Below are 144,179 nucleotides of genomic sequence, written 5' to 3'. Positions count from 1 at the left end.
AACGCTCAAGATCCTAAATGATATCATAACCGCCATCGATAAAAGACATTACTGTGCAGCCGTACTCTTTGACCTGGCCAAGGCTTTCGACTCTGTCAATCACCACATTCTTATCGGCAGACTCAACAGCCTTGGTTTCTCAAATGACTGCCTCGCCTGGTTCACCAACTACTTCTCAGACAGAGTTCAGTGTGTCAAATTGGAGGGCCTGTTGTCCGGACCTCTGGCAGTCTCTATGGGAGTGCCACAGGGTTCGATTCTCATGCCAACTCTTTTCTCTGTATACATCAATGATGTTGCTCTTGCTGCTGGTGATTCTCTGATCCACCTCTACGCAGACGACACCATTCTGTATACTTCGGGCCCTTCTGTTAACTAACCTCCAGACAAGCTTCAATGCCATACAACACTCCTTCCGTGGCCTCCAACTGCCCTTAAATGCAAGTAAAACTAAATGCATGCTCTTCAACCGATCGCTGCCCGCACCTGCCCGCCCATCCAGCATCACTACTCTGGACGGTTCTGACTTAGAATATGTGGACAACTACAAATAACTAGGTGTCTGGTTAGACTGTAAACTCTCCTTCCAGACTCACATTAAGCATCTCCAATCCAAAATTAAATCTAGAATCGGCTTCCTATTTTGCATCAAAGCATCCTTCACTCATGCTGCCGAACATACCCTCATAAAACTGACTATCCTACAGATCCTCGACTTTGGCGATGTTATTTACAAAATAGCCTCCAACACTCTACTCAGCAAATTGGATACAGTCTATCACAGTGCCATCCGTTTTGTCACCAAAGCCCCATATACTACCCACCACTGTGACCTGTATGCTCTCATTGGCTGGCCCTCGCTTCATATTCGCCGCCAAGCCCACTGGCTCCAGGTCATCTATAAGTCTTTTCCAGGTAAAGCCCCGCCTTATCTCAGCTCACTGGTCACCATAGCAGCACCCACCAGTAGCACGCGCTCCTGCAGGTATATTTCCCTGGTCACCCCTAAAGCCAATTCCTCCTTTGTCCGCCTTTCCTTCCAGTTCTCTGCTGCCAATGACCGGAACGAATTGCAAAAATAACTGAAGCTGGAGACTCATATGTCCCTCATTAACTTTAAGCATCACCTGTCAGAGCAGCTTACAGATCATTGCACCTGTACATAGCTTATCTGTAAATATCCCATCCAACTACCTCATCCCCATATCTTTTTTTTTGCTCCTTTGCACCCCAGTATCTCTACTTGCACATTCATCTTCTGCACATCTATCACTCCAGTGTTTAATTGCTAAATTGTAATTACTTCGACACTAAGGCCTATTTATTGCCTTACCTCCCTAATCTTACCTCATTTGCACACACTGTATATAAGCTTTCTATTGTGTTATTGACTGTATGTTTTTTTATCCCATGTGGAACTCTGTGTTGTTGTTTGTGTCGCACTGCTTTGCTTTATCTTGGCCAGGTCGCAGTTGTAAATGTGAAGTTGTTCTCAACTGTCCTACCTGGTTAAATAAAGGTGGAATAAAAATAAAAATATTTGGATGGTGTTCCTAATGTTTGGTATACTCAGTGTGATGTTAATGATATGGTAGAGAAATACCCCATGAACGATACACAAATAATCATACTTGTCTTGGTAAAATGTATTTTATAACATAAGGAAGTGACATTTCATCACCAAAGCGCGTTTTCAACCAATCTGGGCAGAGTGGGTGGACACACCCTATACAGTATAATGTATGTATTGTATCATCATCATTAACAATTTCATTTTTTCAGTATGTAGTTATACAAATCTATTTATTCAAAGTACTGTATTATTCATTAGTACTCATTATTTGAACTCATAATGAGAAATCTGAACACTTGAATTAATCAGAAGGAAAACATGAACAAAAACCATCAATTCTGAAGTATATGAAAGATAATTACACTCCTTGGAAAGCTTCAATGTGTTTGCTGAAGTAGATTGATGTGATTCAGGTTATTGGAGTGGAACAGACACATTTTTGCTTTAATCACATTTGTATGAGGAATTACATTTTGAGGGGAAAATTGCTTGGAGGCCTACTCCATGAACTGACACCAATTTGGTTCCTTGAATCAAGAGAAGGCTATGTGATACGTTTCACTTATAAGGATGTGAATATCAAACATGCTACATCTAAAGGTCAATATTGATTAGATAAAGATGTCCTCCAAAAAGATAAAGATAAAAAGAAGCACATCAAAAGACAATTGTCTGTCTCTAACACAGGGATCATCAACTAGTTCAGCCACAGGCTGATTTTCTTTCTTTGAGTGGAAGGTCAGGGGGCAGGAACATAATTACAAATAAATTGTAGACTGCAAATTGACCTCAAGAAGACAAAACAGATATAATATTTGACTAAAACACAATAATTTCAAACCTTACTTACATTTATTTATATATGATCACATACAGCGCCTTCAGAAGGTATTCACACCCCTTGACTTTAATTGTATTTATTTTGTCAACGATCTACACAAAATCCTCTGTAATGTCAAAGTGAAAAAAAATGTCTAACATATAAAACTATATATGGAAAATAAAACGAATATATCTTGATTAGATAAGTATTCAACCCCCTGAATCAATACATGTTAGAATACCTTTTGGCAACGATTACAGTTGTGAGTCCTTTGGGTAAGTCTCTAAAAGATTTGCACACCTGGATTGTACAATATTTGCACATCAATCTTTTTCAAATTCTTAAAGTTCTGTCAAGTTGGTTGCTGATCATTGCTAGACAAACATTTTCAAGTCTTGCCATAGATTAACAAGGCGATTTCAGTCAAAACTCTAACTAGGCCACTCAGGGACATTCAATGGTGTCTTGGTAAGCAACTCCAGTGTATGCAGTGCCTTCAGAAAGTATTCATACCCCTTGACATATTCCACATTTTGTTGTGTTAAATATTCTTTTTTTCTCAACCATCTACAATACCCCATAATGACATAGTGAAAGATGCTTTAAGAGATGTTACCTAACTTATTGAAAATGAAATACGGAAATATCTATTTGACGGAAGTTTTCACACCCCTGAGTCAATACTTTGTAGAAGCACATTTGGCAGCAATTATAGCTGTGAGTCTAAGAGATTTCCACATCTGGATTGTGCAACATTTGCCGATTATTCTTTAAAAAATTCTTCAAGCTGTCAAATTGGTTATTGATCATTGCTAGACAACCATTTACAGGTCTTGCCATAGATTTTGAAGTAGGTTTATATCAAAACTGTAACTGGGCCAATCAGGAACATTCACTGTCTTCTTGATAAGCAACTCCAGTGTATATTTGGCCTTGTGTTTTATGTTATTGTCCTGCTGAAAGGTGAATTTATCTCCCAGTGTTTGGTGAAAAGCAGACTGAACCATGATTTCCTTTACGATTTTGCCTGTGCTTAACATGACGCAGCCACTACTATGCTTGAAAATATGGAGAAATGGACAAAAAGTTAATTTCTTTGCCACATTTTTTGCAAAATTACTTTAATGCCTTGTTGCAAAAAGGGTGCATGTTTTGGAATATTTTTTTCTGTACAGGTTTCCTTCTTTTCTCTCTTTGTGGCGTAATTATAATATTTTTGATCCTCCTCAGTTATCTCCTATCATAGCCATTAAACTCTGTAACTGTTTTAAAATCACCATTGGCCTCATGGTGAAATCCCTGAGAGGTTATTTTCCTCTCCGGCAGCTGAGTTAGGAAGGGCACCTGTATTTTTGTAGTGATTGGATGTATTGATACACCATTCAAATTCTAATTAATTACTGCACCATGCTCAAAGGGATATTCATATTTATTTTTTACCCATCTACCAATAGGTGCCCTCTTTGTGAATCATTGGAAAAGTTCCCTGGTCTTTGCGGTTAAATCTGTGCTTGAAATTCACTGCTCGACTGAGTCACTGCTCGACTGTCATTCAAAAGTCATGTTAAACACTATTATTGCACCCAGAGTCCATGCAACTTATCAAATCAAATCAAATTCGATTTGTCACATACACGTGTTTAGCAGATGTTATTGCGGGGGTGGCAAACTTATTATGTGACTTGTTAAGCACATGTTTACTCCGGACCTTATTTAGGCCTGCCATAACAAAAGGGTTGAATACTTATTTACACAAGACATTTCAGCTTTTAATTTTTTATTAATTTGTAAACATTTTGAAAAGGCACTGTATATGTATATATATATATATACTGTATCTCTCTATTATACGTGGGAATACTTTGGAACAGATTTCTAAAATGAAAATCACTTGGAGATGATTTGCTGGTATCTTTACAGTCTTTTATGTCTAATGCTCAGAAAACTTGGGGGGCCAAATGCCCGCTGGCTGCCAGTTGGGGAACCCTGCTCTATAGCTTGACTTATAGAGCTGAGCCCTGTCTCAGAGAGTTATTCATCATTAAAAAGACATGGCAAGAAAGCACCTGATCAATGTCAGTAGTACAGACTTGGAAATCAGCCAACACAGCCATTTATAATTGCATTATCCCACTCTTAGTCAGGGTGACCTACCTAGCTGTATTTCATACAGTGGACTCTCTCCTTAGAGCAGACGTCTTTCACTCGGTCACATTGATCTGGTTGACTGACAGCATACACAGCATACACAGGACAGGAACATCCCATGCTGAACATATATGTTACCAAAGGGAATAACATTTGTACCAAACATCCCACATTAATTGATTCCCATCCCCACAGTGTTAGTGTTATTTGACAGAGACAACTATCATGCTCTCACCTTGATTGGAGTCTCAAATTCACCCCATTTAACACCCTTGACCAGGGCCAAACAGAAACCCTTACCTCTACCTCTTTGAGTGTCCAGGCCACATAATTCACACGCTCTCGGAGAGAATCCTATTCATCCTTACAGTCAATGAAGAGAGTCTAGAAGTGAGATAAAGATTGTTGCTTGGCTTTTCTCCCTGGACTGTTCAGAAACTCACTCCAGACCTGACTGCCCTTGACCAGCACAAAAACATCCTGTGGCGGACTGCAATGGCATGGAATAGTCCTCGCAATATGCAACTGTTCAGGGAAATCAGGAACCAACACACGCAGTCAGTCAGGAAAGCAAAGGCTAGCTTTTTCAAACAGAAATTTGCATCCTGTAGCTCTAACTCCAAAAAGTTTTGGGACACTGTAAAGTCCATGGAGAACAAGAGCACCTCCTCCCAGCTGCCCACTGCACTGAAGCTAGGTAACACGGTCACCACCGATAAATCCATGATAATCGAAAATTTCAATAAGCATTTCTCAACGGCTGGCCATGCTTTCCTCCTGGCTACCCCAACCCCAGCCAACAACTCCGCACCCCCCGCAGCTACTCGCCCGAGCCTCCCCAGCTTCTCCTTCACCCAAATCCAGATAGCAGATATTCTGAAAGAGCTGCAAAACCTGGACCTGTACAAATCAGCTGGGCTAGACAATCTGGACCCTCTCTTTCTAAAACTATCCGCCGCCATTGTTGCAAGCCCTATTACCAGCCTGTTCAACCTCTCTTTCATATCGTCCGAGATCCCTAAAGATTGGAAAGCTGCCCCGGTCATCCCCCTCTTCAAAGGGGGTGACACCCTAGACCCAAACTGTTACAGACCTATTTCCATCCTGCCCTGCCTATCTAAAGTCTTCGAAAGCCAAGTTAATAAACAGATCACTGACCATTTCGAATGCCACCGTACCTTCTCCGCTGTGCAATCCGGTTTCCGAGCCGGTCACGGGTGCACCTCAGCCATGCTCAATGTACTAAACGATATCATAACCGCCATCGATAAAAGACAGTACTGTGCAGCCATCTTCATCGACCTGGCCAAGGATTTCGACTCTGTCAATCACTGTATTCTTATCGGCGGACTCAATAGCCTTGGTTTTTCTAATGACTGCCTCGCCTGGTTCACCAACTACTTTGCAGACAGAGTTCAGTGTGTCAAATCGGAGGGCATGTTGTCCGGACCTCTGGCAGTCTCTATGGGGGTACCACATGGTTCAATTCTCGGGCCGACTCTTTTCTCTGTATATATCAATGATGTCGCTCTTGCTGCGGGTGATTCCCTGATCCACCTCTACGCAGACGACACCATTCTGTATACTTCTGGCCCTTCCTTGGACACTGTGCTAACAAACCTCCAAACGAGCTTCAATGCCATACACACTCCTTCCGTGGCCTCCAACTGCTCTTAAACGCTAGTAAAACCAAATGCATGCTTTTCAACCATTCGCTGCCCGCACCTGCCCGCCCGACTAGCATCACCACCCTGGATGGTTCCGACCTAGAATATGTGGACAACTATAAATACCTAGGTGTCTGGTTAGACTGTAAACTCTCCTTCCAGACTCATATTAAACATATCCAATCCAAAATCAAATATAGAATCGGCTTTCTATTTCGCAACAAAGCCTCCTTCACTCACGCCGCCAAACTTACCCTTGTAAAACTGACTATCCTACCGATCCTCGACTTCGGCGATGTCATCAACAAAATAGCTTCCATTACTCTACTCAGCAAACTGGATGCAGTCTATCACAGTGCCATCCGTTTTGTTACCAAATCACCTTATACCACCCACCACTGCGACCTGTATGCTCTAGTCGGCTGGCCCTCGGTCATCTATAAGTCTATGCTTGGTAAAGATCCGCCTTATCTCAGTTCACTGGTCACGATAACAACACCCACCCGTAGCACACGTTCCCGCAGGTATATCTCACTGATCATCCCCAAAGCCAACACCTCATTTGGCCACCTTTCCTTCCAGTTCTCTGCTGCCAATGACTGGAACGAATTGCAAAAATCGCTGAAGTTGGAGACTTTTATTTCCCTCACCAACTTTAAACATCAGCTACCTGAGCTGCTCACCGATCACTGCAGCTGTACATAGTTAATCTGTAAATTGCCCACCCAATCTACCTACCTCATCCCCATACTGTTTTAATTTTATTAACTTTTCTGCTCTTTTGCACACCAGTATTTCAACTTGCACATCATCATATGCTCATTTATCACTCCAGTGTTAATCTGCTAAATTGTAATTATTCGCTCCTATGGCCTATTTATTGCCTACCTCCTCATGCCTTTTGCACACACTGTATATAGACTTTCTTTTTTTCTACTGTGTCATTGACTTGTTTATTGTGTTATTGGCTTGTTTATTGTTTACTCCATGTGTAACTCTGTGTTGTTGTCTGTGTCACACTGCTTTGCTTTATCTTGACCAGGTCGCAGTTGTAAATTAGAACTTGTTCTCAACTAGCCTACCTGGTTAAATAAAGGTGAAATAAAAAATAAAATAAAAACCAGACTGGCTCTGACCTGACATGGACAGGCAGCAGGGACACTGCAGTGTATCATCCCTGCAGGAGAGAGAGAAATCAAGACCAGTGCATTTTCTCAGTTTCTCAGTTTCTCAGGCATCTGCATCTGGCAACATTACATGAGTTTAATGAGAGTTACTGTGATGCAAAGGCAGAAAAGGTTAACTGTTCCAATATAGACTAAGTATACCAAACATCTGAACTACATTCTGCCTTCATTGCATTACAGAAAAACTTTATCGACCTGAAATTATTACTGAATGCAGGTAAAACTAAGTATATGTTGTTCTCTTGTGCGCATAAAATAACTGATGATTTAAGCTTATGTACTTTGGATGGTGTCCATATTGATCATGTCCCTGCTTACAAATATCTGGGCATCTGTATAGATGAAAAGCTGTTTTTTTTAAAGCATATTGATGAGTTAGTTAAGAAGCTGAGAATAAAAACGGGCTTCTTCTATAGAAATAGATCCTGCCTCTCGTTAAATAGTAGAAAGCAGATTATTCAGTTGACGTTCCAATCGGTCCTAGACTATGGCAACATCATCTATATGAACGCAGAAGTCCCTTCATTAAAGTTGGTAGATGCAGTTTATCATAGCGCACTGCGCTTTATTATGGGTGACAATTTAAGTACTCATCACGGCATTCTCTACAAGAAAGTTGGTTGGCCCTCTTTGATGACCACGTAGGTTGATACATTGCTATGTTTTCATTTATAAAGCCCTTTTCCAAAAAAGTCCCTCTTTAAAAAATTGGACATACGAGTTACCACACAGTCTCAGGGATGGCTAACTCTGAAAATGGCTTGTTCTCTACTGAGTTAGATAAGTCAGCTTTTAGTTTTCTTGCAAATGATTTGTCAATTTAAAAAAAAAATGTTCTTAAATGTGATGTTCTGGTGCCTCTAGGGCAATTCAGAAAGCTGATTGAGAACCTTATTACTGACAAATGTGATGTTTTATTTTATTACCATGTTTTTTCTATATGCTTGCATTTTGTATTTATATTTTGATGTGTGTATTTTCTGTAATTTATGTAATTTAGGGCTCATCTGTAAAAGAGACTCCCTGATAAAATATAGGTTAAATAAAAATTTGGAACACCTTCCTGGCATCAGTAATGAATCATAGCATTCACCTAGATTCACCTGGACAGTCTATGTCATGGAAAGAGCAGGTGTTCTTAATGTTTTGTACACTCAGTGTACTGTAGTCAGCCCAATTACTACAGTCCTTGATAATCAGCGTTTCCTCTCCTCAGTTGTACATGTGGCCTGTATTTTTACAGTAGTTGTTAATGCTGAGGAGCAGGAAGTGACTGTCTCTGACTCATGACCATGCAGGCGAAGCTGAAGCTGCTCAGTAAATCTCTGTTACAGCCTCCGTGGCTTGTGGCGCTGATAGAGCTCTAGGTACTGTTCCCATGTGGGAGGAGGAGTTATTCATCCCAGTCGCTGACCTTCTCATCCTCCCATTCAGCAAAGTGTCACATCCCATCAGGCCACATTCATTCCAATTTTCACTATCAAGCTGTCTGCAAAGACATCCTCCCACTCTATAATGGTACCACTGCACATACTCAATCTAGCTATTCCTCTATGTGTCTCTCTGTGTGTGTTTATCCCCTCTCTCTCTCTCTCTCTCTCTCTCTCTCTCTCGCCCTCTCCCTCCACCCCACACACACACAGACATGCACCTGTCAAAGACGTGAATCCTTCAACAAGGTCAGAGTAGAAGTAAAAAAAAACGGACTTGCGATGTCAGCAGAACTGGTCTTTTAGCTAACACTATTTACCGTTTCTATTAGATTAGTGCAGAGATTCCAGACCTAACTTAGCACAACTCAGAACCACCCTGCGAGGATGCAGACTGTCAATGGCTCACCGCATGGGCTTCACTAATAGTCAACCCCTGTTGTGATGCGCTGCATTCCAAAATAATGACTGTGTGAGATTCATCCAGCAAGCATGACCATGCACTTCCTGATGACCTCACATCTGTACTAAGTCATCTTTATCTAAACACTTACCTCTAAGCAAAGATGTTTCAACTTTGTTTCAACACTGAAAGGGATTGCTTAGTTTCTGTTTCAAACAGCTATGCTGGGTAGACTTGCTGACTTGGGTATTGTTGGCATCTAAATCCGGTTGTTGAGAGTTACATTGGCGATTGAGAAAGGATAAATGACAGGATATCCAGTACTTACTGAAAGGTCCAACTAGCAGCTGGAGAATGGAGTATTCAGCCATTTTTCTAAGCTCCAAAGCTTTCTGATTACACTGCTCAACACTGTGGATTTTGCTGAGCGTGATGTAAAAATTAAGTACACACTCAATTACAGAATAGGGGCTTTTCCGCTGACAGATCTGCAGGTGAATCCCTCACACCTAACAGGACTTTCAACTGAGCCATAAAACCCTGTTAGGACATTCACCGTACACACAGCACTATGAGGAAAAAAATCAGAAATACCATACTTAGGTTGTGCTAAGAACCCTACCAAATCATTAAGTTACAATGGGATTGTGCAGTCAAGATACTGTACCTATCAAATCCAACTATAATGGCCACATCCCTACCTGTTCCTTGTAAAAATGGTAAGATTAGCTATTTAAGAAATACATTATCTCCAAGAAATTCTGTTGCCAGTAAATTGATAGATAATATAACATATATTCAGTTTCCTCCAAGTTTTCATGAAGGTTTTGCTATTATGGATTAGTGACGTTAGATAAATTATTATTTAGGCAATCTGTTGAATAGTCCTCTGTGAGTGTTCCTCCTCGATATGAGACTGAGAGAAAGACCGACAGCTAACACTCAGTAACTTGAGGCAGACAGTAATAGGCCGAAGGCATCTAACCTGGCTCAGCTCTGTGCCATGCGTCGTCTCCTCTTTGACACATTATGCACAGGTTCTGCTATGAATCTCACTTTTCCTTAGGACATTGGGGTTTTCAGAGAGATGTCCTATCTTTTGGAGATACTAAAGTTTCTGTGTCCAACCTGTGTTGGAACTTTTCTCTCTGCATTATTGAACCGTGTTATTGACCTGCATGCCTGTCAGCTTCTGTGCTGGATACTGCAGTGGCATGACAGAGCTGCCTGATGGAAAGATCTTACACACAGGCAGGAACACAGGCAGCATACACAAACACACACACACACTCGTACACACATATGCACTCTGGTAACTATGGGTTTAAAACCACAAGCTCCTTTGTGTTAAAGAGAATTCACAAGGCTCTCACATCCCTTTCTAATATTACATCCTCTATTTAAAGCTCTCTTTCAGCACACACGCTCTCATTACTGATGCAGTGCCAGGGTAGATCACCACAAGCTAGTAACTGTCAATCAGTATGGTTGCCCAGGTAACCCTCCCTCTCCTGGGTGGCATGTGAGCTTCAGTAAGCAGACCCTCCCTGTTGTTCCACCTGGCAGCGCCTCCCCCAGGCTATACCAGGCAGGCAGGCACAATCCTCCGCAGCAGAGTGGGCTTCTGGGAAGCCAAACTCATACTCACTCATGCATAGAGACTGGCTCTTAATTTACCCCCTTGAGGAGTGAGGAAGTCTCCCTCATGAACGCCCAAAACAAAACAGCCCGTCAAATGGTTGGATACGCTCTCAGTAGCCTCTCTTATGCCCCCCTCTTCTCCATCAGTAATTATGGTTCTGCTTCAGAAGGATATTATGATGACAAAGGGAAACTGAGAGAGCGAGAGAGGAGAGATGAGAAAGAGAGAATTATTCTTCAAATCAATGTTGTAATTACACAGATAGAGGCCATGTGTTTGTGAACAGATAGAGGTACTGATGAGGAGAGTTGAAACATGGGGAATGATTGCTCCATGACCTGGGATACATAAACTATGCAGCAAAATGCTAAATCCCGACTGGTTATCAAATTGGCATTACAACATTTGAATTTGAAGATACACACACCTACATACTATATAAAGAACTAAAGAAAGGAAGAACACTGTACAGCAATTACCTAGCTACAGACCAAACTATGACTTTTCAGCCACTTTTCTCAACACAAAGCCATGGTTGCAGTGTGAATTTCTGATGAAGGAAAATAAAGTATTGCCTTACTTTTGCGTCAGAATGCTCTGCAGTTTGGTTGTATGGTATCTGTCTAGAACTATCAGTTACATGTGATGGTGAGTCACATTCTGTTCACCTGCTGGAGAAGCATCTCACCTGATTGTGTCTGGTACCTAATCCAGAGAAACCCTGGAGAATAGGAAAATATGACGGAGTTGATTGTGAATGAGACAATCAAGAGCAACAATACAGAGATGAATAGTGTCAATCACAGGAGCAGGAAGTAGATTAGAATGCTGCAGTGTCTGGTTCAGGGTGTTAGACAGTGTTTGGGAGGCCCGTGATTCGTTGGAGCGGAGGGCTATGTGCGGATGTAGTGAAAGGAAGGGCATGTCTCTGCTCTGGGCCTGACCTTTACCTGTGGGGAGCCAGACAGAGCAGACAGAGGGCCTCGATAGCACCAAGCACTGATAACATCCTGGGATTGAGCGGCTGAAGACATGACAGCCATACAAAAAAGTCTAGCCGTCTGGTGATATAAACAAACATAAATAAACGCTGGCTTCATGCCCCCACACCTGGCCTGTTGAATATCTAGCTCCAGTCACGCTGCAGGGCCCACAGAGCCATCTGAAAGGATAAAGGATTGACACTCAGATGTCTACTCCTTTATGTCTCCTTAAATGTTGTTCCGTTTCTATGGGAATGCCTTTGTTTGGTCGAAGCATTCATCAACGTTTTTTGGGAAACCAAGCAGTAAATATTTAAAGTGGCAGCATTTGCATATGACAAATGAGACAGATGATGGAGATGAGAGGTGATGATAGTAGAATAGAAAAGCAATGATCAGACAGAGGAGATGAATCGCCCAGGTTTCGCTCAGGTGAGCGTGACCTGTCTGCTTGATGACAAAGAGACGTGTGATTTCCGGTGCATAGCCCCTTCTGTCAACTTCACAAATAGCCTCCATTATGAAAACACAAACACAAAATGGTATCATTGTAATCTTTTATCCTTTTATGTTGCAATATCCTTTTGAAAGTTCTCCTCTAGAGTAAAACCCATAACTTCCTCATCTATAAACTTCATACACTCTCCTGGTAGGTTTTTGTGCATTCCTCTTACAGGTTGGGGGAGAGGAGATCATTTCATTTTTTTATCATCCATCCAAAACTGTCATTCCTCTCCTCTTTAGACCAGTGATTAATAAGTGCGCTAGCATTAGCATTCATGAGCTATGGCAGTCCTACACCTCCACAGTTCTCCAAATTGCTGATACCCCTAACCTCTGCTCTCCTGATGTGCATGTCTCTGTGTTTAATTTCAGCCATAAATCTTCTCTTTCCCCCTCTACGCACCCCCAAAGTCCTGTGCTGGGCTTGGAGGAGAGGCTGGGGGAGGGGAGGGGCTGTTAGCCTAGTGGGGCCACAGTGGAGGAGATATGGGAGAGAAGCTTTGGGGGATACAAAGAGACCACAGTGGAGAAGCATTATTCAACACTGGCTCCACCTGCTTATTATGTCAATATCACCACAGGACTTGGTGCACTGGGCCAACTGTGAGAAATCATACCAGCCTCCCAACCCAGAATCACATGTACACTCAACCATGAAACATCCTCAGTGTAATTGGAGCACAACCAATTAGTCAATGAGATCAATTACAATTACACTTTTTGCCATTTATTCTGCATTGTGATTGGCTGACCTTTTTCCATTGTTCAATAGCCCAACACGCAATATTCATCTCACCCAACGCAGGAAGCAATTGATGCTTAAAACTGTTTTAAAACATTATTGTCCAAACACTTCAGAAAGTCTGAGGTACTGAGCTGCCAATCTAGTGGATAGAGCAACTGGCACATTTATACACTACAGTATTTGATCCCCTGGCACATTTATATACTAAAGTATTTGATCCCCTGCTGATTTTGTACGTTTGCCCACTGACAAAGAAATGATTAGTCTATAATTTTAATGGTAGGTTTATTTGAACAGTGAGAGACAGAATAACAACAAAAAAATCCAGACAAACGCTATAAATTGATTTGCATTTTAATTAGGGAAATAAGTATTTGACCCCCTCTCAATCAGAAAGATTTCTGGCTCCCAGGTATCTTTTATACAGGTAACGAGCTGAGATTAGGAGCACACTCTTAAAGGGAGTGCTCCTCATCTAAGCTTGTTACCTGTATAAAAGACACCTGTCCACAGAAGCAATCAATCAATCAGATTCCAAACTCTCCACCATGGCCAAGACCAAAGTGCTCTACAAGGATGTCAGGGACAAGATTGTAGACCTACACAAGGCTGGAATGGGCTACAAGACCATCGCCAAGCAGCTTGGTGAGAAGGTGACAACAGTTGGTGCGATTATTCGCAAATGGAAGAAACACAAAAGAACTGTCAATCTCCCTCGGCCTGGGGCTCCATGCAAGATCTCACCTCGTGGAGTTGCAATGATCATGAGAACGGTGAGGAATCAGCCCTGAACTACACAGGAGGATCTTGTCAATGATCTCAAGGCAGCTGGGACCATAGTCACCAAGAAAACAATTGGTAACACACTACGCCGTGAAGGACTGTAATTCTGCAGCGCCCGCAAGGTCCCCCTGCTCAAGAAAGCACATATACATGCCCGTCTGAAGTTTGCCAATGAACATCTGAATGATTCAGAGGACAACTGGATGAAAGTGTTGTGGTCAGATGAGACCAAAATGGAGCTCTTTAGCATCAACTCAACTCGCCGTGTTTGGAGGAGGAGGAATGCTGCCTATGACCCCAAGAACACCACCTCCACCGTCAAACATGGAGGTGGAAACATTATGCTTTGGGGGTGTTTTTCTGCTAAGGGGACAGGACAACGTCACCGCATCAAAGGGATGATGGACGGGGCCATGTACCCTCAAATCTTGGGTGAGAACCTCCTTCCCTCAGCCAGGGCATTGAAAATGGGTCGTGGATGGGTATTCCAGCATGACAATGACCCAAAACACACGGCCAAGGCAACAAAGGAGTGGCTCAAGAAGAAGCACATTAAGGTACTGGAGTGGCCTAGCCAGTCTCCAGACCTTAATCCCATAGAAAATCTGTGGAGGGAGCTGAAGGTTCGAGTTGCCAAACGTCAGCCTCAAAACCTTAATGACTTGGAGAAGATCTGCAAAGAGGAGTGGGACAAAATCCCTCCTGAGATGTGTGCAAACCTGGTGGCCAACTACAAGAAACGTCTGACCTCTGTGATTGCCAACAAGGGTTTTGCCACCAAGTACTAAGTTATGTTTTGCAGAGGGGTCAAATACTTATTTCCCTCATTAAAATGCAAATCAATTTATAACATTTTTGACATGCGTTTGTCTGGATTTTGTTGTTGTTATTCTGTCTCTCACTGTTCAAATAAACCTACCATTAAAATTATAGACTAATCATTTCTTTGTCAGGCAAACATACAAAATCAGCAAGGGATCAAATACGTTTTTCCCCTCGCTGTATATTTAAGGTTTTAGAACAATGTGTGCGCTATATATTTTTTTTTTGCATTTTTCACAAACTCACTTTAAAGGAGAGAGTAGGAGTACATAATGATGTTGTATTCCTCACCGACAGGGTCTTTGAAGCAGGATGAAGTCTTGGAAATGTTTGATCTTGTGTGGCGAGTGAAGCGGAGGCTGTGCCTTTTGTGTGTGTGTGTCTGTGTGTGTCTGTCTGTGTGTGTGTTTGTGTGCGTGTGTTTACGTGCAGGTGGTTATGTGCAGCTGGTTACATGTGTTTTTCTAACAAGCCGTGTGATGGTCTTTCTTTGATCCAGAGGAGCTCAGAGAGACACGTTTTTCTCCTCATTCACTATGTGATTTATTATGGTACACATGCCTCAGTCAACTACTGTAGCAACTCCTCCCTCCTCTACCTCCCTCTCTCTTTCTGTATTTCAACATGTGGACAAAGGAGAGTTCCAGCCTACAAGCTCCGAGCTAGCCTAGCATTGCAGACTGAGCATACTGACATGGAAATAAAGGTTGGTGCAATATATAATTTGGTTTAGATGTAGTCATGTCTGCTCTGTAAACAATGTAGCTATTTACATGCTATTTTCTCTCCAGGTCTACCACCCATTCCTTCTGTTGCCATACACAGACGTTACCCATCAACAGAGGTCACATAGAATGCTCACTTTTTATTTCACGAAACACTGGATTAGCACAGAAATAAACATGCACCAAAGCACACTGACTGATGCCCCCCATGCCCGTGTGTGTGACTCCATCTCTCCTCTACTCTCAGCATCTGCTGGGACAGCTGGCTGTACAGGCCCTGTGTGTCCCCACATCCACTACAGGGATTAGTGTGTACCCACACTGCCCCAGTCCCCCCCAGTGGGGTCCCCGCCCATACTAGAGCACAGCTGCACCATGTCCTGACCATGTTCGAAACAACAAGACAGTAGAACTGCACAGATCAGCAGAAAGATCATTGCCAATAGACCTCCACCTCGTTGAGGTCTGACTTAGATGCTTGGTAGACAGTTGACTAATCAAGATAGGCTTATTGATAAAGTGTGAGAGAGACAGTGATCTGGCATCTGCCTCTGACACACATAAAGCCAAATAGAGAGCCAATATCTATGGCTGGGCTGGCCCAGAGTTCAACCTTCCACTGGACAACAGCGATGGTTAGGAGCAGGTATAATGCTGAGGATAATGCATTACAGAGGACCTGAGCCCTGTAAAACATACACTATTCCCCCTTGAGTGGCTCTCAGGTATATCTAATCCATTGGTAAAATAGTATGCCAGGATCAGGTGCATCCAGACGGTCTGGACTCACAAAGGAGAAGAGAAGAAAGGTAAGGCTCATGATTGCCCTCTGCTGGTATCTGATGAATGTGCATGTATGTGTGTGCAAATGTGACTGTGTGTGAGCTTAGAATGAGTACACTTTCGAGGGGCTTAGGCGTAAACAACATCCTCAGATAGATTTCCATGGTGCTCGGTCAATGAGCTTAGGTCATTTAGTCATAAGGGGACGGGTGTTTGAGAGGAAGACAAATGCCACTCACGGAGCTGCCTAGCTCACACTCAAGCTCATTCAAGTGGACCTCAGCATCTATTCTGACAAGCCTCTCAATACCGCAAAGCTGCTGCTTCTCAGATAACATGTAAGTAGAGCCCATTTCGGTATTCAGACCATAACCTTCAATATTTTCTAATCTGTAATGTTCTCCTCCTGAGAGTATAATTTCACAGACTCAACTGAGAATGGTACTGTAGTATTCAGAAATAGCCTCCAACCCACTCAACACCCTGGGGAGTATACATTCACAGAAGAGAGTCAGTCATATGTCCTTAGTTTAGCATCCACCCACATTGGATTTGACGTTACAGACTTTCTTTGCCATGAAAATGATTTCACTCCTTCATGGATAGGTGAGTGAAGTGGCTAAATGAATGAGTATATGGTCACATGGCGAAGGGAATGAGAGGACTTGATTTATTCCCTTCAGCTCCTAGTGGAGCAAAGGGCCTAAATAGTATATCTCCACTCTCCAGTGAACTCTGGTCTGGGCGGTTTTCTTGACCTCATTCCATGTGGTTCCTGTCTTCTTCATCTCCTGCTCATTTGTCCTTCTCCATGTCTTCTGAGAATGAGAGGAGATCATGTTGCCAAACGTATCCTCGTAAAACTGACTATCCTACCGATTCTTGACTTCGGCAACGTCATATACAAAATAGCCTCCAACACTCTACGCAGCAAACTGGATGTAGTCTATCACAGTGCCATCCGTTTTATCACCAAAGCCCCATAAACTACCCACCACTGCGACCTGTATGCTCTCGTTGGCTGGCCCTCGCTACATAACCATATCCAAACCCACTGGCTCCAGGTCATCTATAAGTCTTTGCTAGGTCATCCCCAAAGCCAACACTTCCTTTAGCCGCCTTTCCTTCCAGTTCTCTGCTGCCAATGACTGGACCGAATTGCAAAAATCTCTGAAGCTGGAGTCTTATTTCTCCCCCTCTAACTTTAAGCATCAGCTGTCAGAGCAGCTTACCGATCACTGTACCTGTACACAGCCAATCTGTAAATAGCACACCCGACTACCTCATCCCTATATTATTACTTATCCTCTTGCTCTTTTACACCCAAGTATCTCTACTTGCACATCATCATCTGCACGTCTATCACTCCAGTATTAATGCTAAATTGTAATTATTTTCGCCTCTAGGGGCTACTTATTGCCTTCCTCCCTACTCTTCTAAATTTGCACACACTGTACATAGATTTTTCTATTTTTATTTTATTTGGTGTTATTGACTGTACGTTTGTTTATGTGTAACTCTGTGTTGTTGTTTTTGTCGTACTGCTTTGATTTATCTTGGCCAGGTTGCAGTTGTAAATGAGAAGTTGTTCTCAACTGGCCTACCTGGTTAAATAAAGGTGAAATCAATTTTTTTATTATTATTTTAAATCACGGTACAACGTATCATTGTTCTAAACTACAATAGTGGAGCAAATACAAGAGTATTTCCTTTCATGAGAGTTTAAAGCTGTATTTGGTTTTTCTACATGTAGAACTCTTTCCACACATGCCATCTGATCTCTATTCTTGCCTATACCAAGTCCTAAAGGATAAAAAATTGTGAATATTTCATTCCAGCAAAACAGAATAGAATGAGCATTTGTGTAAATTGAGGAACTGGGAAAGGGTGTGTGGAATTGAGGGCGTTAAGGGTTGAAGGTGAGGACACAGGTGAACTCCAAATCACCCCATTCTATTTCAACAGAACCATCACTCATGTGGATAGATTGGTCCTGAATCTGAGCTGATGATGCCGTGCAGGTGAGATATGGGGTGCCGACACTCCTCTATCAGTCAAAGCTCCTTCAGTTGTCATACTTTTTTTTCTCCTTCAGCTCTCCCCTCTCTATAGTGTTGTGTGTGTGTGTGTGTGCGTGTGTGTGTGTGTGTGTGTGTGTGTGTGTGTGTGTGTGTGTGTGTGTGTGTGTGTGTGTGTGTGTGTGTGTGTGTGTGTGTGTGTGTGTGTGTGTGTGTGTGTGTGTGTGTGCGTGTGTGTGCGTGTGTCTAACAGAAGGCTCACTGCCAGCAGCTAAAAGGTGATTAATGAAGCACCATTACACCTTTAATCATCAAATAGGAGATCATTTAAGTCTAATGAGTCTATGAGCATAAACATCTGAACCAATGGTAATACAAGGAGAGTAGGACTGCATGGTGGAGGGTCAAAAACATATATGTCTTTGATAGTATATAGGGATTTTAAAGACTACCTTACAATTTCACCGCAATACAGTATTTTAACTAACGTAATTCCTTAATCTATACGCATTCATTCTGTGACATAGGCAACAGAAATGTAACTTGTTACATGGCAAATTACAGGTTCCTTATCCAGGCGTGAACAAAATGTCCTTATCTGATCCAATTGAGAAATTATTCAGTACCATGAATGTTGTATCTCTGTGCTTCGACTGCGAGCTGAAAACAGACTATCGTTGTGGGTTCATGTTTACTAGATTTCTTCTCTTGGCTGTGCCATGGGCCTCTATTCCCCCTGGCTCTTATAGGCAGGCAGCATCCTCCGGTTTTGACAATAAATCATCATTAGGTGATCCTCAACATTTTATTAAACTTACACATTTATATGCAATTAGAGGCATCCCCTAGGAGTGACTGCTTCACAGCAGAGAGCTGGGGGCCATATCTCACTGCTGCCAGAACCACACACACTCAGGCATGCCACACCAAGATAAATAAAAACAACAGTTACAGTACACTCCGTGTTCTCTGTAAGTCATCCATTGCTCCAAGGCGTCAAATTCACGGAGAAAACACAAGGCAGAAATTAATAAAAAAAGAAGGTAGCTGGGTAAAAAAGGAGAGATGATCGAGAAAGTGTTATGAAGCACCTTGGACGTGTCATCTCATGTCATTCCCAGAGATTACTGCCCATGGAAACCCCCTAGCAGGCTAACAGACTCCCTCTGGAGCCAGTGCTGTGGATTAAGGCTAGCTTGCCCCTGCCTCACATCCCCCTCTCCCCATCACCATTAACCCAAGGACAAAAAATATTTAAAAAATTCACTCACCAGCTTCAGCATCATCACAGCCATGGCAGGGCTCACCAGGGTAATCAAAGGCTTTTGGCAGGTATACTGAATGCCGGAGGAAGAAGGACAGGTTAGAAAAGGATGGAGGGAATATATTGTCTTGGAACAAAGTGGTTCTTAAACAACAGACAGATGTTTTGCATAAAGATATTAGAAGTATCTGGCAACTGTCATTCTCTCAATGGCTGAGGTGAAATGGGGAAATGATTATTCATGCATTATTCCACCATGGTGATTCTGAGAGCCTGGGTGAATGAATTGCACACCTTTGCAACATCGGCTTTGAGGCAAGTGGCAGCTAAAGTGAAAATAAAGAAGCATCAATTTCTGTTTTGTCATTCATTTAAAAATGTAATCAGGCAGCCCTGTACATGGCTAAGTCTTTTCATTGTGCTGCTGTGACAGTCTCTGTGAGAGCATATCCTATTTAAAAGACTACCTCGGGATGTTTCCCGGCTGTGCTCTGACAGAAACTAACATCAACATGTGTATTTGCTGTTTAGACAACCCCCAAGATTAATAACATCAGCATGTGCACAGCTCAACAGCAGCATAAACCACTTGCAATTCCCTTTGGTGAATTTTGCGATTAATGGAACGAAACTATTATTTTGGAAATCAGAATTGTGGAAGAAGTGAATTTCAGAAATAGGAAGCATAAGGAGAACATTCCTGGACTGGAAAGATACTTGAAAGGTCAGAGTGTGCAATTCCCTGAAATAAGACATTTTATTAAATCATTTGCATAATTAACATTTCATGTCAACCCACCAAATTAAATTAGCACACATTAATGACCTTCATTTGGTGAATATCAATCTAGACTCGCTTGATAACATATTTCACACATGCCTGTAATAAACCCTCATGGAATAATTACAAGATAATCTAACTGTTTTGATTGCAAGTCATTTTAACTCTGAGTAACATTTATAAGACTTATAAGTTCTCATTTGTGCTGGGCTGGCTTGTGGTGCAGTTTGAATAGAGATACAGTACTTTGTGAATGTGGGTCCTTACTCTATGGTCCTTCTCACCCAGACTTTGGATCCATCTATTCTCAATCATGGTGAGGAGAATGTACAGTAGGGACACTTTACAAACACCACGTCCCCTTGGAGACACAGACTTCTTATTCCTCATTCTTACAAGACTCCAAATAGAGGAGACAATTATGGAAATAATTAATGATGTAATTAGCATCTTAGGAAGCTGAATCATATCAAATAATGATTGGCAGAGTATCCAAACAGAGCTTGTTTCCCAATTCCTCCCAGGGAATCTGTAGGCCTATCAGCTACAGTGCCTTCAGAAAGTATTCATACTGCTTGACTTATTCCACATTTTCTTGTTAAATTCAAAATGGATTAAATTTTGTTTTTTTCTCACCCATCTACACACAATACCCTATAATGACAGTGTACAAGTATTTGTAAAATTCTTTGCAAATGTATTGAAAATTAAATACAGAAATATATAATTTACTTAAGTATTCACACCCCTAAATTAATACTTTGTAGAAGCACCTTTGGCAGTGATTACAGGGTAAGTCTAAGAGATTTCCATACCTCTATTGTAAAAAACAATTGCCCATTATTATTTAAAAAATTCTTCAAGCTCTATCAAATTGGTTGTTGGTCATTGCTAGGCAACCATTTTCAGGTCCTGCCATAGATTTTAAGGTACATTTAAATCAAAACTGTAACTCGGCCACTCATTCACTATCTTCTTGGTAAGCACTCCATTGTACACAGAGTGTACAAAACATTATGAACACCTCCCTAATATTGAGTTGCACTCCCTTTTGGCCTCAGAACAATCTCAATTAGATTGGGCCATGGAATACAAGGTGTCAAAAGAGTTCCACAGGGATGCTGGCCCACGTTGACTCAAATGTTTCACACAGTTGTGTCAATTTGGCTGGATGTCATTTGGGTGGTGGATCATTCTTGATACACACAAGAAACCGTTAAGCATGAAAAACCCAGCAGTGTTACAGTTCTTGACTGAGACTGCACTTGTGAAGGTGGTAAATGACCTTTAATGATGTCAGACCGAGGCTCTGCATCTGTCCTCGTGCTCCTAGATCTTAGTGCTGCTTTTGATACCATCGATCACCACATTCCTTTGGAGAGACTGGAAACCCAAATTGGTCTACACGGACAAGTTCTGGCCTGGTTTAGATCTTATCAGCTGATTTGTCCTCTGACAAATCAGCTGTAAATTTTGGTGTTCCTCAAGGTTCCGTTTTAGGACCACTATTGTTTTCACTATATATTTTACCTCTTGGGGATGTCATTCGAAAATATAATGTTAAATTTCACTGCTATGCGGATGACACACGTGACTCAGTTGGTAGAGCATGGTGTGTGCAACACCAGGGTTGTGGGTATGATTCCCACAGGGGACAAGTACAGATAACTTTTTTTAATGAAATGTATGCATTCACTACTGTAAGTCGCTCTGGATAAGAGCGTCTGCTAAATGACTAAAATGTAAATGTAAATGTACATTTCAATGAAACATGGTGAAGCCCCAAAATTGCCCTCGCTAGAAGCCTGTGTTTCAGACATAAGATAGTGGATGGCTGCAAACTTTCTACTTTGAAACTCGGACAAAACAGAGATGTTTGTTCTAGGTCCCAAGAAACAAAGAGATCTTCTGTTAAATCTGACAATTAATCTTGATGGTTGTACAGTCGTCTCAAATAGAACTGTGAAGGACCTCGGCATTACTCTGGACCCTGATCTCTCTTTTGAAGAACATATCAAGATTGTTTCAAGGGCAGCTTTTTCCATCTACGTAACATTGCAAAAATCAGAAACTTTCTGTCCACAAATGATGCAGAAAAATTAATCCATGCTTTTGTTACTTCTAGGTTGGACTACTGCAATGCTCTACTTTCCTGCTACCCGGATAAAGCACTAAATAAACTTTAGTTAGTGCTAAATACGGCTGCTAGAATCCTGCCTAGAACCAACAAATTTGTTCATATTACTCCAGTGTTAGCCTCCCTACACTGGCTTCCTGTTAAGGCAAGGGCTGAATTCAAGGTTTTACTGCTAACCTACAAAGCATTACATGGGCTTGCTCCTACCTATCTTTCCGATTTGGTCCTGCCGTACATACCTACATGTACGCTACGATCACAAGACGCAGGCCTCCTAATTGTCCCTAGAATTTATAAGCAAACAGCTGGAGGCAGGGCTTTCTCCTATAGAGCTCCATTTTTATGTAATAGTCTGCCTACCCATGTGAGAGATGCAGACTCGGTCTCAACCTTTAAGTCTTTACTGAAGACTCATCTCTTCAGTGGGTCCTATGATTGAGTGTAGTCTGGCCCAGGAGTGTGAAGATGAACAGAAAGGCTCTGGAGCAATGAACCGCCCTTGCTGTCTCTGCCTGGCCAGTTCCCCTCTCTCCACTGGGATTCTCTGCCTCTAACCCTATTACAGGGGCTGAGTCACTGGCTTATTGGTGTTCTTCCATGCCGGCCCTAGGAGGGGTGCGTCACTTGAGTGAGTTGAGTCACTGAGGTGGTCTTCCTGTCTGGGTTGGCGCCCCCCCTTGGGTTGTGCCGTGGCGGAGATATTTGTGTGCTATACTCGGCCTTGTCTCAGGATGGTAAGTTGGTGGTTGAAGATATCCCTCTAGTGGTGTGGGGGCTGTGCTTTGGCAAAGTGGGTGGGGTTATATCCTTCCTGTTTGGCCCTGTCCGGGGGTATTGTCGGATGGGGCCACAGTGTCTCCTGACCCCTCCTGTCTCAGCCTCCAGTATTTATGCTGCAGTAGTTTATGTGTCGGGGGGCTAGGGTCAGTCTGTTATATCTGGAGTATTTCTCCTGTCTTATCCGGTGTCCTGTGTGAATTTAAGTATGCTCTCTCTAATTCTCTCTTTCTCTCTCTCTTTCTTTCTTTCTTTCTTTCTCTCTCTCGGAGGACCTGAGCCCTAGGACCATGCCTCAGGAATACCTGACATGATGACTCCTTGCTGTCCCCAGTCCACCTGGCCGTGCTGCTGCTCCAGTTTCAAATGTTCTGCCTGCGGCTATGGAACCCTGACCTGTTCACCGGACGTGCTACCTGTCCCAGACCTGCTGTGTTCAACTCTCTAGAGACAACAGGAGCGGTAGAGATACTCTCAATGATCGACTATGAAAAGCCAACTGACATTTACTCTTAAGGTGCTGACTTATTGCACCCTCGACAACTGTGATTATTATTATTTGACCATGCTGGTCATTTATGAACATTTGAACATCTTGGCCATGTTCTGTTATAATCTCCACCCGGCACAGCCAGAAGAGGACTGGCCACCCCTCATAGCCTGGTTCCTTGGTTCCTCTCTAGGTTTCTTCCTAGGTTTTGGCCTTTCTAGGGAGTTTTTCCTAGCCACCGTGCTTCTACACCTGCATTGCTTGCTGTTTGGGGTTTTAGGCTGGGTTTCTGTACAGCACTTTGAGATATCAGCTGATGTAAGAAGGGCTATATAAATACATTTGATTTGATTTTGATTTTGATTTGACACACTCAAACCGGTGCACCTGGTACCTACTACCATACCCTGATCAACACTTAAATCTTGTCTTGCCCATTCACTCTCTGAATGGCACACATACACAATCCATGTCTCAATCGTCTCAAAGCTTAAAAATCCTTATTTAACCTGTCTGATCCCCTTCATCTACACTGATTGAAGTGGATTTAACAGGTGACATCTATAAGGGATCATAGCTTTCACCTGGATTCGCCTGGTCAGTCTATAGCTAGGTTTCCATCCAATTTGCGATTATATTTTCATGAAATATTCAAAAATCCACATAAAGAAAATATGCAAAGTTTTCCACCAATGGAACCCATTTTGCTCCTCCGTTCCTATAGGCAGAAATTCAAACAAGAAGTACCCGTGCTAAGGTCTATTCAACGCTGGTCTGACCAATCGGAATGCATGCTTCAAGATTGTTTTGATCACGCGGACTGGGATATGTTCTGGGTAGCCTTGGATAATAACATTGATGTATACACGGACACCGTGACTGAGTTTATCAGGAAGTGAATTGAGGATGTTGTTCCTATTGTGACTTTAAAACCTACCTAAACCAAAAACCATAGATAGATGGCAGCATTCTTGCTAAACTGAAAGCACGAACCCCCACATTTAACCATGGCAAGGTGACTGGGAATATGGTTGAATACAGTGTAGTTATTCCCTCTGTAAGGCAATCAAACAGTCAGCGTCCGCAACATGGCTGTGCAGAGACAAAGTGGAGTGCAATTCAACGGCAAAGATACGAGACGTATATGCAGGGTCTACAGACAATCACGGCTTACAAAGGGAAAACCAGCCACGTCGCGGACTCCGACGTCTTGGTCCCAGACAACCAAACACCTTCTTCGCCTGCTTTGAGGATAACACAGTGCCATCGACGCAGCCCGTTCCCAAGGACTGTGGGCTCTCAATCTCCGTGGCTGACGCGAGTAAGACATTTAAGCGTGTAAACCCTCGCAAGGCTGCCAGCCCAGACGGCATCTCTAGCTGCGGCCTCAGAGCATGCGCATCCCATTGTTCCTGTATCCAAGAAAGCAAAGGTAACTGAACTAAATGACCACTTCTGTCATCATAAAGTGCTTTGAGAGGGTAGTTAAGGACCATATCACCTCCACCTTACCTGACACCCTAGACCCACTACAATTTGCTTCCTGCACCAATAGATCCACAGACGATGCAATCGCCATTGCACTGCACACTGGCCTATCCCACCTGGACAAGAGGAATACCTATGTAAGAATGCTGTTCATTGACTACAGCCTTGCCTTCAACACCATACTACCCTCCAAGCTCATCAAGCTCGGGGCCCTGGGTCTGAACCCCGTCCTATGCAACTGGCTCCTGGACTTCCTGACGGGCCGCCCCCAAGTGGTGAAGGTAGGAAACAAAAGCTCCACTTCACTGATCCTCAACACAGGGGCCCTACAAGGGTGCGTTCTCAGCCCCCTCCTGTACTCCCTGTTCACCCATGACTGCGTGGCCATACACGGCTGCAACTCAATCATCAAGTTTGCAGACAACACAACCATAATACACACAATGACGAGAACCTCCAACAGGGAGGAGGTGAGGGCCCTGGCGGAGTGGTGCCAGGAAAATAACCTCTCCCTCAACAAAATGAAGGAGCTGATCGTGGACTTCAGGAAAAAGCAGAGGGAGCACGCCCCTATCCACATTGTCGGGACCGCAGTGGAGAAGGTGGAAAGCTTCAAGTTCCTCAGCATACACATCACTGACGATCTGAAATAGTCCACCCACACAGACAGTGTGGTGAAGAAGGCGCAACAGCGCCTCTTCAACTTCAGGAGGCTGAAGAAATTTAGCTTGGCCCCTAAGACCCTCACAAACTTTTACAGATGCACAATTGAGAGCATTCTGTCGGGCTGTATCACCGCCTGGTACAGCAACTGCACCGCCCGCATCCGCAGGGCTCTCCAGAGGGTGGTGCGGTCTGCCCAAAGCATCACCGGGGGCACACTGCCTGCCCTCCAGGACACCTACAGCACAGGAAGGCCAAAAATATCATCAAGGACACCAGCCACCCGAGCCACGGCCTGTTTACCCCGCTATCATCCAGAAGGCAAAGTCAGTACAGGTGCATCAAAGCTGGGACCGAAAGACTGAAAAACAGCTTCTATCTCAAGGCCGTCACTAGCCGGCTACCACCCAGTTACTCAAACCTGCACCTTAATCTCTTGAGGATATCCTACCATAGGGGGCGCCACAGCGCATTTTGGAAGAAATTCGTTCCCATTTTCAACGGCCTACTAATCAAACTCAGAAGCTAGGACATGCATATACTTATTTTATATGGATAGAAAACACCCTAAAGTTTCTAAAACTGTTTGAATGGTGTCTGTGAGTATAACAGAACTCATATGGCAGTCAAAACCCCGAGACCGATTGAAACAGGAAGTGGGATTCTGAATTGTGGACTCGACTTCACAGCCTTCCCTGTAATTCACAATGTGAAAAAACGTTCATTGAGCACTTTCTAGTGCTTCCACTAGATGTCCCCAGTCTTTACAAAGTGTTTTGAGGCTTCTACTGTCGAAACTCATTGAAGGAGACGCTGTGGCAATTGGTCACAGTAGGAGGGCCATCAGCATTGTGACGTCGGCGGCCGTGTCTACCCCCACCTTTGGAAACGTTTTGAAACACAATGAAATCGTCCCACTCGAATCTTATTGGCTCTCTTGTTGAAACAGGCCCTGAAGATTAATGTTATACAATGTTTGACATGTTTGAACGAACCTAAAGGAGGGAAAAAAGTTATTTTTCGTAAGCCAAGTCCCGCGCCCGGATCAGCATTTGGATACAGCCTTCAGACGCGCTAACAACAGCAAGCTAATGGAACATAAAGGATGGACTTTTTCGACCGAAAATACATTTGTCGTGGACCTGGGATTCCTGGAAGTGCTTTCTGATGAAGACAACTAAAGGTGAGGGATTATTGACAATATTATACAAGATCAGATGTGATTTGCGATTGTTCCAAGATGGCGCCGAGCTAGGTTTTCTAGCTCATTTTCTGAGTATCGCATCCCCTTTTATCTCAAAGTGTGATTACCCTGTAAAGTTAATTTAAAATCTGTTATGACGGGTGTTTTCAAGAGATATTCATCTATAAATCTTAGATTGACAATAATATTGCTCCTGTCACAGCCATTAAAGTCTAACTGTTATAAAGCCTCTCTGTGAAATCCCTGAGAGGTTTCCTTCCTCTCCAGCAACTGAGTTACGAAGGACGCCTGAATCGTTGTAGTGTCTGGGTGTATTGATACACCATCCAAAGTGTAATTAATAACTTCACCATGCTCAAAGGGATATTCAATGTCTTCTTTTTTTCTATTTTTACCAATCTACCAATAGGTGCCCTTCTTTGAAAGGTATTGGAAAACCTCCCTGGTCTTTGTGGTTGAATCTGTGTTTGAAATCCACTGCTCAATTGAGGGACCTTACAGATAATTGTATGTGTGGGGTACAGAGATCAGGTAGTCATTCAAAAATCATGTTAAACACTATTATTGCACACATTTTTTCCATAACAAAGGGGTTGAATACTTGACTCAAAGACATTTCAGCTTTTAATTTTTAATTAATTTGGAAACATTTCAAAAAACATAATTGCACTTTGACATTATGGTGTATTGTGTATAGGCCAGTGACACAAAAATCTAAATGTAATCAATTTTAAATTCAGGCTGTAACAAAAAAAAGTGGAAAAAGTCAAGGGGTGTGAACACTTTCTGAAGGCACTGTACATCTAAAAGTAATGCCCTATGATGACCGACATAAAGGTCTGTGAGACAACAGAGGAGTTTGGACTGAGGAGGCTGCATACTGAAAATCAACAGAAGCACTGCTAGGACAATTAGAGAAACGAGAAGAAAGCAAGTACAGGGAGAAGAGGCTATGGAAATGGTAATCCACTGTCAACTGGAACACAGCATATTTACATGTGATTATATTTACCCCTTGCGGTGTGTAACTCATTTAGATTATTAACAGCAGGCAACGTGGAGAGGAGGAAATAAAATGTTGAAATAATTGTAGATGGTGTTGGCTTTGTTTTATTGACACAGCCTCATAAATATTCATGATAGTTTGTATGTTTTTTTCCATTTCAGCTGTAAACTAAGACAAGTAGGAGCATGAGGAGAATTCTCAATATTGTTCAGTCTCTTGAACAGAGGCACTCACATTGATGATGAACAAAACATTTCCAAGTCATTCATTGCAAACTGTGTGTATGCATCTGGTCTTCTACAAGTAAACCACTTTTTGTTAGTTTTTAAACCATGCTTGGAGTGCATCCTGAATGAGGTGATGTGTACCCAGCTACTCACAGCACTATTCAGCAGACAACGGCCCACAACGAAACAGCTCCACTTTTTATTTTGTCCTGTGACAGTTGATTTTAATATACATGTAAAGTACCAGTCAAAAGTTTGGACACACCTACTCATTCAAGGTTATTTTATTTTTACTATTTTATACATTGTAGAATAATAGTGAAGACATCAAAACTATGAATCATGTAGTAACCAAAAAAGTGTTAAACAAATCAAAATATATTTGAGATTCTTCAAAGTAGACACCCTTTGCCTTGACAGCTTTGCACACTCTTGGCATTCTCTCAACCAGCTTCATGAGGTATTCACCTGGAACGCATTTAAATTAACAGGTGTGCCTCGTTAAAAGTTAATTTGTGGAATTTATTTATTTCTTAATGCCGTTTGAGACAATCGGTTGTGTTGTGTCAAGGTAGGGGTGTTATACAGAAGATATCCCTATTTAGTAAAAGACCATCTCCATATTATGGCAAGAACAGCTCAAATAAGCAAAGAGAAACAACAGTCCATCATTACTTTAAGACATGAAGGTCAGTCAATACAAAACACAGAAAGTTTATTCAAGTGCAGTTGCAAAAACCATCAAGCGCTATGATGAAACTGGCTCTCATGAGGACCGCCACAGAAAAGAAAGACCCAGAGTTAAGTTCATTAGAGTTAACTGCACCTCAGATTGCAGCCCAAATAAACACTTCACAGAGTTCAAGTAAAAGACACATCTCAACATAAACTGTTCAGAGACTGCGTGAAACAGGCCTTCATGGTCAAATTGATGCAAAGAAACCACTACTAAAGGACACCAATAATAAGAGGAGACGGACCAAGAAGCACGAGCAATAGACATTAGACCGGTGGAAATATGTCCTTTGGTCTGATGAGTCCAAATTTGAGATTTTTGGTTCCAACTGCTGTGTCTTTATGCAACGCAGAGTAGGTGAACTCCGCATGTGTGGTTCCCACCATGAAGCAGGTGGTGTGATGGTGATTTGCTGGTGTCACTGTCTGTGACTTATTTAGAATTCAAGACACACTTAACCAGCATGGCTACCACAACATTCTGCTGCGAAACGCCATCCCATCTGGTTTGCACTTAGTGGGACTATCATTTGTTGTGTGTTATTTCATAGTTTTGATGTCTTGTAGTAAATAGTAAAAATTAAATAAAAACCCTTGAATAAGTAGGGTGTCCAAACTTTTGACAGGTACTGCATATACATAACATCTCATTTACATTCTTGCGATAAAATAAAAAACAAATCCTTTTTTCTTGCATTACAGTCATCAGTGGATATTATTAAAAGGAAACAAAAACATAAAATGCTCACATACTCACACGTGTCTTACATACAGTATGAACAAAAGCTATCACTTCAAGATTTTCTTAATACTCTTTGAACACATAATGCGAAACAAACAAAAAGCAGACAAAAGTTCAGGTTTGTCAAGAGAATGTACATATATTTTCCATGGCTTATGACAGAGGACATGATCACATCCCTATCATATTAGTGTTGCAGTTCATTTGGATCAAAGTCTGTTTCTCATCCTTAACATGTAATCATTCAATAATATTCATCTTAAATTAAAGAAAAGCATATGACTTTTTTTATTGCCATGACTAATCCTTAATTAGACAAATATTTATCATTTAATGTCACCAAAGCAACCTAAATATCTCGAGCGTACACAACAAGGCATATAAATAGACAATCCAATGGGTAGGTTAAACGTATACTCAAGACTTCCTATCGTGTCCTATATTCGTCCTTACAGAGCTGAAACACACTGAAGACCTCTAAGCTCCCCTGTTCTGAGAGTCTGGGGTCAGTGCTTATATACCATTTGTGTGTCAGCCATGCAATGTGCTCCCATAGGTTGACATCTACACTGTAGTGAATATATATGGGTGAAAACAGGTTTCTCAGCAAAACTGAAAAGAAACAGGTGAGAAATAAGTGGATGAGATGTATAGTGACAGTCACTATTGAAATGGGAGGAAAAACATTTGAATTCATGTAGTCATATCTATTGCCACAACACACAACATTTCTTGAAAGTATTCTTGAGGCCTCCAGAAGCAAAGCCTCAAAGCATGGTACAACATTACACAGTGTGCATTCAAAATCAAATAGAACACCAGGAAGCTCTGTTTGTATAAGGCAACCAATGTAGTGGAGTACATAGTGTGTATAGTAAGGAGTAACAATTATAGGAGCAAAGGAAATTACACGGACAAAAGTTCAGTTAATTTTTTTTCTTTTAAATAATCTGAATGTGTAAAACCAAAAAACTAAATTGTACATACACTTATGTTTTTATGAGTCAATACTTAGTGACAGAGCAGCTGAAGCAAGGCATTAGCCAAATCCATTATTGTCTGGTCAAATTGCTGTCCAAAACAGATCAGAAAGAGGAAGGAGAACTGTGGTGCTATAAAGTGAAGGAGGATAACTATAGTCTAGAGATACAGATTTGGAAACACTGCTGCACCAGTGACCACAGTGGTAAGAACCGAGGCTAAAAAAGGCATTTCTACCTCACAGATATAGTATATTATACACACTTAGGAAAATATAATTTCATAAAAAATATAACTTATTTTGAACCAACTGCATTCAAAAAAAGGGGAAAATCTAGTCAGTCAACTATGGGATAGAGTATTTTAAAGATGTCGTGTTCATATGCAGTGAAGTGTTCGTAAGACTTACACACCGCAAGGAAGAAACTCCAACACATACTTTCAGTCTGTCTCATTCACAGACAAACACTGTCTGTGGGTAAGCAACACTTTCCGTATTGCAATCTCTGCATAACAAAATGCCTTCTGAAGACTGAATGTGTCAGGCTTCTTAGCTCTCCTATAGTGTTGTCAGACACACTGCTCATGAACAAGACTATTTGAAAGCCCACCCAAGGGCAGTCATAAGTTTCAAAAATGTAAATAAAAAAAATGTCAGTGTTAAATGAACAGTGTGTGGTAATGACAGACTTTGGTGTAATTTGAACTGTATTGTCGGTTAAGGGCTTGTAAGTAAGCATTTCACTGTTGTATTCGATGCATGTGACAAATACAATCTTATTTGTCAGTGTCGTGTCTATCGCAACAATACTAACGTTCCATCTGCCCTTAGACCCAATTGGTTAAGAGACAAAAGTTGGCAGATGTTAGTGTGCAGGGACACCTCAGTAGCTAACAGTAGCTCTGTCACTCTGCTGAGACGTAACAAAAAACATACATTAAACATGCATAGAGAATGGAGTAGAGGGAACAATGTATAACACTTGACACGTTGGTGTAAAAACATACACGAAAGAAAAATGTCGTTAAACAGATTCATTGAACATTTTTTGGTTATCTGAACATAACAAAAGGATGGTAAAATCAGCTTCAGGTCGATTTCCACACACTAGATCTGAAGAGGAACACCATAAAAACACATGATTCTTCTAGCTTTGGCATCACAAAGATGATATATTCCTTGACTCCAACATACAGTACCCTCCACTTGGTATACAGCTGGAGTGCAGTAAGAGATAGCCAAAGCTTTCTTTGAGATTTCAGAGGTTTCATTAAAACTTGAGCCATGCTCTAAAAGTATGCCATCTCCATTTCAGATTTGAGGAGCTGAACTACACATTTTAGTGCAATTTGCAATAAACATACAAATAAAAATATAGCTATAAAATAAAGATAATGCACTTGCTGATTTACCAGCTCCATCAGATGGAAGAGGGGATGCTAAGCTATTTAGGCATTAACAAATGTACTGTACAAAGTATAGATTTTAATGACCCAAACGATTAGCATTTTATTTGCCGAATATTATATTCGTAGCTAGCAAGTCTTAGTTCTTCCACCACTGACATTCACCATGATGCATTTTATACCGACTTCTCATGCCATTTTATTTCTCAATAATTTCTTTCAAATCTACTTTGAAATGAAAACCAACATGATAGTTCCACAAGCACATGGCATGAGTTCAACATTCACAATTCAATTGCACATCTTCCATTTCTATCTTCACAAATAATATACTATATTTGTTCTGCAAAACAAATAGCAGAGACAATGTTACAGAACAGTACTGTTTTCCTAAGCATAATTAGTGTTGGTACTTTAAAAACTAGACCAAGTTTAACCAACTATTGCTGTCATTCAAACCATTGTCCAAGAGTCCAGCAGTTTCCTCTTAATAACTCACAGATTAAACAAACAATGGAAGGAAAACATGGCCTACTTGTCCAACCAAGGATGACGTGAAGGAAGTGAAAAGCGTGGAGCAGCTGTGGGCAGTGCTAGACTCACTGGTACCCCAACCTCACCGGCAGACCACACTGCCCACGGCTCTGACATCATATCTAAAAGAGATGACAGGTGTTGAGAGGGAAGCAGGTTATACCATAACACCTCAGGGTGGGGGGAGAGAGAGGGAATGGAGGAGTGAGGAGAGCCATGGCTGGCATGGTGGGCTGGGCCTGGGGGTGGTCTGGAGTGGGTTAGTTGGTTGGCACCTCTCAGGGCGTCTGGGACCCAGACCTCTTGAAGCTGCCCAACAGGCTCTGAACACCCTTCTTGACACTGGAGCCCACACGACGTGCCACGGAGTCGGCCGGTGGGCCTGGCAGGCAGGAGCTGGTACTGGGGGGCCTGGCATCCAGACACTTCTGGTAGCGCAGCTGTCAAAAGTCACAACATAAGCACCAAATCTGAATAGAAAATTAAACTTGGACTCAAAATATTTGGTGCAACAAGGCTGTGTATGTTTAATATTGGCACGTAGTAAAACAGTCCAATCCCTGAAAACTCCTCCCATTTAGAAGAACCACTCACCTAATGTTTCTGAAAAAGTTGCCATATCAAATAGGCCATTTGCATTTTTAGTTGTGCTCACTGCCGATTCATTCACACCACACGGAAGAGACTACAATAATAATGCAAGGAGGAATGATAGCCTACCAAGTGAACGTTGGCTCCTTGCACATCTCTCTGTTCATCTGGCTTATCAATATTCTTTGTTTCAGTGTCAATTTATTTGTCCACTTATCTGTACTTCCATCCTTGGTACCATAGCTAGTTAGCTAACTTCATTTGCACTGTTTTGGCATTCTTAAGCGAACTACACAACCAAGCATTAGACTAGCATGAGAAGGAAGCAAAATGACTTCATCTAAATACTCCATGCTGGACTTGTATGACATTTCTGTACATTCTCTTACAGGGATGTCTAGCAAAACATAAAATAGCAGAACACTTCTCCCCTGTGTGCATAGAGCTGTCACGAACTCACTGACATGGGTAGCTTTGCGGGGCAGCACCAGTTGATACAATGTTGAAAGTTTGCTAGCAACAGTGTGAGCTCAACACAGACAGGCGGAATAGAGAGAAGATGTGACTGAAAGACAACCTGAACCAACCTCTGTGCATAGCCAATGTATTTTATAAAAGATATTTATTCTCATAAGGATATTTTCTGCTGGACAATGTGTCCGGCAAAGTTTTTAGTTGTCTGCTTTTATGCATTTGTATCAGCCAAAAGCCATCAATTGTTGGCTGACAAAAACGTTGCACTCACCATGCAGGCGGCCTGCACAGCCTCACTAAGGCTGGCAGCGTTGGGCTCACACCAGAACATGTGGCAGATGAAGTCCCCGGGGCCCTCGGCCATGATGAAGGCAAAGGTGTGGACGTCCTTCCCCACGCCCATGAAGGACAGGAACCGCACCCGGCACTCAGAAAGAACCTCCTCTGTCTGCAGGGAACACAACAGAACACCTTGGGTCAGACTATTCCCACAGCAATTTAAACAACCTCAGAGCTTCAAATTGGAAAGACATTAAAAATATATATATTTTTGAGATTGTGTGTGTACATTTGTGTGTGACTATCTGTGTGTGTGCTCACCTCAGCTGTGACTATTGTAAGTGTGGCTGAAGCCACGTTCACAGTAACTGGCGTCCACTCTTCCTTGTCTTTGGAATTGATTGCAGTGTTGAGGGCTACGTTGACTAGGTCCATACCTGGATAGGACATACCACTCAGGTTAGCTGCACATCTGAGTACACTCAATACCTGAGAATTTCAGGAAAAAGGAAGGAATTACAGGAATTGTGTTAGTTCATACTTCACAGAAAACCAACTGTTAGTTAATAGCTTAATATCCCTAACAAGAGGATAGCTCATCGCAGTCGAGACGTCACACAATAAGACATCAGTATCACAACCTGTAGAAGAAATTAGTAGAACACATGCAATACTTTGAGACATTCAATAAGTCAATGTATATTGAATGCATCTCATTAAGTGAAACCCAACTTAATTGAAAGTCAGTATTCATTTAATTACAGTACCAACATATGGGAGGACAAGTGGAAGGTTAAATACAGGCAGTGACCGAGAAACATACACAAGTTTACCTGAAATGTAATTCAATACACACCATCACAACTCTAAGAAAGAGAAGAAAAAGCATTCCTTACCAAAGCGTTCCTTACCTACGGGTTTAGCCACCGGCACGTTACCCAGGTAACGTACCTGGAAGGACTGGACTAGCTCATTCTTTGGTGCAGGGAATTCTGTAGGGAGAGGAGAGAGACAGAAAACCACTGTGACATCCTGCTAAAACCATACAAAGGACCTGAAGTTGCCCATAAATACATTTGGTTTTAGATTATACAGTAAGTATATAGTCAAACTAGGCTCGGGCAGTATCCAGATTGTTCATACCGACCATGTACACTACCAGGATATTTGGTAATACCGGCACTGAACACAAGGGACGCTGTTTTCAAACCCCACTGATAGCGTTGCTAACCTTCAGATTACAGAGTACCAAGTATATGTAAAATCCCATACAGAATGCTAACGAGCGCAAAGCAAACATTTTATAGCGTCTGACCTAAACTATACAAGTATACAACTAACTCAAAACTGCTACTCACAGTTTGCTTGCACGCACAAAATATTAGGCAGTTGATCCAGGAAGAGATTTTCTGCTGTTACCAAGTGAATGCTTGATTTTGGAAGAAGCTAACCACTTAGCTAGACGGCTAACTAGCTACTAAATTAACACATTTTAGACAGTTAACTTAATTGTTATAAGATATCTAGCTGGCAACATTTAGTTGTGAATTCCATACTGTAATTAGATCACATGGCTGCACAACAGTGAGTGACTCACAAGGCTCCAGTCTCTCGTTATTCTGTGCTTGTAAACAAACACCAAGTGACTAGGGACTAACTCACAAACACCCCGGTATACCGTATACCACCAAGCCCAAGTCATTCATCAAGTGCCAGTGTTTTACCCTGGAAAGGTATGTCCACCAGTTTAGAGGGGTCTATGTTGAGTCTGTTCAGAGAGGACTTGGATGATTTCCTCTGGGCCATTATCTACAGAAAAGGAATGACAGGAAAGACCCGATTCAACATGTCAAAAAATAAAGACACAAACAACCCCTGAACCACAGTCCCAAAGTTATGTGGAGACCTGAGTATGGTGCAGTGCACCAAAGCAGATGGGCTTACCTTAGAGCAGATGTCATGCATGCTCGTGGCAATGTTCTTAGCAGGTGTATCACACCTGAACACATGGCACTTCAGAACATGAGTCAGTTTGTCTCTCGCCACATAGGCAAAGTCCCTAAAGTTAACACAAACAAAGAGGCGTCTCTTGAGAGGCCGTTATAAAGGCTGATCATGACAATTGAGGCAGATGAAATGGACAATGCTGAAATCAATACATTTTGATAATATCAGGATTTACTCAAGAGAACTAGCAACCTAATAGCGTAAGCTTTCACAAACACAACAATGAACAAATGTACTAACAATTACGACTGAGAACACTTAGTGTTGTCACACTATTATTAATAGCTAAGCAAACATTCTCGTCTATAGAAACTGATCAAAGTCATGGGTGTGATTGAGAAACATTGAACATTATGGGATGGGGGTGTGGAATCAATATGCTAACTATGACAACCACAACTGTGATCTATTCTACGTGACATGACGGAAGATGGTGGATACGACAATAACAATACCTCTCCCTGTGTGCCCAAGTGCAGCCGGTTAGAGAGAAAACCCCAAATCAATCAATTCAACAGAAAAAGCAGGGTTCACAAAATAAGGCAACAAAAGCCAGACAAATAAAACCAAAATAAGAAACATTGTCAATAGCAAACTGGCACACATATTTCTAGTATTCAAATATGAAGAAAATATTAAGAAATGTATAGTGAAAATATAAACGCAACATGCAACAACTTTAAAGATTGCACTGAGTTACAGTTCATATATGAAAATCAGTCAATTAAAATAAATAAATTAGGCCCTAATCTATGGCTTTCACATGACTGGGAATACAGATATGCATCTGATGGTCACAGAAACCTTAAAAAAAAAAAAGGTAAGGGCTCACTAACAGGGATGTGAACATATTTGTGCACAAAGTTTGAGCGAAATAAGCTTTTTGTGCGTATGGAAACTGTTTAGGATCTTTATTTTCAGCTCATGAAACTTGGGACCAACACTTTACATGTTGCGTTTTGGTTTTTGTGAAGTGTAGTTAGAGTAGCAGGGGACTGACCTGCCGTTGTCCCGGCCTACTCCCCACACTCGGATGCTGACGATAGGCTGGGTGTGCAGCAGAGTCTGGCCCAAAGGATCAATCAGGTTCAAGGTCTCATTCTCCAGAACAAGGAGCATGTCTTTTCCCTGTGTGAAAACACATTACAGAACATTCCTCTTAACATTGTTCTACCAACACTATCCAGGTAATATTCCCACACACAAGCCATTCTCTGACCTCTCCCCAGATCCCAGCCGTGTCGTGCAGGTTGTGTTTGTGGTAAGAGAGCTGTCTGATGCAGTTGTTGACAGCCACACTGCTCTTCCCTGGAGCCATCTCCTCCTCTGAAATTTCCACCCAGCCCAGAGACCGCACAGCAAAAACCTTTTGAGAGACACGAGGAGAGGGAAAGAGTGATTAAGAGCATGTTGAGTGTTAAAAGAGAGACAAGTGTGTGTGGAATGATTGGTTATGTCTATTTGTCTGAGTGAGAGCACATACCTTAGCGTCCAGGTCATTGATGAGTGAGTTCATCTTCTCCTTTCCTTCAGACTGTGAACAGCTGGATGTGAAAGGAATCAGACAATATAAGCATATAATGATAATACACTGTACCTGAAGGGGGGGGAGGCTCACCTGAGATTGATAGAGGCATAACGCAATGTGGCTCCTTCAAAATCCTTCAGGGTCTGATCAGCCATTGCATCTTCCTCCTGAAGACGTACCAACAACAGTAAGAAGTCACATTTCACCATTTGAGATAGAAAATAATAAGCAGTTGATATCTAAACATTAAAAATCTCTGAAAAAAGGTTTGCAAACTGCATTGATGTTAGGTTTGTTTCAAGTACATTTGGCACTCACCTTCCAGAACTCCTCATCATTAAAGCGGTTGGGGCGGGACTGGGTGAGACTACTCCACGTCAACTGAAAATACAAAAAAGAGACAAGGACCAATTAGAAGTAGGAAACTAAATCCGTTAGCACTAGAGGTGGGTGCTTAAATGGAAATACAATGACTTTGTGGCCCTAATGGACACATGCAGGCCATAACCTAAAGGACTGTCCACAGACATGGAAGGAAGCTAAAGTAATTCTACTACCTAAAAATAGTAAAGCACCCTTTGCTTGTCTAACAGCCGCCCAATCAGCCTGTTCTTCGAAAACTGATGGAGAAAATTGTGTTTGAACAAATAAAATGCTATCTTTCAAAGAACAAGTATGCAAATAGGAAAGGGCACTCAACTTGTAATGCACTGACTGAGATGACTGATGATTGGCTAAAATAAATGTATAAGATACTGTCGTTGGAGCGAGGGCTGTGGCGGTCATTACATTTTATCAGCCGGTTATTGTCATGCAAAAGACTGCCGGTCTCACGGTAACTGACCATTAATTAAAATAAACACGTTTAGCATCTCCAGGCCTCCAAGCTGTATTCAAGCCACGGATGTGCGCCATTGAATCTACTAAAAGAAGTGGAATAAATCAATTTAATATACACCATCAGAATAAATCCATTATTTATTTTAGGCAGGTCTAAATAAACAACGATATGAAGAAAATGTATTTCAGAAGAGCAGAATATGAGTTGGCCTACTGTATGTTACCTGGCTATGTGCCATGCCACAGGCTTGTCCATTTAGCAGACAAGATATGCTTATAAGTCTTGTGCCATAATTTTATATTATATGACTTTATAGTAAGAAGAATAAAACTGAACTTAGCTGAATAAAATATAAAAAATATTTTTCCCATTCCAGAGCGAAGTGGCTATGTTGAACGAAAAAGTGATCATTTGTTAACGGTCCTACATTTGAAGTCGGAAGTTTACATACACTTGGAGTCAGGTTGGAGTCATTAAAACTTGTTTTTCAACCACTCCACAAATTTCTTCTTAACAAACTATAGATTTGGCAAGTCGGTTAGTACATCTACTTTGTGCATGACACAAGTCATTTTTCCAACAATTGTTTGCAGACAGATTATTTCACTATATCACAATTCCAGTGGGTCAGAAGTTTACATACACTAAGTTCAGTGTGCCTTTAAACAGCTTGGAAAATTCCAGAAAATGATGTCATGGCTTTAGAAGCTTATGATAGGCTAATTGACAACATTTGAGTCAATTGGAGGTGTACCTGTGGATGTATTTCAAGGCCTACCTTCAAACTCAGTGCCTCTTTGTTTGAAATCATGAGAAAAATCAAAAGAAATCAGCCAAGACCTCAGAAAAAAATTGTGGACCTCCACAAGTCTGGTTCATCCTTGGGAGAAATTTCCAAACGCCTGGCAGTACCACGTTCATCTGTACAAACAATAGTATGCAAGTATAAACACCATGGGACCACGCAGCCATCATACCGCTCAGGAAGGAGACGCGTTCTGTCTCCTAGAGATTAACATACTTTGCTGCGAAAAGTGCAAATCAATCCCAGAACAACAGCAAAGGACCTTGTGAAGATGCTGGAGGAAACAGGTACACAAGTATCCAAATCCACAGTAAAACGAGTCCTATATCGACAAAACCTGAAAGGCCGCTCAGCAAGGAAGAAGCCACTGCTCCAAAACCGCCATAAAAAAGCCAGACTACGGTTAGCAACTGCACATGGGGACAAAGAGCGTACTTTTTGGAGAAATGTCCTCTGGTCTGATGAAACAAAAATAGAACTGTTTGGCCATAATGACCATTGTTATGTTTGGAGGAAAAAGGGGGAGGCTTGCATGCCGAAGAACACCATCCCAACCGTGAAGCACAGGGGTGGCAGCATCATGTTGTGGGGGTGCTTTGCTGCAAGAGGGACTGGTGCACTGCACAAAATAGATGGCATCATGAGGAGGAAAATTATGTGGATATATAATTTAGCCCAAACAACTACCTCTTCCCCTACTGTATTTATTTATTTTGCTCCTTTGCACCCCATTATTTCGATTTCTACTTTGTACTTTCTTCCACTACAAATCTACCATTCCAGTGTTTTACTTGCTATATTGTATTTACTTTGCCACCATGGCCTTTTTTTGCCTTTACCTCCCTTATCTCACCGCATTTGCTCACTTTGTATATAGACTTATTTTTCTACTGTATTATTGACTGTATATTTTGTTTATTCCATGTGTAACTCTGTGTTGTTATATGTGTCAAACTGCTTTGCTTTATCTTGGCCAGGTCGCAATTGTAAATGAGAACTTCTCAACTTGCCTACCTGGTTAAATAAAGGTGAAATAAATCAAATAAATATTGAAGCAACATCTCAAGACATCAGTCAGGAAGTTAAAGCTTGGTTGCAAATGGGTCTTCCAAATGGACAATGACCCCAAGCATACTTCCAAAGTTGTGGCAAAATGGCTTAAGGACAACAAAGTCAAGGTATTGGAGTGGCCATCACAAACCCCTGACCTCAAACGTATAGAAAATTTGTGGGCAGAACTGAAAAAGCATGTGCGAGCAAGGAGGCCTACAAACCTGACTCAGTTGCACCAGCTCTGTCAGGAGGAATGGTCCAAAATCCACCAAACTTATTGTGGGAAGCTTCCCGAAACGTTTGACCCAAGGGAAACAATTTAAAGGCAATGCTACCAAATACTAATTGAGTGTATGTAAACTTCTGACCCACTGGGAATGTGATGAAAGAAATAAAAGCTGAAATAAATCACTACCATTATTCTGATATTTCACATTCTTAAAAGAAAATGATGATCCTAACTGACCTAAGACAGGGAATTTTTACTAGGATTAAATGTCAGGAATTGTGAAAAACTGAGTTTAAATGTATTTGGCAAAGGTGTATGTAAACTTCCGACTTCAACTGCACATGTTAAATTTAAAGTTATTTGGCAACTTTAGTTGTGAATGGTACAAACCTTAGAAATAAAAACACATGGGCTGCATGATTCGACTATAGGCTATTGATGATTTGAGGAAGTCTCAACAAAAAAAAAACAGCTTGCGCTCTGTTCCTTGCTTCAGGCTGCACACACTGTTCTCTCCTCAAGTGATCATATTTTCACCCATCAGACTATTCTCAATTTAATCTTGTCTTTACTAATAAGTCAAATCAGTTTAGATTTAGAATGACCCATTATCAAGTGGGAAGGAACAGGGGCACCTTTCCAGGCGGTTCATTTTTCAGTCATGCCGGGTAGGCTCCTCCATTTATTTCACTCCATGCATCAACCACTGTTTGAGGAGCATGCAGCCTCTCGTTCCATGACAGGTGATATTCCGCCCAAACTCTGTATGCCATGGGATCTCCAACCCTGTTCCTGCAGCTACCCAGTGCTTAATTTGGGAAACCAAGTGAAATCTGTTCAGGAACATCGTTGTTTTCACAACTAAACATATTTCTGTGGTCAGCCCCTCTCTCTGCAGCTCGAGAAAGGAATGAAGGAGAGAGAGAAGATGGAAACACATGGTAGTGAGATTCTGTAGTTAAGGTAGTGTCAGCCTATTAATTATGAAAAACATTTTTTTAATCCCTATTATTAGGCTATTCAAAATCAAATTAACTCTAATTGTAGGCTAACTAAGCCAAATGAATCTTCGCCTTAGAAAGCACTGTACATTTCGTTGTGTTAAGCTTTGAAACAACATCCACAACTACCTTGTTTTCCACACAGTTTCAACCTGTTGAACTTCTTTTTTCAAATTGATCAATAACTGTGCGGTGAGTTTTAAAAGCATGATACTGTTTTGATAGTAATAGTGATAGTGTTTGATGTGATTTTCAATTGTATTTACATTGATGTCAGAGTGGTTGGAGGGACAATTTATGCTGCAGTAGTTTATGTGCCGGGGGGCTAGGGTCAGTCTGTTTCATCTGGAGTATTCTCTTGTCTTATCCGGTGTCCTGTGTGAATTTAAATATGCTCTCTCTAATTCTCTCTTTCTCTCTTTCTTTCTTTCTCTCGGAGGACCTGAGCCCTAGGACCATGCCTCGGGACTACCTGGCATGATGACTCCTTGCTGTTCCCAGTCCACCTGGCCATGCTGCTGCTCCAGTTTCAACTGTTCTGCCTGCGGCTACGGAACCCTGACCTGTTCACCGGACGTGCTTGTTGCACCCTCGACAACTACAATGATTATTATTATTTGACCATGCTGGTCATTTATGAACATTTTAACATCTTGACCATGTTCTGTTATAATATCCACCCGGCACAACCAGAAGAGGACTGGCCACCCCTCATAGCCTGGTTCCTCTCTAGGTTTCTTCCTAGGTTTTTGGCCTTTCTAGGGAGTTTTTCCTAGGGAGTTTTTCCTAGCCACCGTGCCTCTTTCACATGCATTGCTTGCTGTTTGGGGTTTTAGGCTGGGTTTCTGTACATCACTTTGAGATTTCAGCTGATATACGAAGGGCTATATAAATAAATTTGATTTGATTTGACAATAGATCCCCGAGTACCAGGCCATTAGCGACCTAATGGTCGTTAGCGAGTTGGGTACTACCAACGCATGTCCAGAGTGCATAAGAGGAGATTACCGTGACTCAATGGTCACGTGGAATTTTATTGCGATCATGACCCATGACTGCCGGTGCGGCGGTATATGGTCACCGCAAAAGCCCTATTTGGATATGTATTGTTAGATTTCAGTGCAGCCTTTGATGTTATAATTTCTTATTTAAAAAACAAACTTGTTACGGCTTTACGTCCATTGCCACCACATGGTTGGAGAGTTACTTATCCAATAGAGTATTCTTCAATGGAAACTTCTCTAACATTAGATATGTACAGTACCTCTATTTTTACAAATGATTTGCCACTTGTCTTACAAGAACTTAAAATGAGTATGTATGTTGATGATTGCACACACTCTTCACATCAGCACCTACAGCCAGTGAGCTCACTGAGACTCTCAGGAAGGAGTTACAGTTAGTGTCAGAACAGGTAATTAACAATAAACTGGTCTTAAATACATCTAAAAGCATTGTATTTGGTTCAAAACATTCTCTAAGACCTAAACCTCAACTGGAAATGTGCATAAAGGGTATGGCCATTGAACAAGCTGAGGGAGCTGAACTCCTAGTAGTAACATTGGATGGTCAGTTATCATGGTTATATTGACAAAGTTGCTGTGAAGATGAGGAGAGCTATGTCTGCTATAAAAAGATAATCTGTGTTTTTGACACAAAGATCAACTGTACTAGTTGTTCAGGCTCTGATCTTGTCCCATCTTGATTACTTTCCAGTAATATAGTCAGATGCAGCAAAGAAAGACCTAGCAAAGCTTTTTATTTATTTATTTAAAATATAATATCTTATAACTGTACTGTACTTTGTCATGTATTTGTACATTTTATGTGGACACCAGTAAGAGTAGCTGCTGCACATGCAGTGGCTAATGTGGATCATAATAAACTAAACTAAACTCTCTCTGCCCTCTAGCTCTCACCTGTGGCTCCTCACTGGGTGTGATGACAGGAGAGGTACTGGAGGGTCTCTCTGGGGCTTCTCCCTCCTCTAGCGGAGAGGGGGGCTCCCACTGGGTGGTGCCTGTGGGGATGTGCCAGTAGTAGGTACCAGACTCGTCTCTGACCCGCATCCACCCCGCAGGCAGGTCTGTGTCAGTCTCAAACGCACTGCGATCCCAGTAAGATTCTATACAACGAGGAGGAACAAGTAAGATAAATGTAAAGAGCTGACAATAGATGCTCAAACCCGGAAAACAATTTGATTGTGTCACAATCCCTGTTTACGGCAAAAGTCTTATCCACAACCCTGCACTCAAAGCCCATCCATTGTTAAGACATTTTGTTGCCCCTCTTACCCGGGTCACCATCCGGCGTGCTGTTGGCTGTGCTGCCCTGAGACAGTGACATACAGCTGGAGTCCTCATCACTGGGTGCTGCATTTCTGCCCTGAAACAGCAGGCAGGTTTCCTTGACTTCTCTACTGTCATCTCTCCGAGACTCACTGCTACTTTGCGCCTCAGACGAGTCTGTGTCCCTCTCTCCACCTGTTGGAAGAAGTAGAGGCTCTTCCTCATCTTCCTCGTCTTCGTCTTTCCCATGAGGGGCCTCTGAGGTTTCGATCAGCAGAGGCTCATTCAGGTCAGAGCACAGGGACCTCAAGGTCTTAGAAGAGGGGTTCTGCTCACTGTCCTCCACTTGCTGGTCCACCACTAAAGAGTTCTGGTTGGGGTTTCCTTCTGGGCTCTCGTTGTGATTCAGATCTTGGTCAGAATTTCTATTCTGGTCCTGCTGCCTCTCTGCCACCTTGCGCAGTTGATTCTGATCCTCCTTGAGCCACTTGGCATTGGTCCCTATGCTGTGCTGGCCCTGCTCGTTCTCCTGGTTCCGGACCCTCTCCTCCTCTCGCTGCTGACTGCACTCATCCTCATCGATGTCATTGCCGCCCTTGGTGCCATTCAGCAGGTCCAGAGGAGTGGATGTGGCATAATTGTGGCGCTTCTTGGTGGAGGTGGTGCCTTTGGCCTTCTTACTCAGGTCAGAATCAAGCAGAGCACTATGTGGGGAGCGGAGGTCAAGGGTCAGTGAGGACGGCAGACATGTGTTCTCATTGGCCAGATCGGAGGTCTTCTCCAAAGACATAGCAGAGAGCTGAAAGCCACTTTTTGGGATGTGGGGAAACATAAACAGGAAATCACACAGAGGTAGGCCTAAAGGTGTTTGTTTACCACAACATACACAAATATATGGAGACTAAGTCCATTTATCAGTGTTTACATGGTCTGCATTAGATAGATCGCATCTGATTACAAAAATATAGCAGGCATATGGTTGCCAACCGTTAGCTAGCTACTGGCAACGATTGTCATGCAGTGATTTCAGCTCCTCCCACCAGGAATCCAAGGCTACAGGCAACACAAACTGTATGCTAGTTAGGTAAGGGCCCACTGCATATTAGCTAGATGCTACTATGCAATAAAAATGAGGGACAGAGGACAGCACATCTGGCAAGCTCTACAGAAGAAAATACAGTATCTTGGAATGTAGCCAGCTAACGTTAGTTTTCTAGGCTATCACTATTTATATCTAATCACGTGTGGCACACGTCTATCTATCTAGCTTTATTACTAACGTTAGATTGTGTATCATAGCTTATATGCCGTCAAAATGAATCGAGTTGGCAAGCTAGCTAATGTTTTCTAGCTAGCTAGTTGACTCGTAACACCATTATTATCCCATTATAAACACACCCGTGTGTGCCAGCGACGCTCTCTAAATAACTTAAATGACCTGGTAACTTACCCTGAATTGTATTTTCCTCTCTTTAGTTTTCCTCCCACCTTTATTTCAGTGGTAAATATATCTTCTTCGTGCGGCTTTCCGGCAGACTCGACGCTGTGTTGCGTATTGCTGCCTTTCGCAGGTCGGAGTGCGGATTGCACGTTTTGCCAAAAAAAAAAGGGACAGGGGAAAACTGAACTTGCACCCCATCCCACTACTTTGGCCCTAAACCAGTGGTATTCATGACCGGAAGTGTAATTCTAAAGCATATGTCTGGATTTGATTAGAGCTTTGATCAGCTTGTAAATTCAAGTCTGATACTACTTGAGCCTGATGAGCAGTACAATAAATATATTTATTTTATAATCCCAAACCCAAAAAAGCCCAAAGGATTGTGCCATTATCTATTATTTATTTTTACCAATACATAGCCTATGATAGGTTACCGTACATTACACAAGACAGAAAAACATAAATGCCCATAGATGTAGCTATGCTCTCTTGGGTAAGTAAATTAAACAAGCTCCAGTAAACAAATCTGAGTGTGGATTGAATAGAGTACCACAGTATGAGTCATAATACCCATAAAACCTAGTGTTCAAACAGGAAATGTTTCCAATCGTTTTCCCACCATTCATTTTTCCCCATATGGCATTTTAGAAACACTTAAAATAAGGGCTGTGTTTCTTGTAGGCTTACCCTGGCATGACGTTTTGATAACCTTGTAAATCTCTCTACGATAAGGTGACAATATATTTGTTTGTATTTACTCCCCCAAAATGAAATGCTATTTAGCTCATAAAGAACTACAAACGCCATGATGATCTGGACGAGACTACGAGACTCCTGAATCGAGGCAAAGGTCAGAATCTCTCGATGAACTATCTAATGTTAGCTAAATTTAATAATGATGCTGGTGCAGGACATATGGCCTACACAGTTACAATTAGGATGTAGGCTGACGCATGTATACATTTCAAAATATTTCCCCTAACGTTGTGCAATGTGCGTATTAGCATACCTGTTCTTTCCTGATTGTTGCTTCACTATTTCCTTGCATTCAACAGTTAAATGTTTTGTTTTCCTGATCTTCATTGTAATGACATACTTGAATATAGAACTAGAATAAGATGCATTAAGATTGAATGGTTACGGGTCTGAACAAATAACTGCTATAGCCTACCGCCATCCCGCATTCACTCTTCTTTCAAACTCCCCAGCCATGAGTTCTATTGGCTGCTGTATATCATTCAGCTATCATGTTTCAGGTAAGACCCAAATGCAGATTGTGTTGAAGTAACAATGTTTATTACAGGCAAACAACAGGTCAAGGCAGGCAGGGGTCGATAATCCAGAGTATTGGGGCAAAGGTACAGGATGGCAGGCAGGTTCAGGTCAGGCAAAAATCGGTAATCCAGAGTAGGGGCAAAGCTGCAGGCAAGGTCAGGGGCAGGCGGGCTCAGAATCAGGACAGGCAAGGGTCAAAACCAGGAGGGTGAGGAAAAAGAGAGACTGGGGGAAAAGCAGGAGCTGAGACAAACCGCTGTTTGACTTCACAAACAAAACAAACAGACAAACAGAGAACACAGGAATAAATACACAGGGGATAATGGAGAAGATGGGGCGACACCTGGAGGGGGTGGAGACAATCACAAGGACAGGTGAAACAGATCAGGGCGTGACATTCAGCAAACAAGAGCTTGCATCCTTCTTCCAACAGTCTATTAGTATAAGACATGCTAAAAATACATTCTTCCAGCAAGCTATTGTAGTCTAGCTTTTCTTGGGACTCCAGGAGCTAAGAAGTGTTCTTTAAGGAGAGAGGCCAGCAGAGCACATGGTGTGTATTGTGCAAGAGACAGAGGCTATAAGTTAGAAGCTTATTTATAGACCATCATTCATTAGCTAAATATAAGGCTATTAACTGAATTTAATTTATTAGCTGAAATTATTAGCTGAAAGAGGTAGGCTAGGATATATATATATATATATATATATATATATATATATATATATATATATATATATATATATATATATATATATATATATATATACTTTTTGAACAGGATTATCTATTTTGGATGCAATTTGAATGGAATTGATGGAGAGAGAGAAAGACAGTGCTCCCGTGCACACTGATTTAAAGCAACAATATTCAAGTAATATGCTGTTTTAAAACTATACAGCTGAAATAAATAAAACATCATCTTTACAATAAAAAAATATTGACCCCCGAAAGCCAGATGGAGATGTGTAAATTAGACACGCATTTAGTCCATATATTACTAGCATGCGCTGCAGCAAATGTAGGGACCACAATGGAAATTAGTCCCGGACTTTATTGTGCAATCCCAGTCACTTCTACAATTATTTGTTTATACTGTATATGTATTTTTTTTACTGACAAATAAAATCAATCAATCAATCCAAACTGTCCAGCTGCAATTTGATAAACGGAAAGAGACCAAAAAGTTTAATGACATTCAGAGATTGTCAAGCCTAAGGTAGGTAGGGAGGGAGGGATGTGAGTTTTCTGTTTGTCGAGACAGTATATTTATTTTTGTGTTGAAAATGAAAACCGTGATATTGAAGACCCGAAGTCGGTATGTTTTGTTTATTGGTTGTGTGGTGCATTGGCACATAAACCTGTTGGTGGAAAATTTGTTGCATATATTTTATATTATAAAAAATATGTCATCAACATGTTGAAAATCTGATTCCCCCTAGATGATCATTGTCTGCAACCGGCTTTGATCTTGAAGTAACGAAACAGGCAGGGAGAGTGAGCTCTTCTGTGGTTGTCAGCGAATCCCCAACATTCTGGCCCGTAGCCCTGCATGGCACCAACTGTGCCACAAAAACATGCAGAAGTGGCAAAGTTGATATCCACGTTTATAAACACAGGGTCGCTACAGTTATTGTTATTTTAGTTAATTCTATGGGGGGTCCATTTACTTTACAGTACAAGGGGAGGGTCATGCATTTATAACACCTGGAGTTGAACCAGGTGAAAGCTATGATCTGATATTGATTTCACTTGTTAAATCCACTTCAATCAGTGTAGATGAATGAATATTCTATATGTGTAGCGAAGTATTTAAACACTTGCTTAGGTCCAACCTCTGATCTTTCCAAGCATTTTTTATATGCTAAAACAGGATAAAAATTGTAAGAAAAATAAGAAAACATATCAAATCATACTACTGTATGTAAACGTTTCCCTCAAAACCTTCCCCTCAAGATATTTTGGAATGTTATGCTATGCTGCGATTCATAATATGTACCATTAGCCATGACTATTCACTATCATTAAAACTCATTCAGAGGGTGAATAGGCAAGACAAAATATTTAAGTGCCTTTGAACAGGGTATGGTAGTAGGTGCCAGGCGCACCGGTTTGAGTGTCTCAAGAACTGCAACACTGCTGGGTTTTTCACTCTCAACAGTTTCCTGTGTGTATCAAAAATGGTCCACCACTTGACACAACTGTGGGAAGCATTGGAGTGAACATGGGCCAGCATCCATGTGGAATGCTTTTGACACCTTGTAGTCCATGCCCCAACGAATTGAGGCTGTTCTGAGAGCAAAAGGGGGTGCAACTCAATATTAAGTAGCTGTTCCTAATGTTTTGTACACTCAGTGTAAGGTCATTGTAGTAGACCTACTTCCCTAAGTAAAAGAAAAAGCAGATTTTGCAAACATGCACATCCAAACATGTTATGCATGAAGTAACTTATTGCACATATCAAAGATGATCTATATACTGAGGCTTCACCTCTTCCTCTCTGCACATATTCAGTCGTCATGAAGGAGAGTAAGGCAGATTTGATCTTGGCCGCCATATCGAACATTGGCTAGTCCATTGTTCACTTTGATGTAATCCTGCAGACAATATACAAACACAAATAAATGCATGCATGCCTAGATTGCCTCTTAAATGCGTTTTTACCACAGAGAACGATAGGAGATGCAAGGGGGACGGTAACTGAAAACGCCACACTCACTGCATCATCCTCCAGGATGTTCTCCAGGACACTGACTATGTCGTTGAAGGAGGGCCTTTGGGTGTAGGGCTCCAGCCAGCAGTCCCTCATCATCTGCAGTCTAGAAGGAAAGGGGATCCATATAAACTCAGCAAAAAAAGAAACTGTCAACTGTGTTTATTTTCAGCAAACTTAACATGTGTAAATATTTGTATGAACATAACAAGATTCAACAACTGAGACAAATACTGAACAAGATCCACAGACATGTGACTAACAGGAATGGAATAATGTGTCCCTGAACAAAGGGCAGGTCAAAATCAAAAGTAACAGTCAGTGTCTGGTGTGGCCACCAGCTGCATTAAGTACTACAGTGCATCTCCTCCTCATGGACTGCACCAAATTTGCCAGTTCTTGCTGTGAGATGTTACCCCACTCTTCCACCAAGGCACCTGCAAGTTCCCGGACATTTCTGGGGGGAATGGCCCTAGCCCTCACCCTCTGATCCAACAGGTCCCAGACATGCTCAATGGGATTGAGATCCAGGCTCTTCACTGGCCATGGCAGAATACTGACATTCCTGTCTTGCAGGAAATCACACACAGAAAGACCAGTATGTTTGGTGGCATTGTCATGCTGGAGGGTCATGTCAGGATGAGCCTGCAGGAAGGGTACCACATGAGGGAGGAGGAGCGTTGAGATTGCCTGCAATGATAACAAGTTCAGTCCGATGATGCTGTGACACACCGCCCCAGACTATGACGGACCCTCCACCTCCAAATCGATCCCGCTCCAGAGTACAGGCCTCGGTGTAACGCTCATTCCTTCGACAATAAACGCAAATCCGACCATCACCCCTGGTGAGCCAAAACTGCGACTCGTCAGTGAAGAGCACTTTTTGCCAGTCCTGTCTGGTCCAGCGATGGTGGGTTTGTGCTGTTGCCGATGATGTCTGGTGAGGACCTGCCTTACAACAGGCCTACAAGCCCTCAGTCCAGCCTCTCTCAGGCTATTGCGGACAGTCTGAGCACTGATGGAGGGATTGTGCGGTCCTGGTGTAACTCAGGCAGTTGTTGTTGCCATCCTGTACCTGTCCCACAGGTGTGATGTTCGGATGTACAGATCCTGTGCAGGTGCTGTTACACGTGGTCTGCCACTGCGAGGACGATCAGCTGTCCGTCCTGTCTCCCTGTAGCGCTGTCTTAGGCGTCTCACAGTACAGACATTGCAATTTATTGCTCTGGCCACATCTGCAGTCCTCATGCCTCCTTGCAGCATGCATAAGGCACGTTCACACAGTTGAGCAGGGACCCTGGGCATCTTTCTTTTGGTGTTTTCAGAGTCAGTAGAAAGACCTCTTTAGTGTCCTAAGTCTTCATAACTGTGACCTTAATTGCCTACCGTCTGTAAGCTGTTAGTGTCTTAATGACCGTTCCACAGGTGCATGTTCATTAATTGTTTATGGTTCATTGAACAAGCATGGGAAACAGTGTTTAAACCCTTTACAATGAAGATCTGTGAAGCTATTTGGATTTTTACAAATTAACTTTGAAAGACAGGGTCCTGAAAAAGGGACGTTTCTTTTTTTGCTGAGTTTACTAGCGCACCAGTATCATGCAAATACACATGAGCAGTCAGATAAGCCTGGAAATATTCCATGTAAAAAAAGTATCTGAAGGGGGATCATTACTCACATCTCTGGCCTACATGTCTCTGGTTCTGAGTTCCTGTGTCCAGAGCAGATGTAGCGCACCACCAACTCTGAAGTCTCCAGGTTGGGATATGGTAAGGTCCCTAAGATTAAGACGAATCATTACAGCACTGTTAAAAAATACATGGCAAATAGAAATCCAGTATGGATGGTGTTAAGATCTAGATGTGAGGGGTTGAATGGAGCTGAAGGGTGGGACTAATAACAACAAGATAACAAATGTAAAATATACTGTGTCTGTAAAATTGATATATTTTCAAAACTTTTGTAAAACAGCAAAGTTAAAAATCTACAATGTAGAAAATAGTAAAAATAAAGAAAAACCCTTGAATGAGTAGGTGTGTCCAAACTTTTGACTGGTACTGTATACATTTACAAAAAATATATATTGGGGAATGGAAATGATGCAGACAATTACATTTATGGAAGCTACAATCTATCTTTAATATTAAATCTGATCTACCCTCTAAAAAATGAAAATTCATTATTAATATGTTAGTGAATATATTTTTCTCAGTTAATCTCAGGTGCTCTTTCCATTTTACCAAATGTTTGCATCTCCCACAGCACAATGCCAAATGCCCAGACATCCCCTTTGAAGCTATAGTAGTTGTTTCTGAAGTACTCTGGGGGATACCAACGCAGGGGCACTTTTTGCTGCGAACAGAACCAAAAAGAACAGCCAAGTTAAATTATGCTCTGGTCACAACGTCTGGGTGACTCCAAGACAGTCCTCCTCACCATGTGGTCTCCTTTGTGGCTGCTGCGACGGCTCCTCATAAGAGTCAGGTCTTGGGCCAGTCCAAACTCTGCCAGCTTCACCTCTCTGGGGAAATGGTTAACCATGATGTTCCTCAGTGCTAGGTCACAGTGCACCACCTGTAGTATGAACAATTGTGCAACAGAGATGATGGGGACTGTAGTCAAATATGTATGTGTGGTGACCACAGGCAAAAGTGAAATATATGACATTGTTGATGGATTTTTGGAATGATTCTAATGTACCATTTTAGAGCGCAGGTGTCTCATTGCATGGGCAATGTGATATGCTGCTGTGGCGAAGTGCTTTTGCAGTTCACTGTCCCTGCTCAGTTGGTGTTGATTCACTTGCAGGAAACTGCGCAGGGTCCCACTGCTCACCGACTCCAGGATCAGCATGTAAGGAGCTGGAGTAAAGGAAAATTAAACACACACAACACCATCTTACTGTATAACTTTTTGCCATGGTCCACATTTCAGAAACAATGAATGCTTAATAAACGAGCATGTGACGCTTACCCTGTGTGATGTTCCAGTCTAGCAGCTGCAGCACATTCTTGTGGGTACCCAGCTTCCTCATGATGTTCACCTCTCTGGCTACCCTCCTGTGGGTAACCCCTACAGAGGACAAACCACGCTTATCAACTGTTTTGGTAGGTATAAGCTCCTGGGTGCATTTCAAACAGTAAACCTCTGATGGTGAGGGCTGTGATTGTATTATTGTGAGGAGTACAGTGCATTGTCTTTTTGGTATTGACTAACAACGTTAAATAAACTCAGCAAAAAAAGAAACGTCCTCTCACTGTCAACTGCGTTTATTTTCAGCAAACTTAACATGTGTAAATATTTGTATGAACATAAGATTCAACAACTGAGACATAAACTGAACAAGTTCCACAGACAAGTGACTAACAGAAATGGAATAATGTGTCCCTGAACAAAGGGGGGGTCAAAATCAAAAATAACAGTCAGTATCTGGTGTGGCCACCAGCTGCATTAAGTACTGCAGCGCATCCGCTCCTCATGGACTACAACAGATTTGCCAGTTCTTGCTGTGAGATGTTACCCCACTCTATCACCAAGACATTCCTGTCTAGCAGAAAATCACGCACAGAACGAGCAGTATGGCTGGTGGCATTGACATGCTGGAGGGTCATGACAGGATGAGCCTGCAGGAAGGGTACCACATTAGGGAGGAGGATGTCTTCCCTATAACGCACAGCGTTGAGATTGCCTGCAATGACAGCAAGCTCAGTCCGATAATGTTGTGACACACCGTCCCAGACCATGACGGCGCTCCACCTCCAAATCGATCCCGCTCCAGAGTACAGGCCTCGGTGTAACGCTCATTCCTTCGACGATAAACGCGAATCCGACAATCACCCCTGGTGAGACAAAACGGCGACTCGTCGGTGAAGAGCACTTTTTGCCAGTCCTGTCTGGTCCAGTGACGGTGGGTTTGTGCCCATAGGCAACGTTGTTGCCTGTGATGTCTGGTGAGGTGTTGTTACACGTGGTCTGCCACTGCGAGGATGATCAGCTGTCCGTCCTGTCTCCCTGTAGCGCTGTCTTAGGCGTCTCACAGTATGGACATTGCAATTTATTGCTCTGGCCACATCCGCAGTCCTCATGCCTCCTTGCAGCATGCCTAAGGCACGTTCACGCAGGTGAGCAGGGACCCTGGGCATCTTTCTTTTGGTGTTTTTCAGAGTCAGTAGAAAGGCCTCTTTAGTGTCCTAAGTTTTCATAACTGCTTAATTGCCTACCATCTGTAAGCTGTTAGTGTCTTAATGACCGTTCCACAAGTGCATGTTCATTAATTGTTTATGGTTCATTGAACATGCATGGGAAACAGTGTTTAAACCCTTTACAATGAAGATCTGTGAAGTTATTTGGATTTTTACAAATTATCTTTGAAAGACAGGGTCCTGAAAAAGGGACGTTTCTTTTTTTGCTGAGTTTAGTAGTAAGCTTGGTGGATTTGTCCTTACCCTCTTTGGTCATCTTGCAGGTGACAATGGAGTGGCCCTTGCAGGTGCCACGCGTCATCTTAGTCTTGTAGTACACCCCTTCCCTCCCTGCTTTGATGAGTTGCTGTATGCCCAGCCCTGATGTGTTGAAGCAGGAACCCTGGGAAATGAAGTCCACGCTGTTTCAACATTCTACAGCTAGATTTAAATATGAGAATGTTTTTTTACCCTGTAGCTTTTTCTTCAAACTGAGTTTACCGTTTGCTGTGGTCTCCAGAGAGACCTAGAAGCTGACTTGGTTGTCTGCCTGAGCAGGGGAGTGGGCAAGCTAGTGTTCTGATACTCCTGTCCCAGAGTGACAGAGACAAGCTCTAGTGGACTTCTAGTCTCACGCACTAGATATGTCCTCAAGGTTAGGGGACTTATAGCTGGGGGGTTGGATGGAGGAGCTCTGCCCAATAGACCCTCAACACCCTGCAGCTCTCGAATGGTGTGAATCAAAGTGCGATACCTGGAAAGGGTATGAAGAAAGTTAGTGTTATACTGTATATTACTGCATCCAGTATGGAATAAACACATCCGCTGCTGATACTGTATTGAGGAAAGGTACACGTTTGATATGTTAACAAGTAGTTGAGCTATAAACTTACTTTATTGTCCACAGAATGGCCAGTAAAAGGACAATGGTAACAGTAAACCCAGAAATACCGATTAAAATGTAGAACATCCCATTAAATCTGACACCATCTGAGAAAAGACATGTTCACCGTTACATCAATGCATGAAAAACTGTCATCAGTAAACTTCTCACATTACATATGATTACATGACTCACCTACTACAGGATCTGTTGAGAATGTATTATCAAGATAATTCATATGTGAAGGTCTTGTTATGTTGCTGATGAGGGAGGTTTCTGTGTGATTGTTGCTTGTATTCACATATGACATTGTTCTGTTGAGTGCGCACATTGCCTTCATCTGAGGAATCAAGAGCAAAAATATGAAATGATGAGCAAGGAGTTGTTCTAAAGTCCCCATCCACATCGATGGGACCACAGTGGAGAAGGTGGAATGCTTCAAGTTCATCAGCGTACATATCACTGACAATCTGAAATGGTCTACCCACACAAACAGTGTGTACCTCAGGAGGCTGAAGAAATTTGTCTTGGCCCCTAAGAATCTCAAACTTTTATAGATGCACAATTGAGAACATCCTGTCGGGCTGTATCACCGCCTGATACGGCACCAGCAACCACAGGGCCCTCCAGAGGGTGGTGCAGTCTGCCCAACGCATCACCGGGGGCACACTGCCTGCCCTCCAGGACACCTACAGCACCCAATGTCACAGCAAGGCCAAAAAGATCATCAAGGACATCAACCACCTAAGCCACGGCATGTTCAACCCGCTATCATCCAGAAGGCGAGGTCAGTACAGGTGCATCAAAGCTGGAACCAAGAGACTGTAAAACAGCTTCTATCTCAAGGCCATCAGACTGTTAAATAGCCATCACTAGCCAGCTACCACCCGGTTACTCAACCCTGCACCTTAGAGGCTGCTGCCCTATGTACATTGTCATGACGTGGCCCGTTCTGGGTATAGATCGGGGCTTCCCCCTCTCTGTCTCTCCTACACCCAGGTTCTGTAATCTCAAGTCGTAAATTCCTGGCGGAGACTCTCTTCCCCTTTTTATGCAGAGAGACCACAGAGCGAACAAAGGATTTCACATGGCCGAACCCCTAAATCCCCAAAATGGGAAAATGAAACAAAATGTCCACTTTTGAGAAGGTGGGAATGGTCCGTGGACACTTAAGGGACGGGTATGACGAGCGTGTTTCATTTGGTGACCTCAGAGAAGACAGGAAAGACACATAACTACAGTTGAAGTCGGAAGTTTACATACACCTTTGCCAAATACATTTAAACTCAGTTTTTCACAATTCCTGACATTTAATCATAGTAAAAATTCCCTGTCTTAGGTCAGTTAGGATCATCACTTTATTTTAAGAATGTGAAATGTCTGAATAATAGTAGAGAGAATGATTTATTTCAGCTTTTATTTCTTTCATCACATTCCCAGTGGGTCAGAAGTTTACATAAACTCAATTAGTATTTGGTAGCATTGCCTTTAAATTGCGTAACTTGGGTCAAACATTTCGGGTAGCCTGCCACGAGCTTCCCACAATAAGTTGGGTGAATTTTGGCCCATTCCTCCTGACAGAGCTGATGTAACTGAGTCAGGTTTGTAGGCCTCCTTGCTCGCACACACTTTTTCAGTTCTGCCCACAAATGTTCTATAAGATTGAGGTCAGGGCTTTGTGATGGCCACCTTGACTTTGTTGTCCTTAAGCCATTTTGCCACAACTTTGGAAGTATGCTTGGGGTTATTGTCCATTTGGAAGACCCATTTGCGACCAAGCTTTAACTTCCTGACTGATGTCTTGAAATGTTAATATATTCACATAATTTTCCTCCCTCATGATGCTATCTATTTTGTGAAGTGCACCAGTCCCTCCTGCAGCAAAGCACCCCCACAACATGATGCTGCCTCCCCCGTGCTTCACAGTTGGGATGGTGTTCTTCGGTTTTTAAGCCTCCCCCGTTTTCCTCCAAACATAACGATGGTCATTATGGCCAAACAGTTCCATGTTTGTTTCATCAGACCAGAGGACATTTCTCCAAAAAGTACACTCTTTGTCCCCATGTGCAGTTGCAAACCGTAGTCTGGCTTTTTTATGGTGGTTTTTGAGCAGTGGCTTCTCCTTGCTGAGCGGCCTTTCAGGTTATGTCGATATAGGACTCGTTTTACTGTGGATAGGGATACTTGTGTACCTGTTTCCTCCAGCATCTTCACAGGGTCCTTTGCTGTTGTTCTGGGATTGATTTGCACTTTTCGCAGCAAAGTATGTTAATCTCTAGGAGACAGAACGCGTCTCATTCCTGGGCGGTATGATGGCTGCGTGGTCCCATGGTGTTTACTTGCATACTATTGTTTGTACAGATGAACGTGGTACTGTCAGGTGTTTGGAAATTGCGACCAAGGATGAGCCAGACTTGTGGAGTTCTGCAAAAAAAAAATCTGAGGTCTTGGCTGATTTTCTTTTGGTTTTCCCATGATGTCAAGCAAAGAGGCACTGAGTTTGAAGGTAGGCCTTGAAATACATCCACAGGTACACCTTCAATTGACTCAAATGATGTCATGGCTTTAGAAGCTTCTGATAGGCTAATTGACATCATTTATCAGAAGGTTCTAAAGCCATGACATCATTTTCTGGAATTTTCCATGCTGTTTAAAGGCACAGTCAACTTAGTGTATGTAAACTTCTGACCCACTGGAATTGTGATACAATTAATTAAAGTGAAATAATCTGTATGTAAACAATGGTTGGAAAAATTACTTGTGTCATGCACAAAGTAGATGTTCTTACCGACTTGCCAAAACGATAGTTTGTTAACAAGAAATTTGTGGAGTGGTTGAAAAACAAGTTTTAATGACTCCAACCTAAGTGTATTTAAACTTCCGTCCTCAACTGTATATCTCTGAATGTGCACATTTCTCAAATTTGGTGTTTCATCTAATTCTTGTATAAAATGAGTTGAAAATTAAACTATTTGTGAAATGATGTAATGTGATGTTAAGCCTTTAATGTGAGAGAATTGTTTAAAATGTAACTAAGTCATTGGCCCACCCCTGTGAGCACAGACATGATCAGGCATCATAGAACCGCCTTTTCTACTGTTAGGAATAACCCCCCCGAGGAAATCCTCTTCAGACCACGCGTACCTCTGTGTAAACTGAGGTGGCACAGGTTTGAGTACCAAGACTAAGCAAACCCACAGCGTGAGCTGTGATTGCGAATAGTTATTGAATTCCTAACCATACCACGTGGAGCATTGGCTACATGGCTGGAAATAGTTAAACTCTGAGACTATTGATCCCAACAGAATATGAGCAAATCTTAGATACTAATTACTAGTCTGCAGCTAGAAATTATGTAAACCTGGGATGCGAAGAGATCACGACACATGGGTGTAAATATATATTGATTGCAATTACTCCCGAATGAGTGAGCATTCATGTGCAAAGGATTAGCATTTCAATTAATATAATTATCAACGGTGTGTAGTGATCCCTTTTGTCTTTCCCGCTTCTTTCTCAGTCCCCACACACTTCCCTTTGTCCACCAAGCTGTCATATCGGCTTAGCCCACTGGGGAATCTTCCCTATCCTTGTTAGCAACCTATCTACTGTTTGTTTGTTTATGCATTTCTGTGAGAATTTAGTTAGTAAATAAATGATTAAGCCAATTGGTGTATGGATGATTCATAGTAAAGCTGGGTTCGTGCAGATAACCAACAATTTACGACGTTTGGAATGAGACTGATGTGAGGTAAAGAACAATTCATTAATAGAAGACTAATTGATCAGATATTAAAATATCTGAAGAGTTATATTCGGGAAAATTTTAACTTGGTAATCTGAAGATTTTCCTTGGAGCCCCGACTTCCTAGTTAATTACATTTACATGATTCGTTTAATCATGTAATAATAATTACAGAATTGATTTGATAAAATAGTCTTCACTTTTAATGATGCCAAAGACACGACAACATAGACATGGAATCACTAGTCACTTTAATAATATTTACATACTGCTTTACTCATCTTATGTATATACTGTATTCTATTTTATTTTAGTCATTGCCACTCCGACATTGCTCCTCCTAACATTTATATATTTCTTAATTCCATTGTTTTACTTTTAGATTTGTGTATTGTTGTGAATTTAGATACTACTGCACTGTTGAAACTAGGAACACAAGCATTTCGCTACACCCGCAATAACATCTGCTAAATATGTGTAGGTGACCAATAATGTTATTTGAAGTAGGCATAGAGCTATAATTACTTTTTAATGAGTTATATTGAGGTGATATAGAGAGATCTCACCCATAGAGCCCATGCAGGTAGATATTCAAACACCTATCCAAATTCATGTGAAATCTTTTCTATTGTGATCACTGTGTGGACCACCTACATATGTTCTTCACCTCACTTCCTGTTGTCCCTCACTCACAGGAAAGAGGAGCTTAGTCTTCAGCACCACTGTCTCGCTGCAATAATTTAGCTTTCAAGTCATCCCACATTCATACACTAGTATGAGCTTTTGGGTGACAAAAAAAGCGGCTGTTGATTAACAATTTGACAGGCCACTTATCGTTTTAAATTAAACATTAAGAGTTAAAGCTGGAAATTTGGCCATGTGTAAAAGAAATAAAAAAATGTTCCATTTAGTCATCTCTCTGTGGTCATCAAGTGTGTGTGTCAGAGGGCTATGAGGTGGGAGGCATTTCCCTGTAGTGCTCTGACGTTTACATTCACCAACAGTTACAGTTGTCTAAGGGGGATGGGGGCTGACATGGTGTCTATATTGTGGTTTCCTTTGAGGAAATACTTCTACAACAGTTCTTTGAGCTTTGCTTGTCGAATATATGTGGTCCTAAGGTTTATTAACTCCTGGGGATTACTATACAACAGTCCATTCTGAGAATATTGTCTAGCTTAGGCTAGTTATGACATTGTTATTAAGTCATGACCATTATACATTTTATGTTAACCATCTAAATTTTTTAAAACTTTTTAACTAGGCAAGTCAGTTAAGAACACATTCTTATTTTCAATGACGGCCTAGGAACAGTGGGTTAACTGCCTTGTTCAGGGGCAGAACAACCGATTTTTACCATGTCAGCTTGGGGATTCGATCTTGCAATCTTTCGGTTACTAGTCCAACGCTCTAACCACTAGGCTACCTGCCGCTGAATAAGTCTGTACAAGAAAAAGGGACACAGGCTGTGTAGTTCATTGGCTGCTTTAATAGTTACAGAAACTAATTCACTCCAAATACAAGGCAGATCTTCACAGTTCATATTCCAATACATCCTTTTTCCAAAAGTATTTATGTACATTTAAAGTTTTTCCTCAAGGGTTATTGCAAAATAAATGTTGAATTTAAACATTTTACAAAAGTACATGAAATTAATAAATTAAAAAACTAAATAGACAAAAATAAATAAATCATTCAGTAGTATTCAGTAGTATTCAGGGGGACAACACTGAAAATGACCACGGCAATATCTGGCTAATGTTAAAAATGTAAAAAAATATAATTGTCATCAGGATGTGTATCATTCTATCATCATAGGCCAGGTAGAGTTGGTAGGTTTCTGTCCAGCTGTTATAGTCAGTAATTGATTCACCAAATAAAGCATATACCTCAACAAGACTTTTAAGAAATGAGAGCTGTGTATTGTAATGGATATACTACAGCTCACAGCCTAAAGAGTTACTTTTTTTCTCCATCTGATTAGATTCAATTCAACTCCTATGTTTCACATACAGTGTATGTCAATATAGTTACAGTAAATAAATCTTTCAAAGCTCAGAGGGAAAAGCTACCTATTCACTTGTTGCATAACGGTAAGGTACAACTGCTCAAACTGTCAAATGTCCCACTCTGCCTTAATCAAATACCTCATACCCATGGCATTCAGAAAGATCCAACATTATTCATAACTTCTGCCCTTTGAAATTGTGATCTTATGACTTGCATTAGGGCTCCCGAGTGGCGCAGCGGTCTAAGGCACTGCATCTCAGTGCTAGAGGCGTCACTACAAGCTGTATAACACCCGGCCGTGATTGGGAGTTCCATACGCCGGCGCACAATTGGTCCAGCGTCGTCTGGGTTTGGCCAGTGTAGGCCGTCATTGTAAATAAGAATTTGTTCATAACTGACTCGCCAGGTTAAATAAAAAATTAAGATAATATACAGTTGAAGTCGGAAGTTTACATACACTTAGGTTGGAGTCATTAAAACTCGTTTTTCAACCACTCCACAAATTTCTTGTTAACAAACTATAGTTTTGGCAAGCCGGTTAGGACATCTACTTTGTGCATGACACAAGTCATTTTTCCAACAACTGTTTACAGACAGATTATTAAATTTAATCACAATTCCAGTGGGTCAGAAATGTACATACACTAAGTTGACTGTGCCTTTAAACAGCATAGAACATTCCAGAAAATGTCATGGCTTTAGAAGCTTATGATAAATGATGTCAATTAGCCTGAGTCAATTGGAGATGTACCTGTAGATGTATTTCAAGGCCTACCTTAAAACTCAGTGCCTCTGCTTGACATCATGGGAAAATCTAAAGAAATCAGCCAAGACCTCATAAAGAAAAATGTAGACCTCCACAAGACCTGGTTCATCCTTGGGAGCAATTTCCAAACGCCTGACAGTACCACGTTCATCTGTACAAACAATAGTACGCAAGTATAAACACCATGGGACCACGCAGCCATCATACCGCCCAGGAAGGAGACGAGTTCTGTCTCCTAGAGACGAACGTACTTTGCTGCGAAAAGTGCAAATCAGTCCCAGAACAACAGCGAAGGACCTGAAAGGCCGCTCAGCAAGGAAGAAGCCGCTGCTCCAAAGCCGCCAGTAAAAAGCCATACTACGGTTTGCAACTGCACATGGGGACAAAGAGCGTACTTTTTGGAGAAATGTCCTCTGGTCTGATGAAACAAAAATGGAACTGTTTGGCCATAATGACCATCGTTATGTTTGGAGGAAAAAGGGGGAGGCTTAAAAGCCGAAGAACACCATCCCAACTGTGAAGCACGGGGGGCAGCATCATGTTGTGGGGGTGCTTTGCTGCAGGAGGGACTGGTGCACTTCCTCATGATGCCATCTATTTTGTGAAGGAAAATTGTGGATATATTGAAGCAACATCAAGACATCAGTCAGGAAGTTAAAGCCTGGTCGCAAATGGGTCTTCCAAATGGACAATGACCCCAAGCATACTTCCAAAGTTGTGGCAAAATGGCTTAAGGACAACAAAGTCAAGGTATTGGAGTGGCCATCACAAAGCCCTGACCTCAATCCTATAGAAAATGTGTGGGCAGAACTGAAAAAGCATGTGCGAGCAAGGGCTGGGTTTAAATGTATTTGGCAAAGGTGTATGTAAACTTCCATCTTCAACTGTATACACTACCGTTCAAAAGTTTAGGGTCACTTAGAAATGTCCTTGTTTTTGAAGGAAAATCACGTGTTGTCCATTAAAATGACATCAAATTGATCAGAAATACAGTGTAGACATTGTTAATGTTGTCAATTACTTTTTTATGGAATATCTACATAGGTGTACAGAGGCCCATTATCAGCAACCATCACACCTGTGTTCCAATGGCACATTGTGTTAGCTAATCCAAGTTCATCATCAATTAGGCTTTTAAAATCATTAGAAAACCCTTTTGCAATTATGTCAGAACTGTTGTTCTGATTAAAGAAGCAATAAAACTGGCCTTCTTTAGACTAGTTGAGCATCAGCATTTGTGGGTTTGATTACAGGCTCAAAATGGCCAGAAACAAATAACTTATTTCTGAAACTCGTCAGTCTATTCTTGTTCTGAGAAATGAAGGCTATTCCAGATCTCGTACAACGCTGTGTACTACTCCCTTCACAGAACAGAGCAAACTGGCTCTAACCAGAATAGAACGAGTGGGAGGCCCCGGTGCACAACTGAGCAAGAGGACAAGTACACTAGTGTCTAGTTTGAGAAACAGACGCCTCACAAGTTCTCAACTGGCAGCTTCATTAAATAGTACCCGCAAAACACCAGTCTCAACATCAACAGTGATGAGGCGACTCCGGGATGCTGGCCTTCTAGGCAGAGTTGCAAAGAAAAATCCATATCTCAGACTGGCCAATAAAAAGAAAAGATTAAGACAAGCAAAAGAACACAGACAGTGGACAGAGGAACTCTGTCTAGAAGGCCAGCATCCCAGAGTCGCCTCTTCACTGTTGACGTTGCTGATAATGGGCCTCTGTACGGCTATGTAGATATTACATAAAACAATCTGCCGTTTCCAACTACAATAGTCATTTACAACATTAACAATGTCTACACTGTATATCTTATCAATTTGATGTTATTTTAATGGACACAAAAGTGCTTTTCTTTCAAAAACAAGGACATTTCTAATTGAAACCAAACTTTTGAACGGTAGTGTATATAATGAATTGTGTTAAATTGGGCACAATGATAAAGTATGATACAGCCTGTTGGTGGCACTACTGTAATGACACAGCTGTTGATGTGATAACATCACAATGTTGTGATGGAACAGACTGATATGTTGTTGGAATGGACCTGCACACAAATGGTACAAAGCAGATGCTACAGGAAGATTCTCTCAGATAGGTGAGTCTGAAGCTTTGTTCTTAAAAGACCTGACACGATAAACAAACACAAAAAGGTACATTGCAATGCAAATACATAAATGTAGTTCAGAAACACTGAATATAATCCAGGCCTATCGGTCTGGAGTCTAAATCATTTACATTTGAGGACAACAAAAAATTGAATTTTAGAATTGTGACATTGCATTTGACGACTGTCCAAAGCAGGGTATGATGAGGTAGTGAACACTTGCTTCTACTGCAATAATTTTTTGTATTATTCAATGAGGGGATGTAATTGCAGAAAGTACCAATCAAAATGTGTCGAAACATTAATGGCATATTGCAACTGGCATTGGTTTACAAACAAAAAGACACACTCCCACATTTGTCACATCTGGCCTAGGACCAACACCATGGGCCTAAGCATTGTCACTCCCCGACAAGGTGTTTGTGCCAAAACAAACCAATACACAGCCCTCCGTTTTGTTTGACATCGCAAGCGAGAAATAACTTGAGTACCATTACTTGAAAAAAAAAGGTCCATCCACTATGAAAGTGTAAAAAAACGGTTGGTTGTCCACTTTTAACCACCGGGGATGATTTCTAAGCTTCAGCTCATCTCAACCTGAGAGATTTCAGAGTCAAATAGTAAGGTGGTTTTGTAGCACAAGCATGTCGATTAACCGGCAGCACATTGACACATATCGACAGACAGTCCATTACTGAAGAACACAGTACTTCTTATAGTCAGACTCAAAGTCCTCGTCCATGCAAGTTGTGTCGGCCATCTTTTTGCCGTCAGTTTTGGGCATGAACAGAGAATAATCCACTTCCTGCTGCTCATAGAACAGGATATAGGCAGAGTCTGCATCAATCTCCTCTGACCGCAACTCCTGAATACAGAAAACACTGAGGTTTGTTTATACTTGTGAACTTTAAATAACAATGGACACTGCATCACATAGCAGAGATATAAGTTCTGTTTTTAACATACAGCTTACCTTACAGCTACTGTCGTTGTAACAGTACCACTTTTCATTTGGGTTTTTGGCGTATGTCACATAGTGGCCTCCTCCTAGGATCCCTGAATGGCACTGCAAACCCAAAAGTGATTGGGGGTAAGAGGATATTTCAGATGGTAGATAGACGGTCACTTTACTCTCAGGCTTCAGGCTAGAACAGTACAATTCTTAGAGAAAAACAAATATTTCACCCGCTTAATACTTACTGAAATTGCATACAAGTTGTACATGGGATCCAGGTAGATTTTGTCTCTTTGGCCCTGGGAGGCCTCCAGATCCATGTTGTCCTCGGTGTAGCCATTGCTCTCTAGCTCAGACACAGACATTGTGTTGTCACATTCTCTGGCCGTGTCCTCACCAGAGGTGGAGTCACTGAGGCCTTCTCCCATGCTCCCCATCCTCGTCCTGCTGGCCTCCAGCTCCATGGGGCTCTCCCTGCCACTGTCCAGGCTCTCCTTACTGAGGGACAGTTGGTACCTGCTTCCCGTGGGAAACACCAGCCCACGGCCCTGCCTCCTGCCCTCATTTTGAGGGCTGCAGTTGGGGCAGATGTCTCTGCTGAGGGGGGTGCTGGCCATCCTCCCTGAGCACAGAGAGTCTGCAAACAGACACATTCATAGAAGAACACCAGCCTCCTTAAAATAATAAGTGGGATATGACAGGTACATCTGAAACCCGTCAAGATTCTGTACAAACCTTTCCCATTGTTGAGAGTCAGGGCAGGGTTACAGACAGTGTCTCCACCCCCAGACTTTTGCACTCCTCCCTCTGTGTCGTGTAGCTCCTCCCCCAGCTTATCCCTCCAGCTCTCTTGGCTTTGGTCTGCATCTCTTGGGGTCAGGAAAGCACTGGGGTCAAACGTCTCCCTGGGAAACCTAACAATCTTCTGGGATTTGATCCACCGCCCATTCATAAACTGGAACCGTTTTAAATGAACTATCTGCAATTCAAATGGACAGAATAAAGGAGTTTTTCTGAAGTGCAACCTTGCACTTCAGACATAGCATTGAAAATGTTTGAGTTGGGGTTTATTCATGTATATTTGGATAGGTTTCAACTGTTCCCTATTGACACATATGAATAGGGAGAGGACAGGGAAGTTAACGCAGAGGGAATGATCTCTATGTCTGACCAGGATGGGCGGCAGCCTCCACAGGTCCAGTTTCTTGGTGGCCAGGCGGTGGGTCTTGCACTTGGAGCAGTAGTAGAGCTCATCTTCTCCCAGCTCTTCCTCACTGGTAAAGGCCTGCAGACAGCTGTCCAGACTGATGGGCTCTGCCTGAGCCCTGCGACTCTGTTCCACACTGGGGTGCTCCTCCACGATCTGCAGGACAGACAAACATTACTTAGTGTATGACGTATATCCATTAGATATTGAATAAATACATTGATATGACCCCTAGGGTTCCACTGCTGCTGTTATCCCCAGCCTCATGTCTCTCTTACCCTCTCCTGAGAGGTTTGGTAGCGGAGGTGCAGAGCAGTGGGGTCCCAGTCGACAGCCATGAAGGCATTTCCCACAGCAGCCCTCTCATCGTTACACTCCACTGTGCAGCCTCTGCAGAACCTGAGGGGGACAACAATATAGGGTATCAATGAATAGATTCTCTATCTTCAACCGTATAGTGATATGTTGTACTGTGTGACAGACTTAAATTACCTGTACCACGGACACCAGGCGCAGGAGTTGCCATCTTTCTGCACCACGCGCAGAGTGAAAGGATACTGGTAGCCCATGCTGTCATCACTGTGTGTTCACACACACATACACACACACACCGATCAGCATCATACACCTGTACCTTTAGGAGAACACTGAACACTGCAAAGCCACCTGACAAAATACAGAGAGTGGTCTGGAGAGACTGACCAGTCCTGGGCGTGGTTGCTGGCCTCCTGAGGGGGCAAGGGACTGGCCAGGCGTGACACCTGGGTCCACACAGAATCATACAGGTCCCTGGTCCTGGTGTGGACTGTACACGGCACGATCAACGGCATCCCAAACAGGCTGGGGCGGTTCTTCTGACTGGACAGGAAGTATAACTCTGCCCGCATCTACGAAACAAACAGAAATGACACATTGTTTAGAAATGAGCATTATATAGACTTTGACTAATCTTGATGCACTGCTAATCTTCTCTCCATCTTTAGCCCATCCTGCAGTTCTTACCATCTTCCTGTGGATGGTGATAATGTACCCAGTGAAGGGGCTGTCTGAAGGGAGCACCGCGGGGCCGTCGGGGAGACCGTCAGCAAGGCTGCCCTCTGTGCCACAGGGAACCACAGTGCTGGGCATGCCCTTGGGGATCAGTCCCAGGTTCAGAGAGTTACTCTCAGTTACCATGGTAGCGTTTCCATAGGCTAGTGCTTGAGCTTCTGGAGATGAGATAAAGAACAAATGTTATACGTTATATTTTCCAGTGTCAAAGTTTCTACCTTTTTTCATCTGTTTTATAGAACCTGTGCATTTGTTTACATTCCAAGGTGTGTTTGGTTGCTACTTCTTTGGATTCTAAACCCCTTTCATCACTTCTTACGGATTGCCTTTAAAAAAGGAATGAAAAGAGATGAAACGTCGCTAATGAACAGAAGAAACAATCGGTATACCATCTGTTTGTGTGGGAGTGGACACCACAGACGTGGGCGCACTTGGCACCGGGATCTCAAACGCACACAGGAAGCCGCTCACCGCCCGACACACTTTCTGGTTGTCCAGTGGAAAATTCTAAAAATAGGGTAGACAGACAATCATTAGTCTACGTGCAGACTGTGATATTGACAGTGTGATGGATGGATGGATGTACAGTGCTGGAGGATAGACGACGGCTCCACCTTAATGTTGGAGGCATGTACTTCAGCTAGGAGGATCTGCTCAGGATTCAGGCAGCAGAGCTCACTCAGGAGTCTCTTCAGGCCTGTGTACTTCTCATCCGCATTGAGCCGGAGCCCATACCGCACAGGGCATGACCCATCCAGCTTAATGACTGGACAGAGGAAGCAAAGAGCAAAGTGTTTCAGAGGCACGGGATCCAATATACATTCCCTCAAAAGACAACAGGAACAAAATTGCTTTCTATTCAACACCATAATGTTACTGTAAAGCTCAGAGTCCAGTACAAGAAAGGGTGGACAGGCGACAGACTTCCTGAAACATATCTCCAATATGATGCTTATGTTTAACCTTTTGGAATGTATTTTCTGGATGTTGTACTGTATACACTGCATTTCACTACACCCGCAATAAGATCTGTTAAATATGCATATGTGACCAATACAATTTGATTTATAAGGCTCACCTATGATCTCTAAGTGCATGGAGTTATCCATGGGCAGAGGAAGAGAGAGGAAGTTGAAGGGATCAAAGCGTGCACTGACGTGGCCACAGGTCTTGCACTTGACCTGTGACCTGAGCTGGCCATGGAACAGGTCCACCACAATGGAGCGGTTTCTCCTCAGGTGATTCTCCCACGCCTGGGGGAACACAATTCACCATCATCACACCAGACAATAATATACGCCATTTAGCAGACACTTTAAGCCAAAGCGACTCACAGTCATGCATGCATACATTTCACGTTTGGGTGGTCCCCGGGATTCGAACCCACTACCCTGGCGTTACTAGTACCATGCTCCACCAACTGAGGTACAAAGGACAACTTCTAGCAGTCAGTTCAAGATGACACAGAAAGCTAATATTACACCACAAAATCAATATTTATACTCCAACAGCTACATGAGTTGATTCACCTGGGGCCTTATTTCTGGATCTCCCCACCATGACGATAGGAACAGTGTGTATAAACTCTGACCTCAGAAGCAACCTCCCAGTCTGGTCGTCCGTCACTGTCCTTCAGCTCCACGTAGGGCTTCTCGTGAACACGGTTCAGGTCCTCGTGAAGGCCATCCAGCAGGAAGGCCAGCAGCTCCTGGGAGTCCTGCTGCTGGAAGCCATTGAACCGGGGAGCGTACTTCGCTATCGTCCACTGAGGGAAGAGACGGAGGACAAGGAGAAAATGGAAAAAGACAACCATTTGACTCTTATTTTTTAGGTTGAAAGAAAGTACTTTTAGGTTGGTAGTCTGTAGTGTTATTGGGGGGTGTTAGTTGGAGGCTTGTTTGTGGACATACTCTGAGTTTCAGAGGGGCCAAGTTCTTCTGTGTTCCGCTCCACAGCTCCTGAACCAGATCACCATAGCATTTAGCCATGTGACCCCGCATCCCAATTGGATTAGTCCTGTTATGGAGACAAACAGCACAAATTAAAAAAACTTGCACACTCATCTCTGCTTGCTGTGGATTTATTTGACCAACATTCTGCCCAAAGAGTATAATAAGCATGTATAATAAGCATGCATTCTTTTAAGTCTAAAATAATGCAGACACATACCTGTTGAGCTCGTAAAGGTGGTTTCCTGAGGTGAAGTAGTCTGTGAGAGGCTTGGTGTTGCTCACACACTGGATACTGGAGTTCATGAAGCACGTGTTGCCAAGGTTGCTCAGTCCAGTCGCACCTTTCTCAGTAGGGACTGTGAACAACAGCAGGAGGCAACAGTCTGAGGACGCTATTCAACCATCAAAAGCTTCTACAGCAGTCAGTGCGACCCCTTTAATATGTTTGGAGACAGCAAAACAAGTACTGTCTGACAGACTTATCTATAATACATCCAAGTAGCAATCAGCTCAGTTAATGTTAAATTAGCAATAATGATTACATAATAGGAGTGCTAATGTTGTGTTGGTGCTGTAACTGTATGCAGTGACGGTCTTACCATTGTGTCTGTTCATCCTGTTGCTGTTAGCGATGAAGGACATCTCCTCTGGCCAGCTCATGTCCTTGTTCCGAACTGATGAAAACAAAAAAGTGTCTTCATCTACTCATCCTGACAATACATGATGGAGCCATTAAAAACACAGAGTCGTTATGATGCATACCTTCTATGACCATGTACTGTTCATCTGGGATCTTCAACCCCTCCAGGGAATGGTCTTCATCATCAAGGAGGGTCAGATAATTCTGTGGAATACATTGTTTTGAACTGTAATATTAGAGTGTGTGTGAGTATTTGAGTTTGAGTGTTTACTGTGCACGTCTGTGTGTGCAGTGTAGGGTCGAGGGGGAGGTCCCAAGGAGGGCCGTGGCCCCCTTTGGACTCAGAGATGTGTTTTTTTGAACACTTGTAAGTGCCATTTCCTGCAATCTAGAGCCTAAAATGATAACAAATAAAGCAGCACACACTGGTTAAGTGCAAAAAAAATATTTAATATTCTTCACAGTATTTTTTCTAGAATTATCCTAGTAATGTCATTATTCAATGATCTACAGAACAGGGACCATAGGTATGAGGTCCAGGCAAGAGCAATTCAATTAATTCAGTGTGTGTGTTTACATTTTGTATTTATTTATTTGTATTTATTTTTTGAATAGTGGCGCAGTCAAGTCCACAAGGTGGCGCAGTGCCCCTCTTACATTCTTTGGGTAGAACCCTGCCGTGTATGTTGACGAAGGGTCAACCTTCTATGAGTCACACCCACCTCATTGTTGTAGAGCCAGAGGCGCATGTCTTCCTCCTTGATGCGGAGTCTCTGGGACAGGTATTCATGGATGTCCTTGATGGTGCCCACCCTACTGAAACAGCCCGTGTAGACCAACACACGCTTTAGGGGGGCACTAGGAGAGGGAACGTTACCTGGGGGAGTTCAGGGAGACACCACGGACACATTGAACTGCTCTGCACACATGATTGGTAAAAAGCACAGGAACGGGTGTGGAAGAAAATTCACACACACCATGTTGCGGTGGCCAAATGCTCTGACATATAATGAGGCCCAGATCCTACATAGCCTATTTCATCTCACACTGCCTGGCTGGGGCTGTGCGAACGTGATGAGTGGAGTGAAATATTTATTTTTAGAAGCGCTGCGCACAGGCATAAAAGTTGGTCTAATTTACTTAAAACGAAAGTCTGCTGAAGTGAGACTTTTTGGCCAGTGTTTCTTGGCTATTTACATTGTTTTGTTCACAAGCTAGGTCATTTTTCTATGTTTGAGTTTCAACAGCTAGGGAAGAGAAGACAACGCTTCTACTAGACAGACTCAATATCACAGACACAAACATGACTCTAGTCATGCTACCACCGTAATCTCCCACTCTCATAGGGGCATGTGGACATCTGTCGTCTCATCTGTGATATTTTGGTTAAAAGGTCACCAAAAAGGTAGTTAAACATTTGTGTTCCTGTGCTGCCCCAATCTTGTGACCAATGTTCCCTTTAAGTGCCTTCCTCCTCCTGGACTGCTGCGCAGAAGAAATGCCAGCCCGCGCAGAGAATTCTAGTGATTAAACTTTACTACTTTGCCCAGTTACATACTTCCTTAAACAGATCAATGCTTCCCTCTAACGTGGGAATTATGTTTGAATCAATATAATATCAGCCCCTTCAATGCAACCAACCAAATCTAACTTTGCAAGATTGAGTTGTGATTGTGTTGTAGGCAGAACGCATCTATTGCACGAGCGGCGGTCTTTCAATCATCCACAGTCGGGAGTGGACGTGCTTTTCAGATCAACATGCTGAATGGCCCTGGACACTCTTGGGCAGAAAGTCACTAGGGCACTGTGCTATTCTTGTCCCTCCTTTGCTTTGTAACCTTTGGAGAAGTGCTGGAGACACATGCAGGGGAAGCTCTTACCCATATTGACCCAGACGTTGTTCTGGGGGGTGCGGGCGGGGGGCTGCTGCTGCCTCAGGAAGAGCAGGTGTCGGGGTAACAGCTCCAGCTCAGCACAGTCTGTCTTGGTGTTTCTGATCACCTGGGAATGCCAACAGGAGAAGAGGAGAGGGGATGGGAATGTGAGGTTATCACAATGTCAGGATCAATAGGGATGATAATGGTGTTGGTTTAATGGAAAATCCACAAGCGGTCCTGCTTTACAGAGTTGAAATGTACGTACCGGCCTGGGGAGACTCAGGTTGGCTCCGTACCAGTGGTAGAGTGCCCTCCACACAGGCTCTGGCACAACCTCAAAGTCCCTGCCTAGAATCAGGGACGGGGAGCGCCTCAGTAGGCCCCCCTCCATAGTCAATGTGGGGGCCTGGGGGAACAGTTCAAGATGGACAGATTTAAAACTGAAACAATATGACAAGGCCAGTTTGAAGAAGAGGAACATTTTAATCTCTAATTGAGTCCATCCCCTTCCACAGTGTTGTTTGTGGTGCCTAACTTACCTTTAAGGGCTCTGATGTGACCAGAGACTGGTTATCGATGGCCCCAGGCCTTAGAACCACCATGTTCTCATCAGCCCCCAGGAAGCACTGGTTGTCTGTGTCATCATGCTGACGGGCAAAGCAGATATCCGTAGCAGTCGAGCCCCGGGGTAGAAGGCCTGAGGAGAGCAAATGAATGGTTTTCAATGACATTCAGTTGTACACCCACTCTCAGCACACAGTATGCAAGGCAAGGTAGGTATAATGAGTGGTACATTTCCTTATTATTAAGCTATACTAGTATCTAACTGTTTTGCTAATACTAAGTGTAACGCGGGGTGCTGAAAATTCTTAGCCACTCACTGCCGCTGGTCGTCTCGGAGGCCTCTGATGCACTGGAGATGTTGTCTGCGAACTTCTCTTCTGTGGAGCTGTGGGAGCTGGCCATGCTCTCCCCCTCTGGGCCTTGCTCTGCCCTGGCCTGGGTTCCGGCCCCTACACCACTCCTCACTGTGCCAAACACTAATGGCTGCTCCACCACGATATGCTTGTTATCCTGGAAGAGACGCCAACAACCACAATCACATCCGCAAAGAAATTATAGTGTAGAATGGGCACAGTATGATAAACAGATGATCATGGTGTCAAGCAGCAAAAAAGCCTTGCTTACATATTTGACGTAGTCCCTCCACTGCTGCCACCACGGCACTGCTATGAGGAACCAGTAGTCTCCTGGCTGGAGGCCGTGTCTGCTCGCCCTCTCCAACCAGCCCCTGCAGACACAAGTGAGTGAGTTTGTGAGTGTTAGGTTGATTGATGAGGGGGTAAGGAAGCATGTGTATGACAGCAGGAAAGGACACTGACATGGTGACACAGACACACACACCTGATTATCTGTCCCTCCTCTTCAGGGGAAGCAGGCCGCAGCCCCAGGACAATATGACACACCTAGAGACCAACACGATAGCAGAAGACTGGTGATCCAGCAGAACAAGAAAAGCACACACAGCACATAATGGTGACCAAAGTAGAAACACATGGTGGCTGGCTCTTACCTGAAACAGCAGGTTGAGGAACTCATTGGCAAATGCACTCTTCACACTCCATATTTGGTAGTCCTCCAGGGTCAAATACCCTTGCTAAAGAACACAACACCCACCAATAGCCGGTTTCAAAGTTTTCTGACAACATTAAAGAAATCTGTATGAATCCAAACTCACGCAAGCAGTAAGGTAATACCTTAGTGGTGTCATGCTCCTTCAGGATGTCTTCCACAATGGCATGGACATTAGTGTCCGCTTCCTTAAGGGACAGAGGCAGGGTAAGGCTTAAGAACCCAGAGTAGTAATGGGACAGCTTAAAACAAAACAATCTAACTACATACATTACAACAGTTATCATTATCTACAGTATGTCCATCATATGTCCAGTCTGGCCAAATGGTACTTACAGGTAGAAGGTCTGTGCGATTGTCTTTCCACACCTCCAGTAATGCCCCAACCATTTCTGTGATTTCCTCTCGAGACAGAAGCCCATCATGGTCAACGTCAAACACTTTGAAACAGACTGGGGAAAAGAAACAAGAGGAAAGTCACACATTGAAACTGTCAATGTGATGAAAGTATGACAAACAGCAAGGCTTAGTGCTTGTGTATCTACTTACACTTCTGTCTCTCTGCCAAAGGCCCTCTACAGCAAGCAGATAGTCCACATGAGATTTCCTTAAAATCTATGTGATTGTCCCTGTTTTCATCAAAGGCATGAAACAAACCTGCACAGAAGGAGAAATGGACGTAACGATCGCCTTCAAAAGTATCCAATAAATCAAATCCACATCCTGCGTATTCTCTTACCTTCACTTAGGGATGTATGAATAGTGGGAGAAACTAAAGCGACAAAGGTTTCCAGGTCAAATCGTCCTGTCCGAGACTGAGCTTTCAGCAGCCAGTATCTCTTCTCCAGGTCAATGATATCCGATTCCTCTACTGCAAGAAAGAAAATCTATAAGTGGCATGACAAGACCCCTAGCCTAGGCTATTATTTAGTATATCTCCCAAAGGATCAGGATGACAGTCACTCACAGTGTGTTACTCCAGCCAAGGTCTGGTAGAAGGTGGGTGTGTCACTATCGTCTGTCAGGGTGACACACACCCCACTGGACAAGAGCCAGCGGGAGAAGGTGAAGGCATCCTTGTTCTGCAGGAGCCAGCTCTTAAATTTCTCATAATTTACCTTCTCACCCTGGTAAAGAAAATAACAGGAACTAAGCCTTGAACAAAGGTGCAAAACACATACTGGAATTATCTTCCTGTGTCAAGTAGCATTAGCAGCCCTGTGCACTTATATTTTATTGAACCTTCATTTTACTAGGCAAGTCAGTTAAGAACAAATTCTTATTTACAATGACGGCCTACCGGGCCTTGTTCAGGGACAGAACGACAGATTTGTACCTTGTCAGCTCGGGTACTCGATCCAGCAACCTTTCGGTTACTGGCCCAACGCTCTAACCACTAGGCTACCTGCCACCCCAAACAGGTCAGCAGCTTACAATTAGATATGGCATGAGGATACATTAGGATATGTGGCATGTTTGTAGTGAACAAATAAAAAGACCTGGTAAGCATGTAATAGCAGATTTGCACCCACCCTGGTGGTCATACAGTTTGTGAAAACATGGCTGTCAAAATGTGTATTTAAAACAATCAAATACAGATAACTGCTAAAATAAAGGAAATACTTGAGTAAATGAGGGATACAAAGCATATTGAAAGCAGGTGCTTCTACACGTGTGGTTTCTGAGTTAATTAAGCATAAAAAAATAAGTATAAAAATGCCTAGTTGCCCATTATTTTGGATACCATGGCTAGAAGAAGAGATCTCAGTGACTTTGAAAGAGGGGTCTCAAAGGAGCATAGGGGGTTTAAAGGGTGTGTGTGTCTCTCAGCCACCAGATCTCAAACCAATTTAACACTTCTGGAGCGGCACCCGAGACAGCGTTTCCCACAACCATCAACAAAACTCCAAATTATGGAATTTGTTGTGGAAAAATGGTGTCGCATCCCTCCAATAGAGTTCCAGACACTTCTAGAATCTATGCCAAAGCACATTGAGGCTGTTCTGGCAGCTCGTGGAGGCCCAACGCCCTACTAAGACACTTCATGTTGGCGTTTCCTTTGTTTTGGCAGTTACCCATACATATTCATTCAAATAAGGCATATGAGCTAACCTCAGAGAAACACTTCCTGAGAGAAAGTGGGATCTCTCCATCCACAGTCTGCAGCATGCTTTCCATGTCCTCTCGCGTTGCATGATTGCCCAAATCGCTGGCAAACAGACTGAAAATGTCTGAAGGAGAGCCACAAAAAGAAGCTTAGGCTTAAGAAGCTTAAGCAACTCTGTCAGGTGTGATATTCACAATGGGGGTGAATCGCATTATAAGACATTTTCAAGAATATAAAAATTAGATACCACTACAAAAGATGGGTCCATTTGTGTGAAGGTCTATTTGTTTGTTTTTATTCTCAGAGATCCTATTACATTATATATGCAATTATATGATTATTCTTGTAATTAAATGATCAACACAAGCATCTATAGAGGTTCCATAAGTCTGTTGGTTACAATACTCACATTTAGCTTTTTCTTCATCACGTCCTCTAGTCAAGAGAACCAGGCCAACAATTAGGTTGTTGAAGTGCAGGCCTTTAGAGGTCCCACCGAATGAGCTGTATATCACCTAGAAACAGGGGAAGGGAGCTGGGTTCAATTCAGGTAAACATGTCAACTCATTCCGGTCCAGTCCTGACCTACTTGTTGTTGTAATTTGGAGAGTGAGTTCCCTTTCAGAAATCGATAAAAAGGTATATTATCTTTGATAACCCTGTCAGGTGGACTAAAGTTGAATTCAAATATGCCAGCTTGTCCAGGTTAGCAAGCTAGTTAGACTCATATCAGAAGAGCAAAATAGGCTACAATCCCTCCACCTTAAAAAACACAAGAAACAGGATTGACACCCACCATCTCAGATTGTTCTGAATTCATTTCTGTTGTTTGAAACAGATAAGCGTTCCTGAAACATTTTGTTGAAAGACCATTTGAACGGCAATTATACAACCTGATATTACCAGGTTCTGACCACTAGATGGTGGTGTTGCTGCTAAACAGGCTCACTATTTTATCCAGTTAGAAGTTGTCAATAAATAAAAACATTCAGAACAAATTAATGGTTAAGAATAGGATTGGATGAGATTAGGAATGAGGACAGGGTAACCTCCCAATCAGAACAGCTGAAGTTGGGTACTACCCAGGTAGAGGTATAGGCGCAGGGGTTTTCAACCTCATGAGCAACATTTCATTGGTTGAGAATACATTGAGTATGTGGCCAAATCCCTTCAAAAAAGGTCTGGAGCAGTTAGACCTTCTCCGGTGAACAAGCAAACCACTAGGCTACAGCAGTTCTAATTGGTTCTGGTCTCTAAATGGTCTTCAAAAAGGTAAATATCCCCAAAGCACATTGTGTTTCGCAATAGTTTCTATTGGTGAAGGCTTCATTGTTTATATAATGGTGTATTGCATAGGTTTAATGGTTTCTAATGGTAAATGTTCTAATTGGTTCTCTTTTTTAAAAAGGGTTGTCATGCTCAGCATTTCAGTCACTTGCCAATTGCTCCAACGTTTTGGGCTAGTAGGAAACCCCTTAATGAGAATTGCACCATAGGGAAATACCTCAGAGTTGCCAATCAATGGACTATTCAAGGGCAGTTAGTTTGAAGCATGGAGGTAGCTAAGAGGACAAACTAAAATTGTTTTCAAGGAGGACAGGTTTGACTTGAGGATGACCACACAATTTGCAAAAGCTATTGATTATCTACTCAAACTGCCAAAGAAAATGTGATCCATTTAATAATCACAAGCAGTAAATAGATCACTCAGAAGTAAATGTGAAGGTAGCTAAGAATTAAGGGAATGTTCAGTGACAATGTCATCCCTGGAATGAAATTGTGTCCATGATGTTGCATTGCTTTCAATGAAAAGTGACAATGGAGATCCACATAATTAATCTGGTCATGTTGACAGTGAACAGGCTGCTAAAAGAATGAAGTCCTGTCTTGACTCCAGTTTAAGTGACATTGGTGTTAAGTCCACTACAGCTCAAAGGAGAGGCATCTCATTCCAAGGTATCCTGCTCAAAAATAAATCTTCATGTGCAGATCAAGTTCAAAGATGCACAATACACCATACATCAGCAGGCTGCTCAAGCTGTCAATGTATCTCCTGAGGAACTGGCGCCTCAGAGCAGCCTGAGATCTTTAAAGAAATGAATAAAAATGCTGAAGATCTTGACAGGCTCATTTACTTAACGAAAGAAAAAAAGAATTATCAAGCAAAATTAAAAAGACACAAATATTAATAAATGGCTCCACCGTCATGGTCTATAGTCAAAACTAAAGAGGTCTTTAATGTCAGTGTTTACATAAGGGCAGCAAGAAAACTGGCTTCAGAGAAAGGTATCATGGAGTTGCCAAAGCAGAACACTCTTTGGCAATGATTTTCCAGTTGAGGATTTGGTCATTAGATTCTACAATGACAATGAATGACAAAAAGTAGACTTATGCCAGGAAAAAAGGATGTCAAATTCAAAATTCACGAGCAGAAAATACTAATTCTGTGCAACCTTAAAGAACTGTATGCAGCTTTCAAAAAGAAACGGCCAGTATACAAAATCATTTTTTTCTCAATTCTGCAGTCTGTCCGAAGCATTGTCTGGCAGTCGGCTCATCTGGAACACATTCTGTGTGTACGTACAATACATCAAAATGTCACTAATGTTAAATGCAGTAAAGGTGGACAAGGACTGCCATGCATTTGTGGACCTGATGGTGTGGTGCATAGATGTGATGTGAAAGTGTTTTACATAGAAAAGGACATGGAAAATGTGCGCATAGAACTCAGGAAAAGATATGCGAACACAATGACTCTGCCAGGACCCTGCAGCTTCCATCATTTTGTTCCACTCTACAAAAGCCTCATAGGTGCAAAGAGCTTCCACTAACCAGGTTTCCATCCAACCACTTCATGCGGATAAATTACCTGACGAATGAAAAAAGTCACAACCGGGCTGATGGAAACAGGATACGCCAGTACAATTTCATATGCCGACAGACAATTTGTTCATTTGACATGGTGTCGGTGAAATTTCCTATGCGAGAAATGGCAGTGGAAATGCGCAAATATCGAAGTAAACTTGCGTGGTCCTCCCACTACCTCTCGGGAAACCATGCAGTTTATTAGGCTACAGATTAAATAAGTTATGATGAACTTCACAGGGCGGTGAAAGTGCATTTGATGTGCTTGATGCTCCTTTAAAAAGTGAGGGTCTTATTCTAGTGACATGATGATCGATGCTTGGCTGCCTTTTGACAATTAAAAATGATATCGGTATATGCATAATAATTTCAATATAGGTAGCCTACCCGTACTGTACAGTGAGGGAAAAAAGTATTTGATCCCCTGCTGATTTTGTATGTTTGCCCACTGACAAAGAAATGATCCGTCTAATTTTAATGGTAGGTTTATTTGAACAGTGAGAGACAGAATAACAACAAAAAAATCCAGAAAAACACATGTCAAAAATGTTAGAAATTGATTTGCATTTTAATGAGGGAAATAAGTATTTGACCCCCTCTCAATCAGAAAGATTTCTGGCTCCCAGGTGTCTTTTATACAGGTAACGAGCTGAGATTAGGAGCACACTCTTAAAGGGAGTTCTCCTAACCTCAGCTTGTTACCTGTGTAAAGACACCTGTCCACAGAAGCAATCAATCAATCAGATTCCAAACTCTCCACCATGGCCAAGACCAAAGAGCTCTCCAAGGATGTCAGGGACAAGATTGTAGACCTACACAAGGCTGGAATGGGCTACAAGACCATCGCCAAGCAGCTTGGTGAGAAGGTGACAACAGTTGGTGCGATTATTCGCAAATGGAAGAAACACAAAAGAACTGTCAATCTCCCTCGGCCTGGGGCTCCATGCAAGATCTCACCTCGTGGAGTTGCAATGTTCATGAGAACGGTGAGGAATCAGCCCAGAACTACACGGGAGGATCTTGTCAATGATCTCAAGGCAGCTGGGACCAGTGTCACCAAGAAAACAATTGGTAACACACTACGCCGTGAAGGACTGAAATCCTGCAGCGCCCGCAAGGTCCCCCTGCTCAAGAAAGCACATATACATGCCCGTCTGAAGTTTGCCAATGAACATCTGAATGATTCAGAGGACAACTGGGTGAAAGTGTTGTGGTCAGATGAGACCAAAATGAAGCTCTTTGGCATCAACTCGCCGTGTTTGGAGGAGGAGGAATGCTGCCTATGACCCCAAGAACATCATCCCCACCGTCAAACATGGAGGTGGAAACATTATGCTTTGGGGGTGTTTTTCTGCTAAGGGGACAGGACAACTTCACCGCATCAAAGGGACGATAGACGGGGCCATGTATCGTCAAATCTTGGGTGAGAACCTCCTTCCCTCAGCCAGGGCATTGAAAATGGGTCGTGGATGGGTATTTCAGCATGACAATGACCCAAAACACACGGCCATGGCAACAAAGTAGTGGCTCAAGAAGCAGCACATTAAGGTCCTGGAGTGGCCTAGCCAGTCTCCAGACCTTAATCCCATAGAAAATCTGTGGAGGGAGCTGAAGGTTCGAGTTGCCAAATGTCAGCCTCGAAACCTTAATGACTTGGAGAAGATCTGCAAAGAGGAGTGGGACAAAATCCCTCCTGAGATGTGTGCAAACCTGGTGACCAACTACAAGAAACGTCTGACCTCTGTGATTGCCAACAAGGGTTTTGCCACCAAGTACTAAGTCACGTTTTGCAGAGGTCAAATAAGTATTTCCCTCATTAAAATGCAAATCAATTTTAACATTTTTGACATGCGTTTTTCTGGATTTTTTTGTTGTTATTCTGTCTCTCACTGTTCAAATAAGCCTACCATTAAAATTATAGACTGATCATTTCTTTGTCAGTGGGCAAACGTACAAAATCAGCAGGGGATCAAATACTTTCCCCCCCCCTCACTGTATCTGCGAGCTGTTGGCTAGAGCGCAAGTGGCAAGACCAGATTGGGCATGTTTGCTATATAACGCAACAGTTTTTGCCAAAACCATCAGTAGCATTAAATGCGATGAAACCCATTTAACTTGTATTTTTCATTCAGTACATAGGAATTTAACAGCAAAAGTTATTTTATGTGCACTACATAACAAAATGCATACTTTTATCCACAATAAGTGAGTTATGGAAAAATATATGGTGAGAAAATGCACATTGTGTCATGCAGATTTTAGAATATTTGCATGAAAATCTGTCCAAAATTGAATGGAAACCTAGATACTGACACAGATGCCATTAAGTTTGACTTAGTCCTCAGAAAATCCATAGATATAAAATGGTGAATGTGCGAGCATCTGATTTTCTAGTTTGCTGCTATGATGAATACTGGACTGGAATTGTGGATGATAACATGGACGTAAAAGGTGAAATTCATGCATCCAAGTTATCCAGCAAGGTTATTTTCTTGGCCAAATATTGAGGACACGTTATGTTCCAAAATAAGCATAATCTGCACCATTAAAGGGTTACTTCATGCTAGCAGATACCCATAGACTTTCAGTCATTGAGCTAAGGCTAGTTAGTGTTGGATCGCAAAACTACTTCAACTTCCTTCATACTGGACACAGAGAAATGGATTTTTTTTCCCTCATGAAGCTGGTTGAGAAAATCCCAAGAGTGTCCAAAGTTCTCATCAAGGCAAAGGGTGGCTACTTTTAAGAATCAAAAAATCTGTTTTGATATGTTTAACACTTTTTTGGATACTACATCATTCCATGTGTTATCTCATAGTTATGATGTCTTCACTATTATTCTACAATGTAGAAAAAAAGCAAAAAGAAAGAAAAACCCTGGAATGGGTAGGTATGTCCAAACGTTTGACTTTCCACTCTCGTGAAAAGCAAAACCAATAGCATAAATTATAAAATGCCTCGCTCTCTACTGCAGCAGTCACGTTCGGCCTTCCAGACAAGTCAGTTAAAATTACACATAGCCGATACCTGTCACAATTATATCAGATCCAACCAGAAGGATCGGAAACGTCACGATAAATTTCCGGACATTTTTCATGGGAAATTAAGTACTGGAATTTGGGGGGGGGGTTTGCTTAAATTCTTCAAAAAAAGTAAGCTTATAACAGTGACCCTTTTTTGTGAGATACACATAAGGCAATTCTAGGTCTTGTGGCATATTTTGGTTAAACTATCCCCAATTCAATGGAATCGCAACCCTCTGCATGCACAGTGCATTCTTCCATCACATGTACAGCTGATTCTCAAGATCTTGCACACTAATGAGATGCTATTGAGCCCACACAACTACACTGTCTGAGCCAAGGACTACATACATTCTGGTAAGTTTTGATTACAATACTGGGTGGGGTGAATTTATTTGATATGACATACATGATTTTTTGTTAACTTCTTTGGGATAGGGGGCAGTATTTTCACGGCCGGATAAATAAACGTACCCGATTTAATCTGGTTACTACTCCTGCCCAGAAACTAGAATATGCATATAATTAGTAAATTTGGAAAGAAAACACTAAAGTTTCTAAAACTGTTTGAATGGTGTCTGTGAGTATAACAGAATACATATGGCAGGCCAAAACCTGAGAGGATTCCATACAGGAAGTGCTCTGTCTGACAATTTGTTGTCCTTCTGTTGCATCTCTATCAACATTACAGCATCTGTGCTGTAACCTGACACTTTAAGGCTTCCATTGGATCTCTAAATCCGGCAAAAAAGTGGAATGGGGTGTCTGCTGTCTCTGGGCAAAGTACAGCAGCTCTGTTTGTGAGTGGTCAGCCTGGGGACAGTGAGACTGGAGATGCGCGGTCACGAGACTTCAATTTTTTTCTTTCAGCCTTTGAATGAATACAACGTTGCCCGGTTGGAATATTATCGCTATTTTACGAGAAAAATTGCATAAAAATTGATTTTAAACAGCGTTTGACATGCTTCGAAGTACGGTAATAGAATATTTTGATTTTTTTTGTCACGAAATGCATTTGCGCGTCACCCTTCGGATAGTGACCTGAACGCACAAACAAAATTGAGGTATTTGGATATATCTATGGATTATTTGGAACCAAAACAACATTTGTTGTTGAAGTAGAAGTCCTGGGAGTGCATTCTGATGAAGAACAGCAAAGGTAATCCAATTTTTCTAATAGTAATTCTGAGTTTAGTGAGCCCCAAACTTGGTGGGTGTCAAATTAGCTAGCCTGTGATGGCCGAGCTATGTACTCAGAATATTGCAAAATGTGCTTTCGCCGAAAATATATTTTAAAATCGAACATAGCGATTGCATAAAGGAGTTCTGTATCTATAATTCTTAAAATAATTGTTATGTATTTTGTCATCGTTTATCATGAGTAATTTAATAAATTCACCGGAAGTTTGCGGTGGGTATGCTAGTTCTGAACATCACATAATGTAAAAAGCTGGTTTTTGATATTTATATGAACTGGATTGAACAAAACATGCATGTATTGTATAACATAATGTCCTAGGAGTGTCATCTGATGAAGATCATCAAAGGTTAGTGCTGCATTTAGCTGTGGTTTGGGTTTATGTGACATATATGCTTGCTTGGAAAATGGCTGTGTGATTATTTGTGTCTATGTACTCTCCTAACATAATCTAATGTTCTGCTTTCGCTGTAAAGCCTTTTTGAAATCGGACAATGTGGTTAGATTAACGAGAGTCTTATCTTTAAAATGGTGTAAAATAGTTGATTGTTGGAGAAAATTGAATTGTGGTATTTTAGTTGGTTTTGTATTTCGCGCCGTGCAATGACATTGGCTGTTGGCTAGGGGTTCCGCACGCGGAACGGGGTTCTGCTAGTGGAACATCTGTCCTCAACAGGTTAACTAGTAAATAGTAGTCTACAGCAAAGTGTGTTTAAATCATTTCTACCTTGTTAATTTCTGCTAGTTAGTTTTTGCTACCATGTGGGTTTTAGCTTGCTTGAGCCTTCTAACTGAGGAGTGTTAATTCACCTGTTTCCATACATGTTTAATTTTAAAACATTTATCTTACAAAGGAGCTGTTTAATATAACTATTTATCTGTACTTGGAGTTGTATTTGTTTTTTTTTTTTTACTCATTTTTTCTAATCTTTACAGGAAAATGCCACAGGCTCTATCTGATGTGTGGAGACATTTCACTGCAACTAATGTAGAAGGAAAAGCTGTGTACATTTTCAAATACTGTGCCAAATCATATGTGAAGAATGCAACAAAGAGGCAATATCTGGCCAAGTGCATAAAGTTCCCTCAACGCTCTCACAACAAACAATCTCTGACAAATGTCCCTCTACCTCTATTCGAGGTGAAAATGATGAATCAGACACCTTATCGATAGCAACAGCTTATGGTCCTTCTGGAATCAGAAGTTTTTTTGACTGAATGGAGGAACGTAGTCAGAGAAATGCTGATGAATGTCTTGCTCGAGCTGTGTATGCATCTGGTTCACCTCTGATGCTCACAGGCAATGTGTATTGGAAGAGATTTCTGAATGTTCTTCGCCCAGCATACACCCCTCCAACCAGACATGCTTTATCTACTCATTTGCTGGATGCAGAGTTCAGAGTTCAAGTGAAGGTCAAGAAAATCATAGAGAAAGCAGACTGTATTGCAATCATCTCTGATTGGTGGTCGAATGTTCGCGGGCAAGGAATAATTAAATCCACCCCTCAACCAATATTTTACAAGAGCATAGACAAACCAGTCTCTACATTGCAGATGAGCTGAAGGCAGTCAATGACCTTGGAACACAGAAAGTATTTGCACTGATGACAGACAATGCTGCGAACATAAAGGCTGCTTGGTCTGAAGTGGAGTAGTCCTACCCTCACATCACACCCATTGGCTGTGCTGCTCATGTGTTGAATCTGCTCCTCAAGGACATCATGGCACTGAAAACAATGGATACCCTCTACAAGAGAGCCAAGGAAATGGTAAGGTATGTGAAGGGTCATGTAGTTATAGCAGCAAGCTCACCAAGCAAAGACTGCTGAACAATTAATAAAATCGCCACCGGACAATTTACATTGACGACCCCCCCCCCCCCCCCCTTTTGTACACTGCTGCTACTCGCTGTTTATTATCTATGCATAGTCACTTCACCCCCACCTACATGTACAAATTACCTCAACTAACCTGTACCCCCGCTGCCTCGGTACCGGTTCCCCTGTATATAGCCTCGTTATTGTGTTACTTTTAATTATTACTTTTTACTTTAGTCTACTTGGTAAATATTTTAACTCTTCTTGAACTGCACTGTTGGTTAAGGGCTTGTAAGTAAGCAGTTCACGGTAAAGTCTACACTGGTTGTACTCGGCGCATGTGACATAATGTTTGATTTGAAGTGAGAAGAATAAGAGCACCACATTGAAGCTGCGCAGTAACACCCGTTGGGGTGGTGTTGTCATGATCATGTTTGACAGTCTCCTGGAGGGGAAGAAGTCTCTCCAAGAAATGGCCATATCACAGCCTGCCGATATGGACAGCCCCATCAAGAGAATCCTCCTGATATATTTCGGGAGAGAGTGGTAAGCAGCCTGAAACTCCTGAAACCTATAGCAGTAGCCATTGTAAAGATTGAGGGAGACAATGCCAACCTGTCTGATGTTCAGACTCTGCTTGCAGATGTAAGAGAAGAAATCTGTACTGCCCTGCCCACTTCACTGTTGCTCCAAGCAGAGGAAACTTCAGTTCTGAAATACATCAAAAAGCGTGAAAACTTCTGCCTGAAGCCCATACACACCGCAGTGTACATGTTGAACCCCAAGTATGCTGGCAAGAGCATCCTGTCTGGTGCAGAGATCAACAAGGCCTTTGGTGTCGTCACTACCGTGTCTCGCCACCTTGGCCTGGATGAGGGCAAGGTTCTTGGCAGTCTGGCGAAGTACACTTCTAAGCAAGGGCTTTGGGATGGAGATGCAATATGGCAGTCGTGCCAACATATCTCATCAGCCACCTGGTGGAAGGGACTTCGTGGATCTGAGGTGCCTTCCCCTGTTGCCTCAATCAATCATTTTCCAAATTCCACAAACATCAGCCGCCTCAGAACGCAAAATGTCCTTGTTTGGGAACACATACACCAAAGCATGCACCAGGCTGACCAATACATGGGTTGAAAAATTGGTGGCCATCCGGGCAAATTTTGGGCTTTTTGAGCCTGACAATGAGCCATCCTCAACAGGGTTGGAAAGTGACAGTGAAGATGAGGCCTCAGAGTCTGATGTTCAAGAGATGGACATTGAGGAGGTCCAGGGTGAAGAAATGGAAGCCTGAGAGGAAGACAACCAAAGCTTTAGTTTCTAGACTATCATTTTACGGATGTATGTTGAAAACATTTTTGGGATCCTCGATGAGGCAGTCCATATCGGCAGATGCGATGGATCAGTGGGGATCATTCAATATTCCCTTTTGTTGTTCAGTGAAATCATCCCATGTGAAGAGTCAACTAATTTAATTAAAGTTCAATTCGTAACTAAAGTTTTTTTTATTTCTATTGGAAGGATTTAATAATTTGCAATTATGTCTACTTATGATAAGATAAAAGGTTTGTTTGTCTCCATAGGATATGGTAAATATATCCAATGCAAAAAACATCTACCTTTAAATGGTATTAATATTAATTTGCATATATTCCCATTAAATCCCACAGAAAGTTTCCACCTCTGAATATTCCCCAAAATGTGCAAACCGACTTGTGACATAGAATTCTGGATCCGGAAAGGTGGTCTCGGGTACAGGTGGATCCGTGAAGACCTCTAGCAGGAATGCTCCTCTTATCTGTTTCTAACTACAGAAACGATATCAGAACAATCTGAAATGGTGGGTGTCATGGCTTGCGTAAATGACATGGAGACTCTCCCATCAGACCTCATGTAACACTGGGGCCGTCTGTCTGTTGAACAAGGCTCACCTCAGCAATCCTGGGTGGTACGACGTCTCCCAGCACCTCCCTGAGGAAGCACTGCTGGCTCATGTAACAGGACAGGCCACTGGTCCTTCGAAAGGCATCCTTCAGACGCTGGAGCTCCACATTAGTTACTGGGAGGGATAGAGAGACAGAGATTGTGAAGAAGCTTTTCTGTAAATTAAAACATGGACTGTATGGTTAGGCAGAGAATTAAACCATGTTCACCAATACAATCTTACGCAGTCTAAACCAAACCCACAGCGGCTATTAAATTGTATTACCATAGCAATTATCATAACTAATCAGTAATTGCGGGTATATATATCTGCCACCCAGCCAGATTTAGAAACGCTTGCAAGTGCTCAGCACTACAATAGGGAACTGGCAGACGAACATACACCACCATCATCATCAACAACAACAGTATACTGCTAGTTAGCTTCGTCAGCTGTTAGCTACAGTGCCTTTGGAAAGTATTCAGACCCATTTACGTTTTCCACATTTTGTTACAGCCTTACTCTAAAATTGATTAAATAAAAATCCTCAGCAATCTACACACAATACTCCATTATGACAAAGCAAAAACAGGTTTTTATTCATTTTTGCAATTGTATTACAAATAAAAAAAAACATAGCTAATTTACAAAAGTATTCAGACCCTTTGCTATGAGACTTAATTGAGAGAAGGTGCATCCTGTTTGCATTGAGATGTTTCTACAACTTGGAGTCCACCTGTGGTAAATTCAATTGATTGGACATGATTTGGAAAGGCACACGTCTATATAAAGGTCCCATGGTTGACAGCACATGATACAGCAAAAACCAAGCCATGAGGTTGACGGGATTGTCCATCGAGCTCCGAGACAGGATTGTGTCGAGGCACAGATCTGGGGAAGGGTACCAAAAAAAAATCTGCAGCATTGAAGGTCCCCAAGAACACAGTGGCCTCCATCATTCTTATATGGAAGAAGTTTGGAACCACCAAGACTCTTCCTAGAGCTGGCTGCCCAGCCAAACTGAGCAACTTGGGGAGAAGGGCCTTGGTCAGGGAGGTGACCAAGAACCCGATTGTCGCTCTGTCAGAGTTCCTCTGTGAAGATGGGAGAACCTTACAGAAGGATAACTATCTCGGAATCACCCCACCAATTAGGCCTTTATGGTAGTGACCAGACGGAAGCAACTCCTCAGTAAAAAGCACATGACAGACCATGAGAAACAAGATTCTCTGGTCTGATTAAACCAAGAATGAACTCTTTGGCCTGTATGCCAAGTGTCACATCTGGAGGAAACCTGGCACCATCCCTACGGTGAAGCATGGTGGTGGGAGCATCATGCTGTGGGGATGTTTTTCAGCGACAGGGACTGAGAAACTAGTCAGGATGCAGGCAAAGATGAACGGAGCAAAGTACAGAGATCCTGGATGAAAACCTGTTCCAGAGCGCTCAGGACCTGACTGGGGCGAAGGTTCACCTTCCAACAGGACCACGACCCTAAGTACACAGCCAAGACAACACAGGATGGAGGTGAAGATGTATACTAGCAGTTTACTGCTAGTACATCACCAGGGCCAAGCTTCCTGCCATCCAGGACCTCTATACCAGGCGGCGTCAGAGGAAGGCCCTAACAATTGTCAAAGACTCCACCATAGTCATAGACTGTTCTCTCTGCTACCGTACGGCAAGCGGTACCAGAGCGCCAAGTCTAGGTCCAAGAGGCTTCTAAACAGCTTCTAGCCCCAAGCCATAAGACTCCTGAACATCTAATCAAATGGCTACCCAGACTATTTGCATTACCCCTCCCGCCCCTCTTCTACGCTGCTGCTACTCTGTTATTATCTATGCCTAGTCACTTTAATAACTCTACCTACATGTACATATTACCTCGACACCGGTGAACCAGTACACCCTGTATATAGCCTCGCTATTGTTATTTTACAGCTGCTCTTTAATTATTTGTTACTTTTATCTTCATTTTTGTAGGTATTTTCTTAACTGCATTGTTGGAAAAGGGCTTGTAAGTAAGCATTTCACTGTTGCATTCAGCCCATGTGACAAATAAAACTTGATGAGTGGCTTTGGGACAAGTTTCTGAATGTCCTTGAGTGGCATCTCTGGAGAGAACTGAAAATAGCTGTGCAGCAACACTCCCGATCCAACCTGACAAGAGCTTGAGAGGATCTGCAGAGAGGAATAAAACACTTTTTGCTTTGTCATGAAGGGGTATTGTGTGTTGATAAGGAAAAACAAACATTGAATACATTTTAGAATAAGGTAACGTAACAAAATGTGGAAAAAGTCAAGGGGTCAGAATACTTTCCAAATGCACTCTATATGGCTTTTCTAGGTCCCTGATTGCACAAGTTCCAGCTCTAGGCTAGGCCTGAATATCATATCATAACTAGAAACAGTGGCACAGCAGACGACAGACACAATGTCAACAATACAGTATTAGCAGAGAGAAATACACCAACATCAGTATACTGCTAGTTACCGTTAGCTCTGTCAGCTGTTAGCTAGCTATACTGAAGAAGAAAAACATGCTACAATTTCAATGATTTTACTGAGTTAGTTCATAAGGAAATAGGACAATTGAAATAAATTAATTAGGCACTTATCTATGGATTTTATATGACTGGGCAGGGGCACAGCCATGGGTGGGCATAGGCCCACTCACAAAACCTCAACTAGCAGCTTCATTAAATAGTACCCGCAAAACACCAGTCTCAACGTCAACAGTGACGAGGCGACTCTGGGATGCTGGCCTTCTAGGCAGAGTTCTTCTGTCCAGTGTCTGTGTTCTTTTGCCCATCTTAATCTTTTCTTTTTATTGGCCAGTCTGAGATATGGCTTTTTCTTTGCAACTCTGCCTAGAAGGCCAGCATCCCGGAGTCGCCTCGTCACTGTTGACGTTGAGACTGTTGGCATTATGCATTTGGGCAGGTAGCGTTCTACTGCAATCCGCCAAACCCAGGTTCGTCCGTCAGACTGCCAGATGGTTTAGCGTGATTCATAACTCCAGAGAATACGTTTCCACTGCTCCAGAGTCCAAAGGCAGCGAGTTTGACACCACTCCAGCCGACACTTGGCATCGCGTATGACGATCTCAGGCTTGTGCGAAGCTGCTCAGCCATGGAAACCTATTTCATGAAGCGCCCAACGAAAACAGTTATTGTGCTAATGTAGCTTCCATAGACAATTTTTATGCGCTTTAGCACTCTGCGATCCCGTTCTGTGAGCTTGGGTGGCCTACAACTTCACGGCTGAGCAGTTGTTACTCCTAGACGTTTCCACTTCACAATAACTGCACATACAGTTGACCGGGACAGCTCTAGCAGGGCAGAAATTTGAGGAACTGACTTGTTAGAAAGGTGCCACGTTGAAAGTCACTGAGCTCTTGTTTGTCTATGGAGATTGCATGGCTGTGTGCTTGATTTTATACACCTGTCAGCAACGGGTGTGGCTGAAATAGCCGGTGGGTGTCCAGAGCAAGGGGTGTCCATATACTTTTGTATATATAGTGGATCATGAATATTTGGAACTGGGCTGCCTCCCAGGCATGAGCCCCTTTCAAAGCCCACATCGATGTCAGCTCAAAACAATTGTGACATAATTAAGCATGTGTAGTCATTAGTAGGATTCTGTGTTATCCCATGCAAAAGTTACGCTTAATCTGCCTTCCCAATGAAAAATAGTTAGAAAATTGAAAGATTTAGGAAACGATGCGTTTCTGGACGATGCTTTGGACGAGCTGCAAAAATGACTGTTAGATTTGAGAATGGCGCTCCTCCCTCCCATTTTCGCCCGATGACGTAACTGGCCTTTGCCCCGCGGCTCAGCATAATCGAATCCGCCCATTCACAGTACCACCAGGCGCACACACAATGTCAACAAACAGCGGCTACTTGGTGTCATTAATTTACTTCTAGTTGACCGAAGTGCAGATAGCTCAAGGTCTTAGTTTCCGGTCGTTGGCCTCTACCTGATCCCGAGGGCAGTAGCGGTTTTAGGGTCAATTTAAGATAGGCGGTTAACTAGGTAAATTAACAGGCTACCTGGACCCGCTGGTATATTTGAATTACACTTTAGTACACTTGACACGGTTATCTAGCTAGTTAGTTGTCTGTCCCAATGTTGTTCGCCATCTAGCTAGTAACGTTAGTACTGTTAACACATTAACCATCCAACAGTTAGCTAGCCTTACCTTCATTATCTAGCTGTCTATAACGCTAATGTTTACAGTTAGCCAAGGTTAGCAATTTATCAATTGTTACCTCTGTTGATGGCCTCTTCGTACGAGAGGAAACCTATCCTTGACTCTTTGGCTCCCATGTTTTTCTCATTTCATAGCAACAGCTTAACAAATAAAATAGGTTGTTAGGAACTGCTTTGTTCGTTTAGCTTATACACGGCAGTCAAAACTATCTAATAATGTAGCCAGCTATGCGTCTACTGACGCCTTGCCAAAGCCAACCCCCCCCGAGTCACGTGATCACCTGTCAGGGCCCTTGAATTATTTCAGGAATGTGCGTTTACATTTCAATACTTACTGACTAGCTATTTAGTAATTATTGTAGTATTTATTGGCAAATAATAACGGACACAGAGTCATAATGTACAAACAAGTTTAATATAATTTAATGGTGGTGCATTGGACTGTGCAGTGGCGGAGTCCTAGCCTGGGTAGCAGTTTAGTTAGCTAACATTCCATCCTTGCTACTGCCACTGGAATGTTAGCTAAAAAGACTGCTACCCAGTCAAGCAGAGTTCTGCTGGAGCTTGCGTCACATACACAAGCCAAATAACGTTCATGTATGTAGCCATAAAAGTGCGCACTGTGGCACTAAGGATGTCAATGTTTACATGTTAGTGCTTTTTGAGGTTGTTTCGGTTTAATTATTAAAAAATAATCACGGTTTTCGATGTCGATCTTTTTTGTTGTTGTTACATTTAATGCATTATGAAATAATTAATGAACATTCAATTGCCAAAACATTTGAAGAATTTCTTTCTCTGTCAGGTCCAAATAGAAAAATAGGACATTAGTATGAAATAAAATATTTCAGTTGTGTACATTACTTGGTTTAATTTGAGTACTTTATAATTTTTTATTCCTTAAACTCATTTAATCTCCGCTCACAGCCTGGTCTCAGACTAGACGTAAGATAGTTAATTCGATTTCTCAAACTAGTTTATGTTAAGTTTGGTATGGTTACATAAGACATAAGGTTACTTAAGGCAACTAAAGTAGGGTGGTTGGTCGGGTGGGTGTATAACGTGAATGTCTAGCAATCCAAAAGGTTACACGTTCGAATCTCATCTTGACAACTTCAGCATTTTAGAAACTTCTTTACTACTTTGTAGCTACTTTGCAACTACTTAGAATGTTAGTTAGCTCTTTTATCTAACCTTAACCCAATTCCTAACCTTAACCCCTAGCCTAGTTAACCTTAGCCAGCCAGTGAACGTTAGTCCAAACAAATTGGAATAACATGTTTAGAAAATTCCAAAAAAATATGGTACTTTTGGCTAATTCGTAACATACCAATTACAAATCGTATGCTAACATATGATACGAAATGGATATTCACAAACTAATACACACCATTTGAAACGTAACATACTAAATGGAACGTTCGTATTTTCGTACAGAATAATACGAAATGGTCCGAGACCAGGTTGTTTTCAGGTAGTAGTAGCCAGCCAGACAACCATCTAACTTTATCTCTGTTCTCCCCATACTGTACTGTCTTTAGTCATCCTATTTAGGTAGGGTAGCCTACCTAAGTCTGCAGCAGAGATGTCCGACAATCATTTCTCGTTTTTGAAAGTAGATAAGGCATACTTCACGAACTGTCTCCATCCCCCTCTCTCCTTGTTGCGTACATACCCCTTGTAAACTGCGGTGTGTGAGTTAGCATATAAACACAGTTCCTATAACATACTCTACGGTCTTTGGTAAAAGTGTATCTAAGCAGTAAAATATACTCTATGGATTATGGTCATTGTAGTTAAATACAATATTTCTGTGCTGAACTAGTTTGAACATTTGCTTAATGAAAAACTACAAATCCCTTCAGCGCAGCGTCCCATACGGTTCTTGATTTAATTTCTCTTGTGAATTATTTGATTTATCTATAGAGAAACGGCGCGTTAAAAAAACTACTACATGGAATTCAAGTATTGAACCGACGTCTGTCAATCAGTTGTTTAATAACCGAAACAAATTTCTTCATCGCTCTGCACTAATACATGTCTTTAATTTTTAGACATTTTAATATTCATATTTTGAGCTTTGAAGAGAACAATATTTCCAATGTAAAATGTTAACGTACAAAAACATGGTAGCTACAGTGTTGACATGAAGCAAAAGAAGATTCTTGAAATCCCTCATTTAATATTTTGTTGTGCTATTTCATTTTAAGAACCCATCCCATTACCGAATAATGGGCTGACCCTCTGTTGCTAACTGTCAGAATTTGATTTGGAGGTACTGCAGAAGGCATTTAAATAATGGAGAGAATACATAAAATTACAACTATTTTCATGTTTTCAGTACACACATTACAATAATTTCATTTTACCTTTCTGGGTAGACATGGACAGCATGAGGAACAACCACTAAGACCACTCTTAACTAGAGGACTGTATACACACACCTTTGCAGCAGGCAGCAATACAAACAGTATGCAATGAATACATACATATCAAAAGATCACTTCAATGCACACCACAGTTCCTTAAACTCTGATAATGCATGCATGGAATATCGGCAATCTAGTTCTGCAAATCCTGCCAGATACTTCTCTCAGGGTCATACCTAAACTCAATGTGTCTACACGTGTAACCTAGAGGCACAGTACTTATACTCCTCTTAACACATGTAGGAACAGTTTCACAGACCAAGATTAAATGATTCCAGGAGTTGGCCAAATTATCTGTTAATAATCAAGACCTTTAAATGTGATTTCAAGAACATAGTTAACTATGGATTAAATACAGGCGATGCAAACCTCTTAAAATGAAGTTTAGCCATCTCATCATAACCTTAATCAAAACTTTAGTCGAAAAGTGGCCTTAAATGTAGGTCTATGAAACTTGTCCATATTTATACTTGTAGAATTGGACAACCTTCCATATACAGGAGAGTTTCAGAGTGAGCAATGGTTAAAATGTTAGTGTGGAAATAAATGTGCCGTAAAAAAAGGCTGGCGCCTTGCAATGCATGTGAGCATATAGACAGCACATGTATTAAAAACAAAATAAAAAAGCTTAATGGGCTGTATTTGCTCCAGTTCCAGTGGAAAACATGTCTTGCAGAGAAACCCTCAACAGTTGTTCCACCTATAACAAACCAAGATGAAACTCCTGATTTAAGAGCTGTCTGCTTCCAGACACCGTCAATGAATGTTACTGCAGTCTTGCTGACATTGACAGAAAGAATAGGGTGTGTGCTGCAATCACAAATACCATTAGATGTTCTAAGGATCCCTTCCAGTAACATTCACAAGAAACAATTAGAGCCTTGTAAACAAAACTAAGGACATACAGACAGCCATATAGCAGCCAGGGTGGACCATAACCTCCGATTACAAGGTGGATCACCTCTTTCAACATCTAATTTCTTAAATCAACACTTTCTATTGTCAGATTTACACAGGCAAAGCACTTGGGGGTGAAAGGGTTAGAAATCAAGATAACAACAATGTCTATTTGCTTCACTTGTTCAGATTATGACTTTGTAGCTAATCTGTCTGTCCCTTGTTCTGCAGTGTTCATCTCTGTAACTCAGTTCATCCTAATGCATCGTCCATGGTTCAATACTTTTCATAACAAAGCTGTTGAGGAAAGCTGGCTGACAAATGGGGCTGGTGGTCTTCACTCAGAAAGACTGGGTGTCCTTGATTTGAGGACCCCATGAATCAGTCTTAGCTCACAGATACACTACATGGCCTGCTCGTCAAACAACTAATTCCAAAATCTTGGGCATTAATATGGAGTTGGTCCCCCCTTTGCTGCTATAACAGCCTCCACGCTTCTAGGAAGGCTTTCCACTAGATGTTGAAACATTGTTGCAGGGACTTGCTTCCATTCATCCACAAGAGCATTAGTAAGGTTGGGCACTTATGTTGGGCGATTAGGCCTGGTTCGCAGTCATCGTTCCAATTCATCCCAAAGGTGTTCGATGGGGTCTAGGTAAGGACTGTGCAGGCCAGTCAGGTTCTTCCACACAGATCTCCACAAACCATTTCTGTATGGACCTCGCTTTATGCACAGGGACATTGTCATGCTGAAACAGGAAAGGGCCTTCCCAAAACGGTTGCCACAAAGTTGGAAGCACAAAATCATCTAGAATGTTATTGTATGCTGTAGCATTAAGATTTCCCTTCACTAGAACTAAGGGGCCTAGCCTGAACCATGAAAAACAGCCCAAGACCATTATTTCTCATCCACCAAACTTTACAGTTGGCACTATGCATTCGGGCAGGTAGGGTTATACTGGCATCCGCCTAACCCAGATTGGTCCGTCGGACTGCCAGATGGTGAAGCGTGATTCATCACTCCAGAGAACGTGTTCCCACTGCTCCAGAGTCCAATGGCGGCGAGCTTTATACCACTCCAGCCGCCGCATGGCATTGTGCATAGTGATCTTAGGCTTGTGTGCGGCTGCTCAGCCATGGAAACCTATTTAATGAAGCTCCTGACAAACACTTCTTGAGCTGACGTTGCAACCAGAGGCAGTTTGGAACTTGGTAGTGAGTGTTGCAACCGATGACAGACGATTTTTACTCGTTTCAGCACTCTGTGGTCCTGTTCTGTAAGCTTGCGTGGCATACCACTTCGCGGCTGAGCCGTTGTTACTCCTAGACGTTTCCACTTCACAATAACAGCACTTACATTGGACATGGCAGCTCAAGCAGGGCAGAAATTTGACGAACTGACTTGTTGGAAACGTGGCATCCTATGACGGTGCCAAGTTGAAAGTCACTGAGCTCTTAGTACAGGCCATTCTATTGCCAATGTTTGTCTACGAAGATTGCATGGCAGTGTGCTCGATTTTATACACCCGTCAGCAACAGGTGTGGCTGAAAAAGCCGAATTCCCTAATTTGAAGGGGTGTCCACATAGTTTTGTATATATAGTGTATACTACCGTTCAAAAGTATGGGGTCACTTAGAAAAGCCCTTGCTTTTGAAAGAAAAGCACCATTTTTGTTCATTAAAATACCATCAAATTGATCACAAATACAGTGTAGACATTGTTAATGTTGTAAACGACTATTGTAGCTGTAAACGGCAGATTTTTAATGGAATATCTACATAGGCGTACAGAGGCCCATTATCAGCAACCATCACTCCTGTGTTAGAAAACCGTTTTGCAATTATGTTAGCACAGCTGAAAACTGTTGTTTGAGAAACAGACATCTCACAAGTCCTCAACTGGCAGCTTCATTAAATAGTACCCGCAAAACACCAGTCTCAACGTCAACAGTGACGAGGCGACTCTGGGATGCTGGCCTTCTAGGCAGAGTTGCAAAGAAAAAGCCATATCTCAGACTGGCCAATAAAAAGAAAAGATTAAGATGGGCAAAAGAACACAGACACTGGACAGAAGAACTCTGCCTAGAAGGCCACCATCCCGGAGTCGTCTCTTCACTGTTGACGTTGAGACTGGTGTTTTGCGGGTACTATTTAATGAAGCTGCCAGTTGAGGACTAGTGAGGTGTCCGTTTCTCAAACTAGACACTCTAATGTTCTTGTCATCTTGCTCAGTTGTGCACCAGGGCCTCCCACTCCTCTTTCTATTCTGCTTAGAGCCAGTTTGCACTGTTCTGTGAAGGGAGAGGTACACAGCGTTGTACGAGATCTTCAGTTTCTTGGCAATTTCTCACATGGAATAGCCTTCCTTTCTCAGAACAAGAATAGACGGAAGAGTTTCAGAAGAAAGGTCTTTGTTTCTAGCCATTTTGAGCCTGTAATCGAACCCACAATCGCTGATGCTCCAGATACTCAACTAGTCTTAAGATGGCCAGTTTTATTGCTTCTTTAGTCAGAACAACAGTTTTTAGCTGTACTAACATAATTGCAAAAGGTTTTCTAAGGATCAATTAACCTTTTAAAATGATAAACTTGGATGAGCTAACACAACGTGCCATTGGAACACAGGAGTGATGGTTGCTGATAATGGGCCTCGGTACGCATATGTAGATATTCCATTTAAAAAAATCTGCCTTTTCCCGCTACAATAGTAGTTTACAACATTAACAATGTCTACACTATTTCTGATCAATATGATTTTATTTTAACGGACAATAAAATTGTTTTTTTTTCTTTCAAAAACAAGGACATTTCTAAGTGACCCCAAACTTTTGAACGGTAGTGCATGTCAGGTCAAACATATGACCTTCCTGTCTCTCTCCAGTGTGGGTATTTGGAAAGCAAGCATGCTAAGAACCAGAACAAGAGCACCTTTGGCTGATCATCCTTTAAGGCGAAGGCTTGGACTTCAGTTGAAACATAACAGCACATGTAACATTAACATCCATTAGACAGACATGCATTTGTTCGAAAACAAGGCAATAATTTCCATTGACCTAGTCCATACACAATGGGGTACTTACTACATTACTTTGGAAAAGGTAATCCTTCACTAGACAAATGGTTTCTAAAATGAAAACACAAGGCCTATTCTATTGTTAATGGTGTGTTTGAGGACCCATAATCTCATTCCCAGACACTTCAGCCCAAATGCCCGAAGAGTCTGGTAGTCCAACGGGTCAAACTTGACCTTCGTTAGCCAGTACAGAATGCCCAGGACAAACTCCTGAAGCATAGGCTTAATCTACCAACCAATCATCTCCCACAACCTTCCCCCGTACGCTAGCATACCACAAGCACAGAGCCATGCCTTGCAGCTGTGTGATTCGCTAAAATTAAATGACTAATACTTTACTCAGTACGGTCACTCCCACTAAGGCCAACTTTGAATCGATGTACCAGGCTTATATGGCCTCCGTCTGGGCGGTTGCACTGGAACACAGGGAGGGAGTCTTCTGAATAGCAGGTTTAAGCTCACTTGTTTTTGGTTTAGCTCAATGAAATTCCTTATAAATACTTGTCATTTTAATTTCTCAAAAAAAAGGTACCTACGTACACTTTCAAATAAACTACACGTCAGCGCATCAACAACAAATCTACTGAGCACAATTGTGGTGAAATTTAATACACACACTGGTGCATTTCAAATTCATCAAATCACGGACAACCTTTAAGCACAAGCATAAAGACAGCGCCAACGTCTTTAGATGGAGACAGAAACAGGTGTTACAAAAAGGAAACTGAAGATTTGGTCCATGGATGAAAGCTCTTTTGTAAACTCCCTCATGACATTAGAACAATAAAATAAGGATTCCACCCAGAAAAAGTAACTTGCTCTTTATAATTGACCAAAGCAAAAAGGTGCTCCATCCATGCCTGTAGGGGACATCCCAATGGTCAACAAAGGGCAAGCGCTGACCAAAAATGAAGCCGAAAACAAACCAATTCCTATTCTAGAGCTAGAACACACTATGATGTCGTTGTTTTATTTTTCCCCCTTCTCTCAATTCCTCTTACAGAAGACTGAAGGTGATGAAAGCGATGTTAGGTGATGCAAAGTGGATGGCAAGAGGTTCCTTCCATCAAATGTTCAATACCGGGTTGATCACAGGAGAATGCCCCCGTTGGGAGCGAAAGTGAGGACAAAAAAACACTGGATTATATGCATTCCACAGGCGATAGTGCATTTTCCCATAGCCAGGTGTCCCATTGCAAGGTCAACCATGTAGCTTGATGTGGAGAGAGGGTGTGTTCAACAAATGTAAGTGAGCCGTGAACACCTTTAGCGTTTCTATCAGTGTGTGGGCATGTGTGTGTCTGCGTGGTGAGCCTAAGCAGGTGGGCCAGCCCCATTGTTCTGTGACAGTAGGAAGGACTGCACCACCTCCCCGGTGGCCTGGGGGCTGGTGTTTACGTTCTCTAAGGCATCAGCCACAGCAAACTGCCGGTCTCTCAGCCGGTTCCAATTGGATAAAATATTGTGGTACTCAAAGACTTTCTCATAGTTCCCCACAGAGTTGTAAAGTTTAATTAGGCCCCTGTAGTCGTATTCAAGTCCACTGTAGCCCTCGCCAAACAGCTTCTTACCTGCAGGGGGGAAACACACACACACGTAAGAACGTGTAATGGTAGAATGAGGAAGAATAGATTACAAAAAAAGAAGAGTACACAAGGGAAGAATAGACCCCAATCTAGCCTGAAGACTGACCGATAGCAATGGAGCGCAGGTAAAGCCTCTCTGCATCTTCATACTGGTTCATGTCGTAGTTGTAGAGAGAGGCCAGGTGGCCCACAGACAGAGCCACCTCATAGTCCTCCTGACCCAGAAGCTGCTCCTTGATCTGGATGGCCTTGATGTGCATCTCCTCTGCCTCCTGAAACAAACAAGTGAGACCTCAGTCATCCACAGCCTTGGGGTCTGCATTTTCAACTACCATAAAACCCCAGAGCCCCTGTGACATTTAAGCCTCCTTAGAAAGAGGATTCACTTCCTGCTATCAAAGTGAAATCACAGGGTTGGTAAACACTGTGGAGAAGATTTGGATGGAAGTTTACCAGACAGCGCATAGGACGACAGTGTGTCAGACGACAACCACTGCATGTTTTCAACAGACACTTGGATAAAAAGGAGGGATGATCTGACCTTGAACTTCCTCATGGACTGGTAGAGGCGGCCCAGGTTGCCATAGTGCTTCGCTGTCTGAACATTGAACTCCCCAAAGGCTTTCTTGGCCAGCTGGAGAGAGGAGAGGTGGAGGTCATGGGCATCCTGGAGCAGCCTCTCCTCTGTCTCCTTGTTGTGGCAGTCAATAGCAATCTCCTCCAGGATCAGAGCTGAGGGAACAGCACAACACAGTCAGAAAGAGGACAAAGTCAGATGGTCATCTGAACAAGTTAGTTAGGAAATTAAAGATATCTACTGATCCAATCTATTTATTCTCCAAATTACAGACCTCTCATCACCTCCATGATAAAACAAAGCCTCTACATTTACTCTACCGCAGTGGAACGTATTGGATACCCTTGAGATTCACAGACATCCGTGTGCCCATCACGAAGGCTGGGGAACAGGAGTACACAGATAGCTGTGAAAGCCGTTTTTACCTTTGACTCTTTTGGAGGAGGCAAGCAGCAGATGATCCTCAGGGAGAATGTGAGTGATGATGTCTATGGCCCGCTCTGCATGGAATCTGTACACAAAATACCCAGAGGGCACAGCAGGGGAACAGATTGAACTCAGCGACACAGTTACAGCAGTAGCTAAAGCACAAACATGGCCTGCATGAACTTCAGAGGTTGAAATACAAGTAAGAGTACATAACATGAATGGAAACCAAGTACCTTGGTGTAAATTTAAGGTCATAAGAGATGGTGACATAGGGCTGAGCAACATGGCCTTCAATTTTGTTTTATAATTAAAGTTCTAAATATGCTTTATGAGTAGGGTATGATGGGGGTGGGGCTTGGTGTGTGTGGAAGGAGGGACAGAGACAACTCAAGAAGCAAACAGAGTAAACTATAAAAATGGACATTACACATGGCAGAGTGGCGTTTACACACTTAACAAACCAAACATTAAAATACAATGTGTACAATACAAGGTAAAGTAAAAACCCAAACTGGTCCGTGCATCAATACCGGTGTATATAGTAAAATACGGTATACTGCCGAGCCCTATGGAATTTGTATTTATCATGGATCCCCATTAGCTGCTGCCAAAGCAGCAGCTTCTCTTCCTGGGGTCCAGCAAAATTAAGGCAGTTTATTCCATTTTAAAAACATTACAATACATTCACAGATTTCACAACATACTGTGACCTCAGGCCCCTACCACATATCTCCAGTACTAAATCCATGTGTATGTATAGTGCGTATGTCATCGTGTGTGTGTGTGTGTGTGTGTGTGTCTCTGTGCCTATGTTTGTGTTGCTTCACAGTCCCCGCTGTTCCATAAGGTGTTTTTTTAATCTAATTTTACTGCTTCCATGAGTAACTTGATCTGGAATAGAGTTCCATGTAGTCATGGCTCTATGTAATACGGTGCGCCTTCCATAGTCTGTTCTGGACTTGGGGACTGTGAAGAGACCTCGTGGCATGTCTTGTGGGGTATGCATGGGTGATAAGAAAAATTATCTAATAAAGGTAAATGAATCAATAAACCATTATGACTTATAAGTCATGTAGCATGCTTAATGAATAATCAATGTAATGATCGATTAGTCCCAGAAAGTCTAGTAGAGGCTGGAGGGGGAGAGAAATGTGTGTGCGTATTTAGTGGGCCCAAGAGGGCAGGGGCCAGATGCTAAAGGGAGTAGAAACTTCAAGGGGTTCCTAACCTTGAGGGAAAGGAACAGGCTGAGCTGGATAGTGATAAACAGTGTGGGAAGTCAAAGGGGGATGCAGTTCACCAACAGTTTGTGTGTAAATGCATGTGCGTAAGTAAGCAAGAAACTATATAATGACTGTTTTGTTATCTTGACCTCAGAACGTTCTCTGAATAAAGCTGAATGAACCTTTTGCAGAAAACCGAGTCCTTGCCTAATTATTTAACCCATTGTCTTACAAACCTTGGGCATTAGTCAAGGCGTATTGATTATTGATTATTATCATCATCAAGATATACAATTATTTTAACAAATGGATGTCCGAGCTGTGCGCCAGTAGTTCAAAAACTGACAGCTCGGTGCATTCAACATGTCAATACCTCTTAAATACAAGTAATGATGAAGTCAATCTATTCACTTTGAGCCAGGAGAGATTGACATGCATATTATTAATATTAGCTCTGTGTACATCCAAGGGCCAGCCGTGCTGCCTTGTTCTGAACCAATTGCAATTTTCCTAAGTCCTGTTTTGTGGCACCTGACAACACGACTGAACAGTAGTCCAGGTGTGACAACCAGGGCCTGTCGGACCTGTCTTGTTGATAGTGCTGTTAAGAATGCAGAACAGCCCTTTATTAAGGACGCCCTTATCCCCATTTTAGCTACTGTGGTATCAATATGTTTGACCATGACAGTTTACAATCCAGGGTAACTCCAAGCAGTTTAGTCACCTCAAATTGCTTTATTTCCACATTATTTATTACAAGATTTAGTTGAGGTTTAGTGAATGATTTATCCCAAATACAATGATTTTAGTTTTAGGACTAACTTATTCCTTGCCACCCACTCTGAAACTAACTGCAGCACTTTGTTCAGTCCTTTAGTCATTGCAGTCGCTGTAGTAGCTGACATGTATAGTGTTGAGTCATCTGCATACATAGCCACTCTGGCTTAACTCTTTATCCACAATATAGCAGGGGGTGTAAAGCCATAACACATACGTTTTTCCAGCAACAGACTATGATCGATGATGTCAAAAGCTGCACTGAAGTCTAACAAAACAACCCCCACAATCTTTTTAGCATCAATTTCTCTCAGCCAATCAGTCATTTGTGTAAGTGCTGTGCTTGTTGAATAACCTTCTCTATATGCATGCTGAAAGTTTGTTATCAATTTGTTTACTGTAAAAGCATTGTCTGGTCAAATAATATTTTTTCCAAAAGCTTACTAAAGGGTTGGTAAAAGGGACTTCACTATTCTTAGGTAGCGGAATTACTTTTGCTTCCCTCCAAGCCTGGGGGCACACACATTCTAGTAGGCTTAAATTGAAAATATGGCAAATAGGAGTGGCAATATCATTCGCTATTATCCTCAGTAATTTTCCATCCAAGTTGTCCGACCCCGGTGCCTTGTCATTGTTGATTGAAAAAATGATTGTCTCCTCTTCCACACTAACTTCACAGAATTGAAAATTACAATGCTTGTCTTTCATAATTTGGTCAGATCAACTTGGATATGTAGTGTCAGCATTTGTTGCTGGCGTGTCATGCCTAAGTTTGCGAATCTTGCCAATTAAAAAAAAATCTAATCAAATTTTAATTAGTCACAATTTTAATTAGTCACAGTGAAATGAAATGCTTACTTATGACCCGATAACCAACAATGCAGTATAAAAAATAAATAAATATGAATAAGAAATAAAAGTAACTATTAAAAGGCAGTAGTAAAATAACAATAGCGAGGCTATTTACAGGGGGGTACCAATACAGAGTCAATGTGCGAGGGCACCGGTTAGTTGAGGTAACATGTATTTGTAGGTAGAGTTATTAAAAGTGACCATGCATAAATGATAAAGTAGCAGTGGTGTAAAAGAGAGGGGGCAATGCAAATGGTCTAAGTAGCCATTTGTTTAGATGTTCAGGAGTCTTATAGCTTGGGGGTAGAAGCTGTTTAGAAGCCTCTTGGACCTAGACCTGGCGCTCCGGTACCGCTTGACGTGTGGTAGCAGAGACAACAACATATGACTAGGGTGGCTAGAGTCTGACAATTTTTAGGGCCTTCCTCTGACACCGCCTGGTATAGAGGTCCTGGATGGCAGGAAGCTTTGCCCCAGTGATGTACTGGGCCGTACGCACTACACTCTGTAGTGCCTTGCGGTCGGAGGCCGAGCAGTTGCCATACCAGACAGTGATGCAACCAGTCAGGATGCTCTCGATGGTGCAGCTGTAGAACCTTTTCAGGATCTGAGGACCCATGCCAAATATTTTCAGTCTCCTGAGGGGGAGAAGGTTTGTTGTGCCCTCTTCTCGACTGTCTTGGTGTGCTTGGACCATGTTAGTTTGTTGGTGATGTGGACAACCAAGGAACTTGAAGCTCTCAACCTGGGGGCGTGCTCGGTCCTCTTTTTCCTGTAGTTCACAATCATCTCCTTTGTCTTGATCACATTGAGAGGTTGTTGTCCTGGCACCACACGGTTAGATCTCCGACCTCCTCCCTATAGGCTGTCTCGTCGTTGTCGGTGATCAGGCCTACGACTGTTGTGTCATCGGCAAACTTAACGATGGTGTTGGAGTCGTGCCTCGCCGTGCAGTCATGAGTGAACAGGGAGTACAGGAGGAGACTGAGCACGCACCCGAGGGGTCCCTGTGTTGAGGATCAGCGTGGCGGATGTGTTGTTACCTACCCTTACCACCTGGGGGGCAGCCCGTCAGGAAGTCCAGGATCCAGTTGCAGAGGGAGGTGTTTAGTCCCAGGGTCCTTAGCTTATTGATGAGCTTTGAGGGCACTATGGTGTTGAACGCTGAGCTGTAATCAATGAATAGCATTCTCACATAGGTGTTCCATTTGTCCAGGTGGGAAAGGGCAGCGTGGAGTGCAATAGAGATTGCATCATCTGTAGATCTGTTAGGGCAGTATGCAAATTAGAGTGGGTCTAGGGTTTCTTGGATAATGGTGTTGATGTGAGTGCTACGGGTCGGTAGTCATTTAGGCAGGTTACTTTAGTGTTTTTGGGCACAGGGACTATGGTGGTCAGCATAAAACATGTTGGTATTACAGACTCGGACAGGGAGAGGTTGAAAAATGTCAGTGAAGACACTTGCCAGTTGGTCAGCGCATGCTTGCAGTACACATCCTGGTAATTCGTCTGGCCCTGCGGCCTTGTGATTGTTGACCTGTCTAAAGGTCTTACTCACATTGGCTGCGGAGAGCATGATCACACAGTCTTCCGGAACAGCTGGTGATCTCATGCATGTTTCAGTGTTATTTGCCTTGAAGCGAGCATAGAAGTAGTTTAGCTCGTCTCGTAGGCTTGTGTCACTGGGCAGCTCTCGGCTGTGCTTCCCTTTGTTGTCTAATGGTTTGCAAGCTCTGCCATATCCGACGAGCGTCAGAGCCGGTGTAGTACGATTCGATCTTAGTCCTGTATTGGCGCTTTGCCCGTTTGATGGTTCGTCAGAGGGCATAGCGGGATTTCTTATAAGCTTCTGGGTTAGAGTCCCGCTACTTGAAAGCAGTAGCTCTAGACTTCAGCTCAGTGTGGATGTTGTCTGTAATCCATGGCTTCTGGTATGTATGTACGGTCACTGTGGGGACGACGTCATCAATTCACTTGTTGATGAAGCCAATGACTGATGTGGTGTACTCCTCAATACCATTGGAGGAATTCCGGAACATATTCCAGGCTGTGCTAGCAAAACAGTCCTGTAGCTTAGCAGCTGCTTCATCTGACCGAGTCACTGGTGCTTCCTGCTTTCATTTTTGGTTGTAAGCAGGAATCAGGTTAGAATTATGGTCAGATTTGCCAAATTTGTTCTTGTTGCATATTTAACATACTGATAGAAATTTATTAAGACCAATTTAAGTTTCCCTGCATTAAAGTCCCCGGCCTCTAGGAGCACCGCCTCTGGGTGAGCATTTTCCTGTTTGCTTATGGCGCAATACAGCTCAATGAGTGCAGTCTTAATGCCAGCATCAGTCTGTGGTGGTATGTAGACAGCTATGAAAAATACAGATGGAAAATCTCTGGGTAGATAGTTGTTTGTCCTTTAAAAGTTGCAGCGTACTGCAGCACAGCTTGTGTGGTGCCGCAGAATTCTATGGAAAATATGTCGCTGTACAACGTGACGGTCGGGAGTCCCCGTGTCGTGTGGGCACGCGGGGGCCCGGGGTTCAATTCCCCGACGGGGAAGAAGGAGTAGGCTGTCCTTGTAAATAAGAATTTGTTCTGAACTGATTCCATGTGTGCTATTTCATTAGTTGTGATGTATTCACTATTATTCTACAATGTAGAAAATATAAAAAATAAAGAAAAACCCTGGAATGAGTAGGTGTGTCCAAACTTTTGACAGGTACTTGCTTAATTAATTTGATTAATGTTATGGTGTTTCTATTCCAAGACAAACAAAAAGCCCTCTGGGTTTCCGTTAGGATGAAACGGAAAATATGGCGCTATACAGCGTGACGATCGGGAGTAGGCTACAGTGCTGTGCTATTTAGCTAAAGAATCCCCATGTCGTGCGGACACGCGGGAGACCGGAGTTCAATTCCCTGACAGGGAGGAAGGAGTAGGCCGTCCTTGTAAATAAGAATTTGTTCTTAGCCGATTCCATGTGTGTTATTTAATTAGTTGTGATGTATTCACTATTATTCTACGATGTAGAAAAAATAAAAAATAAAGAAAAACCCTGGAATGAGTAGGTGTCCAAACTTTTGACTGGTGTTTGCTTAAGTCATTTGATTCATATTATGGTGTTTCTATTCTAAACCTACAGTCATCTCATGGGTCTCCCAGTCGAGGCCGGCACAGGTATTGAACCAGCATCTGTAGCAACACAGCTTACACTGCTATGCAGTGTCTTAGAATATTGCGCCACTCAGGCGCAGTACAACATGACCGGTCGAAAGTGGGCTAAAGTACTACAGTAAGAGCAAAATATTCCTAACACAATAACAACCTTAGTGTAACAGTTTTTGTAAGTAATAATGAAGTAAAAAAATTTTTTTTTTTAAAAAGGCACAATTATCAGTTTCTATTTAGGTTTATGTCACCCATTCATTGTCAGTTAGATAGAAGTAGGACCCAAAAGCATAATCAGTGCTCTAACTCCCCCTTGCGCTGGTCTGGAGCAATGAAGTGGTGACGCAGTGTACCATACTAAACCACAAATTACCTCTAAATCCCGCAGCATAATTGCAAAACTTTTAGTGGAGCAACCACTGTAGATAGTGTGGTCTACAGCTTATCATGAGATACTTTAACTTAGGCGAGCAAAACCTTGAGACTCCTTAGATATTGTGGACCAGCTGTTATTTACAAAAATACATAGTCCACCACCCCTGTCTTATCAGACGCCGCTGTTCTAGCCTGCCGATACAGTGTAGAACCAGCCAGCTGTATGTTGATAATGTCGTTGTTCAGACACGACTCCGTGAAGAATAAGATAACAGTTTTCAATGTCCCGTTGATAGTTTAATCTTCCGCATAGGTGATGATTTTATTTTCCCAAAGATTGCACGTTTGCTAGCAGAATGGAAGGCAGTGTGGGTTTATTCGATCGTCTACAAATTCTCAGAAGGCAGCACGCCATCTGGCCCCTTTTTCTCTGCCTTCTCTTCACGCAAATGACAGGGATCTGGACCTGTTCCCGGGAAAGCAGTATGTCATTCACGTCGGGCTATTTAAAGAAAATAAAGGATTCTACCAGTTCGTGGTGAGTAATCGCAGTTCTGGTGTTCAGAAGCTATTTTCGGTCATCAGAGACAGAAGCAGCAACATTATGTACAAAATAAGTAAAAAAAATAAGTTAAACACAAAGAAACAAACAAAAAACACAATTGGATAGGAACACGTAAAACGTCAGCCTTCTTCTCCGGCGCCATCTTTTCAACATTAAAGTAGTTGGCAATATCAGTTGGTTTTGTGATGAATGAGCCATTTGATTAAAAAAAAAGGGAGGCGAGTTTGCCTTTTCCCCCCAAAATGTAATTTAACCTCTACAGGATCGGTATCCCGACCTCCGGACGGTTGAGCCAACGTAGGCTAATGCGATTAGCATGAGGTTGTACGTAACAAGAAAATGACCCAGGACATAGACATATCTGATATCGGCAGAAAGCTTAAATTCTTGTTAATCCAACTGCACTGTCCGATTTACAGTAGCTATTACAGTGAAATAATACCATGCTATTGCTTGAGGAGAGTGCACAGTTATGAACTTCAAAATGTATTAATAAACCAATTAGGCAGTCTTGATACAAAATTTGGAACAGAAATAAAATGGCTCATTGGATCAGTCTAAAACTTTGCACATACACTGCTGCCATCTAGTGGCCAAAACCTAAATTGTGTCTGGGCTGAAGAAATAACAAAAAAGTTGTTTCTTTGTATTATCTTTTACCAGATCTAATGTGTTATAGTCTCCTACATTCATTTCACATTTCCCCAAACTTCAAAGTGTTTCCTTTCAAATGGTATCAAGAATATACATATCCTTGCTTCAGGTCCTGAGTTACAGGCAGTTAGATTTGGGTATGTCATTTTAGGTGAAAATTGAAAAAAAGGGCGAATCCTTGCTGCTCCAAAGCTTTTTACTATCATTCTTTATTTCATTTATCTTTGTTTCAGTGTAGTTTTTTTTTATTCAGTTTAGTCACATGATTTCTCAATTTGCAATAAGTTTGCCAATCGGTTGTGCAGCCAGACTTATTTGCCATTCCTTTTGCCTCATCCCTCTCAACCATACAATTTTTTCATTCCTCATCAATCCACAGGGATTTAACAGTTTTCAGTCATTTTCTTAATGGGTGCATGCTTATTAGTAACTGGAATAAGCAATTTCATAAATATGTCAAGTGCATTGTCTGTTTTCTCCTCATTACACACCACGGACCAACATCTTCTTTACATCAATAACATAGGAATCACTACAAAACTTCTATATTGTGATCACTACATCCGATGGATCTGGATACTGCTTTCAAGCAAATATCTGCAGCATTAGTAAAGATGTGATCAATACATGATGATTTCATTCCTGTGCTGTTTGTAACTACCCTGGTAGGTTGACTGATAACCTGAACCAGGTTGCAGGTACTGGTTACAGTTTGAAGGTTTTTCTTGAGTGGGCAGCTTGATGAAAGCCAATACTTAAATCACCCAGAAAATATACTTCTGTTGATATCACATACATTATCAAGCATTTCACACGTTATCCAGATACTGACTGTTTGCACTTGGTGATCTACAGCAGCGTCGCACTAGAATGGGCTGTGAGGCAGATGAACCTGTAGCCATTTACTTCAACAGTATTTAACATGAGATCCTCTCTAAGCGTTACAGGAATGTGGTTCTGAAAATAAACAGCAACACCTCCACCATTGGCATTTCTATATTTTCTGTAAATGTTATAACCTTGTACTGCTACAACTGTATCAAAGGTATTATCTAAGTGAGTTTCAGAAATAGTCAGAATATGAATGTCATCTGTTTCTAGCAAATTATTGATTTCATGAACCTTGTTTTCTAAGCTACATATGTTAACGTGTAACTTGCTTTATTGCTTACTGGGAAGCTTAGCAGCAGTAGATGTGCTCGTTCTTTGTGTTAGTGCAGGGTGAGCTTCACACAGTGGACTTCCTCCTAGGGCTCACCGGCTTAATGCTAACAGTATTAATCTGGTTCAAAGGCACATGATTACTGCATACAATAGCTGTAGGATCAGTAAAGGCATTCAGGGCAGTTAAAGGGACATAAATTAGGTTACTTATATTGTGTCTACCGACACCCCTGGTGTATTGCACATTTGCTGAAGCATTATGACAACTCTGCGTCACAATGGAGGGATTAGCTGAGGCGGGCTTGGGTCATTGATAAGTCATTGTCTCAATGGTGACAAAACTATTACTTACAGTGCATTGTCAAATTTGCCAGAGCTGTACAGATGCACATAGGAGGAGTATGCCAGGTCCTCGTGTGCTGTGGCCACATGGATATTCTTTCCCCCGAAAACCGACTGCCGGATATCTAGAGCCGTCTGGAATATTAACACAGTTTCAATATCACACATTTGATACACCTCCCCTCTCTGCTGTCTATCTACAGTTGAAGTCGGAAGTTTACATACACCTTAGCCAAATACATTTAAACTCAGTTTTTCACAATTCCTGACATTTAATCCTCATAAAAATTCCCTGTCTTAGGTCAGTTAGGATCACCACCTTATTTTAAGAATGTGAAATGTCAGTATAATATCAGAGAGAATTATTTACTTCAACTTTTATTTCTTTCATCACATTCCCAGTGGGTCAGACGTTTACATACACTCAATTAGTATTTGGTAGCCTTGCCTTTAAAATGTTTTATCTTGGGTCAAACATTTTGTGTAGCCTTCCACAAGCTTCCCACAATAAGTGAAATAATATGTCTGTAAACAATTCTTGGAAAAATGACTTGTGTCATGCACAAAGTAGATGTCCTAACCGACTTGCCAAAACTATAGTTTATTAACAAGAAATTTGTGGAGAGGTTGAAAAACGAGTTTTAATGACTCCAACCTAAGTGTATGTAAACTTCCGACTTCAACCGTACATCTCAGACCAACTCTCTCACCTGGTATATTGCAACTGATTGGCAGATGTTATCCACATTCAGCAAATAAAACCCATAATCAAGGAGAGTGTCTGAATATTTGGGATGCTTGATTCCAAAATGCTCACTGCAAAACAATAAGGAAACAGACATTAGTGAAGGAGACAGACAAAGCTTATACATTTTACAACACAGTGTTGCGAAACTAACTTACCGTGCCAGGAAAACAGCATGCTTTATCAGATGCTCTGCCTTCCTGAACTCTCTCTTTACTACACAGGCCTGTAGGTCCAAACACATGAAACCACGCTAAGTTCCAACTACAGTCTGAAGCAGCATACATTACTAATACAGCATTACAGTGGCTCATGTGACAGTAAGGAAACATCTAAAAAAATATTTGTTTATCCATTCATAGTCTAACATGGGAAAAAGGAGCACTCATACCTTGGAAGCCTGCCTTAGGACATCTACCACGACCTTAACAGGCAAACCCACTGTGATCTCTTTCATTGCCTCTATGCACCACCTGTAGGCCTGCACAAGACATGATATAGGTGATGATATCTAAATGAAAAACCAGAAAACCCCCCCAAAAATCTAACAACCACTTGATATACAGTATCTCTTCAAGGCAAAATACCTCATCATAAAGGCTCTTAGCAAAGAGCAGAGCACACAGCTCTCCATAGAGTGCAGCTTTGTTGGCCTGATGACCATGTTTGGCCAGTTTGTCCATGTACAGCTGGGCCAACTTGACAGTCTCTTCACCAAGATGGTACTTGCAGTTGCCATTCCGGACATGAAGCAACCTAAGAGAAATTGTTGAGTCTAGTAATCTTTTGTGGGCAAATACAAACTAGGCGTTACCAGCCATAGAACTAGAATCAGAACAGAATATACTAACTTTGGGACCAACTGACCTGACACAGCACTCCACAGCGCGGTACCAGTGCAGAACCTCATCATGCAGTGTGCACAGTTGCAGACACGCCAGAAACACATTCTCTGCATCACCATACCAGCCTGCGTCAGACAGAAAGCCACCTACAGGACAAGGTCAACATTAGTACAACCAGACACAAAAGTTGAAGGTGAGGAAAGTTTATGGGTGCAGGGGCCTACCTAAAACAAAGCCAAAGTGAATGGCCTTCACTTTCACATGGGCATCAGACTCTGCAATGTAGGAGCAGCGGCGGCTGAAGGAGTTGGCCAGGATGGAGGCGACTTTCACCCCATGATCCATCAGGGCCTGGAAGCAGTGGTGCAGGAGGTGTCTGCAGGCACACACACAAAGACAGGGCATAAAGACGTGATACAAACATACAGTTGAAGTTTACATACACCTTAGTTTTATTTGCATTTGGCTATGTTTTTTACAATTCCTGACATTGAATCTCTACACCACTACGCATACAACACCATTCTGTATACATCTGGCCCTTCTTTGGACACTGTTAACAAACCTCCAAACGAGCTTCAACGCCATACAACACTCCTTCCGTGGCCTCCAAATGCTAGTAAAACGAAACGCATGCTTTTCAACCGATCGCTGCCCGCACCCGCCCGCCCGACTAGCATCACTATTCTGGACTAGAGGTCGACCGATTATGATTATTGGAGGACGCCGATACAGATTATTGGAGGACCCCCCAAAAAAAGCCGATACCGATTAACCGGCCGATTTTTTTATATACATTTGTAATAATGACAACAATGCTGAATGAACACTTATTTTAACTTAATATAATACATCAATAAAATCAATTTATTCTCAAATAAATAATGAAACATGTTCAATTTGGTTTAAATAATGCAAAACCAAAGTGTTGGAGAAGAAAGTAAAAGTGCAATATGTGCCATGTAAAAAAGCTAACGTTTAAGTTCCTTGCTCAGGACATGAGAACATATGAAAGCTGCTGGTTCCTTTTAACATGAGTCTTCAATATTCCCAGGTAAGAAGTTTTAGGTTGTAGTTATTATAGGACCATTTCTGTCTATACCATTTGTATTTCATATACCTTTGACTAATGGATGTTCTAATAGGTACTTTAGTATTGCCAGCCTAATCTCGGGAGTTGATAGGCTTGAAGTCATAAATAGCGCAATGCTTTAAGCATTGCGAAGAGCTGCTGGCAAACGCAGTAAAGTGCTGTTTGAATGAATGCTTACGAGCCTGCTGCTGCCTACCACCGCTCAGTCAGACTGGTCTATCAAATCATATACTTCATTATAATATACTGCTCAAAAAAATAAAGGGAACACTAAAATAAACACATCCTAGATCTGAATGAATGAAATAATCTTAAATACTTTTTTCTTTACATAGTTGAATGTGCTGACAACAAAATCACACAAAAATAATCAATGGAAATCCAATGTATCAACCCATGGAGGTCTGGATTTGGAGTCACACTCAAAAGTAAAGTGGAAACTTTGATGTAATGTCCTTAAAACAAGTCAAAATGAGGCTCAGTAGTGTGTGTGGCCTCCACGTGCCTGTATGACCTCCCTACAACACCTGGGCATGCTCCTGATGAGGTGCGGATGGTCTCCTGAGGGATCTCCTCCCAGACCTGGACTAAAGCATCCGCCAACTCCTGGACAGTCTGTGGTGCAACGTGGCGTTGGTGGATGGAGCGAGACATGATGTCCCAGATGTGCTCAATTGGATTCAGGTCTGGGGAACGGGCAGGCCAGTCCATAGCATCAATGCCTTCTTCTTGCAGGAACTGCTGACACACTCCAGCCACATGATGTCTAGCATTGTCTTGCATTAGGAGGAACCCAGGGCCAACCGCACCAGCATATGGTCTCACAAGGGGTCTGAGGATCTCATCTCGGTACCTAATGGCAGTCAGGCTACCTCTGGCGAGCACATGGAGGGCTGTGCGGCCCCCCAAAGAAATGCCACCCCACACCATGACTGACCCACCGCCAAACCGGTCATGCTGGAGGATGTTGCAGGCAGCAGAACGTTCTCCACGGCGTCTCCAGACTATGTCACGTCTGTCACGTGCTCAGTGTGAACCTGCTTTCATCTGTGAAGAGCACAGGGCGCCAGTGGCAAATTTGCCAATCTTGGTGTTCTCTGGCAAATGCCAAACGTCCTGCACGGTGTTGGGTTGTAAGCACAACCCCCACCTGTGGACGTCGGGCCCTCATACCACCCTCATGGAGTCTGTGTCTGACCGTTTGAGCAGACACATGCACATTTGTGGCCTGCTGGAGGTCATTTTGCAGGGCTCTGGCAGTGCTCCTCCTGCTCCTCCTTGCACAAAGGCGGAGGTAGCGGTCCTGCTGCTGGGTTGTTGCCCTCCTACGGCCTCCTCCACGTCTCCTGATGTACTGGCCTGTCTCCTGGTAGCGCCTCTATGCTCTGGACACTACGCTGACAGACACAGCAAACCATCTTGCCACAGCTCGCATTGATGTGCCATCCTGGATGAGCTGCACTACCTGAGCCACTTGTGTGGGTTGTAGACTCCGTCTCATGCTACCACTAGAGTGAAAGCACCGCCAGCACTCAAAAGTGACCAAAACATCAGCCAGGAAGCATAGGAACTGAGAAGTTGTCTGTGGTCCCTACGTGCAGAACCACTCCTTTATTGGGGGTGTCTTGCTAATTGCCTATAATTTCCACCTGTTGTCTATTCCATTTGCACAACAGCATGTGAAATTTATTGTCAATCAGTGTTGCTTCCTAAGTGGACAGTTTGATTTCACAGAAGTGTGATTGACTTGGAGTTACATTGTGTTGTTTAAGTGTTCCCTTTATTTTTTTGAGCAGTGTATAATAACATACAGAAATACGAGCCTTAGGTCATTAATAATGGTCAAATCCGGAAACCATAATTTCGAAAACAAAACCTTTATTCTTTCAGTGAAATACGGAACCGTTCCATATTTTATCTAACAGGTGGCATCCATAAGTCTAAATATTGCTGTTACATTGCACAACCTTCAAATGTTATGTCATAATTACGTACAATTCTGGCAAATTAGTTGGCAACGAGCCAGGCAGCCCAAACTGTTGCATATACCCTGACTCGGCGTGCAATAAACGCAAGAGAAGTGATACAATTTCCCTAGTTTAATACTGCCTGCTAACATAAATTGATTTTAACTAAATATGCAGGTTAAAAAAAAAATATAGTTCTGTGTATTGATTTTATGAAAGGCTTGTTTATGGTTAGGTACATTCGTGCAACGATTGTGATTTTTTCGCAAATGCGCTTTTGTTAAATCATCCTCCGTTTGGCAAAGTTGGCTGTCTTCGTTAGGAAGAAACGGTCTTCACACAGTTCGCAACGAGCCAGGCGGCCCAAACTGCTGCATATACCCTGACTCTGTTGCACAGAACGCAAGAGAAGTGACAATTTCCCTAGTTAAAAGAAATTCATGTTAGCAGGCAATATTAACTAAATATGCAAGTTTAAAAATATATACTTGTGTATTGATTTTAAGAAAGGCGTTGATGTTTATGGTTAGGTACACAATGGTGCAACGACAGTGCTTTTTTTGCGAATGCGCTTGTTAAATCACCCGTTTGGTGAAGTAGGCTGTGATTCAATGATAAATTAACAGGCACCGCATCGATTATATGCAACGCAGGACAAGATAGATAAACTAGTAATATCATCAACCATGTGTAGTTAACTAGTGATTATGTTAAGATTGATTGTTTTTTATAAGATAAGTTTAAATGCTAGCTAGCACCTTACCTTGGCTCCTTGCTGCACTCGCATAACAGGTAGTCAGCCTGCCACGCAGTCTCCTCATGGAGTGCAATGTAATCGGCCATGATCGGTGTCCAAAAATGCCAATTTCCGATTGTTATGAAAACTTGAAAATCGGCCCTAATTATTAAAAAAACAAACAAAAAAACAAATCGGCCATTCCGATTAATCGGTAGACCTCTACTCTGGATGGTTCTGACTTAGGTATTTTTAGTTGCCCACATATTCTAGGTGTCTGGATAGACTGTAAACTCCCCTTCCAGACTCACATTAAGCATATCCAATCCAAAGTTAAATCTAGAATCGGCTTCCTATTTTGCAACAAAGCCTCCTTAACTCATGCTGCCAAACTTACCCTCGTAAAACTGACTACTACCAATCCTCGACTTCGGCGATGTCAACATTCTACTCAGCAAATTGGATGCAGTCTATCACAGTGCCATCTGTTTTGTCACCAAAGCCCCATATACTACCCACCACTGTGACCTGTATGCTCTCGCTGGCTGGTCCTCGCTGCATACTCGTCGCAAAACCTACTGGCTCCAGGTCATCAATAAGTCTTTGCTATGTATAGCTCTGCCTTATCTCAGCTTACTGGTCACCATAGCAACACCCAACCGTAGCACGCGCTCCAGCAGGTATATTTCACTTGTCATCCCCAAAGCCAAAACCTCCTTTGGCCGCCTTTCCTCACAGTTCTCTGCTGCCAATGACTGGAATGAATTGCAAAAAAAAAAATAATAATAATAATAAAAAATTATATATAATAATAAATATATATAAAAAATATATATATTTTTTTAAATCACTGAAGTTGGAGACGTACATCTCCCTCACTAACTTTAAGCTTCAGAGCAGCTTACCGATCACTGCAGCTATTCACAGCCCATCTGTAAACAGCCCATCCAACCAACTACCTAACTCATACCCATATTTGTTTTGCTGCTCTTTTGCACACCAGTATATCTGTATCTCAAGATTGAGGTCAGGGCTTTGTGATGACCACTCCAATACCTTGACTTTGTGTTCCTTAAGCCATTTTGCAACAACTTTGGAAGTATGCTTGGGGTCATTGTCCATTTGGAAGACCCATTTGCAACCAAGCTTTAACTTCCTGACTGATGTCTTGAGATGTTGCTTCAATGCATCCACAATTTTCCTCCCTCATGATGCCATCTATTTTGTGAAGTGCACCAGTCCCTCTTGCAGCAAAGCACCCGCACAACATGCTGCCAACCCTGTGCTTCACAGTTGGGATGGTGTTCGTCGGCTTGCAAGCCTCCCCCTTTTCCTCCAAACATAACGATGGTCATTATGGCCAAACAGTTCCATTTTTGTTTCATCAGACAAGAGGACATTTCTCCAAAAAGTACGATATTTGTCCCCATGGGCAGTTGCAAACTGTAATCTGGTTTTTTTATGGCGGTTTTGGAGCAGTGGCTTCTTCCTTGCTGAGCGGCCTTTCAGGCTGTGTCGATATAGGACTCGTTTTACTGTGGATACAGATACTTTTGTACGTTTCCTCCAGCATCTTCACAAGGTCCTTTGCTGTTGTTCTGGGATTGATTTGCACTTCTTGCACCAAAGTACGTTCATCTCTAGGAGACAGAACACATCTCCTTCATGAGCAGTATGATGGCTGCGTGATCCCATGGTGTTTATACTTGCATACTGTTGTTTGTACAGACGAACGTGGTACCTTCAGGCGTTTGGAAATTGCTCCCAAGAACGAAACAGACTTGTGGAGATCTACAATTTTAATTCTGAGGTCTTGGCTGATTTCTTTAGATTTTCCCATGATGTCAAGCAAAAAGGCACTGAGTTTGAAGGTAGGCCTTGAAATGCATCCACAGGTACACCTCCAATTGACTCAAATTATGTCAATTAGCAGATCAGAAGCTTCTAAAGCCATGATATAATTTCGGGAATTTTCCAAGCTGTTTAAAGGCACAGTCAACTTAGTGCATTTAAACTTCTGACCCACTGGAATTTTGATACAGTGAATTATAAGTTAAATAATCTGTCTGTAAACAATAGTTGGAAAAATGACTTGTGTCATGCACAAAGTACATGTCTAACCAACTTACTAAAACTATAGTTTGTTAACAAGAAATTTGTGGAGTGGTTGAAAAACAAGTTTTAATGACTCCAACCTAAGTGTGTGTAAACTTCCGACTTCAACTGTACATGAGAACCGCAGCATAAAGGCTCATCTGTCAATGTGTGACAGACAAGGGCATTCAACATTGGCTTAAGGCTCGTCAGATCCCTTTCATTTCCCGTAATTATGGGGTCAGATTCCTATTGCGTGGTGAGGAGGAGCTCCTCTGCTCCTTCATGTCCAGAAGTAATTTATCCATTCATTGTGCTCTGTAGAGTCGCTATTGAGTTCTCGTGTCAATTCACTTGACATTGCTGGATTACTAATTTATATTAATTAAGTCTGATTTAAATCAACAGTTACATTTTTTTTAAGGGTACAAGACTGTGTACATATGTGGCTGTGTTGACAAAATCACTACATATCCCATCGAGCTAAGCGGGGAGAGGATGCCTGTTGTCACAGTTCCAAGACCAGTTAGAAACATCCAGCTAACCCTACGCCAATGGATCTCAAAACTGAACTTGGATCCGCGTTAAGTAGCAATGATAACCAGTCATGACTATTCAACAAAACAATAACTGTTACATTTATTTCAAGAATATTTCTTAGTTACATGATTGTATAACTACCAAAGGAGTTTTGAAGTTGAGGGTGCAGTATTTATGAAGTTTGGCAATGAGGACAAAAACTAGACATATTTAAGTTTATATACCCTGATATCAGGAGCTGGCTTGAAAAGTTTGATTAAACAATTCCGAGAGTGAATATACAATCCCAAAATCAGCTCTAACTGTCAATAGTAAAAGAAAACTGAAAAACTATGTTCGAGTGAACCCTGAATACAGAAAATTAATGGTGAAGACACGGTAGACTCCTCCTCCTCACCATTCTATAGGTCATTATCAATAAAACGACACAATAAGGTGCAGAGATTTTGATTTGCCTTCAAGGTGGCAAGGAGATGCCCAGCTCCGCTAAAACCATTGACAACTGCCGGCAGTTTAAGGGATCGTGAAATAAAAATGTTAACTATTTTGTTATAATATCGTCAACTCTTGATGAGCATAGTCCGAACGACAAACGTCTGATTGTAACATGCAACACAACTGCGCACATTTAGATCTATCAGAGTTATACAGCAATTAACTGCATGCTTTTCAGTAAACATAATTTGATCATGTAATTTCAGATGTGTGGGTAGCCTCACAATATCGTTCAATATTGGCCACCATTAATTGGATATTTGAGTAAATTTAATTTATTTGGGTAAGAGAGATATACAGAAACATTTACAATGTGGACCCAAAGGATAGCACTTAAAAGTAAGAATCAAAAAACGTGTTTCCAAAGTGGTCCTTGGTGGTAAAAACTGTAACACATTATTATTAAAAGGCAAGCCAAAATAACAAACAATGAATACAATATTTTATATTAACATCCTAAAGTGGCAATTTTCTTTGAACTTTTCCTTAACCTTAAAAAACAAAACATATTCAGTACACATTTTCTAACCTTAAAAAACAATCATACCCATCTTTCAAATAAATAAACCTGACCAGCAGTAAGGGCACAAGAAGACAATGGAGTGGTTTCTCTTAGTTGGACAACCTTTGCCTGCTTTTTAAAGCTATTCTACTTTTTCCATTGCTTGATCTCCAAGGGGAGGCCATTCCATAGACAAATGTATGTATAGAAAAAAAAGTGCTCCTCGCAGTACTGTTAACTCTTGTGATTTTACAAGACACAACACTTGCTCTGGTATTGTAACTGTGCTGGTTATAGACCATAACAATGTGTTTTTTCATACAATTTGGGGCACGATCATTTAAGATGTCAAACATATGATTGTGTTTAAGTTGGTCCACTCTGAACTCCAAAGGCAACAAGCAGGACTACCTATTGAAGTTAACATTATCCCCTTTTCAACATTGTTTTCAAGAGTGTTTAATCCTGATTGCTGCTGACAGGCATGACTGATGGACCACATCAGTTTGCAAATTGGATAGCTAGCTAATAACAGATCATGTCAACATGGCCAGTTAAAAAGCTAACTTTCAGGGGATAAACTAGATGGATATATCCACATATGGTTTGATTTGTTTTCCATCGAGAGTGGTGATAACAGAAGTCTGACTGACAACATTACCAGGACTTGGCGATGTCAGGCTCTTTCCAAAAGCCTAATCTCTGATGAAGCAAGCTAAATGATAAATTACATGAATTTGCTTAGCTAGTTACATGCCAAATGGATAACTTACCCTCACATATCTGAAATTACATGATCAATTGATGTTCACTGATCATGAAAAGCATGCTGTTACTTGCTGTATAACTCTAATAGAGCTAAATGTGGAATAATATGAAATTCATAGATCTGTCTATGCTATTCAAGAGTTGATTATATTGAAACCAAATAGACCTAGTTATAACATGTATTTAACAATTCCTTAAAAATCATGCAGTTGTCAATGGTTTTAGCAGAGCCAGGGGTCTCCATGCCCCCCAGCAGCCAAATGGAATGCTCTGCACCATATTGTGACATTTCATTGATAACGACCTATACAGAACCAACCAAGTAAGTACCTTTTATCAGATGCCCGTAGAACTTTGGCAAACACCTCCAGCTCACAGAACTCTCCCCCCAGCTGGCAGAGCCGACCCTGCTGGTACAGCTGGGGAAACATGAAAACAGGTTATGAAAGCAAAAAAAGGACAGGAGTGTCAGAGAATGATTATCAACATGCAGAATATGAGTGTGAGATCCAACTAACTACTGTCCAAAACACAATGTTTTCACAGATCACAAACATAGGATGGTTTGAGACACCCCCAATTAAAATATTGAACACATGTGCTACTATTTAGGACTTCAGCAAGAAATGCACTTTTAAGACATGTTAACAAACAAATTTTGTCGTCAATGGACTATTGGTCTTTGGTTTATGGTTAAGCATGCTAAATAGCAGGATAGCAAGTAATCAGTTGATTTGCTTTTCAAAGCGTTTGATAGCTACGGTTAGCTAAAACGAGTCACTTCTCGCGAACATCACGTTATATAGTTAGTCTAGTTTGCTATGAACGTACCTTGTAATACACATCAAATTGAATATTCTCAGGGATGCAACGAATATCCCTTCGCGATCGACTGTAATTGTCCACCACTGCTGATATAGCAGTGTTGTACAGCGTCTCTGGGATCCATTCGAGCTCCAATGCCGCCATGTTGTTTTCCTTTTCTCCAGCAAGCAACACCCCCCCTCGATCTATCCTAGCTAGCTAACCACCTTGCCAAGTTTGAACTCCTTTTTCTTGTACCTTCTCATGTAGCAAAACAGTTTTGACTCTTTCATCGGGTTAAGCACCAGCATTAACTAACCATCGGCCATGTTCCTAGGAGGCCACGCACTGAGCCAGTCCCATCAGACAGAAACAGATGTTTCATCGGATGTATAAATTTGAAGCATCCGGTTGGTATTTACACTCACACAGCTGTGAAGCAGGCAAGAATAACTAAGTACTTCCGGGTCAATTGTTTTTGGAATCTTTCAGAATAATTCCGTTCTGCATACTTTGTAAATGAATAATTAGGGTAAAAATGATAACTTTGCACAATTATCGATATATTTCGTACTAGTTATAATACAAATAAAAATTACAAGTATTTCTATATGATTTATAAAAACAGCACACACATATATATACACATACATACATACATACATACATACATACTACCGTTCAAAAGTTAAGGGTCACTAAGAAATGTCCATGTTTTTGAAAGAAAAGCACATTTTTTTGTCCATTAAAATAACATCAAATTGATCAGAAATACAGTGTACATTGTTAATGTTGTAAATGACTATTGTAGCTGGAAACGGCTGATTTTTTAATGTAATATCTACATAGGCGTACAGAGGCCCATTATCAGCAACCATCACTCCTGTGTTCCAATGGCACGTTGTGTTAGCTCATCCAAGTTTATAATTTTATAAGGCTAATTGATCATTAGAAAACCCTTTTGCAATTATGTTAGCTGAAAATTGTTGTTCTCATTAAAGAAGCAATAAAACTGGCCTTCTTTAGACTAGTTGAGCATCAGCATTTGTGGATTCAATTACAGACTCAAAATGGCCAGAAACAATTAACTTTGTTCTGAAACTTGTCACTCTATTCTTGTTCTGAGAAAGGAAGGCTATTTCATGCGAGAAATTGACAAGAAACTGAAGAGCTGGTACAACGCTGTGTACTACTCCCTACAAAGAACAGCGCAAACTGGCTCTAACCAGAATAGAAAGAGGAGTGGGAGGCCCCGGTGCACAACTGAGCAAGAGGACAAATACATTAGTGTCTAGTTTGAGAAACAGACACCTCACAAGTCCTCAACTGGCAGCTTCATTAAATAGTACACGCAAAACACCAGTCTCAACGTCAACAGTGAAGAGGCGACTCTGGGATGCTGGCCTTCTAGGCAGAGTTGCAAAGAAAAAGCCATATCTCAGACTGGCCAATAAAAAGAAAAGATTAAGATGGGCAAAAGAACACAGACACTGGACAGAGGAACTCTGCCTAGAAGGCCAGTATCCCTCTTCACTGTTCACTTGTTAGCATAACAAATTACTAGCTAGACATTTTACGACTTCAGGTGTGTTATTTAATTAAATATGGAGTGCCAGAGTGAGCTCTGGGCATTCGGAAATTCAGAGAGTTGTCAGATTGTCCATTTGTAAATTCAGAGCGTTTCGCTCTTCGAGCGTTCAGAGTGCACACTGGATGCTCTTCCTGAGGAGTAGGGTTGATTAAGGCATTCTGACCTCACAAGGCAGTCAAGCACCCAAGCTAACATGCTAGCTACTGCTAGACACAAATGAGAGAACCTCACTGACCATTTTACCCACCCTAGCAGAGCTGGTTCGGCTGTTTTCATGTTATCCAGAGCGTTGGTGACTGTAACTGTGCTGCTGGCAACAATTTACACATTTTTTCCCAACGTTTACTGACACTGGCCATATTCAACTGGTGTTGAGCGTTCGAAAATTAATCATTTATTCTGTGCTCTGGCACAGGTACTGTCACGACTCCTGCCGAGGGTGAGTCCTCTCCCTGTTCGGGTGGCGCTCGGCGGTCGTCGTCACCGGCCTACTAGCTGCCACCGATCCCTTTTTCCCTTTTCTGTTGGTTATGCCTTTATTTGTTGCACCTGTTTTCAATGAAGTTATTAGATGAGCATTTAAGCCCGTCTCCCCCCCACCTGTTCTGTGTGAGGGCTTGTTTCTTTCATTTACACTGTGTGTTGTGGATCGTGGTTTTTTGGGGACTTTGTATTTTGATACGCCCTGCTGGTTTGGGCGAATTACACTTTTGGTGGTGCGTAAATAAAAGCACTGTACTAAACGCTTCTGCTTCCTGTGCCTGACTCCACACCCACGACGTCCAAGCGTTACAGGTACACTCAGACGAAAGTGCTATGAAATCGGAGTAGATCGTCAGAGCTAATTTACAAATGTACCCGAATGTCCATTGAGAACGCACAATGACTATACCACTTAGCTAAACTAAGAATGACAGCAATAATCAGGTCAATAAACGTTGGTTAGATAGCATATAGTTAATATACTGGGAAGTTCGCTGTATTAGTAGCCAACAAACGTTAGGTAGCAAGCTAACATACCGGTACATACTGCTGTAATGATATACTATGCGGTTTGTAAGGATAGCGTATCTAACAAATTGCCAGCCAACATAACATAAGGTAACTTATTTGAAGAGTCATTACTTTATTACATTGCTCAACATTTTCTTAACCTTTGTCATAATTAGTTAAAGCAATGAATTTGTATCTGCTCTCATTGGACTTCAGCTGCATATTTTACGCCATTTTCTTCAAATCTGAAAACGTTGTGAAGCCACACCCAGTTTCGGAAGAATTGCATTATGGGCCCTAAAAGCACGGAAATAGCGTCCACTGCTTGTATACTTCATATTTTGGCAAATGTAGTACTACAAGAGGTGTGATGGTGTGCTTTGCTGGTGACACTGTCAGTGATTTATTTAGAATTCAAGGCACACTTAACCAGCATGGCTACCACAGCATACTGCAGCGATACGCTATCCCATCTGGTTTCCGCTTAGTGGGACTGTCATTTGCTTTTCAATAGGACAATGACCCAAAACACACTTCCAGGCTATGTAAGGGCTATTTGACCAAAAAGAGTGATGGTGCTGCATCAGATGACCTGGCCTCCACAATCACCCGACCTCAACCCAATTGGGATGATTTGGACCGTAGAGTGAAGGAAAAGTAGCCAACAAGTGCTCAGCATATGTCAAGACTGTTGGAAAAACCTTCCTCATGAAGCTGGTTGAGAGAATACCAAGAGTGTGCAAAGCTGTCGTGATGTGACTTTCATTAATCTGATGATTGTTATTTAGTCAATCCACTATGTTTAATTGTTACCCAATTAAATTAATCATGTAACCGTTAACTAATTTGGAATTTGGGGTACCACGGAAGAAGTTGTTTATAGAGTTACCATCTCCCAAATTAAACTCTAAAGATATAGTTATATATTGATAATAGTCACTTATTAATCATTACCTTATATCAGTCTCATTCTAAACGTCGCAGACTTCTTGAATCCGCAAGAACCCCAGCATTTCCTGATTATTCAGTATTACACAAATTGATTTAATTATTGATTTACTAACTGAATAATAACACAGAATACACATACACACTTAAATGAGACAAAAGTCCCTAGTGGACTGACAAGATATGGCGGCTTGTTACACAGAGATGGAAAACGGGGTGGGGAAAATAGAGAGATAGATAAAAAGGGACATTTATCGTACATTTGGAAACTATGCTCACAGTAACCATATACCTTACACACGAGCCGCCGCCCATTTGGGTAAGACATGATGTATTTACATGTCTTTGTTCGTCGTCTCTCTGTTGAAACCAATTGATCATTTTATGGGGAATGGCTCGATGGGTGTAAGGCTCTGGTTGTTCACCAGAGGTCACAATGTCTTCTTAGTTGTCCAGTCTCCAAAGGTGATGAGCTTCTTGCCTCTTTTCTCAGGTAGATAGTCAAAGTTCTAGATTCCTTTACATGCACAGCTGCAGACTGTCAAATGTTCTGGTCTAGCGAGTTTATCTTCTTCACCTCGTGTTGAGTTTCAGAGTTTCCAACCATTTCAATGTGTAGCTACAGTTGCACACTTTCTGGTCTGGGAGTTTCAACCATTTGTAACTTTTAGCTCACACTTCACGTCTGCTGGTCTGCTAGGTGAGGTCTTAGTGAATCCTTTTAACTTCTATGGGCTAGGTGGGACCCACCTGCGGGACACAGCCAGTGAAATATCAGGTCGGAAAATTCAAAAACAACAAAATGTCATAATTCAACTTTTTCAAAAAATCAACTATTTTACACCATTTTAAAGATACACTTCTCGTTAATCTAACCACATTGTCCGATTTCAAAAAGGCTTTACAGCGAAAGCAAAACATTAGATTATGTTAGGAGAGTACATAGACAAAAATAATCACACAGCCATTTTCCAAGCAAGAACATGTGTCAATAAAACACAAAACACAGCGAAATGAAGCACTAACCTTTGACGATCTTCATCAGATGACACTCCTAGGACATTATGTTACACAATACATGTATGTTTTGTTCGGTAAAGTTCATATTCATATCCAAAAACAGCATTTTACATTGGCGCGTGATATTCAGAAAATGTATTCCCACCAAAACGTCCAGTGAATGTGCACATCAATTTACAGAAATACTCATCATAAACGTTGACAAAATATATAACAATTATTTTAAGAATTATAGATAGACTACTCCTTTATGCAACCGATGTGTCAGATTTTAAAATAGCTTTACGGAGAAAGCACATATTTCAATATTCTGAGTACATAGCTCAGCAATCACGGTGAGCTATTCAGACACCCGCCAAATTCGGGGCAACCTAAACTCAGAATTAGTATTAGAAATATTGTATTACCTTTGCTGATCTTCGTCAGAATGCACTCCCAGGACTGCTACTTCCACAAGAAATGTTGTTTTTGTTCCAAATAATCCATATTTATGTCCAAATACCTCCGTTTTGTTTGTGCGTACAGATCACTTAACCAAAGGCATAACGCGTGAGCGCGGAACGAGAGACAAAGTTAAAATGTTCCATTACCGTACTTAGAAGCATGTCAAACGCTGTTTAAAATCAATCTTTATGGTATTTTTAACGTAAAATTGCGATAATATTCCAACCGGACAATAGCATATTCATTCAAGAAGAAAAAGGAGGGGCTCACTCGCGGGACCGAGCATATCCAATCCCTTTGTTGCCAGGCAGACCACTCAGTAACTGAGCTCCTATACTCTGCCCAGTGACAGGAAAATGCTCAAACCACTTTCTGAAGGCTTTAGACAGCCAATGGAAGCTTTAGGAAGTTCAACCCACAGACACTGGAGCTTTGATAGAGAATCAAAAGAAGAACTACAATTCTCAGAATTTTCACTTCCTGCTTGGATTTTTCTCAGGTTTTTGCCTGCCATATGAGTTCTGTTTTACTCACAGACACCATTCAAACAGTTTTAGAAACTTCAGAGTGTTTTCTATCCAAATCTACTAATAATATGCATATTCTAGCTTCTGGGCCAGAGTAGTAACCTGTTTTAAATTGGGTACGTTTTTCATCCGGCCGTGAAAATACTGCCCCCTAGCCCAGACAGGTTAAGCACTCTGGTCGAAAAGGGGGTTCCATCACACTGACACGCTCTTCTGACCTCATTTGGGGCGTGGCTTAGTTAATGTGCAAAGAATGTGAAAACTATGATCTCGTTAGAAAACTAAAATCACATTCCTATTTAAAAAAAAAAAATCGTTCTTCATATTGTATTAACATCATATTGGATGGAAACTTAACAGCTGAAGGGGGTATCCTTCCTAAGTTACAGTATTTGGTTCATATTGTTTTTAATAACATCACATAATAAAAAGCAATATGACTTGATTAATCTTTAGTCCCCACTGACAATTCTTAACATTCCAATCTTAGAAATATTGTTCCAAAGTTCACTCTTTGGACGTTAGAGTTTTTGGGAGGCAAAATGTCTCTGTAACAAAGACATTCCAATCTTGATACTAAAAAGCAAGAGAGGTTTCTCTGCTGCACAAGATTCACGATTGGCGCAAGGTGTCATAAACCGTGTGTACTCCTATAATTTATTGCACTGTACACAATTTTCTGTACTTTGTGTCACAGTAAAAGGGGGGTCCATTCTACTCAGGAGCACTTTTAGTTTCCAAATCCACAGTTTACACCCAGAGGAGCGTCGCTACTCATTCTGCGGCCCTTAAAGAGTGGCCTATCAGCTGAAATGCAATACGTTTTCAAATTGGACATCCATATTGCACCGTACACAATTATCTGTACAAAACAGATGAGTTTGAACAAAAAGCTAGTCATAGGAAGCATTGCTGGACTTGAACTGTGATCAAACAACTTAATGTGGGGTGTATGGACACTACGGTACAAATATAGAAATTTACAGGAAAAACAATTGATTGTGTGTCAATCTACTCAATAGAGTCCCTAGACTACAAAACAGATGAGTTTGAACAAAACGCTAGGTCATAGTAAGTGTTGCTAGAATTTTACTGCAGTCAAATAGGTTTGCGTGGGGCTCCTGGACAAGTTATGGTACAAATATAGTACTGTAGGAAAAATTATTTTTGTGTGTCCTTAAAACCAGGGTCCAGTCTGCACTTCTGTAGTGTCGCTTTAACTCTCTGCTGACTGACAAATTCAGGACTAAATCCTAATTACAAAACAATTAATTAACTATTTTAGCTTACTCGTTGTTTGCTTCCAGTGTTAAATAAAACACAATTTATACCAGGCTTGCAGTCTTGGCTTGCCATATAATGGAGGTGACAAAGTCCGACTATTAGCAGGTGATTAGGTGAGAAGCTAACCGCTTAAGCAAAACATTGTGATCAGTAGATGCCGCGTTAACTGATTGGCATACCTGTGAATTACGTACATTATCCTAAGGATGAGAACGCTGCAGACTTCACAAATTTAAATCAACCAGCCTTATGTGCCAAAATGTGGATCAGGTCAAGTGTTTTGGCTAGACAAATAAAATGTATTTTATGAGGCAGTATCCTAGTAAGATCATGTTGCTACAGGTTAGAATCACCCAATCATCACATATATTTTTTTATTTAAAGGACGTTGAAACAATGTTGATTCAACCAGTTTGTGCCCAGTGGGCTAACTCTACCCGAAATGAAGAGGATCTTGCATATCATTTGAAATTAATGTTTTACTGCTGATCAGGGGCGCGCGCCACTTTGGTTTTAGGAGTGTGGGGGACATAACCTAGAGGGGAATTTTTTGGGGCATCTAAAACGAATTTCCTGCATATTTACGCAATCCAATATGCCGTCTCCATTTAGAACAAAAAGTCAGCAAAAATGCCCACAATCATCAAGCTAGGTAAGAGATCATTATTAAAAATGTTTAATTGATAAGACAAACAGATACAAGGTAATTCAGTAATAAATATTGTGTTGCACCATTAACCAATAACCCAACAAATGAACAATTCTTGAAAAAATACAGACTTTTGATTGTCTTTATTAAGACATCCTCCATATCAAATTTCAGCCAGACAGACCAGCCAGCCCGAGCCGCCTGTACACCTAACCCACACCAGTCTAGTCAATAACTCAACTCTCTCCCAAAACAATTTCCTTCCCAGTTCACACCTTAAACTGTTTTAATTCCCAAAAGAAATGTTTGAAAAAGAAAAAAACACATTAACACACATAAACAGCAATTCCTCCATAACATTAATATCATAGGACTAATAGTACTGTAGAGCTGTTTTTATTTGCACACAATATAGCTGGGTTGCCCTGTCCTGTCCCTAGGGGTCCACCACCCTGCAGTGTCCCATCCCAACACATCCCACTCAGCTTTAGGATCTTAGTGAAACATTCATTATTGGTTTCGGTGTGTTAGGCCAAAGCCAGAGTGACAACACATAGGACGGCAGACCCCCAGGACTGAGCAGCCTAGCAACTAGGGATTGCCTAAATAGGTATCTCCAATGACGTGGGCATGTTTAAAAAAAATACAGCCTCCTTTAGTCGTACTGTTTTCCATATAAGGCATCCAGATGTTATGAAAGTTGCCAAGTATACCCTTAATCATGGAATACATCAAATCTAGTGATACATAAATTGACATTGTGGGAGGATAACCAACCTTCCAATTAATGGCAATGCATTTCCTAGCCGCTATAAATGCTTGGTTACACAGTATCTTCAGATAAGTCTCCAGTATGAACATTTCCAAGCAAACAAAAACAGGGAGAAGGGAAAATCTGTAGACATGCTGAGATAAAAGAACATACTCATTGCCAGAACTCTGCCAGCCTCCACAAGACCATAACGTATGAAAGTATGTCCCCTTTTGTGTTTTACAGCTCCAGCAGAGGAATGACATTTCTGAGTGCATGTAATTCAGTTTCACTGGCATATAGTATGCTCTTTTGATACCTTAAACTGCAGTAATTTATGTCAAACATATCTGTATCCAGTCATCATCAATAGCTTCTCCCAGGTCTTCCTCACATTTCTGTTTTACAGGTTTTGTGTCATCGGGGAAAGCCTCGATCAACCCTTGACACAGTTTGGAAATCAACTTTGGAGATTTGTCAGACTGCCTTAGAAAAGCATCTGGGTTGTCCAGTGTTTGCTGCACAGAGAGAATAAAGTGTTGTATCTGCAAAAATTCCCCTCACCTTCGTCACAGACTGGTCTTCCTTGGCTGCCTGAGCCTGCTGACCCCTGTCAGCATTTGATCCCCCTAAAATGAGGCATGACAAATAATTACCTTGCTGTACATTTATACATTATATTATCCAAGAATATAATGAATGGTTCAATAATTTAAATTACTATTATTTCCCAGATCCCAGACTGTAGCTTTAAGCTTAAGCTGCTGTCCTGTAGCTACTGTAGGTCTCCCAATTAATTCAAGATAACTTTGTATCATTCACTGATATTGTTAATATACTGCAAAATTCACCTGAGCTCTGTAGACTGGTCTTCCCTGGCTGTCTGACTCTTGTCGTGACCTGACTTCCATTAATGTGATGACTGTTATTTTATCAAATCAATTAACTATGTTTAATTATTACGTGATTAAATGAATCATGTAACAATTATCTCATTAGCAATCTTGGGGCACCACAGGAAAAGTTATTTAATGAGTTAATATCTCCGGACTTAAACTCTAAAGATATAAATATCTCTTACATCAATACAAGTCAATTATGAATTATTTTTACTTCATATGCCTCAATCTGAACGTCGTTGACTTCATAAATCTGCACTAACCTTAGGCTAAATGATGATTCAGCGATACACAAATTGGCTTAATTATTTATTTACTAACTAGCTAAATAATCACACAGAAATACATAAACACACAATATAGGTTGAATTGATTACTAACAAAATGCCAACCCGATATGACGGCTTGTTACACAATGAAAGGAGTGGGGAAATAAAGAGCGGGAGAAGGAGAAACAATGGAATTCAACTATCGTACATAAAGTTGAATAACACGCTCACCATAAATATAGATATTTAGCACCCTAACAACCGCTCACTCGGATTTCGAAATGCAACATATATTTATGCTAAGATGTCTTTGCCTGTCGTCTCTGTTGAAACCACTCGATCCGTCTGTGACGAATAGTTCGACAGAATGTCTCTGGTTGTGTAAGTCTCTGGTTGTCCACCAGAGGTCACAATGTCCTCAGTTGTAGTAGGCTTCTTTGTCTCAGAATGTTCGTTAGACTGGATACATCAGACGTACCGCACGGTGTTGAGAGGGAAAGGTTTTTATTTTCTCATCTTTGGTCGAGTTTCCTAGACTACGTTATATGTAGAGCTGCAGGCGGTGCATGTCTTAGTCTAGTCTTCTTCTTCTCTGTTGAGTTTCAGAGGTTCTTACCATTTTGTAACATCCAGCTGATGCTGTCGGTCACGCTTGTCTGTATTTAAATTGCAACCATTTCAACGTGGTCTAATATGTTAATTCTTCAGCGAGTCCTTTTATGCACTCGCCTTGGAGGACGGTTCCATCACGTTGCCACAATGTCTGTGCTCACGTGGCAAAAGTTTATATGACAAATAGTTCTCATTTAGAAGGGTAAAATGTAATTTCATCTTCACAAAAGTATTCTTATACTTAATCATATCAGTTTCACAACATTTAGATGCAAGGGACCACCCTTGAATGCGTACACTTTCAGAGATAGTTAATTAGTTATACCACCCTTAATGAAATCACAAAACAAACTTTTGACAGGATTTATTATTTAGATCCACACCAATCATTTCCTACATCCTTTATGTTAGAAATATTGTTTCAATGTCCAATCTTTTGATGTTGTATCACTCAGACATTCCATTCTCAATACTGCAAAGGCAAGAGAGAGAAAGTTTATGACCGGTCATTAAGACATAAAACCGGCCCAACTTCCCCCCTTCCTCTCTGGTGGGATAGAGGGGGTGGGAGTGGGGGTTGTCTTTGATCCTCACCCAGGAGCGAGAGTCATGACAGTCCCCCTCTGGTGGTTTAAATCTTGTAATTATCCTGCAAGTTGCACACCACCATAAAAATGACCAAGGGATGTCCTGGTTGATGATCGCCGTTGCGGTCCCCCTCTGGTGGTTTACACTGGTAGGCTTTCTGCCAACGGAGCAGTCCACCACCAGAATGGGCAGCGGATGTCCGTGTTGGAGATCGCTGTTCCGGACCCGTCATCTGGTCGTCCAGGCTGGTAGATCTGGGCACTAACTTAGGCAAATGTTAACAATGCACACACACACTCACAAAATATATAATTACATTTCTTCCCAAATGAGCGCTGTTGGGTTCAACTTGGGGTCATGAAAGGGGCTGTACCAAATGTTTGATGTATTATAATAATTGATTATGCTTATGTTGTATTAATAGAAGGGGAAGGGTTATAAGACCCCTCCCCCTTACATTTATAGGGTCCTAGACTACAGATTAACAATATATATAAGGTTTAATATTGTTCAACAGTACTTTTCTAGTCTCTGCTTCTTATAAAAAAAACAGTCTGAGAGATGTATGAGTTATGGCAGTCAAATCAGGGTGTCTGTGAAAAAGCGCCTCAAAGATAAAAGAGATGCATAGACAAAGAACTCTGCAGGGGAGTGAAAGAGATAAGAGACTAGTCAGACATACCACTATAAATCAACTAGGGGAGTGGACATTTACTTCTGAGCCTTTAGATTACACTGAAACTCTTGTTTGTATTGCTGCGTAGACACGGGCTTGATCTCATGACTAGAAGGTAATGACGTAGGCAGTGACATCACTAAGGGATGACTGCAAGCATAATAAAACAACTTGGACCCTTTTCCTATTTTGCAGAACTTACTCGGAAACATGCGTGCTATGTTCCTATTGTCAACTTCTCTCTGCAATTGCATGAATAAAGAATTTAAATTCATTTACTTAAAGATATTGTCTGAATGCTAATTTCACCAATGATTGACAAGGAAAAAGGAACGAACCCCAACAGTGGCGTTGTGGCACTAACTGATGGTTATATGGGGAACTTGTGGCTCTATCACTTCCTAAGTGTCAAAGAAAATGAAACAAAAAGGAATAAAAGAATAAACAAAAGATAAACTAAATATAGTTATCACACCATAACCATCTAATGGGACTGTATTCCATATAGAGTTGAAGTTGGAAGTTTACATACACCTTAGCCAAATACATTTAAACTCGGTTTTCACAATTCCTGACATTTAATCCTAGTAATAATTCCCTGTCTTAGGTCAGTTAGGTTCATCACTTCACTTCATTTTAAGAATGTGACATGTAAGAATAATAGTAGAGAAACTGATTTATTTCAGCTTTCTTTTCTTTCACCACATTTCCAGTGGGTCAGAAGTTTACATACACTCAATTAGTATTTGGTAGCATTGCCTTTAAATTGTTTCACTTGGATCAAATGTTTCGGGGTAGCCTTCCACAAGCTTCCCACAATAAGTTGTGTGAATTTTGGCCCATTCCTCCTGACAGAGCTGGTGTAACTGAGTCAGGTTTGTAGGCCTCCTTGCTCGCACATGCTTTTTCAGTTCTATCCACACATTTTCAATAGGATTGAGATCAGGGCTTTGTGATGGCCACTCCAATACCTTGACTTTGTTGTCCTTAAGCCATTTTGCCACAACTTTGGAAATATGCTTGGGGTCATTGTCCATTTGGAAGACCCATTTGCGACCAAGCTTTAACTTCCTGACTGATGTCTTGAGATGTTGCTTCAATATATCCACATAATTTTCAATCCTCATGATACCATCCATCTATTCTGTGAAGTGCACCAGTCCCTCCTGCAGCAAAGCACCCCCACAACATGATGCTGCCACCCCCGTGCTTCACGGTTGGTGTTATTTGGCTTGCAAGCCTCCGCCTTTTTCCTCCAAACATAACGATGGTCATTATGGCCAAACAGTTCCATTTTTGTTTCATCAGACCAGAGGATATTTCTCCAAAAAGTACGCTCTTTGTCCCCATGTGCAGTTGCAAACCGTAGTCTGGCTTTTTTTATGCCGGTTTTGGAGCAGTGGCTTCTTCCTTGCTGAGCGGCCTTTCAAGTTATGTCAATATAGGACTTGTTTTACTGTGGATATAGATACTTTTGTACCTGTTTCCTCCAGCATCTTCACAAGGTCCTTTGCTATTGTTCTGGGATTGATTTGCACTTTTCGCAGCAAAGTACGCTCATCTCTAGGAGACAGAACGCATCTCATTCCTGAGCAGTATGTCGGTTGCGTGGTCCCATGGTGTATATACTTGCTTACAATTGTTTGTACAGATGAACGTGGTACCTTCAGGTGTTTGGAAATTGCTCCCAAGGATGAACCAGACTTGTGGAGGTCTACAAAATAATTCTGAGGTCTTGGCTGATTTCTTTAGATTTTCCCATGATGTCAAGCAAAGAGGCACTGAGTTTGAAAGTAGGCCTTGAAATTAATCCACAGTCACAACTCCAATTGACTCAAATGATGTCACTTAGCCTATCAGAAGCTTCTAAAGCCATGACAATTTTCTGGAATTTTCCAAGCTGTTTAACTTGTTATGGATAGGGGGCAGTATTTTCACGGCCGGATAAAAAACGTACCCGATTTAATCTGATTATTACTCCTGCCCAGAAACTAGAATATGCATATAATTATTAGCTTTGGATAGAAAACACTCCAAAGTTTCTAAAACTGTTTGAATGGTGTCTGTGAGTATAACAGAACTCATTTGGCAGGCCAAAACCTGAGAAGATTCCTTACAGGAAGTGCCCTCTCTGACCATTTCTTGGCCTTCTACACTCTCTTTATTGAAAACTGGGGATCTCTGCTGTAACGTGACACTTCCTACGGCTCCCATAGGCTCTCAGAAGGCGGCAGAAAGTTGAATGATGACTTTGCAGGCCATGGCTGAAAAACAGTAGCGCATTTGGATAGTGGTCAATCTGAGAACTCACGATTAACGCTCACAAAATACATAACAATTATTTTAAGAATTATAGATACAGAACTCCTTTATGCAATCGCGGTGTCAGATTTTAAAATAGCTTTTCGGTGAAAGCACATTTTGCAATATTCTGAGTAGATAGCCCGGTCATCACGGCTAGCTAATTTGACACCCACCAAGTTTGGCCCTCACCAAACTCAGATTTACTATAAGAAAAATTGGATTACCTTTGCTGTTCTTCGTCAGCATGCACTCCCAGGACTTCTACTTCAACAACAAATGTTGTTTTGGTTCGAAATAATCCATAGTTATATTGTAATAGCTCCATTTTGTTCGTGCGTTCAGGTCAGTATCCGAAGTGTGACGCGCGAGCTCATTTCGTGACAAAAAATATCAAAATATTCCATTACCGTACTTCAAAGCATGTCAAACGCTGTTTACAATCAATTTTTATGCGATTTTTCTCGTAAAATAGCGATAATATTCCAACCGGGCGACGTTGTATCCATTCAAAGACTGACAGAACAAAATGGAGAATTCACATAAACACGCATCTCCAGTGTCACTGTCCCCAGGCAGGCCAGTAACAAACTCTGCTGCTGTATTTAGCCCAGAGACTGCAGACATCTCATTACACTTTCTGGCGCCTTCTGAGAGCCAATGGAAGCCTTAGAAAATGTCACGTTACAGCACAGATGCTGTATTTTCGATAGAGAGGCTAGAGAAGGACAATAAATTGTCAGACAGGACACTTCCTGTATGGAATCTTCTCAGGTTTTGGCCTGCCATATGAGTTCTGTTATACTCACAGACACCATTCAAACAGTTTTAGAAACTTTAGAGTGTTTTCTATCCAAATCTACTAATTATATGCATATTCTAGTTTCTGGGCAGGAGTAGTAACCAGATTAAATTGGGTACGTTTTTTTATCCGGCCGTGCAAATACTGCCACCTAGCCCCAACAGCTTAACAAGAAATGTGTGGAGTGGTTGAAAAACGAGTTTTAATGACTCCAACCTAACTATGTAAACTTCCGACTTCAACTGTATCTACAGTACTAAATCCATGTGTATGTATAGTGCGTATGTCATCGTGTGTGTGTGTGTTTGCATGTGTCTTTTCCAATGTGTGTTGCTTCACAGACCCCGCTGTTCCATAAGGTGTTTTTTAATCTGTTTTTTTAAATCCAATTTTACTGCTTGCATCAGTTACTTGATGTGGAATAAAGTTCCATGTAGTCATGGCTCTATGTAGTACTGTGTGCCTCCCATAGTCTGTTCTGGACTAGGGGACTGTGAAGAGACCTCTTGTGGCATGTCTTGTGGGGTATGCATGGGTGTTCGAGCTTTGTCCCAACAGTTTAGACAGACAGCTCGGTGCATTCAAGATGCCAATAAAATTAAATCAAAGTTTATTTGTCACGTGCGCCGAATACAACAGGTCAGTGAAATGCTTACTTATAGACTCTAACCAATAGTGCAAAAAAGGTATTAGGTGAACAATAGGTAAGTAAAGAAATAAAAACAACAATAAAAAGGCATCGAAAAACAGTAGCAAGGCTATAAAGGTAGCGAGGCTACACACAGACACTGGTTAGTCAGGCTGATTGAGGTAGTATGTACATGTAGATATGGTTAAAGTGACTATGCACATATGATGAACAGAGAGTAGCAGTAGCGTTAAAGAGGGGTTGGCGGGTGGTGGGACACAATTCAGATAGCCCGGTTAGCCAATGTGCAGGAGCACTGGTTGGTCGGACCAATTGAGGTAGTATGTACATGAATGTATAGTTCATACAATACCTCTAATAAATAAAAGTAGTGATGAAGTCAATCTCTCCTCCACTTTCAGCCATATTAGTTCTCTGTGTACATCCAAGGGGCAGCCGTGCTGCCCTGTTCTGTGCCAATTGCAATTTTCCTAAGTCTTTTTTGTGGCACTTGACCACACGACTGAACAGTAGTCAAGGTGCGACAAAACTAGGGCCTGTAGGACCTGCCTTGTTGATAGTGTTGTTAAGAAGGCAGAGCATTGCTTTATTATAGACAGACTTCTCCCCATCTTAGCTACTACTGCATCAATGTTTTGACCATGACAGTTTACAATCTAGTGTTACTCCAAGCAGTTTACTCATCTCAACTTGCTCAATTTCCACATTATTTATTACAAGATTTAGTTGTAAATCTTGGTGGGGCAAACAAGAAAAATGTGGGATGCATGCCAACAAAGCCACAATACAACACTAAACAATACATTAATTGCACTATAACGATGACAAATGGTGCCCACAAACTGTTAGAGCCTACATAAAGCTGTCCCAACAGCAGAGTCCCAACAGCAGTCCCAACACCTTACCACTGCTACAGTTCATTCAGCCTCATTTACTGCCTTTTAAAAAACATAGCTGATATGGCTAACTTGCTTAATCAAATGTGGTTTCTATTGACAATTGAGATGTACAAACTATGGCATAAGGGGACGACAAGCGGATAAGAGGCAATCCGTCATTTCGATTAAAACAATGAGCGAGAGATGACAGACGTAGTCAATATAACTATTTGTTCAGCACTTTTGAAATGTACAGCGAAATAATTCAGAACATGGTCTATTCTTACATATAAGTGTAACAGTGTAGGTTCCGTCCCTCTCTTTGCCTAGATAATGGAAAAGAAAGGCAGACGGGAGTACCTCTCCACACTTTGAAACAAGCGTCAAATGATGTAGCAGAGCAAGGGAAGTCAATCAGATCGGTTGCAAACGTGTATGGCATATGTCATGTGACGACGCTGTACAGATTCTGCGACGAGAGAAAGAAGCTACTGGAGAAGGGGTCGAGAGAGCTTCCTCATGTAGGCTACCGTAGCGGAATCAGGGTCTTCATGAATGAGCAGGAGCAGAAGTTGTCAGAGTATCTCTTGAGGGCAGCTGATTTATGCCCACTGCTATCCAGCCCACCTCTCCAGCTGCCTCCCAGGCCACCTCTCCAGCTGCCTCCCAGGCCACCTCTCCAGCTGCCTTTCAGGCCACCTCTCCAGCTGCCTTTCAGGCCACCTCTCCAAGAGCCTTTCAGGCCACCTCTCCAAGAGCCTTTCAGGCCACCTCTCCAAGAGCCTTTCAGGCCACCTCTCCAAGAGCCTTTCAGGCCACCTCTCCAAGTGCCTTTCAGGCCACCTCTCCAGCTGCCTTTCAGGCCACCTCTCCAAGAGCCTTTCAGGCCACCTCTCCAAGAGCCTTTCAGGCCACCTCTCCAGCTGCCTTTCAGGCCACCTCTCCAAGAGCCTTTCAGGCCACCTCTCCAAGAGCCTTTCAGGCCACCTCTCCAAGAGCCTTTCAGGCCACCTCTCCAAGTGCCTTTCAGGCCACCTCTCCAGCCACTTCACAAGGCACCTCCCCACATATATCAGACTGTGGCTGGGAAACACCTGATTATTCTTCTGATTTCAACCCAGTTGATGTACGCCCCTTCCCAAAAGCAGGGCCCAGGAAAATTACAACAAGGTGTAGGATAAGGAGAAAAACAGTGATTTTGTCGGATACACCCGTCAAGCAGCACTGAAAGAGCAATAGCTAGTCAAGCACTCAGAGGCCAAAATAAATTGCCATGCATAAAAAAAACAGCTGGAAAGAAGCAAGGCAAGACAAATCACACTGAACAATAACAAAAACCTGTCCTGCTTAAGAAAAGAGCCAAAACAAAGCACCTTGAACCAGAAGATTCTGATTCTTCCAACGAGGAAAACTTCTGAATTGTGTGCATGGAGCACTTTATCAAGTCCAAGGAGGTCTGGGTGCAGTGCTGGGAAAGCAAATTATGGGCCCACCAAGCCTGTAACCCAGGACAGCCATGTTTGTATCAAGTTTTGAATACACTACCATAAACAATCTCTGAGAAACTGATGAAAAGGTGAAAAGTGTTACAACCATCCCTGGTCTCCCCTACTTGAACAAAGTAATAAAATCGACCTTTAACCAGAGATCACATTTTGTTCAAATACAGGTAAAACTATTTGGTCGAAATGTTGTCTTGAAGACAAGGATAACATGCTTTGAATCATTTGTACATGTGAATTTGCGGGACATCACAAAAAAGAAACCAAGTAAAAGGTCACACTTCTGCTCCCTAAACGTTCTTTCCTCCTTCAAGTCTAACTCGATCAATTGCGTTTCACCGCTCCCTCTACACACGCGTGCTGAGTGCACCTACATAAATAAATGCCTATGAAAACTGATGGGATACACGAGCTACATTCCTTGCCAAATAACGACAATTTTATCACAAATTCGAAATGGACTGGATATCTGAAGTATGGAAATATGTGTTCCGACAATGAGCTGCAGTTTGGAATAATTGCATCATTTATTCATGCATCGTTTAGGCTACTTGTGGTTGTCATTAGTTACCACAGCCACCAAGTCAACATTGGCTATAATTATCGAAAAAATTCATGAAAACAGAAATGTGCTTTTTGGTCTTAATTTAAGGTTAGGGTGAGGCATAAGGTTAGCAGTGTGGTTAATGTTATGGTTAGGTTTCAAATCAGATTATAAGAAGCGAAATTGTAGAAACAGGCAGGGTTTGTGGCTGTAGTAACTAACATCAGTGACAACCCTACTTTACGAAGTAGCCTACTAGTGTCATTTAGAATTGGTTAGCCTAAGCTATTACCTCCCTAAACAGACAGGTTCCACATGGAAAATATGCAAACACATTAGTTTGATAAAGACAAAGAGCATATTTTCATCAGAATCATTAAGCCTAGGTCTACTCACCTGACAGATGTCCTGGCCATAATTCATCCCCATGTAGTGTTCAATGTAGAATTGTTCATTGAATTACAGTTAGAAATGACCAAGGAACAGGCATAATAAACTCAATCGAACTTCTGTATATCGAAAAGACAGATTTTGGTATATAACACTGAAAGATTTGTCTTTCAACTTGCAAAATTGAGCCCCGTTTAAAATTACTCTTTATAAGAATAACTGTTCCAGACGATAGAATCGAGAAAAAAATATTAACAGCCAATGTTTACTTTTTTGTTTGGGGATATGGCAGTCAATTGAAAAACCTCGATCGATATTTGGTTTTAATTCAAATGAGAGCTTCACACAGATATTGTCATGTGTGTGAGTACTGGTAGCGAAGTCAGGTGCAGGAGAGCAGAGATTTGTTAACATGCACACACTTTATTGAGGCAAAACGCCAAAACAGTCACAAGAATAATGTTTAACGATAAACATCTTTGTGAAATACCACGGGGAAAAAAACAAGTCAGTCTGGCGCGTCAACAAATAACACGTAACACAAACAATCTTTCACAAAGACATGATGGGGAACAGAGAAATAAATACATGTAGTGTGATTGGGGAATGAAAACCAGGTGTGCAAACAAGACAAAACAAATGGATACATGAAAAATGAAGCGGCGATGGCTTGAAAGCCGGTGACGTCGACCGCCGAACGCCACCCGAAAAAGGAGAGGAGCCGACTTCGGCGGAAGTCGTGACAGATATGAGCTGGCGAAGGGTAGCCTACCATGACTTTTATGGTGCTTAAAAAAATGGAGAGAAATAAGCTTTTTCGTGCATATGGAACATTTCTAGGATTTTTTATTTCAGCTCATGAAACATGGGACCAACACTTTACATGTTGCGTATATATTTTTGTTCAGTATATTTCCCCTAATGTTATTAGCCTACCTCCTATTTTTCTCTCTATTGTTGCTTCATTCCGTTCAACAGTTAGATTGTATTAATTTAATTGTCTTTATCTTCATCATTGTAATGACATGCTTGAATAATATAGGACTAGAATTAGATGCAGACAGCTTTCACTTCTCTTCAAGAAGACTGATGGTTATGGGTCTGAATAGATAACTGCTATAGCCTACCGCCATCGCACTTTCACTCTTCTTTCAAACTACCCGTGAGTTCTGTTGGCTGCTGTATTTAACATTCAGCAAACAAGAGCTTGCACCCCTTTTCTAATAGTCTATTGGTATAAGAAATTATATTTAAAAAATGTCAAGCAAGCTATTCTAGGCTAGCTTTACCTGGGACTCCAAGAGCAAAGAAGGTTTTGTTTTTTTAAGGAGAGGCCAGCGGAGCACAGGTGAGTATTGTGCAAGAGAGACGAGATTGTAAGTCAGGGGTTCCCAAACTCTTTTGGCCAACGACCCCATTTTGATATCTGAAAATTCACAGAACCCCACCCATGTGAAAATCTGGCGAAGGGTAGCCTACCAATAGTGTTATGGTGCTTTCAAGACAACTGGGAACTCAGAAAAATTTGTGATTAAATCATTATGTCAGTCAGTGATATTTAGGTTGGAAAGTCAGAGCTCTAGAAAAAAGCCAGCGTTCCCGAGTTGGATGAACGTTCAAACAATTCTCACAGTCGGAGCTCGTTTCTTTCTGAGTTCCCTTTTTTTTTACGCAATCAATAAGGATGTTGGAGATTTTCCGAGATTCGAGTTCCCAGTTGTTTTGAAAGCGGCATTAATGCTTAGAAGGAGACAGCAGGGTATACCTTTTGAGTGCATGAGCATCTCGGGCCTCACAGGGAGATGTTTGTTTTGGAGGATGTCTATTTTGATGAAGAACATGTGGAATGGCGACACCTAGAATGGGAGTGAGGTGACTGGCCATTCAGTGAATTGTAAATGAAAGTGTATCAGTGTGTGATTGACATCTGTTCAAATGAAGTCCAACAGAAGAGCATACAAATTAACATTTGTTGTAATTAAAAACATTCGAAAGGTATTTACAGATGTAGGGAACTGTAAAAAATAATAGACGTATACAGCTGGTGAATTGAAACATTTAGCAGTGTCCTTAGCCTAAACCGTTAGCTTTTCCTGCTAGGCTACATTTTGGTTATTGTGATCACACCAAGCAACTGGAGTGTCGCTACCCTTATGGATGCTGTTTTTGCCCATTGAGACACAAAAATACTGATGATGAGTGGGCCCCAATTTTTCTATTCACATATTCCGAGTGCTTCTTTACTTTGTTAACAGAAGACCTGTGCATCTAGTTTGTGTACTGTAGACCCACTCAAAGCATCAGCCGTCTGGTGTGTTGGTAAGAGAAGAAAACTGGAGAGTAAGCAGATGTACAACAAATAAAAATAATCATTTTTAAGTGGAGCTGGGGCTTTTTTAGGAGGACTCTTTGATCTTCCCCTATTTTCCCTGCAATGCTGTTGCAGTTCTGGTAATATGAAATAGAAAAAAACAACAATTAGACATAGAGAAGCTAAAAAGGCAGCTTTGGGGATTGGCTATGGTGGTTCATCTGGATCCAGTTCAGCCCTCTGGTTTAGGGCTAGTTGATGGATCTTGGTTAATTGCGTATCTGCATCCTCTTATCATTCTGATTAAACAAATGAAATTATGTTGACCAGAACTCCAGGAGTTGACCTGGAGGATGTCTATGTCATTCGCAGATAGATTAGACATGAAGGCATCCACCATGTTTTCTCATTTATGTGTTGCATTAATCCTTCATTTGTGGAATCTACTCGGGGGTGCTTTGTTTGCTACTTTTCAAGAGTAATGGAATGTAGAATGTTAACCTTTGTTCGTTTATCTGCCTTGTTCCAGCAGAGCCCAGAGTTAGACACTGTACCCTCTGTTTCCATTTAGAACCCCTGGCTGTTGGGGGAGCTCAGAAAGCTCAGAATACCAGCACACCACAGCCTTGGTTGGTCCCCTCACAGTCCCCTGTCCCCCAGGCAACCTGGCCCGTTCTCCACGCAGTCCTTTGTCCCCTAGAACGTCTCGCCGTAGACTCGGGGTCAGGACCCCGCTGAGGTGTGACGGGACAGAGACGCTCCTCCAATGTTCCCGTCATCCTAGCACAGAACCACAAAGCTACCTTGTGTGTGTGTGTGTGTGTGTGTGTGTGTGTGTGTGTGTGTGTGTGTGTGTGTGTGTGTGTGTGTGTGTGTGTGTGTGTGTGTGTGTGTGTGTGTGTGTGTGTGCTGAACCTCATCTCACCACAGACGGACAGATTACCTATATCATTCTGCATAGAGAAATGCACTATGGCTTCTTAACATTGTGTGGTCACAGATATCAACAGTATTTCACTGTTCCATTCATAGATTCAGTAAAGTTTTATAGTTTAGTCTGGTACCATCTCATATTTTTGTAAAGATGTAAAAATGGTATGTTTGTGTGTGTATATACCAACTTTTAGATCATGAATGTTTTTATAATATTTTATTTATTGTTTTAATGTAAAACATACTGTATCTGGTTTATATTTCTGGTCATATTTCCAACCCCTTTATGTATTCACATTTATTTTCCCAATACCAATGGAGAAAGATTACATCAAATTATTTCAAAACTGTACATTCTATTTTCATACTTAGCAATATGCATATTTTCGGAAGGACACGTCATACACTATCTTTAAATCATAATGAATATGACTATCCTGAACTTAACCTGAGCTAGAATGCTTCTTGACTTTAGTGATAAGCTCCATACCTCCTGTGGTTTTGGCATGCAGAGATCAGGGTGCCTCATTTCCATCACTGGACAGGTGAAGAGCAGTCAGGAATGCCAAATAAGTGTGTTTTGAATGAGGAGGGATTCATGGATTGTTTTCAGTATCCACTGGAGGGCACCCACTGCAATTTAAGCATGGTGACTGTGCTGTGAGATTTACTTTGCATGTGGTAAATATCCCAGGTACATATAGTACAGTGGATTGGAAATTATGGAAGTTATTTTGTTGTCACAGTTTTATAATGACCTATTTGGATTTCTGAATCCTTAAGTGTGGATTATATCTTAAAACAATCAAGAAATGACAGCTCATGACTCCACCAGTTTTAAAAAATTAGCCTTTTTTGTATGATAAGACATTATATTTGGAGTTAGAATATTTTACTCAGCTAAAATGTGTGACAATTACCCAAACTTGAATCAATCAAAAAGTGCTATGTTTACAAAGCTGAGTTTTCATAACCAGACCACATTAGAATACCCCTCTTAAATATTCTACCATGGCTCATTGGACTGACGAATCGGATAATTGCACATTTGCAGCACAGATTAATTGTGCTTTACATACACCAACAATTATGTACCATTGACACTCTGCAGAATGATGTTGATCTTGTACAGTCGTAGGTTAATAAAATGATGTGTTTTAAAGAGAGCTCGACCCAGAAACACTCGGAGGAGAGACGTCCAGGCAGAGATGACAGAGAGCGGCCTCAACTGGTGAGACCTTGAAAAACTTGCCCCTAACTGAGTGAGATTGAGGACATGCGACAATGACCTATGCTCCTTATAGGAGCCATTAAGTCAAGTAAGTCATTATTATTACTAAACAACAAACACAGCACACTGCATAAATTAAGTGGATTTGCTCTTGGGAGTTGTATTGTCATATTCTTTCCACTAGATGCCAACAAAGACAGTAAATTGGCTTCATTGGATGGTTAGGTGAGTGATGGATGCAGTTCTGCTTTTGTGGACAGCTTTGCACACTCTTGGCATTCCGTCAACCAGCTTCACCTGGAATGCTTTTCCAACAGTCTTGAAGGAGTTCCCACATATGCTGAGCACTTGTTGCTGCTTTTCTATCACTCTGCTGTCCAACTCATGTCTAGCCATCTCAATTGGGTTGAGGTCAGGTAATTGTGGAGGTCAGGTCATCTGATGCAGCCATCACTGTCCTTCTTGGTCAAATAGCCCGTACACAGCCTGTAGGTGTGTTATGTCATTGTCCTGTTGAAAAACAAATTATAGTCCCACTAAGCACAAACCAGATGGGATGGCGTATCACTGCAGAATGCTGTGGTAGCCATGCTGGTTAAGTGTTCATTGAATTCTAAATAAATCACAGACAGTGTCACCAGAAAAGCACCCCCACACCATCACACCTCCTCCTCCATGCTTCATGGTGGGAACCACACATGTGGAGATCGTCCATTCACCTACTCTGCGTCTCACAAAGACACGGCGGTTGGAAAAATCTCGAATTTGGACTCATCAGACGAAAGGACATATTTCCACCGGTCTAATGTCCATTGCTCGTGTTTCTTGGCCCAAGCAAGTCTCTTCTTATTATTAGTGTCATTTAGTAGTGGTTTCTTTGCAGCAATTCAACCACTGCCTGATTCAAGCAGTCTCCTCTGAACAGTTGATGTTGAGATGTGTCTGTTACTTGAACTCTGTGAAGCAACAGGACAATGACCTTACACACCTCAAGGCTGTATAAGGGCTATTTGACCAAAAAGGAGTGGATGGAGTGCTGCATCAGATGACCGGGCCTCCACAATCACCCAACCTCAACCCAATTGAGATGGTTTGGGATGAGTTGGACCGCAGAGTGAAGGAAAAGCAGCCAACAAGTGCTCAGCATATGTGGAAACTCCTTCAAGACTGTTGAAAAAGCATTCCAGGTGAAGCTGGTTGACAGAATGCCAAGAGTGTGCAAAGCAAAGGGTGGCTACTTTGAAGAATCTCAAATAGAAAATATATTTTGATTTGTTTAACACTTTTTTTTGTTACTACATGATTCCCCCCAAAATTGTAAAAATAAAGAATTGAATGAGTAGGTGTGTCCAATCTTTTGAATGGTACTGTATATATACACATTATATAGGATTCTTGTAATGGAATATGACAGTGGTCATCATCTTTTGTGCTGATGTTTTAATTTCACCTGACATGTTTTGAACCCATGTTTTTCATGGTTATGAAGTTTTTTCCATTTTGGAATGTGTTGAAGGCAAGACAATTTAAGTGTATGAGTGATAGTGAAGTGTTCATGACAGCCAGTAAGCAGACACCCTCGGTAATGGCGATAAATTGATAAGGAAACACTTCTCCCCCACATCTCTGCTGGAGCATGTGCCTTTATTTACCTTGACTGTGTGTGCATTAATATCTCCACCTAAAAGGATATCTGACTGGTGAGGGGTACGTCCCCACTGGAAGATAGGTGGGAGGATTTTCTGGGCTAATTGAGAACGTGTTGAGATGAGGTGTTGCTGGGAATGACATGTTCAGACACAGAGGTGAGGTGTCAGTAAGGATGTTTTTACACATGCCTAAAGGAGACCAGGACAAGGCACACACAAGAGGAATATTAGTCCTAGCCCATGTCATCAATTCAAATAGTTCATATATGTAACAGTTCAATAAATCTGAGCTTCATGATTTTCTTAACAATTCAACATGTTTCCTGCCTAATTTAAGGCTGGATGACTGAAACACAAAGGGAGTCAAATCTATGAATAGGGGTCTAGGTTTGTGGATTGTCTGAAAACGCAATCCCCTGTGCAATCCCCTGTCTAAATGACCAGGATTAGCCAGCATGATTATGGGGTACTAGGCAACATCTGAATAGGTTTCTGACTTTTTTTCTTTGTGAACCATTGTGGAGCTATTGGGGATCTTTTTTTCTTCACGGTTTTCCTGTCTGCACCATCCTTGAAACTAAGGGCTGCAGTTCAACAAAGTGCTATGCCTGTTCTCTGTTTCTTCTCAGTGGGTTTGCATGCTGCCTTTTTAATTCCAAAACCTTGCATAATTTTGTGGTCAGGAAAGATGAGTTAGTAAGTTAACAGGAAAGGGAAAGACTGGACTGATTTATTTTTACCATATTTGTGCTTGACATTTCAGAGCCTAATCTGATCACAGAGCCACTGTTGTGGTGACTTAGTTCTACTTCCTGCCGTCTGTAGTAATTCAGTGGAGGACACTACAGACATGGTACTTCACAAGGCTTTTAAAGCAGAATACCCTCTTTGTTTAGACTTTTGGATTACCCTGTGCCCTTCACGGGTACTCTGGAAACCGGCGGCAGCTTGGCAATGACAAGACCACCCTATAGGCGACACCACTTCCTGTAAGTTTTGACGATACACAGACCTCAAGCTCTCCACAGGTCTGGCATTCATTCTTTCATTCATTCAATCAACATATAACATATTCCTATAATATGAAAGACACACATAAAACACAGTGCACAGCTGTCAGGGCCATGAGCTACATCCATCATTCAGACCTCACAATTGTGGGCTCTGCCACTGTACTTCTCTGTCCTAGATCTCTCAGCAGCAGTGTTCCTCCTAAATCCCAACCCATTCCAGCCCTCATCATAGCCAAAGCAACGTGACATTGTCTTACTGTATGTGTCTCCTCAAACGACCGCATAAGAAATTACTATTTTGAATGAAACCACATCTGATGCTTTAGTCCTCTCTTCAGAGCAGGCCTTGGAATAACCAGAGACATTTCAACACAAGAGCTCGGAAAATAACCTTCTATTTCTGAGCCTCGAGAGGGAATTATCCTTTCCAAATAAACCATCTCATAAACTTGCAAAGGTCCTCACACAATTGAAGGTATAATCATTTCAAACTTTTGGCTTTTGTTGACCACTTAAAAAGATGCAGCCTTGACACATGGATGGAAAACAGATTTTAGCTGTGGGCCAATGAGGCTCTGTTGGGTTTACACGTTGATTTGTTCAGCTTTGGGCAAAGATTATAAGATATACGAAAAAATAAGGAAACTGAAAAAGCTAAAAAGCATGTGTGAT

At 41.8% G+C, this 144,179-nt stretch overlaps 4 protein-coding genes across 10 annotated transcripts; all 4 read right to left on the bottom strand.

Annotated features, from left to right (window-relative positions):
• Positions 1-29,867: 29,867 nt before the first annotated feature.
• Positions 29,868-45,350, bottom strand: LOC115149135 (amyloid-beta A4 precursor protein-binding family B member 1). Of its 4 annotated transcripts, none has more exons than XM_029691680.1 (15): positions 45,219-45,350; positions 43,775-44,577; positions 43,400-43,605; positions 37,870-37,932; positions 37,642-37,718; positions 37,507-37,567; positions 37,243-37,389; positions 37,024-37,151; positions 36,479-36,484; positions 35,961-36,075; positions 35,741-35,825; positions 34,913-35,008; positions 34,338-34,453; positions 34,009-34,185; positions 29,868-33,112 (listed from the first exon to the last, which is right to left on the bottom strand). In XM_029691680.1, the coding sequence occupies exons 2-15, from the start codon at positions 44,556-44,558 to the stop codon at positions 32,951-32,953; spliced, it is 2,223 nt and encodes a 740-aa protein (XP_029547540.1). In that variant the 5' UTR covers positions 44,559-44,577; positions 45,219-45,350; the 3' UTR covers positions 29,868-32,950. The 4 variants fall into 4 exon arrangements, with proteins under 4 accessions (XP_029547540.1, XP_029547542.1, XP_029547541.1 ...); XM_029691682.1 differs by having other exon boundaries at positions 34,928-35,008; XM_029691681.1 differs by lacking the exon at positions 36,479-36,484.
• A 2,146-nt stretch (positions 45,351-47,496) lies between these two features.
• LOC115149134 (fibroblast growth factor receptor homolog 1) lies at positions 47,497-58,648 on the bottom strand. Of its 2 annotated transcripts, XM_029691679.1 has the most exons (13): positions 58,575-58,648; positions 54,459-54,603; positions 54,274-54,370; positions 53,882-54,134; positions 53,645-53,783; positions 52,173-52,271; positions 51,900-52,060; positions 51,636-51,773; positions 51,440-51,551; positions 50,878-50,977; positions 49,205-49,304; positions 48,976-49,082; positions 47,497-48,047 (listed from the first exon to the last, which is right to left on the bottom strand). In XM_029691679.1, exons 2-12 carry the CDS (start codon positions 54,601-54,603, stop codon positions 48,996-48,998), a joined length of 1,431 nt encoding a protein of 476 aa, XP_029547539.1. In that variant the 5' UTR covers positions 58,575-58,648; the 3' UTR covers positions 47,497-48,047; positions 48,976-48,995. The 2 variants fall into 2 exon arrangements, with proteins under 2 accessions (XP_029547539.1, XP_029547538.1); XM_029691678.1 differs by lacking the exon at positions 47,497-48,047 and having other exon boundaries at positions 48,982-49,304.
• A 4,104-nt stretch (positions 58,649-62,752) lies between these two features.
• LOC115149133 (ubiquitin carboxyl-terminal hydrolase 32) lies at positions 62,753-93,212 on the bottom strand. 3 transcript variants are annotated; one of them, XM_029691677.1, is made up of 34 exons: positions 90,928-93,212; positions 85,152-85,279; positions 74,730-74,835; positions 74,326-74,444; positions 73,181-73,340; positions 72,953-73,084; positions 72,763-72,870; positions 72,550-72,665; positions 72,339-72,401; positions 72,155-72,238; positions 71,986-72,047; positions 71,770-71,872; positions 71,463-71,655; positions 71,121-71,278; positions 70,847-70,987; positions 70,585-70,705; positions 69,427-69,581; positions 68,827-68,908; positions 68,664-68,738; positions 68,282-68,420; positions 68,023-68,128; positions 67,704-67,877; positions 67,191-67,365; positions 66,727-66,878; positions 66,502-66,619; positions 66,065-66,270; positions 65,765-65,949; positions 65,555-65,641; positions 65,341-65,461; positions 65,027-65,218; positions 64,591-64,834; positions 64,101-64,492; positions 63,874-63,966; positions 62,753-63,765 (listed from the first exon to the last, which is right to left on the bottom strand). In XM_029691677.1, exons 2-34 carry the CDS (start codon positions 85,212-85,214, stop codon positions 63,592-63,594), a joined length of 4,599 nt encoding a protein of 1,532 aa, XP_029547537.1. In that variant the 5' UTR covers positions 85,215-85,279; positions 90,928-93,212; the 3' UTR covers positions 62,753-63,591. The 3 variants fall into 3 exon arrangements, 2 of the variants coding, with proteins under 2 accessions (XP_029547537.1, XP_029547536.1); XM_029691676.1 differs by lacking the exon at positions 90,928-93,212 and adding an exon at positions 89,419-89,619; XR_003866806.1 differs by lacking the exons at positions 62,753-63,765; positions 63,874-63,966; positions 90,928-93,212 and adding an exon at positions 89,419-89,619 and having other exon boundaries at positions 64,376-64,492; positions 64,591-64,724.
• A 2,402-nt stretch (positions 93,213-95,614) lies between these two features.
• On the bottom strand, positions 95,615-118,479 carry LOC115149132 (amyloid protein-binding protein 2). Its single transcript, XM_029691674.1, has 13 exons — positions 118,081-118,479; positions 117,580-117,668; positions 109,279-109,430; positions 109,077-109,200; positions 108,797-108,965; positions 108,601-108,690; positions 108,368-108,435; positions 108,175-108,280; positions 107,475-107,599; positions 98,347-98,432; positions 97,886-98,076; positions 97,451-97,616; positions 95,615-97,329 (listed from the first exon to the last, which is right to left on the bottom strand). The coding sequence occupies exons 1-13, from the start codon at positions 118,216-118,218 to the stop codon at positions 97,073-97,075; spliced, it is 1,761 nt and encodes a 586-aa protein (XP_029547534.1). The 5' UTR covers positions 118,219-118,479; the 3' UTR covers positions 95,615-97,072.
• Between the last annotated feature and the right edge of the window lie 25,700 nt (positions 118,480-144,179).

The sequence above is a fragment of the Salmo trutta genome, chromosome 15, assembly GCF_901001165.1.
Source record: "Salmo trutta chromosome 15, fSalTru1.1, whole genome shotgun sequence".
NCBI classification, from domain to species: Eukaryota; Metazoa; Chordata; class Actinopteri; order Salmoniformes; family Salmonidae; genus Salmo; species Salmo trutta.
The sequence above is the reverse complement of the archived record's forward strand: the minus strand, read 5'-3'. Positions and strand labels throughout refer to the sequence as shown.

Coding starts and splice junctions, on each gene's coding strand:
- LOC115149135 (XM_029691680.1), bottom strand. CDS start 44,558: ATGTCTTTGGAGAAGACCTCCGATCTGGCCAATGAGAACACATGTCTG. Junction 37,933..43,399: donor CACCCAGTGAGGAGCCACAG/GTGAGAGCTAGA, acceptor TTGTATTTTCAG/TTGACGTGGAGTAGTCTCAC. Junction 33,113..34,008: donor CTGTGCAGGCCGCCTGCATG/GTGAGTGCAACG, acceptor GACTTTTGACAG/CTGCGCTACCAGAAGTGTCT.
- LOC115149134 (XM_029691678.1), bottom strand. CDS start 54,603: ATGAAGGCAATGTGCGCACTCAACAGAACAATGTCATATGTGAATACA. Junction 52,272..53,644: donor CTGCAAGATGACCAAAGAGG/GTAAGGACAAAT, acceptor TGTCCTCTGTAG/GGGTTACCCACAGGAGGGTA. Junction 50,978..51,439: donor GTGGGAGATGCAAACATTTG/GTAAAATGGAAA, acceptor TCTTAATCTTAG/GGACCTTACCATATCCCAAC.
- LOC115149133 (XM_029691676.1), bottom strand. CDS start 89,476: ATGGGAGCCAAAGAGTCAAGGATAGGTTTCCTCTCGTACGAAGAGGCC. Junction 74,836..85,151: donor TACCACCCAGGATTGCTGAG/GTGAGCCTTGTT, acceptor CCCTGTTTCTAG/GTGATATACAGCTCATTCGG. Junction 68,421..68,663: donor CAGGATGAACAGACACAATG/GTAAGACCGTCA, acceptor TGTTGTTCACAG/TCCCTACTGAGAAAGGTGCG.
- LOC115149132 (XM_029691674.1), bottom strand. CDS start 118,218: ATGGCGGCATTGGAGCTCGAATGGATCCCAGAGACGCTGTACAACACT. Junction 108,436..108,600: donor TCCTAAGGCAGGCTTCCAAG/GTATGAGTGCTC, acceptor TTGGACCTACAG/GCCTGTGTAGTAAAGAGAGA. Junction 98,433..107,474: donor GGCAAATTTGACAATGCACT/GTAAGTAATAGT, acceptor TTTTGTGTACAG/ATTCCATGCAGAGCGGGCCA.